A 144179-nucleotide genomic window follows, 5' to 3' on the forward strand; every position below is an offset into this window, starting at 1 on the left:
GATGTCTTGAGTTTCTAAATAATCATGTTGGCCTATTAGGACTGTATGTCATGTGCATATGATAATGTAATAAAAAAGATACGTTACGTTGATACTCAGTTGAATAAGGTACCGAGTGCCCGTCACGACCCATCAGTTTGGGTTGTGACAGCTGCATTTCATGCGTCGAGATTTAGGCAGACAGACCGGTAGACCTCCTCATTAGGTGTTGCCTGAGTTCAGCTTTATTGGTAAGCTCCCCGTTTTTCAGAGTTGTCGGGTCTAGCAGTTTGGTGTACATCTTGTGCATATATATAGATAGGTTATGGGTAGATCGGGGCCTTGTTCTGATCACAATACATCTATCAGTAGACGCTTGTAAATATATCCTGTCGATTTGTGCAGTATGTTGGGCTTGTAGGCCCTGTACGTATATTTTGTTGGCTTGTCAGTTGTAGTAATTATGACGGCCTTGCAGGCCCAGCTTTATGTTGACATTTGGTCAGCGTTAGCCTCTATTCAGTTTTATATTGTGCATCCCACATTACCTTGCAATGTAGCCCATGGTCGAAGTATGACATTAAATGGTCAGAGTCTCTTAGTCGCAAGTGGTATGCAAGAATAGGTGAGGCACTGGGTTCCGGTCTCGCCCCCAAGCTCGGGGCGTGACAAAATAATATTCATGTAACAAAAGAAAATTCGTAAAAAACTCTAGAAACCCGACAAAACCAAACAAATCCAAAACCGATATAGTTGGTTTGGTTTGGTCTTGATAAAAATCGATCCAACCTGGTCCATTTACACCCTTAATTAGTAGTTGAACTTCATGCTTCATTTGTTATTGCTCTTTAGGTCTTAATTCTGTATTTCTCATATTTTCATACTTGTATTCTCTTTGTATACTGTCAAAATCATATGCCCCCGATTTTGTGGGCTCGAGGTCTCACATAGAGGAACGGAGGGCTCGAACAGAGGGGTAAGCTCAGCATGGGGTCGAGTTCGAGGGCGGAATGTAAGGATCGAAGATCAGAGTGCATGACAAATACCGAAGCCAAGTATGACAAACCCCGAGATACATCAGTTTTGAGTTTGCAACATAAGGAGCAAGATTACTGCTACGTCCCCAAGATCATAGCGTAAATTCCAGAATAGATTTGTACGAATTAGTACAAATTCGTACCAGGTGGTTATACAATTGTCCCAATAGGATTCCTTACTGTAAATAGAAATATACCTTATTTAGGGCTTCCCTATAAATTAAAGGGGACCCCAATCATTTGTATGATCATCTAATCATTGTCAAAGAATATACTCTCTTACTTTTCTCGCTCATTGTTCATCTGAATTGTGCTTTAGCTTTATTATTCTTGCTTTATTGTTTTTGACCAACCTCGAGGTCACTTGGGCTCGAGGAGGCTGGCTTATCTAGTTGTTTGGTCTTACTTATTTCTTTCGTCTATACTTCTGGTTTCTTGGTTATTAATTAGTATTAAACTAAATCACATATCTTTAAAACCAAAAATTAAATTTAATTGTTACTCGTATTTTCGAAGTAAACAGTTTGGCGCCCACCGTGAGGCAAATGATAATAGTGATTATTTCATTATTTATTCTCATAACACATATTATTTTCACACTTGCTCTTGTCAAAGATTCTTTGATATCACGATAAAACAAGTCAAACTCATAGAATGCACATGTACACGGTGATGACAATCTTGGGTTCCACGGAGAATGTGGAACCAGTGGATGTTAGTTCACACATTGCTTTGAATGCAGATCTAGGCGCAGACCCCAGAGCAAGAATACATATTCAATTACGTGTTCTGGGTGTTTAAGCCAGCAATTGATGGTTTTTTGCATTATCGGCCAGCAATATCCATAGACGGAACTTATGTCTATGGAAAGTACGATATCAAGCTATTGATAGCTGTGGCAGTGGATGCTAATGGATAGATATTTCCTCTAGCTTTTGCTGTTTGTGCCAATGAAAGAACAGAGACGTGGACGCTATTTTTGAACCACATGAAAGAGCACGATGTCAAATAGCGTTCAAGTATTTGTCTAATATATGATCGGCACGGTGGTATATTATGTTATGTGGAGAACTTGCCTGCATGGAAAGAACCTTATGCATACCACCGTTACTGTGTGAGGCACTTTAAGGCCAATTTCCAGAAGGCACATCCCAACAAGGATCGACATGATTTGATGTGGATGGCAGCAACAGACCACCAACAACATAAATTCTGGAGGCATATGGATTCTATCAGGCAAGAAGACGAGGCAGCCTATCGTTGGTTAATGCGACATGACCCTGAAAAGTGGACGTTGCATGCGGATGGTGGCAGACGATGCGGAATTCTTACTACAAATATGGCAGAGTCCTTAAACGGGTTATTGAAGTCGGCAAGAGGATTGCCCGTCACAGCCATGGTGCGGATGTCATTCAAGCAGATGGTGGAGAGGTTTGTTCAACGGTCTGCAGCTGCAACGGAATTGATGGAGAGGGGTGTGGAATTTATGCCAGTGCCTATTAAGAGATTTGAGAAATACAAACGGCGAGCACATTAGCATTCATTTTTGCAGTATGATAACGAGTGTTTTTGAAGTTATCCATAATAATCGGGGTAATAATGTACATACTGTAAATGAATCTATAAGGTTATGCTCCTGTGGGAAATGGTCCATCTACCACATGCCTTGCTCACATGCCATCAAGTGTTTTCAACGTGTTGGATATGCAGAGACCAACTATGTTGATCAACAATATAGTGTTTCCAAGTACCTAAACACATATAGTGGTCAGTTGCAGCCAGTGGGTGCTGAGCATTATTGGCCTCCGGAACCATTTAAAATGGTGTGTAACAAGTCCTATTTGCGTAAAAGACAGGTGCAGAAGAGAACACGTATACGGAACCAAATGGATGTTAGTGACACTATTTATGCGCGCAAATGTGGTATATGCTCGCAAACAGGACACGACCGTCGTAAATGTCCTTCAGCTGGTTTGGGTGGCAAAACTAATCAAGCTCGTGGTGGGTGTTCTTCTAGTGTACCTAACTACCCATGAGTTGATGTTGTAATAATTAGTTGTTATATCTATGTTGCAAGATTTATGAAATAAAATTATGCTTGTTAACTATTATTTGTACTTTCCCATTTTACCTATTTAAATAATAATTTAATAAAATTATCTGTATATTTATTATGTGTGCGTTGTCTTGTCAACATCATGATATTTAACACGCAAAGTATAGCACCATTATATAGTCTGTTATGTGTGTGTTGTCTTGTAGAACTGAAAAAGATGACCAACTGACATAAAGTTGTCTTGTCAACATCATGATATTTAACACGCAAAGTATAACGCCATTAGATAGTCCGTTATGTGCGTGTTGTCTTGTCGAACTGAAAAAGTTGACCAGCTGACATAAAATTGTCTTGTCAACATCATGATATTTAACACGCAAAGTATAAAGCCATTAGATAGTCCGTTATGTGTGCGTTGTCTTGTCAAACTGAAAAAGCTGACCAACTGACATAAAGTTGTCTTGTCAACATCATGATATTTAACACGCAAAGTATAGCGCCATTAGATAGTACGTTATATGTGTGTTGTCTTACTTATAAATAACGGGCTCATTGTAGTTATGTTGTGTGCTCAAAATTTACTAAAAGCAAATATTTTATTAAAAGTAAGGTTTTTTTTACTAAAAGCAAATATTACACAAATGGCTCAACCTCTTCGTCCACCAAAGTGCAACTGTGGAAAAGCATGCTTGATGCAAAATTGTTGGGACGGTGGTGAAGTTGAACGCCGCTACTGGCACTGTATGAACCAGTTTTACAAGGTTCCCGGTGAACCTATTTGTGATTTTCAAGAATGGGTTGATGAACCATGTTATCAGAAATATTACAGAGAACAACTGCAGTTTCTTCATAATATGTGTTTAAGGCAACATGAACATGAAAAAGAAAGCAATAGAATTATTGCAGACTTGAGAGCGAACCTGAAGGAGGTGGGAGAAAAAAAATGGAAAACACAATGGAATTGTGAAGCACAAAAGGATCGATAAAAAAATATAAACTGGAACTTGCGGAGGTGAAGGAGAAACTGAAAGAGATAGAAGACGAAAAAGAACAACTGGAAGAACGATTTAAGTGGTTAGAGCGGAGAATAAATAGCAACCGGGGCTAAACATTGGCATGTATGTGTTTATTGTATTTTCCATATTTCATGTATTTTTATTATGTTGGCCTGCTATGTTTGTGTTTGTGATTGTGTTTGTGTTGTAGTAATGTTTTCCTTGTTTGTTGTACTAAATTTTATTTTAATTGAAGTAGAAGTTAAGTTTAAGTGCTTGTGTTGTACTACATTTTATTTTAATTGAAATGGAAGTTACGTTTAAGTGCTTGTGTTGTACTAAATTTTATTTTATGAAACTATCAAACGAATGGAGAACTAAAAAAAGTAATGCGCATATTGGATTAAATAATATTGTTAATGTATACAAAAATATTATTTACTCCATGTCAATGTGTCCCGCATCCGGTGTGTCTCAATGCAGCCGCTGGCCTGAGGCGCATCCCTTCCCGCCCGGGTACGCTATTAGGATCATCATCATCAAGTCGTCTCCTTATAGCCGGATGTGGCACAAGATGACATGTATCGGTGGTGCTGTCAGCTCCAGTAGAAGGCTACATAATAATATGAAACTTATTATAGGAAACTACATAACAATTCACAACAATTTATATTGTCTTACCATCATCGTCTCTAGATCCTGAATGTAGTCATTTGTCGTTGCATCGCATGAATCCTTAAAAAGGAAATTAATAAAGTTAAAGAAAATAAATAAGTTACAGTTAACACAAATTCAAATTCAATACTAATAAACTCATACCTGCGCATGTGATGTGGAGCCATAACTCAGTCGGCGCCCACTATAAAAATCTCGGGTCGGTCGATCCTCAACAGTGGTAGACGGGCCTGGGAAGTATCTACCCCAATCCACTCCTTGAATATCCGAGCCCGTGATCAATAATTGACCCGATGAGGTCACCTGCAATGGCACTGGAGTGCGATAAATTTCAGAAAAAGGTTCATTGTGTTCTTTACTTCTAGATGAATACCTCTGGGAAAGAGAACCTCTAGTTCTAGAAGGTGGAGTAGAACTCGTTGAAGGAAGAGAAGGGCCTCGTGATGATGAAAATCCTAAACTACAAAGTCTTCCTCCTCACCTACTTCTAACAAGAGCAAGAGGAAAGTTATCAACGTTGGGGACTCTTCGAGGGTTAGGGTTTGAAGAAGACATAGTAGTACGAGGAAGAAAAAAACAAGAATCGAGTATTCTAAACCTTTTGTGAGGAAGACAAAGATGAAAAGTTATATTTTATACTCAGAAGCAACCGTCAAAGGAAAAGGTGCAATGATGGAAACGTCATTTCGTAATTGGTGAAGCCGTAAAAAAGCCTTAAAAGACGCTAAAAAGTTGCAGAACCAACCAGGAGATGCCACGTGTCACGGACATTAAATGGAAGTGACAGATGAAGCGTCAGTTCCAGAGAAGAATTAATGGTGGCAAATATTCCCGCTTTAATGAGATCCACTTCCCAAATATTCTATTGATGAATAAATGGCAAGTGGGGGGACTATCTTTATTGGGAAAAATTAAGTTCATATATAGAATTGATTGTAAGGTGACACGTCATGACTTGTGTACTGGTTAAAGGATGACAGTTGGCAAAGAATAATTAAAGAGGCACAAGCATCAACAAGCACGGGCAGAGGTTCAAGAAGAAAACAGGAAGGATAAATGCTCGATCCTCTTAATGTTCAAAGATCGTATTAAGAGAATGAATCTGATAGCAAAAAAGGGTATAGATACGTATTGTCAGTAATTAATAGGCATTAAATACGGAAAATGTTAGGGAATCTATATTGAATCAAATATGATTACCAGTTATAACGTTACATTAAACGACATTAATTATCCATAATGACTCTATTATGATAGAAACAAAATGTATTACCTAGAGATAGCTATAAAAGGAGAAGACTGATCATTTGTAAAACACAAAATACTATTAGAATATATTGATTTACTTTGATTTATATTCAGCTATTATTTATCAATTATTCTTATTTCTATTTGATTATCAGTAACCCGAGTTCTTCTAAAATAAACTTTGGCCGAAATCCCGATTTTTGGTTAAACATATATGTTGATGATTTTGCCCACAGTGGTTGTATGATATGATGGGATGCCCTTAGAGGCTGATGATGTTATGAGACATGTACCTATGCACAACATGACATTCATACGCATATGCATGACACTGAAAGTATTTCATGATTTACAGAGTTATTCAAACTTACAAGTTGAGTCAAGTACTCTATATTTCTTCCATGTCTACTATGTACTTATTTATGTGCCTTACATACTCAGTACATTTTTTGTACTGACGTCATTTTATCCTGGGAATGGTGCGTGTCATGCCCGTAGGTCCCGATAGACAGGTCGAGATCCCTCCAAGTAGGCTATCAGCTCAGCAGAAGATGTTGGTGCGCTCCATTTTCTTCGGAGTTACTTGTTTGGCTGGTATGATTTAGATGTGTATTGTTTGGTATGGTGGGACTTTGTCCCGACCTTTATGGCATTTATGTAATCTTAGAGGCTTGTAGACATATGTCATGTACGTAAAATATTGTACAGCCTCGTCTGCCGATGTCTTGAGTTTATAAATAATCATGTTGGCCTATTAGGACTGTATGTCATGTGCATATGATAATGTAATAAGAAAGATACGTTACGTTGATACTTAGTTGAGTAAGGTACCGAGTTCCCGTCACGGCCCATCAGTTTGCGTTGTGATAGCTGCATTTCATGCGTCGAGGTTCAGACAGACAGACCGGTAGACCTCCTCAATAGGTGTTGCCCGAGTTCAGCTTTATTGGTAAGCTCCCTGTCTTTCGGAGTTGTCGGGTCTAGCAGTTTGGTGTACATCTTGTGCATATATATAGATGGGTTATGGGTAGATCGGGGCCCTGTTCCGATCACAATACATCTATCAATACATGCTTGTAAATATATCTTGTCGATTTGTGCAGTATGTTGGGCTTGTAGGCCCTTTACGTATATTTTCTTGGCTTGTCAGTTGTAGTAATTATGACGGACTTGTCGGCCCAGCTTTATATTGACATTTGGTCAGCGTTAGTCTCTATTCAGTTTAATATTGGGCATCCCACATTACCTTGCAATGTAGCCCATGGTCGAAGTATGACATTAAATGGTCAGAGTCTCTTAGTCGCAAGTGGTATGCAAGAATAGGTGAGGCACTGGGTGCCGGTCTCGCCCCCAAGCTCGAGGCGTGACAAAATAATATTCATGTAACCAAAGAAAATCCGTAAAAAACTCTAGAAACCCGACAAAACCAAACAAATCCAAAACCGATATAGTTGGTTTGGTTTGGTCTTGATAAAAATCAAACCAACCTGGTCCATGTACACCATTAATTAGTAGTTGAACTTCATGCTTCATTTGTTATTTCTCTTTAGGTCTTAATTTTGTATTTCTCATATTTTCATACTTGTATTTGTATACTGTCAAAATCATATGCCTCCGATTTTGTGGGATCGAGGTCTCACATCGAGGAACGGAGGGCTCGAACAAAGGGTTAAGCTCAGCATGGGGTCGAGTTCGAGGGCGGAATGTAAGGATCGAAGATCAGAGTGCAAGACAAATACCGAATCCAAGTATGACCAACCCCTAGATAGATTAGTTATGAGTTTGCAATAGAAGGAGCAAGATTCCTGCCACGTCCCAAAGATCATAGCGTAAATTCCATAATAGATTTGTACGAATTAGTACAAATTCGTACCAGGTGGTTATACAGATGTCCCAATAGGATTCCTTACTATAAATAGAAATATACCTTATTTAGGGTTCCCTTATAATATAAAGGGGACCCCAATCATTTGTATGATCATCTAATCATTGACAAAGAATATACTCTCTTACTTTTATCGCTCATTGTTCATCTGAATTGTGCTTCTTTATTATTCTTGCTTTATTGTTCTTGACCAATCTCGAGGTCACTTGGGCTCGAGGAGGCTGGCTTATCTAGTTGTTTGGTCTTACTTATTTCTTTCGTCTATACTTCAGGTTTCTTGGTTATTAATTAGTATTAAACTAAATCACATATCTTTAAAACCACAAATTAAATTTAATTGTTACTCGTATTTTCGAAGTAAACAGTTTGGCGCCCACCGTGAGGCAAATGATAATAGTGATTATTTCATTATTGATTCTCATAACACACTTTATTTTCACACTTGCTCTTGTCAAAGATTCTTTGATATCATGATAAAACAAGTCAAACTCATAAAATGCACATGTACACGGTGATGACAGTCTTGGGTTCCACGGAGAATGTGGAACCATTGGATGTTAGTTCACACATTATTTTGAATGCAGATCTAGGTGCAGACCCCAGAGCAAGTGTACGCAGGGAAGCCAGATTTAGTAGCCAAAGAACACAGGGTGTAGGAGATGGGGGAATTAGCATCCAAGTAATATTTGAGATGATACAAGCTCAATAGATTGCCATCGCTCAACTTCAAATTTAGAATGAAACTCCAAGTATAATCGAGCCAGAAAACACTTGACGTACTGAGCCAGTTCTAAAGAGATCAAGCGGTAATCGCTCGAGGACTGACCCCACAATTATGAGGATGCTCGAAGAACTCACCAAAAGGATTGAGTCCGGGGAAAAGAAGATTGAGGATAACGACAAAAAGGTGGAGACTTATAACTCCTATGTTGATCAAATACCGGGGGCACCCCTGGTCTTGAAAGGTTTGGATGCCAAAAAGTTCATATAAAAGTCGTTCCTTAGGAGTGCGGCTCCGATCCCATCCCCAAGAAGTTCTGTATGCCTGATATACCAGAACTATTCATCACACTGAGGTTGGTTCCTCAAGTGGAAGTGGAGCTATGAAACAAGTTATCATCGAGGTTCCTGTCGATGGTAATCTTTTGAGAAAATCAGGTCGGGCTGATGTTTGGTTGAAACCCCTAATTGGTCCAATCGAGAGATCCAAGCTTGAGAGTCACAACTCTTTGACTTGGATAAATTACATAGTGCAGTCATCATTAAAGGTATTCCTTTTCATGCTTTATTATTTCTTTCTTATATTTAAGATTCCAACCCTTCCTCTCTTTTCTTTAGATCAACCTTCTTGGTATAGAGATAATGAAAAGGGTTTCTCACACAGAGCAGTTAATGAATGATTACCAAATTGAAGGGGACAACTGGAGAGAATAGTATGAAAGCCTCCAAATTGACATAGAAGTGTTAGAAGAGAGCAAGTGCACCTTAGAGCAGCAGTTGAAGGTTTTAAATTCAGAGTTGGCAGTTAAAAAGGCTTCCTCAAACCAAGCTGGCAAAGATAAGAATCTCCTTGAAACTTTTTTTTTCTGAGCAACTCTCCAAGGCTAGTGAAGAGATCAGAGAGTTGAGAGCTTTGTTAAGTGAGAAAGAAGTTTATGCCGGTGAACTTGTGTAAACTTTGACTCAGACTCAAGAATATCTCTGTGAGTCTTCTGATAAAGTCTGTTCCTTAGAAAGTTCGTGTGCTTCTCTTCAAGCATCTTATGATTCTGCCTTGGTTGAGAATGAAAAGCTCAAAAACGAAATTGATCAATGGGAGAAAGATTACGAGATTATTGAGGACAAGACTGCAATTAAAGTGAGTTGGGCAATTTTAAATACTCGTCATGACACCCTTGTGGAAGCTAGCCAAGAGGGCTTTAACTTGGAGGCTGAATTAGCTAAGATAAAAGAAACTATTGAAATGACTCAGCAAAGCCAAGACTTTCCCTCTCCCATGGCTGATACTCCTGAACATATTGAAGACTATATAGGTACGGCGAATGTTCCAACTCCTTCAAGACAACTTGAACCTTCTGCTGCTGGTGACCTTGCTCTGGATCCTTCTTCAACTCCTCAGTGACAAGTTTATGGAATGTGACTTCTTTTTTTTTCCTTTGGTTGAATGTGGTTATAACCCCCGGTCCCATTTGGGGGTTTACTTTTTGAAAACGACAAGTCCCCAGACCTTTTCGGGGCATTTTGTATAAATGACTAACAGTTTATGACTAAGTTCATACTTAGTCTAAACTTTTCAATATTAAGAAGTTTTCCATTTTGACTTAGTTATTCTGAGCTTCTGTTTTGCTTGTTCCTGCCTTTATATTCAAGGACTTGTTAAATAATTCGTGGGTTTATACTTTACCCTTTTTTGCACTTTTATTTCATAGAATGCTTTCTTAACTTCATGAATGCTTAAATCAAACATGAATTTTATAAAAGAGGGCCCTTTTATATTAGACACTTAATGAAGAAGACGTCTCAACTTCATAATGGTGTAAATGTACGACAAAAGAAATAGGAACAACATGTTTCTTGAAATAACTTTGATAAAGTTTTCATTTGAACTTTGTCAAGTTTAAATAACATCTTACATGTATTTAAATAACTTCTATAACTTTTTCGTAACTATTTTCTTTACAACAAATTTCAAAAAAGGAAATAAAACCCAAGGTTTTTATTTATAACCCATTTCTATATATTGCCATTAACCTCAATATCATAGGGTTTTCTTTTGATTGGCTTTATGTTTTTGGCTCGTAACTTTGCTCTGCACGTGATTCATTCAATGAGCAGACTTTCGGGCTTTGACTTGAACTTTGATTATATCTCAGTCTTTTTTGCCTTCTTTATACATATGACCTATGTATATTATATAGTCCCCAAGTATTTGAGCTTTGAAGTATAAAATCTCGAGCACTTGATTACTCCTCTCATTCGGCCCTTTTCCTAAAAAAGAAATAACATACGGGACTCGGAGGTGTGATTATAGTTGAAGATTGCTTAACCCGTTTGTATTTCTATCAAAATAGTTGTAACCCTAGATCAGGAATTTATACTCTTCCACGTGCCTTGTAGGTCGTGATTCATCATTTAGTACGGGTTAACCTTTTACCTATCAACTAAAATTGTTAGTTAAATTGTAATAATTTGAGAATAAAATTTTAAAATGAAGATACCTGACCGTGGATACTCCTTAGAAATAATATCTCTTCAGATGAACGACATTCCAATGTGAAGGTAATATCTTGCCATCCATTGTTTCCAACTTGTATTCTTTTCCTACGATACCGTGAATCTTGTAAGGTCCTTCCCAAGTTGGACCTAATTTTCCCGCATTAGCCGCTCTCGTAGACCGAAAAACCTTCTTGAATATGAAGTCCCCAACCTTGAAGTATCTTAAGCGAGCTTTCCGATTATAATATCGTTCCATGACTTGTTTTTGTGCTGCCATTCTTATTAATGCAGCTTCCCTTTTTTCTTCAAGTAAACCTAGGTTTATTTGCACTTCTTCTTCATTGGATTCCTCAATCGCTTGTGTATACCTCATGCTTGGCTCCTCTATCTCAACTGGTATCAGTGCTTCAGCTCCGTAAACCAGTGAAAACGGTGTTTCACCCGTACTTGTTTTTGCTGTTGTACGATATGCCCATAAAACACCAGGTAGCAATTCTAGCCAATTACCTTTGGATTCTTCCAATCGTTTCTTCAAATTGTTGATAATGACTTTATTCGTTGATTCAGCTTGTCCATTACCCACCAGATGGTAAGGCGTCGAGGTAACCCTTTTGATCTACAAACTTTGAAAAAATTCTATGATTTGTGCGCCTATAAGTTGCGAGCTGTTATCACATACGATTTCCTATGGTACGCCGAATCGACATATAATATTTCGCCAAATGAAATCTCCAACCTCTTTTTCACGTACATGTTTAAAAGCAACTGCTTCTACCCATTTAGTAAAATAATCAGTGAGTACTAGCGGAAATTTTACCTTACCTTTTGCTTGTGGTAGTGGATCCACGATATCCATCCCCCACTTCATAAAAGTCCACGGTGCAATGACCCGATGTAACAACTCTGCAGGTCTATGCATATTGTTACCGTACCTTTGAGACTTATCACATTTTGCCACAATATTTTCCGCTTCTTCTTCCATTTTGGGCCAATAATAGCCTGCTCTAATCATGGTTTTTTCTAAAGATCTTCCACCTGCGTGATTTCCACAATGCCCCTTATGTATTTCTCTCATCACATACTCTATTTTAGAAGGCCCGAGGTATCTTGCTAAGGGACCACCGAACATTTTACGAAAAAGATTGCCTTGCTTTAAACAGTACCGAGCAGCTTTTTTACGAAGCGCGTGAGCCTTTTTCTTATCTTCAGGGACAGTTCCATATTGCAAAAAAGTGACAATCTCGTTCCTCCAATCCTTGGTTAAATTATTGAAATTTACCTCATTCTTTTCATGATTGAGTACTGAATGAAACAAATGAATTACAGAAGTATTTTCATTACTTGTCACGTCTGCCGCAGATGCGAGATTAGCTAGAGCGTCTGTGTCGACATTTTCTTCTCTTGGTATCTACACAACTTTCCTGGTTTTGAATTGCCTAACCAGATTACATGCCTTCTCTAAGTATTGATGCATTCATGCTTCCCTGGCTGTATAATTCCCAGTATTTGATTAACTACAAGCTGCGAATCACTTTTGATTATGATCTGATCGATGCCAAGTTCGTGTGCCAGTTCTAAACCTACAATCACAGCTTCATACTCTGCCTCATTGTTAGTTATAGGATGACATTTTATGGCTTGTCGTATGGTTTCGCCCGTAGGTGGTACCAAAACAATTCCTAGACCTGCCCCCTTCACATTTGATGAGCCATTAGTAAATAAGGTCCAAGTTCCTGGATTAGACTCGTTAAATACTTGTAGTTCTTTTTCCGCTTCTAGTTGCATCCCTTGGCTAAAATCAGCCAAACAATCTGCTAACACTTGAGATTTTATTGCGTTTCTGGGTTGATATGTGATGTCGTATTCACTCAATTCTATGGACCACTTAGCTAACCTACTTGATAAATCATGTTTGTGTAATATATTACACAGTGGATAAGCAGTTACTACGAAAATAGGGTGGCATTGAAAATAAGGCCTTAACTTTCTAGATGCCATGATTAATGCAAGTGCAAGTTTTTCTAGCTGAGGATACCGTGACTCTGCATCTAATAATGACTTGCTAACATAATAAATTGGAGACTAGTTACCTTGGTCTTCACGAACTAAAACATCACTCACCGCTACTTCTGAAACATCTAGATAGATAAGCAACCTTTCCCCATCTTTTGGTTTTGCGAGGAACGGTGGATTTGACATGTATACCTTCAAGTTTATGAGTGCTTGTTGACTATCCTCAGACCATTCCAACTGATCTTGATTTTTAAGATCTGAAAAGAATTTAAAGCATTTTTCTGATGACTTGGAAATAAAGCTTCCCAAGGTTGCAATTCTTCCCGTTAGTTTCTGCACCTCTTTCTTACTTGTAAGCATGTTAGGAATTTCTTCAATGGATTTAATCTGAGCAGAATTTACTTCAATACCACAGTTAGAAATAAGAAAACCCAAAACTTACCTAATGAAACGCCAAATGCACATTTCTCGAGATTTAGCTTCATATTGAATTTTCGTAAGATCTGAAATGTATCAGACAAGTGCAGTATATAATCCCCTGATTGTTGAGATTTGACAAGCATATAATCTATGTAGACTTCCATAGTTTTTCCTAAATGTTCCTGGAACATTTTGGTCACCGACCTTTGATATGTGGCACCAACATTTTTGAGGCCAAAGGGCATTACTTTGTAACAGTAAGTTCCCCTGTCTGTTATAAATGAAGTTTTTTCCTCATCTAGGGGATCCATTTTGATCTGATTATACCCTGAATATGCATCTAAAAAGCTTAACAATTCGTGTCCTGCAGTAGTATCAATTAGTTTATCTATATGTGGTAACGGAAAAGAATATTTAGGACAAGTTTTGTTAAGGTCGGTGTAGTCTACACAAACTCGCCATTTGCCATTCTTTTTTGGTACTACTACAGTAGTATCTAACCAATTAGGATACTTTACCTCGCAGATAGACCCAATTTTTAAAAGTTTTTGGACCTCATCTTGAATCACCTGATTTTTGAAAGACCCCTGCTTTCTCTTCTTTTGTTTGATATGTGGATACGATGGATCTTCATTTAACTTGTGAGTCATTACTTCTGGGGGTATTCTTGTCATATCAGAATGGGACCAGGCAAAGCAATCCACGTTAGTTTTCAAAAGTTCAATCAACTTCCCTTTCATTTCGTGGCTTAAGTTGGCCCCAATGTAGACTTTCTTTTCAGGACATTGTGTGAATAGCTCTACAGCCTCCAACTCTTCAATCGTCATTTTGATATTTTTATTTTCTTCCGGTTCTTGGATGGAATCGGGCCTTGAGTCCACATTTATTCGTCCATGTTCAGTTGAGGCTTGTGTTATAGTATCCTCAACTGGATTCTGTAATTGCTATTTTTCTTCGTTTTTTGTTCTTGAATCTGCTACAGAGTTGATACTCCTGGATGTTTGTTGATCCCCACGGATTTGACGTATTCCCTTTGGTGATGGGAATTTAATAACTTGATGTAATGTGGACATCACATCATCCATCTCGTGAATCCACGGTCTTCCGAGAATCATATTGTTAGCCATTTCCATCTCCACCACCTGAAATTTTGTATCTTTGACAACTCTTTCTGCGAATGTTGTAAGTACTACCTCCCCTTTTGTCACGGCGCTTGAATTGTCAAAGCCAAATAAAGTATGTGCCTTAGGTACTAGCTTATCTTCAGCTTGCATCTCGTTTAATACTCTTAGCAAAATGATGTTCACGGAACTACCTGGATCAATCAAAACTCGTTTTACATTAGTATCATGCACAAGTAGAGATATTACCAGTGCATCGTTGTGTGGAGTTAACATGCCGTCCGCATCTGCATAATCAAATGTAATACTTTTTTCCTCCAAAACATGTCGAACGCACTTCCCGTGTGTAACTGTAACTTTTAAAACTTTCTTGGCCGCCGTATATGTCACGCCGTAAATTTCTTCGCCCCCGCTTATGACATTGACGGTCCTTTTTGGAGAATGAGGTTTAGGGGGCTCCTGCCTGTTCTTCATGTATGCTTGCTTACCTTTTTCACTAAATAGTTCGATAAGATACCCTTGCTTTAATAAATGGTCTACTTCACCTTGTAGCAATCTACAATCTGCCATTTTATGAACATGATCGTTGTGAAAATCGCACTAGTGATCAGGATTACACCTATTTGGATTTGATCTCATTTCCTTTGGCCACCACACATTATCACCCATAGTTCTTTACCGGACCTTTTTTCGGTTTTTGCACTTCTCGAACTCACCTTCTCCTCTTTTTGAGACCGGGAGATGGTATCTTTTTAGATCCTTAGCTTCATGCTATATTTGTTGTACACATCATTCCAGGTTGTTGTTGGGAATTCACGTAGACTTTCCTTGAGTCATCTTGTAGCTTTTGAGCTTTTCACATTCAAATTACTGGCAAAATCCATAGCTGCCCAGTTATCATGTACGTGTGATAACGCCATCCTTTCAAGTTGGAATCTATACACGAATTCTCTGAGCAGCTCGAAATCTCCTTGATTTATTTTGAAAATATCTTCCATTCTTTTTTCGACTTTTTGAGCTCCCGAATGCGCTTTGATAAATGAATCTACAAGCTCAGCAAAAGAATTTATAGAATTTTCAGGTAATAGAGAATACCATGTCAATGCTCCCTTGGTGAGTGTTTCACCGAATTTCTTGACCAATACTGATTCAATTTCTTGTTTGTTTAAATTGCTGCCTTTCACACCAGTTGTGAACGCAGTCACGTGGTCTCGTGGATCAGTTGTGCCATTATATTTTGGAATATCAAGCATCTTGAACTTCTTGGGAATCGGCACAGGAGCAGCACTGGGCTTCCAAGGTTATTGTGAATATTTATTCATATCTATTCTTTTGATCACAAGTGGTACTCCAGGTATTTGCTCTATGCGATCGCTTTGCTCCTTGAGCTATTTTTGCAAGGTTAAAACTAAATTTTGTAAATAATAATTAACCATGTTACCTGGTTCACCATCATGAGACTCGCTAGGAGTTCCACCACTGCTTGAATTAACGAGTCCAGAACGCAGGTTTTCTAAAGTATTGTGATTCGGAGTTGGTGTTGGTGGTGCAACTGGTAACTGGCTGGTAAAAGCTCGGAGAGCATTATTGACTTGTTGAGCAATTAGTTTCTTCAGAGCATCATGGAGTGCTTGTTCGTTTGCAACTCTGTCATTTTGATTTACCTCAGATCCGTTTAGGTTTGCAACTCTGTTATTTGCTTCAGATCCATCTGGAGTCCCCTTTCGTGACTGTCGTTGTGAATCATGCGGCGAGGGAGGTGGGGTCCTGTCATCCGCATCATTCACTTGATGTTGTAGATCTTGGAGTGGTAAATTGTGTTGGTTATTGTCGTTGACATTCGAGATGATAAGTTTTTGATGAAAGAATTGATTAAGAAAGCAAACAATTATCAGATTCCCGGTAACATAACCAATTTGTTTAACAAAAAATCCGGATTTCGGCCAAAGCTTATTTTAGAAGAACTCGGGTTACTGATAATAAAATAGAAATAAGAATAATTGATAAATAACAGCTGAATATAAAACAAAGTAAATCAATATATTCCAATAGTATTTCGTGTGTTTACAAATGATCAGTCTTCTCCTTTTATAGCTATCTCTAGATAATACGTTTTGTTTCTATCATAATAGAGCCATTATGGATAATTAATGGCATTTAATGTAACGTTATAACTGGTAACCATATTTGTTTCAATACAGATTCGCTAACATGTTCTGTATTTAATGCGTATTAATTACTGACAATACGTATCTATACCCTTTTTTGCTATCAGATTCATTCGCTTAATACGATTTTTGAACATTAAGAGGTTTCGAGCATTTATCCTTATTGTTTTCTTCTTGAACCTCTGCCCGTGCCTGTTGAAGCTTTCCTCTTTAATTATTCTTTGCCAAGTGTCATCCTTTGACCAGTCCACGTATCATGATGTGTCACCTTACAATCAATTCTATATATGAACTTAATTTTTCCCAATACAATATACCAGCTGATCATGTGTTGGTGCGTATATAACGTAATAACCTTTTCCTATATCCCATATACATATACGTACATATATACACGTATATAACGCCGTTTGAATCATATTTCAACCACTGTGGGCAACATCATCATCATATACCAGCTGATCAGGTGGTGGTGCGTACATAACGCTGTAACCTTTTCCCATATCCCATATACACATATTTACATATATATGCGTATATAACTCCACCTGGTCATGGGTCAATGCACATATATAAATGAGTGAAATAAATAAAAAATACGTAATATTCTCAATATTCCTCCCGGATAAACTTTTTCAACTGTGTATTATTCTGAGACCCATGAACAGAAGATAATAATATTTTTCATGGGGACTCAAGAGTATAGACACGCGTATATAATGCCATCTGATCAAGGGTCAATGCACATGTATAAATGTGTATTTGCTCGTTTCTTCACTATAATTGGACCATGCCAAAAGAAAAAAGGGAGGGCTTTAACATACATGGAGTAGGGAAAACTCCGTGTAATATTCCTTAGAACTCTAAAAATTGGATTAAGCTTCTGCTTTTGTTGAAATTCTTCAACGAGATTTTGCTTAATTTGTTAAGTTTGGACAAAATTGCTTCATAATGAAGCTTTTGATTGAGGTGGAACATTTCTGCTCTATCTTCTTAGGCTTTTAAGCCAAAAGCAGATCTTGGTGTTTTGAATTTGAAGGAAACTTTTCTATGGATTTTCAATAGTGGACAATTGATTATGTTTCTAATGTATTTCGTTTGAATCCAAATGCAGAATTTGATTTTGGCCACAAGTCTTAGTCATCTTCATGACTAGCCATTTGGCAATAGTGACTACTTTGTCACTTCCAAAATTGTTGATTTTTGCCACGTGGGTGGGGCGGGATATAAATTTTTATCCACTTACTAGTTAATCGGGTAATGTTCCGTTATCCGGTAATTAATCAATTATCCTCATAATTTAAAAATTACCACAAATTACTTAAAATTCTATTTATTCTTAAAATACTTCATATATACTTTATATATTATACTACAGTGGTCATATGGTACCTTGCATGGTACTAGTTCATAATTATCGGGTATTATCGCTCGACCCGTATTTTATTCCAAATTGACCACTTTTAACGAAACTCGTTTTCTTTAATCCGTGTACCCTCTTATTCTTCATAACACTTATTTATTGCTTGCTATAAATAGCGTAAGTACGTTAATGTCAAGATGATCTCATCCCCGAGTATTACATCGGTTAACTGAAAATGAAATTTTAACGTACAATACTTCAGGGTGCAACATCGCCGTAACCTAATACTGCAAAACGCGACATCACCGTAATGTAGTACTGCGGGACGTGACATCTCACTTCCGAGCTCTCATTAATTTATTTATGGTGTATTTTCATGTACGAAAATATGGGGTGTAACATCATTCCCCTCTTTGGAACATTCATCCTCGAATATTGACTGATGCTCTTATCATTCTCATATCCCCTAACTCTTGTGAATACTTTAGTTGTCTTCTTGCCATCTAGGCAACTGTTCTGTGAATAATTCAAAAGGCAAGGGTATCCCCCCCTTTAGCCCTCTTTCCCACGCCATGACTTGCGATCAAATTTCTTCCAATCTCATAACTGTTGCTACCTCCCATCATGCAACTTCTACGATACTGACATTATAAGTGTGCTTATGCGACTCTCCTCTCCTTTTTCCTCCAGTTTTTAGCCAATCCTGAAGTTCTTCGCTTTTTGTCGAACTTACGAATATTTCTATCTCTTATTTTATAGATGTGGTTATCCATTCGTATGACTTTTCTGTATCTACATAGGTCATACTATACTACAACTCTTACCTCGACTTCTCATTACTGAGGTCTACTACCAATCCCAGGTTACTTTCATTGCTTATCCCATACGTATAAATCTATGTCCTCTAATGCTTCCACATTACTGCTCATCTTAATAATGACGGCCTAATCTCTTCTCATATATTATAACTTTTATCCATCCATTGTTGATTTACCTCAATTTTGATCCATAATCCACCCCTGATAACTTAACCTTTTATGTAATATTGCTTCTAGGATTCATGTTTTATCGGGGAACATCTGAAATGATTAGATTGATCCACCTAGGGCGATACCATGCTTTTAAAATCGTATCTCACGGCATCCCAATGTGATTTACCTTGTGTGGGTATTTTAATCCTGTCCAATTCATGAGACCCCTTTTTGTTATTTGTCAGATCATTACTCAATCGAAAGCCCAAACGTCATTTTTTCCATAATAATTACACCCTTATTTTATTAACAGAGCAGCATTCCATATCTTTTTAATGTTATTAGTCTTAAACTCCTTTGAGTTCATTCAGGCTATACTGAACTTTCTATAACTTAGAGAAACCATTAGCTTTCTTGTTTTCATGGGTTTTAATCCCGAGGACTTATCCGTTCTCGTCAACCTTTCACTTGCCTTTCCTCATCCTTACTTATGTTTCGTTAAAACTTTGTCGCTTTACTATACTTTAGCTTGTGACCTATGCATATCTATTTATTCTAAATGCGGCCTTCCTTCAATTTGCTTGCACCATAGATTTCCTTATGTTGTTCTGGAATATCAAGCGAGACATCACATCGTCTCTAACTATCCTTTACTCTCATAATCAGGCTTTCCGTTACCTAGACCATTGGCTAGAAGATATGCTACTCACGCTGCTGCTATCATTCCTGGATATTGAATCCCTGCGCTTATAGACTTCTATCTGAAGTATGGATTATTCACGATCTTATGCCTTTGAGTATCTCGTACGTTATTCACCTTTACCTTACTTACCTTAAAATTTCGCATCGTATCTTCTATCTCTTTCATGACCTTCCCTCCACATAGGTATAATTCACGTCCATAACTTGAAGCTCTATTATAATACTCGCACCTCTGCTACTTACATTATCTGATGGGATCTTCGTACAGACTTCTTATGAGGCTGGTACTTCTTCTAACTGGGTTTCTTGTAGAGCCTTTATAGATTATGGTTGTTATGTTATTTCTCTTGAACATCTGATATTAAAAGTGAATCTATCATGTTCTCAAGCACAACTTCTATAATTTTTCTAGGTCCAATAATCAGACTCTTGATTTCCTTTAGTGATGTGATTCTTTAGCTTCATCTTCCTTTCGATCAGCCTTTATGTAGGCTTAAGCTACATTCCGATTTGTGTCTCATGGTATCAGTTATTACCTTAGTCTTTCATGGGAATTATGGAATATCCATGATACAATCTTCTAACAATTCAATCATTTGTCTATGCCCTAGGCTCAATTCTTCTTTTTTTTAACTTATACCGGAGTCTTTTATGGATGTATGATTGCCAACAAATATAATGCTCCAAAATCTTGAGTGTGTCCATAACGTACTAACTCTGGATCATTGATTGAATAATTCCATTCGTTCCATCTCAACTCTCTTAAAACGTATGTAATTACTTTTTATGGTCTTTCTGCGCCTTGTTGAATGCATACGTAACTCATCCTAGTTCCCACACATGCCAGAATTTTTATGCAACTCATATAGTCTCAAATATTACCTTCGATCTTTCTCCCCGTTCATTAGCCACGGTAGTTGTCACTTTCTTTTGGAGGGCATACAATTTTTGTTGTGAGACTGCTTTTACATGACCTTTTCTTCATTAGGTTATTGTGATTATGTTGAAGCCTTCTTCCTCATTTCTTAAGCTAGTCCTTCACTATAGTACTTACGGAGGACCCTTTGACTCTTGTAAAGATGCGAGCTTATTATATCGTATACTTGACGGACCTTCTACTGTCCTTACTTGCCTATACTTATCCGTAGTTACTTATCTCCATGCCCTTGTGCTTGTGGGGTTGCTTCTGGACTGATATTTTGACCGTCTTCCTAGTGGCACTCTGTTTTATTTCCGTAACACTCATATAGTACCTTTTTAACTTCTCCAACTCCTATATGAATATATCTCAAGTATTACAATGTCATAACTGCGGGGCTGAATTCTCCATGTTGGGGTTCACTACATTTATCTTACATGATCTTTTGATTTGTCTGTAACTTCTTGTTTAGTCTTGACTAGGATCTTCCTGAATCAACTACTAACTATTCGTTGGCCCATTTTCATGCGAAATCTTTCTTGGGTTATTTCCTTTATCTTAACTTATGTCTCACACTGATTCCTTTTCTATCAATAACATCTCGGGCAGAGACCCTTACTTCCTCTCATCGATATCGTGTTTGCATAATGTTCCGGAATTATAGCATATACGTAGGAGCTGAATAAGTGTAATCTCATTCCCTTTTCGTTTTTACCACGTTCTTCATTTATTACTCCATATTCCCCCCTTTAGGGGAGTACTAAGACTTGGAGCTATGACAACATGCCTACAAATGTTCTTTTTTTTTCTTCTTCATCTTTGATATCCTTTCATATCATCAACAACCCTTACTCGCCTTGCGGCATTCCTTCTATACCAAGGATGACAAATCCCCTTACTCGTGAGGGTGGCACTTAATGTAACTGGTACATACAGTACCTTAAGCTTAACTTTGCTAACATTGCTTGCTTTAGGGAAGCGTTTTCCTGAATGAACATCCTTTGAATTTCTCATGAACCTTTTTATGTTGTCCGTCCTATTATTGTCAGAATACGATATGAAATTCTTATGATGCCGACTATTATCAACTCACTCAATCCCTATTTCATGTTTAGTTTATCTTGCTCACCAATCCATACTGGCTTCTATTACTCTAGGGTCTAACTTTTCCTTTTGGTAATTGCGTTAGTGTTGCGAACTTATTTCTCAAAGTGAGGATATGACTTTATGGCCTATATTCTTTCATTGTCTCAAGGCCTGTCATGTTTTGTCTTTCCCTTCATTTGACTGTAAATTCTGTAATACTGTCATCATTTTTTTGACCTACTATTACCATCCGTGTATCATATCTTACTCATAATGTTTTATTAACTCTCTTCTTATCTCCCGCTAATTATCTATGTCTACTGCTTTATTCTAAAAACTCGAACAAAACATTCTTTTGCCTTTGGCTCCCCTTGCTCTATCCCTTGACTCTTTCAATTGCCTAACATTCTTTCTTTACGGGGGGCGGGAGCCATACTAAGGTAATATTTATTCCTTCAAGGCTTCCAGTGCTCATATCTAGCTTTAATATTTTAGGGTGCACCATCTATATGTCTCACAGAGAGATCTACTAACACACTTGCAATATCCTTTGGAAATGTCAAGTAACACAAACAATCCATTCACCATTTTGGTTTACTCTAACTCCAGCCAGGTCCTGATGTTCCGACCTTTTCTTAAACTACACTTGTTAGCCCCCATGGGGCATAACTGAGATGGGTATGGCCAATTGTACATACCTCTGTTACTGTTGAGGGTAACTCTTAATGCTTATATTTTTTCTACCAGAACTGTAATACCAATAATCTTCATTAATTGGGCGCCTCGTACCCTTCTTCACCTTGCTTCTTTTACTTCTTAAAAGCATTGTCTTTTACCATAAAGTTGGATAAATATTATTTCCTTAAGGTCCCTTATCAAGAGGCTTACACCTTTCAATACACACATGATTTTCTAAAGACCTCACATTTACTTATCATAAGCAAGATGCAAAATCGAGTTCCTCTAAATCAATAATTCCACAGTTTTATCTCTTATCGATCGTCTTTCTTAATGTAGGCATCATCTTTTTACGAATAGAAGTTCGGGACTTGAATTCTTTTAAGTGAGCTCTACCATACGATCTAGAGTAAGAAGAAAGAGTGACAGTCCTAAATTCCCTGTAGCCTCCTGCTTATAAGTGTGGTGCACGACACACCTATAAACAAGACTCTACTAGACATGGCTTGTAGACTCCCAAGGACAGAGCTGCTCTAATGCCACTTTTTTCATGACCCGAACTGATGGGCCGCGACGGGCACCCTATACCTTACTCAACTGCGTACCAACGTAACGTATCTTTCTTATTATATTATCATACACACATAACATACATGCCTAATAGGCCAACTTGATTATTTATAAACTCAAGACATTGGCCGACAATACCATACAATCTTTCACGTACACGACATATGTCTACAAGCCTTTAAGAGTACATAAATGTCCTAAAGGTTGGGACAGAGTCCCTCCATACCAAATAATACATGTCTAAATCATACCAGCCAAACAAGCAACATCGAAGTAAATGGAGCGCACCAATATCTTCCACTGAGATGATAGCCTATTTGGAAGGCTCTCGACCTGTCTATCAGGACCTGCAGGCATGAAACGCAGTGTCCCCAAGCAAAAGGGACGGTAGTACAAAAAATGTACAAAGTATGTACGGCACATAAATAAGTACATAACAGACATGGAAGAAATATAGAGTACTTGACTCAACCTATAAGTCTAAATAACTCTGTAAATCATGAAATACTTTTAGTGTCATGCATATGTGTATGAATATCATGTCGTGCATAGGTACATGTATCATAACATCATCAGCCTTTGAGGGCATCCCATCATATCATACGACCACTGTGGGCAAAATCATTAACGTATACCAGCTGATCAGGTGGTGGTGCGTATATAACGCCATAACCTCTTCCCATATCCCATATACATATACATACGTATATACGCGCATATAACACCGTTTGAATCATATTTCAGCCACCATGGCAAATATCATCATCATATACCAGCTGATTGATAACTAGGAATTATGATGCATTTTACACTCCTTCTTGCTTAAGTTTTGATTAGAAATATGTACAAAATAGTCCAAAAGTCTCACAATTTGTGCTTGATTGCAGGTTTGATCAACAAGGTGACAAGATGTCAAAAACTAGCTCAAAAAGGAGTGAAACTTGCTCAAGTACAAATACAAGACCAAGCTCAGTCAAACAGGGCCAGTGCAGCCGCACACCATTCTGTGCGGTCCGCACAACTGATGTTCAGAGAGGATGCTTTTTAGGTCATAAGGCAATGCGACTGCAAAGGGTTTGGTGCGGTCCGCATTAGGTTCACCACAACCACACTTGATTTCGTGTGGTCCGCAGAGCTAAAGTTCCGAGAGATGCTAGATTGGAGGATGAAGCCTAATGCGGTCTGCGGTCCTTTTTGTGCGGACCAGAATAGATGCCACTGCGGCCGCACTCGACTTTGTGTGGTCCGCAAAGCCCAACTTCAGAGAGCTGATTAATCAAGCCCAGAGCCTTAGTGCGGCCGCACTCGATTTTGTGCGGTCTGCACTAGCCCCGCAGTAGTATTTTTGTCCAGAATTTTTAGCCCAGTATAAATAGATTCTTTTCTCGTTTTTAGGTCATCATATAGATTTTGGATGAAAGTTGTGCTCGTGAACATTAGTGTTTTACCATTTTGAGTAATTATAGCTTAGACTAAACATTGAATATTCATGTTTTATTTAGCAATTAATTATTATAGCTTTTCTTCATCTATTACTTTGTTTTCTTCTTGAAATATGAGTAGCTAAACCCATTAGCTAGGGTTATGGCTCAACCCTTGTGTGGGTAATTGATGAGTCTTGTATTTTGATGATTGATTGTCTATAGGTGTTTGATATTTGGGCTAATTTAGGGTTTTAATGTAGAACTAGTGGTTGCAAACACTAGTTTATGCCTAGTAGACTTTGGCTCTTCTTGAGAAAGAGAGCCTAAGTCCATGAAATTAGTCCAACAAGAAATGTGGCGTATTCAAGAGATTGATAGCCCCAATTAAAGGGTTAAACCTAGAGATAGTAATACCCGACTTGAACCTTGATTGCTTGCACAAATTTGTAAACCTAATTGGTCTTGAGAAAGTCAATTCGGGCAAAATCAGTCGAACTACAGAGGGTTATAGAGTGAGTAGAATCGTGCAATGGTTATATCATACTCCACAAATGTGACAATCTAGATTTAGACTCAAGAATCCGTCAATTTACCACCTAGGGAAAAGTCACTACCCTAGTGCCTTTTACCTATTTGAAAAACTCACAATAGTTTCACCTTAGCCTTATTTAGCTTAATTTAGCATTGTAGAAGTATAAAATTAGAATTATAATCAAACCAAAAATGTGTAGAAGTGAAATTAGGAATAAATACTCAACTCTCATTTAGATAGACACTCAACTCTAATATCTAGCTCCCTATGGAAATCGATCCCGACCTTAATCGGGTAAAAGTTGCTTCGACCTCTCCCGCTACTTAACAGTAGTGCAGGGTTGGCCTCGATCACCTTTTTGGTGCCGTTGCCGGGGAGCTAACGGTTTTTACTATCTATCTAAATAGTTTTGTGTATTGTTCTTCTTTCCATCTGTGTTACTTATTTGTTTGTGTCACAACTTCAGGTACAAAATGACAGCAAATGCTAATGACCCTCTCGGAAATGTGATTGCAGGGGAGGAGGTAGATGACGTTGGAGATGATGAGGTGCCTCTTATATCTCAAGGACAACGTAGAGGACGCCAGGCCAATGCTAATGCCAATGACAATATTCCAGACGCTCCTCCACCACCTCCAAGAGTGGCTCCTCAAGTGCTTCCAAACCAAGGCTATGCAAGTGCAATTATCCCACCCCGGATTTGGGCGGGCAAATTACCAATGTGATGCTGACATGCTGGAGCAGCGTGGGTATTTCACGGGCGCTACAAATCAAAATGCTTACAAACATCTCAAGGGGTTTGTGGATACTTGTTGGGGGAGCAAGAAAACAAATGTGTGTGAGGATGCTCTTCGGTTGAGGCTCTTCCCATTTTATCTTACAGGGAGGGCATTGGATTGGCTTGAGCGACTTCCCAACCATTCCATCACTACTTGGGATGAGTTGGCGGACAAGTTCATTGCAAAAATTTTCTCAGTGGGGCATATGGAAGCATTGAGAGATGAGATCATGGTTTTCAAGTAGGAGCCCACCAAAACTTTGCATGAGATTTGGGATGTAACAACTCGACTTGTCGTTTTTAAGAATTTACGCCTTGTTCAACTACTAAAGGTCTTGAGCATCTTCGTAATATGTATTATGACTCGCGTGTGTGGTCGAGTTTAGTTCTTGAAAGAGTCGGAATTAAATTTAAAGAAAAAAATTCCCATCTTGAAGCTTAAAAAGAAAGAGTTGACAGGAGAGTTCACTTTTGAGCAAACGGCCTCGGAATGGAGATTTGATGATGTCAATAGCTTCGTATGGTGATTTCGAACTTAGGAGTATGTTCAGATTTGGATTTGGAAGTCCGTAGGACAATTCGACGCATTTTGGCGAAAGTTGGAAAATATGAGATTTTGGAAAACTTCGACAGAAGGTTGAAATTTTGATAACAAGGTCATATTTTGACTCTGAAAAATTGGAACAGCTCTGTTACGTCATTTATGACTTGCGTGAAAAATTTGAAGTCATTCTGGATTGATTCGATATGTTTCGACGCATAATATAGAAGTTAGAAGATTTGAAAACTCATAATTCGATTCAAGGCGCGATTCAAAATTTTAGTGTTGTTTAATGTGGTTTAAAGCCTCGAGTAAGTTCGTATTGTATTGTGGAACATGTTGGTATATTTGGTTGAAGTCCCGAGGGCCTCGGGTGGATTTTGGAAGGTTAACGAGGTTGATTTTTGGGCTTGAAGAGCTGCTGAAATTTCTACTGTTCCTGGGCAGCAGCTGTTAGAATTGCACCTGCGGAATTGTGGGCGCAGGTGCGACCTCGCAAAAGCGAGATAAGCATCACAGAAGCGAGATTAGGAAGGCTGGCAGCTCATTGCAGAAGCGGACATTTTTACGCACCTGCGACATCGCAGGTGCGATCACTGGAACGCATATGCGAAATATCTTCGGCACTTCTATTTTAATTACCCATGCTGGTGTCAGGACAAGTTTACATGCCGGAAGATTTTGTTGAGTAAACGTATACACAGCTGCAAATGTGAGAATGAAATGTCAATAATTAGGCTCTACTATGAAGAATAAAAAGAGTTGCATCACACTAAACTTACGAGAATGAGAAATGAGGAAGATCAATGGCTGCTGGGCAGTGCACTATGGAAACGTAGCAACGTGTAAATTGTCGCACCTGCGATTCTCGTAGGTGTGATACTTCAACTGGCAGTGGCCTTCGCAGGAGCGTGTTTTATTTCACAAAAGCGAGTCCGTGGATGCGACAAATTCTTCCACTGAAGCGGAACTGGGCAGAAACATTAAGAGCCAAAAATTGTCATTTCGCCATTTTCATTTTGGGATTTTTGGAGCTCGGTTCTTGGGCGATTTTAAGGTTTTCTTTATGATTTAGACTTAAGTAAGTGTCTTATACTCGAATATATTTTTATTTCATAAATCCATGGTTATTTTCATCATTTAATACGGATTTAGATGGAAGAAATCAAGATTATTGCAAAATTTTCCGAAAACAAAAATTTAAGATTTGGAGGTCGAGTTGTTATCGGAATTTGATAAAATTGGTATGGTTGAACTCGTATCAGAATGGACGTTCGGATTTCATGAAAAATAAATTATGTCAGGTTCTGAGAGGCGAGTCCCGCATTAACTTTTGGTTGACTTTTTATAATTAAATTTTTAAGCCGACGTTATATTATCCGAAATTGTTTCCGATGAATATTAATGAAGTTATACAATTAATTTGGATAGATTTGAGCTATTCGGAGGTCGATTCAAGCAAGGAGGCTATTTTGGAATATCGGTCTAGCTTCAAAAAGGTATGTATCTTGCCTAACCTTGTGTGGGGACTTCCCCTTAGGATTTGAGTCTTATATGTTTATTGTAGTTCGTGTACGCGAGGTGACGAGTGCGTACTCGGACTTATTTGTGGGAAATTGGCCTTTTAGGGTTCTTAGGTCTTTACATTCGTTGTGTATGAACGTGTTCTTGATATGGTTGATTTCCTATTTACTAGTTTCATCTCTACATGCTTAATTGGAATTAATTGCTTCATGATTCACTCTTATTGCCTAATTGACTCCTATTTGACTTAACTGAAGAGTTTTGCCTCTCCTATTGTCATGTTATATTTTCATAACTGCTTGTCTTATTTGAGAATTATTATTATCCCTCCTGAAAAATATTTAGTCTTACATGAAGCTAAGATCATTTTTCCCAAATTGAATTGTTGAATATCCTTGTAATTTTCCAACCTTAAAAAAAAAGGGTTTAGATAATCTATATCCCGATTGTCTTGCCTTTATTTGGGGCGACTTGACTCGTGTTGAGGTTCTTATTATTGACTTTTATATTGTGGGATTGTTTCTACATGTTAGTTTTCCCGTTGTTGAACTGTTCCCTTTATGCCAATATTATATTCTGTGGTTATTCCTTGTGAGCTGGTTCTGCCGGTCCCTTCTAATTTACAGTCCTTGAGTTGATTTATTTGTCTTACCTTGTATTATTGTCATTGTTGTTGTTATATGTATGTGGGGATGTTCGATCTTTATGTTGTAATGTAATTGTTGATTCTGTTGGTTGCGCTGTGTATTTTCTTTGGGACTACGGGACGATATCCCGGGAGATTCCCCTGCATGTTTACTTTGGGACTACGGATTTGGTATTCCGGGAGATCCCCCTACACATTTATGATTGGAACTATGAGAATTCACCCGGTAGATTCCCCCAGTACTAGGTATTTACATTTGGGACTACGGATTGGTATTCCGGGAGATCCCCCTGCACATTTATGATTGGGACTACGGGACAACACCCGATAGATTCCCCTGTACTGAATATTTACTTTGGGACTACGTATTTGTATTTTGGGAGATCCCCCTGCACATTTATGACTTGAACTACGGGACGATATTCCGGAAAATTCTTTGCATGTTTATTTTCGGAATACAGATGTATTTCGCGAGATCCCCCTGTATTGTATAATGAATTCGAGCTACGAGACGTGACCTGGTAGATTCCCCTGTTGATATATTTGTGTTCGGAGTTGTTAATCTTCTATACTTAGGTGTCACAGGGTGACCTATACTCGAAGGATATTTACTTAAGAAGTTGTATTTGAAAAGCATTCATCTTGAAGAAATTAAGTTTGAAAGACATTTATTTAAAAAGTATATTTAAAAAGTAACTATCTTGAAAGAATTATGTTTGAAGAATATTTAGTTGAAAAGTTTATATTCAAAATAAGTATATTTTTTTAAAGAATTTTTCCCAATTGGAAAGGATTATATTTTAAAGATTTCACTATAGAAATTTACGGGTGAAATTTTATACTTGAAGAATTTGACAAAAATATTGGGGTTGTTGGCTAAGGCCTGATGTGGAGATTAATGCAGTGCTAAGTTACTAATTGCCCTTACAGTATTGAAATATTCGGATTTGAGCTATGATTCTGTCCATCCTTCTGTGTCCTTATTAAAATGTTCCATTGCTACTTGTTGTTTTCATTCCTTATTGTAATTACTGTACTGTTAGCCATACTGTGTAGTCTTTATATGTAGACATCCTATCCTGTTGTTCTTATACTCTCCCTTTTTTAGTTTATTAGACCAGTAGGTGTCATGGTTGTTTCTCGTCACTACTTCACTGAGGCTAGTCTTGATAGTTACTGGGCACCGCTGTGGTGTGCTCTTACTACACTTCTGTATATTTTTTGTACAAATCCTGATATTGCTCGTTAGTAGCTGTGCGGGTCGTTGCTGAGGAGACTCAAGGTAAACCTGTTGTTGCGTTTGCAGACTTCGGAGTCACCTTCCTATTTCATATCCATACTGTTTTACTTAACTTCAAACAATTGTATTTAGAAGTTGTAGTAAACTCTGTATAGCTTATGACTTGTACTATCGGTTTTGAAAATTGTAATTATTCAGAGTTATGTAATTTGAAGTTAGTGAATATCAATGTTAATTTTGTAAATGTTAGGCTTACCTAGTTTAGAGACTAGGTGCCATCACGACTCTTTCGGAGGGATTTTGGGTCGTGACATAGGAGCATTATAGAACAATGGTGAAGGAATGCCCCAACAATGATATGACTGAAGCGATGATCCAACAGACTTTCTACCGGGGCATTAACACAACAAAGCAGTGCATAGTGAACCAACTTGCTGGGGACAACTTTATGAAGCTGTCTTATGATGAGGCTTGTGACATTCTTGACGAGATGGCTGACACTTTTTCTGCTTGGAAAAGTAGAGCCAATGTGCCCCAAGGTGATCCCACGGTCACTCATTTGCATAAGGAATTTCTTGATCAAGGGAAGGCTATAGCTGAGTTGACAACTATTATGAACCAACTAGTAAAGGCATAGTTGCAACAAGTTCAAAATCCTCGCCAAGTGAATCTTATGGAGGGTGTCAACATGCTTGTCAACAAAAGAAGACAAAGGGGTCAACATAATCAAGGGAATTTGGAGCAATTTGACAATGATTGTGGTGGATTCCAAGATGATAGTTACGATGGGCAGAATGAAGAGGTGCAATACGTGAACAATTATCAAGGCCAAAGGGGCAATTCTTTCAACCAACAACAATGGAGACCCCAAGGCAATTGGGGCAATCAACAACAACAAGGCAATGGTAATTGGGGGAACAACAATCAAAACAACAACTGGAGTAATCAGAACAACAATAAAAACAATCAAGGAAATTGGAATGGTAACAACAACAATTGGGGTGGTAATAACAATCAAGGTGGATGGAACAATGTCAACCAAGGAAACCAGGGGCAAGGCTTTCAAAGGCCCCCAATGTACTAACAACCAAACAATCCGCCTCCATTTCCATTCCAAGGTCCAAGTTCTTCTAACAATGATATGGGGATAATTGAAATGATGTTCGAACAAATGATAAAAAAAAGTGCGGATTTGGATGCTCAGTTGGCTTCTCACAATACTTCCATTAGAAATTTGGAGGTGTAGCTAGGCCAAATCTCACAGTCCTTGAATACTCGCCTTAAGGGTGCTATACCAAGTGTTACGGTAGTAAACCCGAAGGGTAGAAACAATCATGTTATGGTGGTAACTACAAGTGGTGGACGAGGCGGTGATGTGAATGCCTCCAAGCAAAGACAAAATTTGAGTGATAATGTTGAGTTGCAAATGTGATTGATGACAATGTGAATGAAGAAGTGAGGATTGATATTCAAGATGCCGAGGTGGAAACTCGAAATGACGTGAATCCATCTAGGGAACATGTAATAGACATGCTGGAGCCGGTTATGACTAAAGCCAAGGCTCTTTTGCCAAGGCCACCTCCACCTTATCCTCAAAGGCCCACGAAGCAGAAAAATAAGAATCAGTTTAAAAAGTTCATTGACATGATGTAGAGCTTATCCATTAATGTGCCTTAGGTTGAGGCTCTTGAACAAATGCCGAGCTATGCAAAGTTCATGAAATATTTGGTGACAAATAAATGGTCCATGGATTTTGAAACTATAAAGATGACCCACCAAGTTAGTGCAATAGTGTATTTAATAGTCCCGAAGCTTGAAGATCCTGGTGCTTTCACCATTCCGTGAACCATTGGGAGTGCGGATTTTGCTAAGGCTCTATGTGATTTGGGGGCTAGTATCAACTTGATGCCCTACTCAATTTTCAAAACTTTGGGTATTGGGCAACCGAGGCCGACTTCCATGAGATTGCAAATGGTGGATAGAACGATGAAGAGACCATTAGGTATTATTGATGATGTGCTTGTCCAGGTGGATAAATTTATCTTACCAGCTGACTTTGTGATCTTGGATTGTGAGGTGGATTATGAAGTTCCTATCATATTGGGGAGACCTTTACTTGATATTGGGAAGGACTTAGTTGATATGGAAGCAGGGGAACTCACCTTCCGAGTGGGTGATAAAAAAGTGGTCTTCCATGTGTGCAAGTCAATGAAGCAGCCTGACAGTTCTGAGGTGTGCTCTTTTGTGGACCTTGTCACGTTAGTGATAGTTGATGAACCAGTGCAATGATCAATGCGGAGGACCCTCTGGAGGCCGTATTGTTGAATCTTGATGTCAATGATGATGAGGGCCTAGTGGAGTGTGTGAATGCTTTACATGGGATGGGGTTTTACTCTTATGAGCCGAGGAAACTATCTTTAGACCTTGAAAATAGGAAGACTCCACCAACAAAACCTTTAATTGAGGAACCTCCGATGTTGGAGTTGAAATTGTTGCCTTCACACCTTAGGTATGCGTTCTTAGGCCCTAGTTCTACTTTCCTAGTTATTCTTTCCTCTTTTCTTACTAACATGCATGTTGATGCCACATTGGCAGTGCTTTAAAAGCGGAAAAAGGCTGTTGGATGGACTCTAGCTGATATTCGGGGGAAAAGCCCCGCATTCTATATGCACAAGACTATTCTAGAAGATGATGCAAAGCCCTCCTTGGAACATCAAAGGAGGTTGAACGAGGAAATGCAAGAAGTTGTGAAAAAGGAGGTGATTAAGTGGTTGGATGCCGGGGTTGTGTACCCCATCTCTGATAGCTCTTGGACTTTGCCGGTGAAATGTGTACCGAAGAAGGGTGGCATGACCGTGGTTGCAAATTCACAAAATGAGTTGATTCCTACCAAAACCGTCACTGGTTGGAGGGTATGTATGGACTACTGCAAGTTGAATAAGGTGACCCGCAGGGATCACTTTCCTTTGCCTTTTCTTGATCAGATGTTAAACCGACTTGCTGAGCGTGCTTTTTACTGTTTCTTGGATGGGTATTCTGGGTACAACCAAATCTTTATTGCTCCAGAAGATCAGGAGAAGACCACATTCACTTGTCCATATGGCACCTTTGCCTTTTCTCGGATGCCTTTTGGTTGTGTAATGCACCGGCTACATTTCAACGGTATATGATGGCCATTTTCACCGATATGGTGGAAGACATTTTGGAGGTTTTCATGGACGACTTTAGTGTTGTGGGTGATTCATTTGATGATTTCTTGAAGAAGCTTCATAGGGTTTTTGCTCGTTGTGAAGAAACCAATCTTGTTCTCATATTGGGAGAAATGCCACTTTATGGTGGAAGAGGGCATAGTTTTTGGGCATAAAATTTCAAAGTATGGTATTCAGGTAGACAAAGCAAAAATTGATGTGATTTCAAGGATCCCTCCCCTACCTCTGTCAAGGGAGTTGGAAGTTTTCTTGGGCAAGCGGGGTTCTACCGGAGATTTATCAAAGACTTTTCGAAGGTAGTGAACCCCTTATCAAGTTATTGGAAAAAGATTCCAAGTTTGTGTTTGATAAAAAATGTATGCAAGCCTTTGAACTTCTCAAGCATAAGTTGACCACCACTCCTATCATTACCGCACCTAGTTGTAGCTTGCCCATTGGGCTCACGTGTGATGCGAGTGATGTTGCGGTTGAGGTGGTTTTGGGTCAACGAGTGAACAAAATGTTTCATCCGGTGTACTATGCGAGCAGGACAATGAATGATGCTCAAGTGAACTACACAGTGACCGAGACAGAGCTTTTGGCTATTGTGTTCGCAATGGAGAAATTTCGGTCATATCTCATGGGTGCCAAGGTCATAATTCATACCGACCATGCTGCCCTCAGGTACTTGATGACAAAGAAGGATTCCAAAGCTAGACTGATGCGATGGGTCTTGTTACTTCAAGAGTTTGATTTGGAGTTTGTGGACCAGAAGGGTAGTGAAAACCAAGTGGCGGACCACTTATCCCGCTTGGCGGAGGAGGGGAGGTGTCATGATTGCCTAAAGATCAATGAATCATTTCCCGACGAACAACTCCTTTCGGTGTCGGTGAATGGTATGCCATGGTTTGCGGACGTTGCTAATTTCCTTGTGACTATTATAATCCCGCGTGAACTCTCTTCTAACCAAAGGAAGAAACTCAAGCAGGATAGTTTGGATTTCTATTGGGATGAGCCGTACTTGTTCAATATTTGCACAGATAGTGTGATCCGAAGGTGTGTCTTATAGGAAGAGAAATTGAGTATCTTGGAGGTTTGTCATTCCTCTCCCTATGGTGGCCATCATGACGGGGCGATGATGGCTTCCAAAGTTCTTAGTTGTGGGTTTTATTGGCCAACTTTATACAAAGATGCAAGTGAACTTGTGAAGAGGTGTGATGAATGTCAAAGAGCGGGTGAAATTTCGAAGAAAGATGAGATGCCTCTCAATACCATTCTTGAGGTTGATAATTTTGATGTATGTGGCATGCATTTTATGGGCCCGTTTGTTAGCTCGTGTGAGAACACATACATTCTTGTGGCGGTAGACTATGTTTCAAAGTGGGTTGAAGCCGTGGCTTTTCCCAACAATGAGGCCCGAAGTGTTGTTGCATTTCTCAAGAAGAGCATTTTTACAAGGTTTTGTACTCCTCGTGCAATCATTAGCGATGGAGGGTCTCATTTTGCAATAGAGCTTTTGAAACTTTGCTTGCAAAGTATGGCATCAACCACATGGTTTCTACTCCTGATCATCCTCAAGAGAGTGGCCAAGTTGAAGTCTCAAACAGGGAAATCAAGAGTATATTGTCAAAGATGGTCAATGCAAAAAGAACCGATTGGTCAAAGAAGTTGGATGATGCTCTATGGGCTTATAGGACCGCTTACAAGACTCCGATTGATATGTCTCCATATTGATTGGTGTTTAGGAAAGCTTACCATCTACCAGTTGAGTTAGAGCACAAGGCCATGTGGACTTTGAGGAAGTTAAATCTTGAATGGGATGTGGCAGCAAATCTTTGTGTGGAGCAGCTTAATGAACTTGATGAATTCTGATTCCATGCCTACTCTAGTTCTTCCTTGTACAAGGACAAGATGAAGTACCTTCTTGATAAATATGCTAGTAGCAAGAAGTTCAAAGTGGGTGATTTGGTTCTCTTGTTTAACTTTCGATTACGTCTGTTTCCGGAAAGGCTTAAGTCAAAATGGAGTGAACCTTTTGAAGTGGTGTTTGTGGCCCCATTTGGTGCACTTGATTTGAAGAACAGAAATAGGGAAGTTTTCAGAGTGAATGGGCCCAGGGTCAAGCACTACTTGGGAAAAATTGATGACAGCCACGTGGTGACACTTCTTCATCTCAAATGATTTGATGGTAACCTGCGTCGTGGCGCGATGTTAAATCAGGCGCTTCTTGGGAGGCAACCCATGTGTTTTTCTTCTTGTTTTTCTTTGATTTTGATTGTAGTGTAGGATTTATTTTTGGACTGACTGGTTGAGAGATGCTGTAGGATTGTGCTGTGCAGTGCAGTAAAAAGTTGGAAAATGACAGCTCTCTGAAGATTGTAAATATGGACCGCACTGTCATTTTGTGTAGCCACAAAGATCTCAGTGCGGGGGCAAGAAATCAATGCGGACCACACTGATGATTTGGAAAAAGTGGAGGTTCTCTGAAGTTTACAACCGCGACCGCATTGCATTTTGTGCGGTCCGCGGTGGTACACTGTGGTCGCATTGCATTCTGTGCGGACCGCAGTGGTTGATTTGTCTGAGCCCTATGGTTTCGAGCACCACGGACCACAATGCCATTTTGTGCGGTCCGCGGTGGGTAGGTAAGCTGGGCCCCAAGACCTTTTTCTATAAATAGGACCTGAGGCCCTCCTTTTGAACTTTTCGAACTTTTCAATCTCAGAGTCACATAAGCACTGTTCACCTCCCTAAATTGCTCGTAATTAACTACTAAGCCTCGTCTATCTTCAGTACTTCTCACTTCTAGTTGCTCTAAATTCTTCTTAATTGCTTCATTTTTTATTTTCTTTTAGTTATTTTTGTTTTGCTCTGTTCTTCTTCCTAGCCTTTCCGTATTTCTTTCAGTAATGTAGCTTAGGTTAGTTAATTCTTGTTTAAAGTTAGATTAGGTAATGAAAACAGTGGGCAAAAACTTATGGACTCTTCATTAGGTGAAAAGTGGACTTAAATTGAACATATCATGAACCCTAGGTTGGTGCTGCTACTTGGTACTCAGTGCGGACCACAGTGCCCCTGTGTGTCCCCATCCCTTGGAGAGTCCCCATCGTTGATAACTTTCCTCTTGCTCTTGTTAGAAGTAGGTGAGGAGGAAGACTTCAACGAGTTTTACTCCACCTTCTAGAACTAGAGGTTCTCTTTCCCAGAGGTATTCATCTAGAAATAAAGAACCCAATGAACCTTTTCGTGAACCTTTTGTAGATGAAATTGTTCCTGATGAACTATCTTTTTACAATGATAGAGAGTCTATCAGAAACCAAGTTTCCTCTATGTCTTCATTAGATCGTGCTGACATTTACCCAACTCAGATCACTGAAGGTTTGATTTCTATCGTTCGTAGAGATTGCCAGTGGAGTCATGATTTCCCCATTATAATACCCAATGCAAACCAAAGAATCACTTCTTACTTGATTGGGTTTTCTTTCGTATATACATACCCTTTTACATCAAATTTCAAGCCTCCTATTGACCCTGTTATCATTGAATTTTGTCGCTTTTTCGATGTTTGCTTAGGACAAATTGGCCCCATCGTGTGGAAGGTTGTTGCTTGTTTGAGGCATTTGGCCAACATGGATGGCATGCCTTTTACTTTCTTCCATTTAATCCATCTTTATTCTCCCAAACTCCTCCATCAAGGAATTTTTACTTTAGTAGAGAGAAGCAATAGAGTTCTGGTCAGCCTAGAGGACGATAAGGATAGTGGCTGGTATGCCAGGTTTGTTGCTGCCCCCACTATTGGTTTAGTGGGTGAATAGAATGTTCCATTTTCTGAGAAGTGGAATTTTGCACGTGAGTTTTCTTTTTTACAACTTTTCTATACCTTTTTCTCAGTTTTGATGGTTGTCATTTTAACTTCTTCTTCTTTCTTAGCAACCATGGGAATTGTTGATGATATTCCCAATTTCCATGGTTGGGTAGGAAAGTTGTTAAGTGTTGCTCTGATGGAAGGTAGATTCTATAAAAACCTTTCTCATTGGTTTGGTTGGAAAGTGAAAACTCACGGTAAGTGCTTTTTATCTTATATCCTTTGTATTTCCATTCACTTCTTTCCTTAGAACTTATTTTGATCCTTCTTTTTATCAAGATTTCCCATTTGAGGCATAAGTGCTGAGGCCGTCGTAGCTTCCAGAGTTACTTTGGAAAGAGACCAAGAAATAATTTTGGGATTCTTCATCGAAAAGGAAAGCTTATACTGACCAAGATTCTGAAGAAGAGGAAGAACAAGATGGGGGTTCTTTGATAAAAAGGCCACGAGCTAGAAGATGCATTATTTCAGATAATGAAGCGTCTCCCCCTCGTTCTGTTCCTTTAACCGAGCCTGTTGAAGCCACCTTGGTGATTTTCGATGATGATACTCCCGCGGTTGCTCGTGATTCTGTTGATCAGCTTTTTGCTCATGGGTTTGATAATGAAAGTTTGGGTCCAGCTTTTGATGAAGTACCCCTTGCCTCATTTTCCTTGTCTGCTCCTGTGACATCTTCTTTATCAGTTGTGACTGTTGCCGTTGCTGGTCTGCCCCAGGCTATTTTGACTCCTTCCACAGTTCCTCCTACAACTATTCATCACACTGAGGTTGGTTCCTCAAGTGGAAGTGGAGCTATGAAACAAGTTATCATCGAGGTTCCTGCCGATGGTAATCTTTTGAGAAAATCAGGTCGGGCTGATGTTTGGTTGAAACCCCTAATTGGTCTAATCGAGAGATCCAAGCTTGAGAGTCACAACTCTTTGACTTGGATAAATGACATAGTGCAGTCATCATTAAAGGTATTCTCTTTCATGCTTTATTATTTCTTTCTTATATTTAAGATTCTAACCCTTCCTCTCTTTTCTTTAGATCAACCTTGTTGGTATAGAGATAATGAAAAGGGTTTCTCACATGGAGCAGTTAATGCATGATTACCAAATTGAAGTGGACAACTGGAGAGAACAGTATGAAAGCCTCCAAATTGACATAGAAGTGTTAGAAGAGAGCAAGTGCACCTTAGAGCAGCAGTTGAAGGTTTTAGCTTCAAAGTTGGCAATTAAAAAGGCTTCCTCAAACCAAGCTGGCAAAGATAAGAATCTCCTTGAAACTTTTTTTTCCTGAGCAACTCTCCAAGGCTAGTGAAGAGATCAGAGAGTTGAGAGCTTTGTTAAGTGAGAAAGAAGCTTATGCCGGTGAACTTATGCAAACTTTGACTCAGACTCAAGAATATCTCTGTGAGTCTTCTGATAAGGTCTGTTCCTTAGAAAGTTCACGTGCTTCTCTTCAAGCATCTTATGATTCAGCCTTGGTTGAGAATGAAAATCTCAAAAACAAAATTGATCAATGGGAGAAATATTACGAGATTATTGAGGGCAAGACTGCAATTAAAGTGAGTTGGGCAATTTTAAATACTCGTCATGACACCCTTGTGGAAACTAGCCAAGAGGGCTTTAACTTGGAGGCTGAATTAGCTAAGATAAAAGAAACTATTGAAAAGACTCAATAAAGCCAAGACTTTCCCTCTCCCATGGTTGATACTCCCGAACATATTGAAGATTATATAGGTACGACGAATGTTCCAACTCCTTCAAGCCAACTTGAACCTTCTGCTGCTGGTGACCTTGCTCTGGATCATTCTTCAACTCCTCAGTGACAATTTTATGGAATGTGACTTTATTTTTTCTTTTGGTGGAATGAGGTTATAACCCCCTGTCCCATTTGGGGGTTTACTTTTTGAAAACGACAAGTCCCCAGACCTTTTCGGGGCATTTTGTATAAATGACCAATAGTTTATGACTAAGTTCATACTTAGTCTAAACTTTTCAATATTAAGAAGTTTTCCATTTTGACTTAGTTATTCTGAGCTTCTGTTTTGCTCGTTCCTGCCTTTATATTCAAGGACTTGTTAAATAATTCGTGGGTTTATACTTTACCCTTTTTTGCACTTTTATTTCATAAAATACTTTCTTAACTTCATGAATGCTTAAATCAAACATGAATTTTATAAAAGAGGGCCCTTTTATATTCGACACTTAATGAAAAAGACGTCTCAACTTCATAATGGTGTAAATGTACGACAAAAGAAATAGGAACACACATGTTTCTTGAAATAACTTTGATAAAGTTTTCATCTGAACTTTGTCAAGTTTAAATAACATCTTACATGCATTTAAATAAATTCTATAACTTTTTCGTAACTGTTTTCTTTACAACAAATTTTAAAAAAGGAAATAAAACCCTAGGTCTTTATTTATAACCCATTTCTATATATTGCCATTAACCTCAATATTATAAGGTTTTCTTTTGATTGGCTTTATGTTTTTGGCTTGTAACTTTGCTCTGCACGTGATTCATTCAATGAGCAGACTTTCGGGCTTTGACTTGAACTTTGATTATATCTCAGTGTTTTTTGCCTTCTTTATACATATGACCTATGTATATTATATAGTCCCCCAAGTATTTGAGCTTTGAAGTATAAAATCTCGAGCACTTGATTACTCCTCTCATTCGGCCCTTTTCCTAAAAAAGAAATAACATACGGGACTCGGAGGTCTGATTATAGGTGAAGACTGCTTAACCCGTTTGTATTTCTATCAAAATAGTTGTAACCCTAGATCGGGAATTTATACTCTTCCACGTTCCTTGTAGGTCGTGATTCATCATTTAGTACGCGTTAACCTTTTACCTATCAACTAAAATTGTTAGTTAAATTGTAATAATTCAAGAATAAAATTTTAAAATGAAGATACCTGACCATGGATACTCCTTAGTTATAATATCTCTTCATATGAATGACATTCCAATGTGAAGGTAATATCTTGCCATCCATTGTTTCCAGCTTGTATTCTTTTCCTACGATACCGTGAATCTTGTAAGGTCCTTCCCAAGTTGGACCTAATTTTCCCGCATTAGCCGCTCTTGTAGACCGAAAAACCTTCTTGAGTATGAAGTCCCCAAACTTGAAGTATCTTAGGCGATCTTTCCGATTATAATATCGTTCCATGATTTGTTTTTGTGCTGGCATTCTTATTAATGCAACTTCCCTTTTTTCTTCAAGTAAATCTAGGTTTATTTACACTTCTTCTTCATTGGATTCCTCAGTCGCTTGTGTATACCTCATGCTTGGCTCCCCTATCTCAACTGGTATCAGTACTTCAGCTCTGTAAACCAGTGAAAACGGTGTTTCACCCATACTTGTTTTTGTTGTTGTACGATACGCCCATAAAACACCAGGTAGCAATTCTACCCAATTACCTTTGGATTCTTCCAATCGTTTCTTCAAATTGTTGATAATTACTTTATTCGTTGATTCAGCTTGTCCATTACCCACCAGATGGTAAGGCGTCGAGGTAACCCTTTTGATCTACCAACTTTGAAAAAATTCTATGATTTGTGCGCCTATAAGTTGCGAGCCGTTATCACATACGATTTCCTATGGTACGCCGAATCGACATATAATATTTCGCCAAATGAAATCTCCAACCTCTTTTTCACGTACATGTTTAAAAGCAACTGCTTCTACCCATTTAGTAAAATAATCAGTGAGTACTAGCAGAAATTTTACCTTGCCTTTTGCTTGTGGTAGTGGATCCACGATATCCATCCCCTACTTTATAAAATGTCACGGTGCAATGACCCGATGTAACAACTCTGCAGGTCTATGCATATTGTTACCGTACCTTTGAGACTTATCACATTTAGAAACAATATTTTCCGCTTCTTCTTCCATTTTGGGCTAATAATAGCCTGCTCTAATCATGGTTTTTTCTAAAGATCTTCCACCTACGTGATTTCCACAATGCCCCTCATGTATTTCTCTCATCACATACTCTATTTCAGAAGGCCCGAGGTATCTTGCTAAGGGACCACCGAACATTTTACAAAAAAGATTGCCTTGCTTTAAACAGTACCGAGCAGCTTTTTTACGAAGCGCGTGAGCCTTTTTCTTATCTTCAGGGACTGTTCCATACTGCAAAAAAGTGACAATCTCGTTCCTCCAATCCTAGGTTAAATTATTGAAATTTATCTCATTGTTGTCATGATCGAGTACTGAATGAAACAAATGAATTACAGAAGTATTTTCATTACTTGTCACGTCTGCCGCAGATGCGAGATTAGCTAGAGCGTCTATGTCGACATTTTCTTCTCTTGGTATCTATACAACTTTCCTAGTTTTGAATTGCCTAACCAGATTACATGCCTTCTCTAAGTATTGATGCATTCATGCTTCCCTGGCTGTATAATTCCCAGTATTTGATTAACTACAAGCTGCGAATCACTTTTGATTATGATCTGATCGATGCCAAGTTCATGTGCCAGTTCTAAACCTACAATCACAGCTTCATACTCTGCCTCATTGTTAGTTATAGGATGACATTTTATGGCTTGTCGTATGGTTTTGCCCGTAGGTGGTACCAAAAAATTCCTAGACCTGCCCCCTTCACATTTGATGAGCCATTAGTAAATAAGGTCCAAGTTCCTGGATTAGACCCGTTGAATACTTGTAGTTCTTTTTCTGCTTCTAGTTGCATCCCTTGGCTAAAATCTGCTAACACTTAAGATTTTATTGCGGTTCTGGGTTGATATGTGATGTCGTATTCACTCAATTCTATGGCCCACTTGTCTAACCTACTTGATAAATCATGTTTGTGTAATATATTACACATTGGATAAGCAGTTACTACGAAAATAGGGTGGCATTGAAAATAAGGCCTTAACTTTCTAGATGCCATGATTAATGCAAGTGCAAGTTTTTCTAGCTGAGGATACCATGACTCTGCATCTAATAATGACTTGCTAACATAATAAATTGGAGACTGTTTACCTTGGTCTTCATGAACTAAAACATCACTCACCGCTACTTCTGAAACATCTAGATAGATAAACAACCTTTCCCCATCTTTTGGTTTTGCAAGGAACGGTGGAGTTGACATGTATACCTTCATGTTTTGAGTGATTTTTGACACTCCTCAGACCATTCCAACTGATCTTGATTTTTAAGAGCTGAAAAGAATTTAAAGCATTTTTCTGATGACTTGGAAATAAATCTTCCCAAGGTTGCAATTCTTCCCATTAGTTTCTACACCTCTTTCTTACTTGTAAGCATGTTAGGAATTTCTTCAATGGATTTAATCTGCGCAGAATTTACTTCAATACCACGGTTAGAAATAAGAAACCCAAAAACTTACCTAATGAAACGCCAAATGCACATTTCTCGGGATTTAGCTTCATATTGAATTTTCGTAAGATCTGAAATGTATCAGACAAGTGCTATATATAATCCCCTGATTGTTGAGATTTGACAAACATATCATCTATGTAGACTTCCATAGTTTTTCCTAAATGTTCCTGGAACATTTTGGTCACCAACCTTTGATATGTGGCACCAACGTTTTTTAGGCCAAATGGCATTACTTTGTAACAGTAAGTTCCCTGTCTGTTATAAATGAAGTTTTTTCCTCATCTAGGGGATCCATTTTGATCTGATTATACCCTGAATATGCATCTAAAAAGCTTAACAATTCGTGTCATGCAGTAGTATCAATTAGTTGATCTATATGTGGTAATAGAAAAGAATCTTTAGTACAAGTTTTGTTAAGGTCGGTGTAGTCTACACAAACTCGCCATTTGCCATTCTTTTTTGGTACTACTACAGTATTAGCTAACCAATTAGGATACTTTACCTCGCAGATAGACCCAATTTTTAAAAGTTTTTGGACCTCATCTTGAATCACCTGATATTTGAAAGACCCCTGCTTTCTCTTCTTTTGTTTGATAGGTGGATACGATGGATCTTCATTTAACTTGTGATTCATTACTTCCGGGGGTATTCCTGTCATATCAGAATGGGACCAGGCAAAGCAATCCACGTTAGTTTTCAAAAATTCAATCAACTTACCTTTCATTTTGTGGCTTAAGTTGGCCCCAATGTAGACTTTCTTTTCAGGACATTGTGTGAATAGCTCTACAGCCTCCAACTCTTCATTTGTCATTTTGATATTTTTATTTTCTTCCAGTTCTTGGATGGAATCGGGCCTTGAGTCCACATCTATTCGCCTATGTTCAGTTGAGGCTTGTGTTATAGTATCCTCAACTGGATTCTGTAATTGCTACTTTTCTTCGTTTTTTGTTCTTGAATCTGCTACAGAGTTGATGCTCCTGGATGTCTGTTGATCCCCACGTATTTGGCGTATTCCCTTTGGTGATGGGAATTTAATAACTTGATGTAAGGTAGACGACACATCATCCATCTCATGAATCCACGGTCTTCCGAGAATCATATTGTTAGCCATTTCCATCTCCACCACCTGAAATTTCGTATCTTTGACAACTCTTTCTGCGAATGTTGTAAGTACTACCTCCCCTTTTGTCACGACGCTTGAATTGTCAAAGCCAGATAAAGTATGTGCCTTAGGTACTAGCTTATCTTCAGCTTGCATCTCGTTTAATACTCTTAGCAAAATGATGTTCACGGAACTACCTGGATCAATCAAAACTCGTTTCATATTAGTATCATGCACAAGTAGAGATATTACCAGTGCATCGTTGTGTGGAGTTAACATGCTGTCCGCATCTGCATAATCAAATGTAATACTTTTTTTCTCCAAAACATGTCGGACGCACTTCCCGTGTGTAACTGTAACTTTTAAAACTTTCTTGGCCGCCGTATATGTCACGCTGTAAATTTCTTCGCCCCCGCTTATGACATTAACGGTCCTTTTTGGAGAAGGAGGTTTAGGGGGCTCCTGCATGTTCTTCATGTATGCTTGCTTACCTTTTTCACTAAATAGTTCGGTAAGATACCCTTGCTTTAATAAATGGTCTACTTCACTTTGTAGCAATCTACAATCTGCCATTTTATGAACATGATCGTTGTGAAAATCGCACTAGTGATCAGGATTACACCTATTTGGATTTGATCCCATATCCTTTGGCCACCGCACCTTATTACCCATAGTTCTTTACCGGACCTTTTTTCGGTTTTCGCACTTCTCGAACTCACCTTCTCCTCTTTTTGAGACCGAGAGATGGTATCTTCTTAGATCCTTAGCTTCGTGCTGTATTTGTTGTATACATCATTCTAGGTTGTTGTTGGGAATTCACGTAGACTTTCTTTGAGTCATCTTGTAGCTTTTGAGCTTTTCTCATTCAAATTACTGGCAACAGCCATAACTGCCCAGTTATCAGGTATGCATGATAACACCATCCTTTCAAGTTGGAATCTATACACGAATTCTCTGAGAAGCTCAGAATCTCGTTGATTTATTTTGAAAATATCTTCAATTCTTTTTTCGACTTTTTGAGCTCCCGAATGCGCTTTGATAAATGAATCTACAAGTTCAGCAAAAGAATTTATATAATTTTCGGGTAAGAGAGAATACCATGTCAATGCTCCCTTGGTGAGTGTTTCACTGAATTTCTTGACCAATACTGATTCAATTTCTTGTTTGTTTAAGTCGTTGCCTTTCACACCAGTTGTGAACGCAGTCATGTGGTCTCGTGGATCAGTTTTGCCATCATATTTTGGAATATCAAGCATCTTAAACTTCTTGGGAATCGGCACAGGAGCAGCACTGGGCTTCCAAGGTTGTTGTAAATATTTATCCATTTCTATTCTTTTGATTATAGGGGGGACTCCAGGTATTTGCTCTATTCGATCGCTTTGCTCCTTGAACTATTTCTGCAAGGTTAAAACTAATTTTTGTAAGTAATAATTAACCATGTTACCTGGTTCACCATCACGAGACTCGCTAGGAGTCCCACCACTGCCTGAATTAACGAGTCCAGAATGCAGGTTTTCTAAAGTATTGTGATTCGGAGTAGTTGTTGGTGGTGCAACTGGTAACTGGCTGGTAAAAGCCCGGAGAGCATTATTGACTTGTTGAGCAATTAGTTTCTTCAGAGCATCATGGAGTGCTTGTTCGTTCACAACTCTGTCATTTTGATTTACCTCAGATCCGTTTAGGTTCGCAACTCCGTTATTTGCTTCAGATCAATCTAGAGTCCCCTTTCGTGACTGTCGTTGTGAATCATGTGACGAGGGAGGTGGGGTCCTATCATCCGTATCATTAACTTGATGTTGTGGATCTTGGAGTGGTAAATTGTGTTGGTTATTGTCGTTGACATTCGAGATGATAAGTTTTTGATGAAAGAATTGATTAAGAAAGCAAACGATTATCAGATTCCCGGTAACATAACCAATTTGTTTAACCAAAAATCCGGATTTCGACCAAAGCTTGTTTTAGAAGAACTCGGGTTACTGATAATCAAATAGAAATAAGAATAATTGATAAATTTCAGCTGAATATAAAACAAAGTAAATCAATATATTCCAATAGTATTTCGTGTATTTACAAATGATCACACATCTCCTTTTATAGCTATCTCTAGATAATACGTTTTGTTTCTATCATAATAGAGCCATTATGGATAATTAATGGCATTTAATGTAACGTTATAACTGGTAACCATATTTATTTCAATACAGATTCGCTAACATTTTCTGTATTTAATGCCTATTAATTACTGACAATACGTATCTATACCCTTTTTTGCTATCAGATTCATTCTCTTAATACGATCTTTGAACATTAAGAGGTTTCGAGCATTTATCCTTCCTGTTTTCTTCTTGAACCGCTGCCCATGCCTGTTGAAGCTTGCCTCTTTAATTATTCTTTACCAACTGTCATCCTTTGACCAGTTCACGTATCATGATGTGTCGCCTTACAATCAATTCTATATATGAACTTAATTTTTCCCAATACAATATACCAGCTGATCAGGTGTTGGTGCGTATATAACGTGATAACCTCTTCCCATATCCCATATACATATACGTACATGTATATAACGCCGTTTGAATCATATTTCAACCACTGTGGGCAACATCATCATCATATAGCAGCTAATCAGGTGGTGGTGCGTACATAACGCCGTAACCTTTTCCCATATCCCATATACACATATTTACATATATATTCGTATATAACGCCATCTGGTCATGGGTCAATGCACATATATAAATGAGTGAAATAAATGAAAAATATGTAATATTCTCAATATTCCTCCCGGATAAACTTTTTCAACTGTGTATTATTCTGAGACCCATGAACAGAAGATAATAATATTTTTCATGGGGACTCAAGAGTATAGACACGCGTATATAACACCATCTGGTCAAGGGTCAATGCACATGTATAAATGTGTATTTGCTCGTTTCTTCAGTATAATTGGACCATGCCAAAAGAAAGAAGGAAGGGCTTTAACATACCTGGAGTAGGGAAATCTCCGTGTAATATTCCTTAGAACTCTAAAAATTGGATTAAGCTTCTGCTTTGGTTGAAATTCTTCAACGAGATTTTGCTTAATTTTTTAAGTTTGGACGAAATTGCTTCATAATGAAGCTTTTGATTGAGGTGGAACATTTCTGCTCTATCTTCTTAGGCTTTTAAGCCAAAATCAGATCTTGGTGTTTTGAATTTGAAGGAAACTTTTCTATGGATTTTCAATAGTGGACAATTGATTATGTTTCTAATGTATTTCGTTTGAATCCAAATGCAGAAAGTGATTTTGGCCACAAGTCTTAGTCATCTTCATGACTAGCCATTTGGCAATAGTGACTACTTTGTCACTTCCAAAATTGTTTCTTTTTGCCGCGTAGGTGGGGGCGGGATATAAATTTTTATCCACTTACTAGTTAATCGGGTAATGTTCCGTTACCCAGTAATTAATCAATTATCCTCATAATTTAAAAATTACCACAAATTACTTAAACTTCTATTTATTTTTAAAATACTTCATATATACTTTATATATTATACTACAATGGTCATATGGTACCTTGCATGGTACTAGTTCTTAATTATCGTGTATTATCGCTCGACCCATATTTTATTCCAAATTGACCACTTTTAACGAAACTCGTTTTCTTTTAATCCGTGTACCCTCTTATTCTTCATAACACTTATTTATTGCTTGCTATAAATAGCGTAAGTACTTTAATGTCAAGATGATCTCATCCCCGAGTCTTGCATCGGTTAACTGAAAATGAAATTTTAACGTACAATACTTCAGGGTGCAACATCGCCGTAACTTAATACTGCGAAACGTGACATCACCGTAATGTAATACTGTGGGACGTGACATCTCACTTCCGAGCTCTTATTAATTTATTTATGGTGTATTTTCATGTACGAAAATATGGGGTGTAACATCATTCCCCTCTTTGGAACATTCATCCTCGAATGTTGACTGATGCTCTTATCGTTATCATGTCCCCTAACTCTTGTGAATACTTTAGTAGTGTTCTTGCCATCTAGGCAACTATTCTGTGAATAAGTCAAAAGGTAAGGGTATCCCCCCCTTTAGGCCTCTTTCCCATGCCATGACTTGCGATCAAATTTCTTCCAATCTCATAACTGTTGCTACCTCCCATCATGCAGCTTCTATGATACTGACATTATAAGTGTGCTTATGCGACTCTCCTCTCCTTTTTCCTCCAGTTTTTAGCCAATCCTGAAGTTCTTCACTTTTTGTCGAACTTACGAATATTTCTCTCTTATTTTATAGACGTGGTTATCCATTCGTATGACTTTACTGCATCTACATAGGTCATACTATACCACAACTCTTACCTCGACTTCTCATTACTGAGGTCTGCTACCAAATCCCAGGTTACTTTCATTGCTTATCCCATACGTATAAAATCTATGTCCTCTAATGCATCCACATTACTGCTCATCTTAATAATGACGGCCTAATCTCTTCTCATACTTTATAACTTTTATCCATCCATTGTTGATTCACCTCAATTTTGATCCATAATTCACCCCTGATAACTTAACCTTTTATGTAATATTGCTGCTAGGATTCACGTTTTATCGGGGAACATCTGAAATGTTTAAATTGGTCCACCTAGGGCGATACCCTGCTTTTAAAACCGTATCTCACGGCATCCCAATGTGATTTACCTTGCGTGGGTATTTTAATCCTGTCCAATTCATGAGACCCCTTTTTGTTATTCGTCAGATCATTACTCAATCGAAAGCCCAAACGTCATTTTTTCCATAATAATTACACCCTTATTCTATTAACAGGGCAGCATTCCATATCTTTTGAATGTTATTAGTCTTAGACTCCTTTGAGTTCATTCAGGCTATACTGAAATTTCTATAACTTAGAGAAACCATTAGCTTTCTTGTTTTCATGGGTTTTAATCCCGAGGACTTATCCGTTCTCGTCACCCTTTCACTTGCCTTTCCTCATCCTTACTTATTTTTCGTTAAAATTTTGTCGCTGTACTATACTTTAGTTTGGGACCTATACATATCTATTTATTCTATATGCGGCCTTCCTTCAATTTGCTTGCACCATAGATTTCCTTATGTTGTTCTGGAATATCAAGCGAGACATCACATCGTCTCTAACTATCCTTTACTCTCATAATCAGGCTTTCCTTTACCTAGACTATAGGCTGGAAGATATGCTACTCACGCTGCTGCTATCATTTCTGGATATTGAATCCCTGCGCTTATAGACTTCTATCCGAAGTATGGATTATTCACGATCTTCTACCTTTGAGTATCTCGTACGTTATTCACCTTTACCTTACTTACCTTAAAATTTCGCATCGTATCTTCTATCTCTTTCATGACCTTCCCTCCACATAGGTATAATTCACGTCCATAACTTGAAGCTCTATTATAATACTCGCACCTCTACTATATACATTATCTGATGGGAGCTTCGTACTGACTTCTTATGAGGCTGGTACTTCTTCTAACTGGCTTTCTTGTAGAGCCAATATAGATTATGGTTGTTATGTTATTTCTCTTGAACATCTGATATTAAGAGTGAATCTGTCATGTTCTCAAGCACAACTTCTATAATATTTCTAGGTCCAATAATCAGACTCTTGATTTGCTTCAGTGATATGATTCTTTAGCTTCATCTTCCTTTCGATCAGCCTTTATGTAGGCTTAAGCTACCTTTCGATTTGTGTCTCATGGTATCAGTTATTACCTTAGCCTTTCATGGGCATTATGGAATATCCATGATACAATCTTCTAACAATTCAATCATTTGTCTATGCCCTGGGCTCAATTCTTCTTTTTTTAACTTATACCGGAGTCTTTTATGGCTGTATGATTGCCAACAAATATAATGCTCCAAAATCTTGAGTGTGTCCATAACGTACTAACTCTGGATCATTGAGTGAATAATTTCTTTCGTTCCATCTCAACTCTCTTAAAACGTATGCAATTGCTTTTTCTGGTCTTTCTGCCCCTTGTTGAATGCATACGTAACTCATCCTAGTTCCCACACTTGCCAGAATTTTTATGCAACTCATATAGTCTCAAATATTACCTTCGATCTTTCTCCCCGTTCATTAGCCATGGTAGGTGTCACTTTCTTTTGGAGGGCATACAATTTTTGTTGTGAGACTGCTTTTACATGACCTTTTCTTCATTAGGTTATTGTGCTTATGTTGAAGCCTTCTTCCTCATTTCTTAAGCTAGTCCTTCACTATAGTACTTACGGAGGACCCTTTGACTCTTGTAAAGATGCGAGCTTATTATATCGTATGCTTGACGGACCTTCTACTGTCCGTACTTGCCTATACTTATCCGTAGTTACTTATCTCCATGCCCTTGTGCTTGTGGGGTTGCTTCTGGACTGATATTTTGACCGTCTTCCTAGTGGCACTCTCTTTTATTTCTGTAACACTCATATAGTACCTTTTTAACTTCTCCAACTCCTATATGAATATATCTCAAGTATTACAATGTCGTAACTGCGGGGCTGAATTCTCCATGTTGGGGTTCACTACATTTATCTTGCATGATCTTTTGATTTGTCTGTAACTTCTTGTTTAGTCTTGACTAGGATCTTCCTGAATCAACTATTAACTATTCGTTGGCCCATTGTCATGCGAAATCTTTCTTGGGTTATTTCCTTTATCTTAACTTATGTCTCGCACTGATTCCTTTTCTATCAATAACATCTCGGGCAGAGACCCTTACTTCCTCTCATCGATATCGTGTTTGCATAATATTCCGGAATTATAGCATATACGTAGGAGCTGAATAAGTGTAATCTCATTCCCTTTTCGTTTTTACCACGTTCTTCATTTATTACTCCATATTCCCCCCTTTAGGGGAGTACTAAGACTTGGAGCTATGACAACATGCCTACAGATGTTCTTTTCTTTTCTTCATCTTTGATATCCTTTCATATCATCAACAACCCTTACTCGCCTTGCGGCATTCCTTCTGTACCAAGGATGACAAATCCCCTTACTCGCGAGGGTGACACTTAATGTAATTGGTACATACAGTACCTTAAGCTTAACTTTGCTAAGATTGCTTCCTTTAGGGAAGCGTTTTCCTGAATGAACATCCTTTGAATTTCTCATGAACCTTCTTCTGTTGTCTGTCCTATTATTGCCGTAATACGATATGAAATTCTTATGATGCCGACTATTATCAACTCACTCAATCCCTATTTCATGTTTAGTTTATCTTGCTCACCAATCCATACTGGCTTCTATTACTCTAGGGTCTAATTTTTCCTTTTGGTAATTGCGTTAGAGTTGCGAACTTATTTCTCAAAGTAAGGATATGACTTTATGGCCTATATTCTTAATGAGTCTCAAGGCGTGTCATGTTTTGTCTTTCCCTTCATTTGATTGTAAATTCTGTAATACGGTCATCATTTTTTTTGACCTACCATTACCATTCGTGTATCATATCTTACTCATAATGCTTTATTAACTCTCTTCTTATATCCTGCTAATTATCTATGTCTACTGGTTTATTCTAAAAACTCGAACAAAACATTCTTTTGCCTTTGGCTCCCCTTGCTCTATCCCTTGGCTCTTTCAATTGCCTAACATTCTTTCTTTACGGGGGGCGGGAGCCATACTAAGGTAATATTTATTCCTTCAAGGCTTCTAGTGCTCATATCTAGCTTTCATATTTTAGGGTGCACCATCTATGTGTCTTACAAGGAGATCTACTAGCACACTTGCAATATCCTTTGGAAATGTCAAGTAACACAAACAATCCATTCACCATTTTGGTTTACTCTAACTACAGCCAGGTCCTGATGTTCCGACCTTTTCTTAAACTACACTTGTTAGCCCCCATGGGGCATAACTGAGATGGGTATGGCCAATTGTACATATCTCTGTTACTGTTGAGGGTAACTTTTAATGCTTATATTTTTTCTACCAGAACTGTAATACCGATAATCTTCATTAACTGGGCGCCTCGTACCCTTCTTCACCTTGCTTCTTTTACTTCTTAAAAGCATTGTTTTTTACCATAAAGGTGGATAAATATTCTTTCCTTAAGGTCCCTTATCAAGAGGCTTACACCTTTCAGTACACCCATGATTTGCTAAAGACCTCACATTTACTTATCATAATCAAGATGCAAAACCGAGTTCCTCTAAATCAATAATTCCACAGTTTTATCTCTTATCGATCGTATTTCTTAATGTAGGAATCATCTTATTACGAATAGAAGTTCGGGACTTGAATTCTTTTAAGTGAGCTCTACCACACGATCTAGAGTAAGAAGAAAGAGTGACAGTCCTAAATGCCCTGTAGCCTCCTGCTTATAAGTGTGGTGCACGACACACCCATAAACAAGACTCTACTAGACATGGCTTGTAGACTCCCAAGGACAGAGCTGCTCTAATACCACTTTTGTCATGACCCAAACTGATGGGCCGCAACGGGCACCCTATACCTTACTCAACCGCGTACCAACGTAACGTATCTTTGTTATTACATTATCATACACACATAACATACATGCCTCATAGGCCAACATGATTATTTATAAACTCAAGACATCGGCCGATAAGACCATACAATCTTTCACGTACACGACATATGTCTACAAGCCTCTAAGAGTACATAAATGTCATAAAGGTCGGGACAGAGTCCCGCCATACCAAATAATACATGTCTAAATCATACCAGCCAAACAAGCAACACCGAAGCAAATGGAGCGCACCAATATCTTCCACTGAGATGATAGCCTAATTGGAGGTCTCTCGACTTGTCTATCGCTGCTGGCATGAAACGCAGTGTCCCCACGCAAAAGGGACGGTAGTACAAAAAATGTACCAAGTATGTAAGGCACATATAAGTACATAACAGACATGGAAGAAATATAGAGTACTTGACTCAACCTGTAAGTCTAAATAACTCTATAAATCATGAAAACTTTTAGCGTCATGCATATGCGTATGAATATCGTGTCGTGCATAGGTACATGTCTCATAACATCATCAGCCTTTGAGGGCATCCCATCATATCATACGACCACTGTGGGCAAAATCATTAACGTATACCAGCTGATCAGGTGGTGGTGCGTATATAACGCCATAACCTCTTCCCATATCCCATATACATATACATATATATATATATATAATACGCACATATAACACCGCTTGAATCATATTTCAGCCACTTTGGCAAACATCATCATCATATACCAGCTGATTAATAACTAGGAATTATGATGCATTTTACACTCCTTCTTGCTTAAGTTTTGATTAGAAATGTGGACAAAATAGTCCCAAAGGCTCACAAGTTGTGCTTGATTGCAGGTTTGATCAACAAGGTGACAAGATGTCAAAAACCATTTCAAAAAGGAGTGAAACTTGCACAACTACCAAGACAAGACCAAGCTTAGTTAAACAAGGCCAGTGCAGCCGCACACCATTCTTTGCGGTCCGCACAACTGAAGTTCAGAGAGGATGCTTTTCAGGCCATAAGGCAATGCAGATGCAAAGGGTTTTGTGCGGTCCACATTGGGTTCACTGCTCCCGCACTCGATTTCGTGCGGTCCGCAGAGCTAAAGTTTATAGAGATGCTAGATTGGAGGATGAAGCCCAATGCGGTCCCCGGTCCTTTGTGTGCGGACCGCAATAGATGCCAACGCGGCTGCACTCAACTTTGTGCGGTCCCTAAAGCCCAACTTCAGAGAGCCTTAGTGCGGCCGCACTCGATTTTGTGTGGTCCGCACTAGCCCCGCAGGGGTATTTTTGTCCAAAATTTTCAGCTTAGTATAAATAGATTCTTTTCTCGTTTTTAGGTCATCATATATATTTTGGATGAAAGTTGTGCTCGTGAACAGTATTGTTTTACCATTTTGAGTAATTTTAGCTTAGATTAAACATTGAATCTTCATGTTTTATTTAGCAATTAATTATTATAGCTTTTCTTCATCTATTACTTTGTTTTCTTCTTCAAATATGAGTAGCTAAACCCATTAGCTAGGGTTATGGCTCAACCCTTGTGTGGGTAATTGATAAGTCTTGTGTTTTGATGCTTGATTGTCTATGGGTGTTTGATATTTGGGCTAATTTAGGGTTTTAATGTGGAACTAGTGGTTGCAAACACTAGTTTATGCCTAGTAGACTTTGGCTCTTCTTGGGAAAGAGAGCCTAAGTCCATGAAATTAGTCCAACAAGGAAATGGGGCGTATTCAAGAGATTGATAGCCCCAATTAAAGGGTTAAACCTAGAGATAGTAATACCCGACTTGAACCTTGATTGCTTGCACAAATTTGTAAACCTAATTGGTCTTGAGAAAGTCAATTCGGGCAAAATCACTCGAACTATAGAGGGTTATAGAGTGAGTAGAATCGTGCAATGTTTATATCATACTCCACAAATGTGACAATCTAGCTTTAGACTCGAGAATCCGTCAATTTACCACCTAGGCGAAAGTCACTACCCTAGTGCTTTTACCTATTTGAAAAACTCGCAATAGTTTCACCTTAGCCTTATTTAGCTTAATTTAGCATTGTAGTAGTATAAAATTAGAATTATAATCAAACCAAAAATGTGTAGAAGTGAAATTACGAATAAATACTCAACTCTCATTTAGATAGACACTCAACTCTAATATCTAGCTCCCTATGGAAATCGATCCCGACCTTAATCGGGTAAAAGCCGCTTCAACCTCTCTCGCTACTTAATAGTAGTGCAGTGTTGGCCTCGATCACCTTTTTGGTGCCGTTGCCGGGGAGCTAACGGTTTTGACTATCTATCTAAATAGTTTTGTGTATTGTTCTTCTTTCCATCTGTGTTACTTATTTGTTTGTGTCACAACTTCAGGTACAAAATGACAGCAAATGCTAATGACCCTCTCGGAAATGTGATTGCAGGGAGGAGGTAGATGATGTTGAAAATGATGAGGTGCCTCTTATACCTCAAGGACAACGTAGAGGCCGCCAGGCCAATGCTAATGCCAATGACAATATTCCAGACGCTCCTTCGCCACCTCCAAGAGTGGCTCCTCAAGTGCTTCCAAACCAAGGTTATGCAAGTGCAATTGTCCCACCCCGGATCTGGGCGGGCAAATTACCAATGTGATGCTGACATTGCTGGAGCAGCATGGGTATTTCACGGGTGCTACAAATCAAAATGCTTACAAACATCTCAAGGGGTTCGTGGATACCTATTGGGGAAGCAAGAAAACAAATGTGTCCGAGGATGCTCTTCGGTTGAGGCTCTTCCCATATTCTCTTACAGGGAGGGCATTGGATTGGCTTGAGCGACTTCCCAACCATTCCATCACTACTTGGGATGAGTTGGCGGACAAGTTCATTGCAAAAATTTTCTCAGTGGGGCATATGGAAGCATTGAGAGATGAGATCATGGTTTTCAAGTAGGAGCCCACCAAAACTTTGCATGAGATTTGGGATGTAACAACTCGACTTGTCGTTTTTAAGAATTTACGCCTTGTTCAACTACTAAAGGTCTTGAGCATCTTCGTAATATGTATTGACTCGCGTGTGTGGTCGATTTTAGTTCTCGGAAGAGTCGGAATTAAATTTAAAGAAAAAAATTCTCATTTTGAAGCTTAAATAGAAAGAGTTGACCAGAGAGTTCACTTTTGAGCAAACGGCCTCGGAATGGAGATTTGATGATGTTAATAGCTTTGTATGATGATTTTGGACTTAGGCGTATGCTCAGATTTGGATTTGGAAGTCCGTAGGACAATTCGACGCATTTTGGCGAAAGTTGGAAAATATGAGATTTTGGAAAAATTCGACAGAAGGTTGAAATTTTGATAACAAAGTCATATTTTGATTCTAAAAAATTGGAACAGCTCTGTTACGTCATTTATGACTTGCGTGCAAAATTTGAAGTCATTCCGGATTGATTCGATATGTTTCGACGCATAATATAGAAGTTAGAAGATTTGAAAACTCATAATTCGATTCAAGGCGCGATTCAAAATTTTAGTGTTGTTTAATGTGGTTTAAAGCCTCGAGTAAGTTCGTATTGTATTATGGAACATGTTGGTATATTTGGTTAAAGTCTCGAGGGCCTCGGGTGGATTTTGGAAGGTTAACGAGGTTGATTTTTGGGCTGGAAGAGTTGCTGAAATTTCTACTGTTCCTGGGCAGCAGCTGTTAGAATCGCACCTGCGGAATTGTGGGCGCAGATGCGACCTCGCAAAAGCGAGATAAGCATCACAGAAGCGAGATTGGGAAGGCTGGCAGCTCATCGCAGAAGCGAACATTTTTACGCACCTGCGACATCGCAGGTGCGATCACTGGGACGCAGATGCGAAATATCTTCGGCACTTCTATTTTAATTACCCATGCTGGTGTCAGGGCAAGTTTACATGCCGGAAGATTTTGTTGAGTAAACGTATACACAGCTGCAAATGTGAGAATTAAATGTCAATAATTAGGCTCTACTATGAAGAATAAAAAGAGTTGCATCACACTAAACTTACGAGAATGAGAAATGAGGAAGATTAATGGCTGTTGGGCAGTGCACTATGGAGACGCAGCAACATGTAAATGGTCGCACCTGCGATTCTCACAGGTGCGATACTTCAACTGGCAGTGGCCTTCGTAGGAGCGTGTTTTATTTCGCAAAAGCCAGTCCGTGGATGCGACAAATTCTTCCACAGAAGCGGAACTGGGCAGAAACATTAAGAGCCAAAAATTGTCATTTCGCCATTTTCATTTTGGGATTTTTGGAGCTTGGTTCTTGGGCGATTTTAAGGTTTTCTTTATGATTTAGACTAAATTAAGTGTCTTATACTCGAATATATTTTTATTTCATAAATCCATGGTTATTTTCATCATTCAATACGGATTTAGATGGAAGAAATCAAGATTTTTGCAAAATCTTCCAAAAACAAAAATTTAAGATTTGGAGGTCGAGTTGTTATCGGAATTTGATAAAATTCATATGGTTGAACTCGTATCAGAATGGGAGTTCGGATTTCATGAAAAAAAAATTATGTCAGGTTCCGAGAGGCGAGTCCCGCATTAACTTTTGGTTGACTTTTTATAATTAAATTTTTAAGCCGACGTTATATTATCCGAAATTGTTTCCGATGAATTTTAATGAAGTTATACAATTAATTTGGATAGATTTGAGCTATTCTGATGTCAATTCAAGCAAGGAGGCTATTTTGGAATATCGGTCTAACTTCAAAAAGGTATGTATCTTGCCTAACCTTGTGTGGGGGACTTCCCCTTAGGATTTGAGTCTTATATGTTGATTGTAGTTCGTGTACGCGAGGTGACGAGTACATACTCGGACTTATTTGTGGGAAATTGGCCTTTTAGGGTTCTTAGGTCTTTACATTCGTTGTGTATGAACGTGTTCTTGATATGGCTGATTTCCTATTTACTAGTTTCATCTCTACATGCTTAATTGGAATTAATTGCTTCATGATTCACTCTTATTGCCTAATTGACTCCTATTTGATTTAACTGAAGAGTTTTGCCTCTCCTATTGTCATGTTATATTTTCATAACTGCTTGTCTTATTTGAGAATTATTATTATCCCTCCTGAAAAATATTTAGTCTTACGTGAAGCTAAGATCATTTTTCCCAAATTGAATTGTTGAATATCCTTGTAATTTTCCAACCTTAAAAAAAGGGGGTTTAGATAATCTATATCCCGATTGACTTGCCTTTATTTGGGGCGACTTGACTCGTTTTGAGGTTCTTATTACTGACTTTTATATTGTGGGATTGTTTGCTACGTGTTAGTTTTCCCGTTGTTGAACTGTTCCCTTTATGCCAGTATTCTTTTATGTGGTTATTCCTTGTGAGCTCGTTCTGCCGGTCCCTTCTGATTTACAGTCCTTGAGTTGATTTATTTGTCTTACCTTTTGTATTATTGTCATTGTAGTTGTTATATGTAATGTGGGGATGTTCGATCTTTATGTTGTAATGTAATTGTTGATTCTGTTGGTTGCGCTGTGTATTTTCTTTGGGACTACGGGACGATATCCCGGGAGATTCCCCTGCATGTTTACTTTGGGACTACGGATTTGGTATTCCGGGAGATCCCCCTGCACATTTATGATTGGAACTACGAGAATTCACCCGGTAGATTCCCCCAGTACTAGGTATTTATATTTGGGACTACGAATTGGTATTCCGGGAGATCCCCCTGCACATTTATGATTGGGACTACGGGACAACACCCGATAGATTCTCCTGTACTGAATATTTACTTTGGGACTACGTATTTGTATTTTGGGAGATCCCCCTGCACATTTATGACTTGAACTACGGGACGATATTTCGGGAAATTCTTTGCATGTTTATTTTCGGAATACAGATGTATTTCGCGAGATCCCCTTGTATTGTATAATGAATTCGAGCTACGAGATGTGACCTGGTAGATTCCCCTGTTGATATATTTGTGTTCGGAGTTGTTAATCTTCTATACTTAGGTGTCAAAAAGTGACCTATACTTGAAGGATATTTACATAAGAAGTTGTATTTGAAAAGCATTCATCTTGAAGAAATTATGTTTGAAAGACATTTATTTAAAGAGCATATTTAAAAAGTAACTATCTTGAAAGAATTATGTTTGAAGAACATTTAGTTGAAAAGTTTATATTCAAAATAAGTATTTTTTTTAAAGAATTTTTCTCAATTGGAAAGGATTATATTTTAAAGATTTCACTGTAGAAATTTACGGGTGAAAGTTTATACTTGAAGAATTTGACAAAAATATTGGGGTTGTTGGCTAAGGCCTGACGTGGAGATTATTGCAGTGCTGAGTTACTAATTGCCCTTACAGTATTGAAATATTCGGATTTGAGCTATGATTCTGTCCATCCTTCTGTGTCCTTATTAAAATGTTCCATTGCTACTTGTTGTTTTCATTCCTTATTGTAATTATTGTACTGTTAGCCATACTGCGTAGTCTTTATATGTAGACATCATATGTTGTCTTTATACTCACACCTTTTTAGTTTATTAGACCACGGTGTCATGGTTGTTCCCCGTCACTACTACACTGAGGCTAGTCTTTATAGTTACTGGGCACCGCTGTGGTGTGCTCATACTACACTTCTGTACATTTTTTGTACAAATCCAGATATTGCTCGTTAGTAGCTGTGCGGGTCGTTGCTGAGGAGATTCAAGGTAAACCTGTTGTTGCGTTTGCAGACTTCGAAGTCACCTTCCTATTTCATATCCACACTGTTTTACTTATCTTCAAACAATTGTATTTAGAAGTTGTAGTAAACTCTGTATAGCTTATGACTTGTACTATCGGTTTTGGAAATTGTAATTGTTCAGAGTTATGTAATTTGAAGATAGTGAAGATCAATGTTATATTTGTAAATGTTAGGCTTACCTAGTTTAGAGACTAGGTGCCATCACGACTCTTTCGGAGGGATTTTGGGTCGTGACATGGGAGCGTTATAGAACAATGGTGAAGGAATGCCCCAACAATGATATGACTGAAGCGATGATCCAACAGACATTCTACCGGGGCATTAACACAATAAAGCAGTGCATAGTGAACCAACTTGCTGGGGCCAAATTTATGAAGCTGTCTTATGATGAGGCTTGTGACATTCTTGACGAGATGGCTGACACTTTTTCTGCTTGGAAAAGTAGAGCCAATGTGCCCTAGGGTGATTCCACGGTCACTCATTTGCACAAGGAATTTCATGATCAAGGGAAGGCTATAGCTGAGTTGACAACTACTATGAACTAACTAGCAAAGGCATAGTTGCAACAAGTTCAAAATCCTCGCCAAGTGAATCTTATGGAGGGTGTCAATATGCTTGTCAACAAAAGAAGACAAAGGGGTCAACAGAATCAAGGGAATTTGGAGCAATTTGACAATGATTGTGGTGGATTCCAAGATGATAGTTACGATGGGCAGAATGAAGAGGTGCAATACGTGAACAATTATCAAGGCCAAAGGGGCAATTCTTTCAACCAACAACAATGGAGAGCCCAAGGCAATTGGGGCAATCAACAACAATAAGGCAATGGTAATTGGGGAAGCAACAATCAAAACAACAACTGGAGTAATCAGAACAACAATCAAAACAATCAAGGAAATTGGAATGGTAACAACAACAATTGGGGTGGTAATAACAATCAAGGTGGATGGAACAATGTCAACCAAGGAAACCGGGGGCAAGGCTTTCAAAGTCCCCCAATGTACCAACAACCGAACAATCCGCCTCCATTTCCATTCCAAGGTCCAAGTTCTTCTAACAATGATATGGGGATAATTAAAATGATGTTCGAACAAATGATAAAAAAGAGTGTGGATTTGGATGCTCAGTTGGCTTCTCACAATACTTCCATTAGAAATTTGGAGGTGTAGCTAGGCCAAATCTCACAGTCCTTGAATACTCGCCTTAAGGGTGCTCTACCAAGTGATACGATAGTAAACCCGAAAGGTGGAAACAATCATATTATGGTGGTAACTACAAGTGGTGGACGAGGCGGTGATGTGAATGCCTCCAAGCAAAGACAAAATTTGAGTGATGATGTTGAGTTGCAAATGTGATTGATGACAATGTGAATGAAGAAGTGAGGAATGATATTCAAGATGCCGAGGTGGAAACACGAAATGACGTGAACCCGTTTAGGGAACATGTAATAGACATGCTGGAGTCGGTTGTGCCTAAAGCCAAGGCTCCTTTGCCAAGGCCACCTCCACCTTATCCTCAAAGACTCGCGAAGCAGAAAAATAAGAATCAGTTTAAAAAGTTCATTGACATGATGAAGAGCTTATCCATTAATGTGCCTTAGGTTGAGGCTCCTGAACAAATGTCGGGCTATGCAAAGTTCATGAAGAATTTGGTGACAAATAAATGGTCCATGGATTTTGAAACTATAAAGATGACCCACCAAGTTAGTGCAATAGTGTATTCAATAGCCCCGAAGCTTGAAGATCCCGGTGCTTTCACCATTCCGTGAACCATTGGGAGTGCGGATTTTGCTAAGGCTCTATGTGATTTGGGGGCTAGTATCAACTTGATGCCCTACTCAATTTTCAAAACTTTGGGTATTGGGCAACCGAGGCTGACTTCCATGAGATTTCAAATGGTGGATAGAACGATGAAGAGACCATTGGGTATTATTGATGATGTGCTTGTCTGGGTGGATAAATTTATCTTACCAGCTGACTTTGTGATCTTGGATTGTGTGGTGGGTTATGAAGTTCCTATCATATTGGGGAGACCTTTACTTGATATTGGGAAGGCCTTAATTGATGTGGAAACAAGGGAACTCACCTTCCGAGTGGGTGATAAAAAAGTGGTCTTCCATATGTGCAAGTCAATGAAGCAGCCCGACAGTTCCGAGGTGTGCTCTTTTGTGGACCTTGTCACGGCAGTGATAGTTTATGATACCAGTGCAATGATCAATGCAGAGGACCCTCTGGAGGCCGTATTGTTGAATCTTGATGTCAATGATCATGAGGGCCGAGTGGAGTGTGTGAATGCTTTACATGGGATGGGGTCTTACTCTTATGAGCCGAGGAAACTATCTTTAGACCTTGAGAATAGGAAGACTCCACCAACAAAACCTTTAATTGAGGAACCTCCGATGTTGGAGTTGAAATCGTTGCCTTCACACCTCAGGTATGCGTTCTTAGGCCCTTGTTCTACTTTGCCAGTTATTCTTTCCTCTTTTCGTACTAACATGCACGTTGATGCCACATTGGAAGTGCTTTAAAAGCGGAAAAAGGCTATTGGATGGACTCTAGCTGATATTAGGGGGATAAGCCCCGCATTCTATATGCACAAGATTATTCTGGAAGATGATGCAAAGCCCTCCTTGAAACATCAAAGGAGGTTGAACGAGGCAATGCAAAAAGTTGTGAAAAAGGAGGTGATTAAGTGGTTGGATGTCGGGGTTGTGTACCCCATCTCTGATAGCTCTTGGACTTTGCCGGTGAAATATGTACCGAAGAAGGGTGGCATGACCATGGTTGCAAATTCACAAAATGAGTTGATTCTTACCAGAACCATCACCGGTTGGAGGGTATGTATGGACTACTGCAAGTTGAATAAGGTGACCCGCAGGGATAACATTCCTTTGCCTTTTCTTGATCAGATGTTAGACCGACTTGCTGGGCGTGCTTTTTACTGTTTCTTGGATGGGTATTCTGGGTACAACCAAATCTTTATTGCTCTAGAAGATCAGGAGAAGAGCACATTCACTTGTCCATATGACACCTTTGCCTTTTCTCGGATGCCTTTTGGTTGTGTAATGCACCGGCTACATTTCAACAGTATATGATGGCCATTTTCAACGATTTGGTGGAAGACATTTTGGAGGTTTTCATGGACGACTTTAGTGTTGTGGGTGATTCATTTGATGAGTTATTGAAGAAGCTTCATAGGGTTTTTGCTCGTTGTGAAGAAACAATTCTTGTTCTCATATTGGGAGAAATGCCACTTTATGGTGGAAGAGGGCATAGTTTTTGGGCATAAAATTTCAAAGTATGGTATTCAGGTAGACAAAGCAAAAATTGATGTGATTTAAAGGATCCCTCCCCTACCTCTGTCAAGGGAGTTAGACGTTTTCTTGGGCAAGCGGGGTTCTACCATAGATTTATCAAAGACTTTTGGAAGGTAGTGAACCCCTTATGCAAGTTATTGGAAAAAGATTCCAAGTTTGTGTTTGATAAAAAAATGTATGCAAGCCTTTGAACTTCTCAAGCATAAGTTGACCACCACTCCTATCATTACCGCACCTAGTTGGAGCTTGCCCATTGGGCTCAAGTGTGATGCGAGTGATGTTTCGGTTGGGGTGGTTTTGGGTCAACAAGTGAACAAAATGTTTCATTTGGTGTACTATGCGAGCAGGACAATGAATGATGCTCAAGTGAACTACACAGTGACCGAGAAAGAACTTTTGGCTACTGTGTTCTCAATGGAGAAATTTCGGTCGTATCTCATGGGTGCCAAGGTCATAATTCATACCGACCATGCTGCACTCCAGTACTTGATGACGAAGAAGGATTCCAAAGCTAGACTGATGCGATGGGTCTTGTTACTTCAAGAGTTTGATTTGGAGATTGTGGACCAGAAGGGTAGTGAAAACCAAGTGGCGGACCACTTATCTGCTTGTAGGAGGAGGGGAGGCGTCATGATGGCCTAAATATCAATGAATCATTTCTCGACGAACAACTCCTTTCGGTGACGGTGAATGAAATGCCATGGTTTGCGGACGTTGCTAATTTCCTTGTGACTGTTATAATCCCGCGTGAACTCTCTTCTAACCAATGGAAGAAGCTCAAGCGGGATAATTTGGATTTCTATTGGGATGAGTCGTACTTGTTCAATATTTGCACAGATAGTGTGATCCGAAGGTTTGTCTCAGAGGAAGAGCAATTGAGTATCTTGGAGGCTTGTCATTCCTCTACCTATGGTGGCCATCATGGTGGGGCGAGGATGGCTTCCAAAGTTCTTAGTTGTGGGTTTTATTGGCCAACTTTGTACAAAGATGCAATTGAACTTGTGAAGAGGTGTGATGGATGTCAAAGAGCGAGTGAAATTTCGAAGAAAGATTAGATGCCTCTCAATACCATTCTTGAGGTTGATAATTTTGATGTATGGGGCATAGATTTTATGCGCCCGTTTGTTAGCTCGTGTGAGAACACATACATTCTTGTGGCGGTAGACTATGTTTCAAAGTGGGTTGAAGCCGTGGCTTTGCCCAACAATGAGGCCCGGAGTGTTGTTGCATTTCTCAAGAAGAGCATTTTTACAAGGTTTGGTACTCCTCGTGCAATCATTAGCGATGGAGGGTCTCATTTTTGCAATAGAGCTTTTGACACTTTGCTTGCAAAGTATGGCGTCAACCACATGGTTTCTACTCCTGATCATCCTCAAGCGAGTGGACAAGTTGAAGTCTCAAACATGGAAATCAAGAGTATATTGTCAAAGATGGTCAATGCAAATAGACCGATTGGTCAAAGAAGTTGGATGATGCTCTATGGGCTTATAGGACCGCTTACAAGATTCCGATTGATATGTCTCCATATTGGTTGGTGTTTGGGAAAGCTTACCATCTACCAGTTGAGTTAGAGCACAAGGCCATGTGGACTTTGAGGAAGTTAAATCTTGAATGGGATATGACAGCAAATCTTCGTGTGGAGCAGCTTAATGAACTTGATGAATTCCGAATTCATGCCTACTCCAGTTCTTCCTTGTACAAGGACAAGATGAAGTACCTTCTTGATAAATATGCTCGTAGCAAGAAGTTCAAAGTGTGTGATTTGGTTCTCTTGTTTAACTCTCGATTACGTCTGTTTCCAGAAAAGCTTAAGTCAAAATGGAGTGAACCTTTTGAAGTGGTGTTTGTGACCCCGTTTGGTGCACTTGATTTGAAGAAAAGAAATGGGGAAGTTTTCAGAGTGAATGGGCACAGGGTCAAGTACTGCTTGGGAAAAATTGATGACAACCACGTGGTGGCACTTCTTCATCTCAAATGATTTGATGGTAACCTGCGTCGTGGCGCGATGTTAAATCAGACGCTTCTTGGGAGGCAACCCATGTGTTTTACTTCTTGTTTTTCTCAACAACTTTTGACTGGTTGAGAGATGCTGTAGGATTGTGATGTGCAGTGCAGTAAAAAGTTGGAAAATGACTGCTCTTTGAAGATTGTCAATGCGGACCGCACTGTCATTTTGTGTAGCCACAAAGATCTCAGTGCGGGGGAAAGAAATCAATGCGGACCACATTGATGATTTGGCAAAAGTGGAGGTTCTTTGAAGTGTACAACCGCGACCGCATTGCATTTTGTACGGTCCGTGGTGGTACACTGCGGCCGCATTGCATTCTGTGCGGACTGCAATGGTTGATTTGTCTGAGACCTATGGTTTCGAGCACCACAGACCGCAGTGCCATTTTGTGCGGTCCGCGGTGGGTAGGTAAGCTGGGTCCCAGGACCTTTTTCTATAAATAGGACCTGAGGCCATCCTTTTGAACTTTTCGAACTTTTCAATCTCAGAGTCACATAAGCATTGTTCACCTATCTACATTGCTCGTAATTAACAACTAAGCCTCGTCTATCTTTAGTACTTCTCACTTCTAGTAGCTCTAAATTCTTCTTAATTGCTTCATTTTTTATTTTCTTTTAGTTATTTTTGTTTTGCTCTGTTCTTCTTCCTAGCCTTTCCGTATTTCTTTCAGTAATATAGCTTAGGTTAGTTAATTCTTGTTTAAAGTTAGATTAGGTAATGAAAATAGTGGGCAAACACTTATGGACTCTTCATTAGGTGAAAAGTGGACTTAAATTGACCATATCATGAACCCTAGGTTTGTGCTGCTACTTGGTACTCAGTGCAGACCGCGGTGTCCCTGTGCGGTCCGAAATGGTATTTTGTGTGGACCGCATTGATGAATTTCTGAAACCTGATCATTAAGGATCGCGTCCGCATTGCACTTTATGCGGTCCACGATGCCTTAATGCAGACCACATTGGCATTTTGTGCGGTCCATGGTGCATATATTCATAGAGTGGTAGTCTGAACCCCACCTCCATGCGGACCACAATGGATTTTGTGCAGTCCGTAATAGCCTCTTTACGGCCGCACTGTATTTTGTGCGGTCCGTACTCTGCAATAACTGAAACTGTCTGCAACATGTTTTTTCTGCAACTGTGGACTTCATTGTTTTATTGGATACTAACAAAGCCTGACTGAATTTGTTTGCAAACAATGGTAAAATCAAGAGGCAAGGGTGCCAAACAACCAGGAAGAGGAGAGCACTCCCGAGGTGGAAAACAAAAGATGATAAGGTTGACCCCACAAGCCCGTCAAAACATAAAAAAACACAAGGAAGATTATAAGAGCTGCAGACAAGGCCATTGACCAGTCAGGGAGTGAGTATGAGCCTTCCTAGGATATATCATCAGACTCCGTTTCAGAGTATATTTATGACTGGCTGGAGAGAAATAGATTGAGAGATACACCTCCACCTTCCCCCACTGCCCAAGCTTTAGTACGAGTAGCATCTGAGTCATTTGAGGGCTCAACTGCCGGTAGTGGAAATGAGTACACCACTTATCCTATAGCTTCATTATCCGAAAAGGATGCAGTACCAGAAGAAGGGGAAGGAGCACAAGGGGGTGAGCCCCAAGTTGTTGGGGTAGAGCAGACCAGGAACCCGGAGGTATGGGAGGACCGATTCGTCAGTGAGATTGCCTACCACAAGTTCAGAGAGTGGTGGCCAGAAAAGAGGTTGATTTCGAAGAGACAAATCATTATCCGGGATCTTTTGCCTCACAATCCAAATGTGTTGAGGCAATTCAATGATAGAGCTGGATGGGACTACTTTATCGGGCATGTGGATGACGCAAATGAGCATTTGGTGAAAGAATCCTACACCAACGTGGCCCACATCAAAAAGGGTACCACGATCACCAAAGTTCGGAACTTGAAAGTGAAGTTTGATGGTAAGACCATTAATGACTATTTGGGCTTCACAAAGGAGGATGAGTCTATTTACTTGGACAAAATGATGCTGGGGGAAGAATCCCGTCTGTGGTTGACGGAGTACTTGGAAATCCCAGGTAACACTCCCAATTGGCTGACTGCGGGGTAAAGATATTGATGAGGACACTGAATTTCAAGGCCAACTCACTCCCACTTCACCAGGCAATCCTAGTTGCATCCATAAGGTACCCCGTCAATGTTGGGAATGTGATGTCTCAGGTTATTTCATGGGTAGTGAGTGAGGGTTACAGATCCTACCCATTCCCCAACTTCTTGACAAGGTACTTCGAGGACCTCAATGTGGAAAAGCGCAGATATGACATAAAGGTGAAGGCAAAGGCACCCTTCTCATGGTATAGCCTATAGGGTGATGACAACCCTAAGGGAAAGCACTCCAAAGGAATATCCAATACTTCAACTAGCCAGTCTAAAGAGCCAGTAGTGGTAGTGAGTACTCCATAGCCTCCTCCCACTGCAACAGATATAGCCCCAGGTCCATCCACCTCCACAGATCCAGAGATTCCTTCCACTACTGCTTATCCACTGACTGCCCATCGTCTGAGCCAGGCCGCCCTCACCAACATCAACAACTGGATGCAGATAGCTACTTCAAAGTTGTCTATGTTATCTATTACCATGGCAGCTCAATCAACACCTCCACCTCCACAGGTCCCAAAGTCTATTGAGGATGCTCTGAAGTATATTCTAGACAACCAGAAGAAGATCCTTGAGACTCAAAAGTTTCTTACGGACGCTGTAATTTCTCATGGAAAGGCTCTCAAGGAGCTTGATATGGAGGCTAAGAGGATGAGGAAGACTCTGGCTTCCAAAGAGTCTGTGATGGAGTTACGAGTTGAGGTTGACAGGTTGAAGGCAGATCATTTGCCTTTGGATTTGTTACTACATGACCCGATGCCAGCAGCCCATCCCCAGCCAGAGCAGTTGGAAAGGCCTCCTAAGAGGAACAGAGTGATACCCCAGTCTGATGATGTAGTTATCTAGTTGGTGGAGCCACCAAAGACTTCCTTCAATCAGCCATATGATGCAGCCTAGGAGCCTGTCTAGGTATAGGCCTAGGTCCAAGCAGTAGAGCCACAGGTCACAGGGAGCCAGTCTCAGGTTCCCAAACATATTAAGGACTCAGGGACCACTCAGGACCACATGCCGACAGACGGCCCATATGGAGTTTCTGTATCCTCTTTCCTCTATTTTTGGTGCTTATTTTGCTTAGTTGGCATTGAGGATAATGCCAGATTTCATTTGAGGGGTAGACCCTACTTTTATTGATTTGGATGACTATATATATATGACATATTTTATTTATTTCTTTCTTTTTCATCTTTGGTTTGTATATAATTTCAGTAATTCATTATATTTTTTGTACTTTTTACTTTGGGTCTGTATATAGAAGTTATGTTACATTGTATATATTCATATCCCCTATTGTATATTCGATTAACTCCCCTCTTGTATATATTCATTCCACTTTCTGCAGTTTTTCTTTTCTAGCTTCTTATTGATGTTCGTAGCTTCTTGTTTTGGATCTTTGCAATAAGCCTTTGATTTTCTTAATGTCACGGTTCTTTCCAAAGGTGGAATTTGTGTGAACCAGGTGGCTCTTCCCGATGATGGATGGCATGACTACCTTCTTAAGGGTTTGAGTCTGTTTTTCTTTACTTTTTTTTCTGCTTTTTAGTAGTTAGTGGTTAAGGGTGCCTCAAGCAAAGCTTCACTTAGGCCTAGCACATTTGCCTTTGATCTTATGGTCAAAACAAATCGTTGTGTATAGGATGGTTAAAGTTGTCACCTTGAGACTCTTGTGTTGGCCGATAATCATCAAGTGATTTTTCGAGACCATTGTGTGTTCAAATCTTATCTAAGGTTGTCGTGGGCCCCCGACTCTGTGTCCTTAGCAATACCATAGCTTGTGTGGTGAGAAATTGCATTGCAAGTCCAAGTCCTGAGCCATTAGTCTAGAACTTTCCCTTAATGTTTGTCGAGGCGAAATCCTAAGTGTAATTTGACTTGAGACATGATTATAGTCTCTCCTTGATCCAAATTATAGCTTGAACACTTCCATTGCCTACCAATGATAAAATCCATAGTCAACCCTTTTGAGCCTTAGACATTTTTCCTTCAAGAACCATGATACAATCCTTTACCCGTTCTAAAAGGTACCCTCTTTTGGCACCCGATCTTTCCTTAGCACATGGAAAAAGTTAAGTTTGGGGGAGAGACGAGGAATACAACAAAGTGGTGAAAAGGTACAAAATAAAAAAATGGAAAGGCAATGAAAAAGAAAGAAAAGTAAAAAGACAAAAAGAATGTTAAATGTAGAAATGAATAAAGGGATTCAATAAAAGCAAAGAATGAAAGGTGTGGAAAGTTGAGAAAGGAGAAAAGATTTGAAATGAACAAGAAAGAGTGACAGTGTGTCTCTCTAACCCCTTGGAAAGAATGAAATGACTTAAAAACTCAAGTGAATGCATGCCAAAATGAAACAAAAGAAGTGCTAAGGGGAAGATGGAACCTATTTAGACCATATATTTCCTACCCTGAACAAAAAGCCTTCACTATGTCTCCACAAAAGCCCTATATGATCTCTAGTTGAATGAAACTTATATTAGTGGTGACTCACATAAGGGGAAAGCATATGGTACTTAGATTCGGACTTGTGACTTTTCCTTGAGAGAGATGAATGTATTTCCATTAACCTCGTTCTAAGTGCCACTATCTTAAAGGTGAGGTTTCCTTAGAGAGAGTTTAGGATGTGTGAGTTTGGGTTCCACAATGACCAAAGTAATACAAAGAGTTTCTTTGATGTGTTGAGTCAACTCTTGATGGTCTTGTGTCGCACTTAATCCATGGTGTTTAAAAGAGTGAATATTGTTAATTATTCATTTCTATTGAGGGCAATTGTTAGTCGCAATTGATGCTAGATGAGATCACTTTAGAACAAGTGAATTTTCTTGGATTCTCTCTTAAGGGGTGGGTCTTATTTTGTTAGCTTGAGGACAAGCAAAAGCTTAAGTTTGGGGGAGTTGATAACTAGAAATTATGATGCATTTTACACTCCTTTTTGCTTATGTTTTGATTAGAAATGTGGACAAAATAGTCCCAATGGCTCACAAGTTGTGCTTGATTGCAGGTTTGATCAACAAGGTGACAAGATGTCAAAAACCATCTCAAAAAGGAGTGAAACTTGCACAAGTACCAAGACAAGACCAAGCTTAGTTAAACAAGTCCAGTGCAGCCGCACACCATTCTTTGCAGTCCGCACAGCTGAAGTTCAGAGAGGATGCTTTTCAGGCCATAAGGCAATGCGGCTGCAAAGGGTTTTGTGCGGTCCACATTGGGTTCACTGCTCCCGCACTCGATTTTGTGCGGTCCGCAGAGCTAAAGTTCATAGAGATGCTAGATTGGAGGATGAAGCCCAATGCGGTCCCCGGTCCTTTGTGTGCGGACCGCAATAGATGCCAATGCGGCTGCACTCAACTTTGTGCGGTCCCTAAAGCCCAACCTCAGAGAGCTGATTAATCAAGCCAGAGCCTTAGTGTGGCACACTTGATTTTGTGCAGTCCGCACTTGCCCTGCATGGGTATTTTTGTCCAGAATTTTCAGCCTAGTATAAATAGATTCTTTTCCCATTTTTAGGTCATCAGATAGATTTTGAACGAAAGCTGCGCTCGTGAACAGTAGTGTTTTACCATTTTGAATAATTTTAGCTTAGATTAAACATTAAATCTTCAAGTTTTATTTAGCAATTAATTATTATGAGCTTTTCTTCATCTATTGCTTTGTTTTCTTCTTCAAATATGAGTAGCTAAACCCATTAGCTAGGGTTGTGGCTCAACTCTAGTGTGGATAATTGATGGGTCTTGTGTTTTGATGCTTGATTGTCTATGGGTGTTTGATATTTGGGCTAATTTAGGATTTAATGTTGAATTAGTGGTTGCAAACACTAGTTTATGCCTAGTAGACTTGGCTCTTCTTAAGAAAGAGAGCCTAAGTCCATGAAATTAGTCCAACAATGAATTGGGGTGTATTGAAGAGATTGATAGCCCCAATTATAGGGTTAAACCTAGAGATAGTAATACCCGACTTGAGCCTTGATTGCTTGCACAAATTTGCATACCCAATTGGTCTTGAGAAAGTCAATTCGGGCAAAATCACCCAAACTATCGAGAGGTATAGAGTGAGTAGAATCGTGCAATGGTTATATCATACTCCCCAAATGTGACAATCTAGCTTTAGACTCAAGAATCCGTCAATTGACTACCTAGGCGAAAGTCACTACCCTAGTGCTTTTTAGCTATTTGAACAACTTGCAATAGTTTAACCTTAGCCTTATTTAGCTTAATATAGCATTGTAGTAGTATAAAATTAGAATCATAATCAAACCAAAAATGTCTAAAAGTGCAGTTAGGAACAAATACACAACTCTCATTTAGATAGACACTCAACTCCAATATCTAGGTCCCTATTGAAATCGATTCCGACCTAAATCGAGTAAAAGCTGCTTCGACCTCTCTCGCTACTCAATAGTAGTGCAGGGTTGTCCTCGATCACTGATCACGTGGTGGTGCGTATATAACGCTGTAACCTTTTTTCATATCCCATATACATATACTTACATATATACACGTATATAACTCCATCTGGTCATGACTCAATGCACATGTATAAATGACTGAAATGCATGAAAAATACGTAATATTCTCAATATTCCTTCCGGATAAACTTTTTCAACTATGTATTATTTTGAGACCCATGAATAGAAGATAATAAAATTTTTCATGGGGAATCAAGAGTATAGACACCCCTACTATTTCTATGAATAGATTAATTTATGGAAATTGTACGTTTGTTCGTTTCTTCAGTATAATTGGACCATGCCAAAAGAAAGAAGGGATGGTCTTAACATACCTGGAGTAGGGAAAACTTCGTGTAATATTCCTTAGAACTCCAAAAATTTGATTAAGCTTCTGCTTTTGTTGAAATTCTTAAACGCGATTTTGCGTAATTTGTTAAGTTTGGACGAAATTACTTCATAATGAAGCTTTTGATTGAGGTGGAACGTTTCTGCTTTATCTTCTTTGGCTTTTAAGCCAAAAGCAGATCTTGGTGTTTTGAATTTGAAGGAAACTTTTCTATGGATTTTGAATAGTGGACAATTGATTATGTTTCTAATGTATTGGATTTGAAACTGTTATGAAATATAACTCAATGTAGCAATATGGAACAAGGAAATAAAAGCAATTTAGTAAAACATGAACAAGAAATAGAGATAGAAAGAAGGAAGAGATTTTCTTCTTCAATTGTGTGTATTTTCCTATCTATTATAAGGCCTTTATATAGGCATGAAAAGTGAAGAAAATATGTCATGAAATATGTATGTCATTGAATATGTCATTAAGCATTTGACATTAAGATCATGGAGGAAGAGTAGACATCCACCATAATATGATTTTTATCATAACACTCCCCCTTGGATGTCCATAAATAATGTGCCTCGTTAAAACCTTACTAGGAAAAACTCTATCGGAAATAAAATCCTAATGAAGGAAAAAGAGTACACATATTAAGAAATACGCCTTTTGGTTGTCTCATTAAAACCTTGTAAGGAAAACCCGGTGGGATAAAACCTTGTAAGGGAAAAAGAGTACACTGCGTATTAACTCCCCCTAATGAGAGCATCAGTTCACATCCTTCAACCTTCGCATCCCAATCTTGTACACCTGTTTCTCGAAGGTTGACGTTAGTAGAGATTTGGTGAACAAATCAACCATATTATCACTTGAACGAATCTGTTACACATTGATATCACCATTCTTTTGAAGATCATGTGTGAAAAATAACTTTGGTGAAATGTGTTTTATCTCATCTCCTTTTATGAATCATCCCTTCAATTGGGCTATGCATGCTGCATTATCTTCATACAAAATTATGTGTAGTTTGTCACACTTCAAACCACATTTGTCTCGGATAATATATATTATAGACCTCAACCAAATAAATTCTCGACTTGCTTCATGAATATAAATTATCTCAGCATGATTAGAAGAAGTATCCACGATTGATTGCTTAGTCGATCGCCAAGATATGACAGTGCCTCCACATGTAAACACATAGCATGTTTGAGATCAAGCCTTGTGTGTGTCAGATAAATACTCTACATCGGCATAACCAACAAGATCGCGATTGCAATCATTGCCATAAAATAAGCCCACATTTGTAGTCCCTTTTAAATAACACAATATGTGTTTGATTTCACTCCAATGTCTCCTTGTAGGAGCAGAGCTACATCTTGTTAAGACATTAATTGAAAATGTTATGTCATGCCTTTTAGTGTTAGCAAGATATATTAGTGCATCAATTGCACTAAGATATGGTACTTCAGGACTAACAAGTTCTTCATTATTTTCATGAGGTCTGAATGGATCTTTATTTATATCAAGTGAGCTCACAACCATCAGGGTACTAAATGGATGTGCTTTATCCATACAAAATCGTTTTAAAATCTTTTCAGTGTATGCTGATTGATTGATAAAAATTCATCTTTCATATACTCAATTTGTAGACCAAGACAAAATTTTGTCTTTCCAAGATCTTTCATTTCAAATTCGTTCTTTAAACAGTTTACTGCTTTAGGAAGCTGCCTGGGAGTTGTAATGATATTTAAATTAACAACATACACAAAGATTATAATAAATTCAAATCCAGATCTTTTTATAAAGATACAAGGACAAATTGAATCATTCTTGTACCCTTCTTTCAATAGGTACTCACATAGGCGATTATGCCACATGCGCCTTGATTGATTCAATCCGTATAAGGATTTTTGAAGTTTTATTTAATAAATTTTTTGGAAACATTAATATGCTTCAGAACAATTTTATTCCTTCAATGATTTCCATTATACTCATATCAAGTTTTCATGTATTGCCAGATTTAAACCTGAAATAATTATATCCACCATAAGAGAACATGTCTCCATATAATCAATGTGAGGATATATACTAATATTCTTGCATCACAAGTCATCTTTATGTCTATCAACATGAACTTTTTTCACAAGAACAGATTTATACCTCCATTGGCTTTATACTTTCAGGTGTTGGGACTATCCGCCCAACTTCACATTTTTTCAAGTGAAGTCAATTTTCATTGCGTATTTTTCATTTGGCCAATCATTTATCTGTCCAAATTTCATGACAGATTTGAGCTCAAGATCCTCATCAATATTAATAATATTGAGCACTACATTATGTTAACAATATCGTCGACGATCATTTTATCGGTTCAATTATTACACAATAAAGACATAACTTATTGATATCTCTTTATCTCATTATTTTCAGGTACCTGAGCCTCTCACATGAGGTCTTACAAAGTGTTATATCGTGATGCTCTTCTAGAGCACTTGCCTCCTTATTATGACCATCTTGAACATTTGCCCCTCTCCTTTTTCAAGGAGTTTTATCTTAGTAACCGATTGGTCTATTATGCTTCATGCATGCCATAGACTTTGTCCCTCATGGACTTTATTCTATTTGGAGCATTAATAGCTGAAATATGATATTTAGCTTTGGGTCAGCACATGCGTTTGGCAATAATTTATAAATTAACTATCACGTGAACTTCAAGTTCATAATTTCTTGTACAAGGATCTATATGTATTCATAATAATTCATTTCACGTATCACTTTCTCAGCTATCCATTTTCTCCCCCAAATGTTGGGATCACCAACACATTTCCCAACCTTCTCTGGGAACCCATCTTTGTGCATTGTGGTGGTATAATTAAATCATATAGCACATTCATATTTCTATATAGAAATGATTTGGTTCCTGACCCTGAACCGATTGTGATAGGGAGAAATTTTCATAACTTGGCTAGATGCGTACAAGTGCTGGTGTATATTAAATAATACATCTCATACCAAATTTCATTTTTGGGAGTTTTGTTCTCATAACCAATGATTTAGCTATAATTGGAGGCATACAATTTCCGCTAAACCAACTTGGATTTAAACCAGTATTATCAAGATAAATCATTATAATTTATATTCTGGAACTGTGCTCTAATAATTTGAGCAAGCAATCTTGCAAAAGTCAAATTGTGAGTTGATAACAAATGCACATGTGACCATATAATAGATGCATCTATTAAAATCATATAATAGTAAACGGTCCACATGGAAGTGATTGGGCCCATATATTTGTAACCTTTTATTCGTTTCAGAAATCAAGGAATTCAATCCCAACCTTAACTGGTATATCATGAGAATAAGCAGCACAAGAAAATTCTTGAAGAATCTTCTATTCTTCAATATATGTCAATGTAATTCTTAATTAATTTTTTGCATTATAATTGAACCTAGATGGTCAACCGGTCATGCCAACTAATATTTATTTTAGTAAACCTGTAGTTTACTTGTGGCATATAATTCCAGCATCATGCTTATATTTGTGTAGTACAAATAGAAAGAAAATCGGGTAATCTTTCATATTTACCCGGTATAATTATAGAAATATGAAGATATTCAATCTTCCTTTCATTTATAGTCTCAACATGCCAATCACTTTGACTTATACATTTGAAATTCAAAAAGTTTCTTTTGAGAGTTTACAATATCAATGTCATGAATAAATTTATTCATCCGGATAGTAACAAATTAGTTTTTCCAGAGGTCTTAACAACTTTTATACTACAAGATCTTTTATCATACCATTTATATGGTAAATGTCTCCTTCACCGAGAAAATTATATCATAATAAATTGTCATGGTCAAAATTATTATAAGCAAATTCATTTCTTGCTTTAATTATGCCTTTAATAATTTTTCATAAGGCATGCCAAAATATTTTGGCGTATCACATATACGAGACCAATGACATATTCATGTAACCACAAAATAATATTTATTCTCTTTATTTCACTCAAACCTCCCTTAAAGGTGAGTTGTGTGCTATTCATCCAATCATGCCTTGCATGTCTTTATTCATTACTTTTATCACATATTACCACATTCACCTTTAGGAATGGGTCAGCATTCTCAATGCTTATCACAAGTCACATTCTCTTCAAGGAATGGATCATAATGAGAGATGTGCTTCATACCAATTTGATGGTAAACATTGCCTTCATATTTTGAAGGACTATTTTGAGAACCCTTATTGTTCTCATTTTATAATCATTGTGATGGTTATTATTATTTGGAACGCTCACGTTCATTGTTCAACCACTTGTCTTCATTCAGACTTATTATGCACTGCTACCACATTCACTTCAAAAATAGAGCTAATCAAGTGGGACTCAAACCCAACTCTTATCATTATGGAGCATCAGGACTTGATCCCGATGTCTTACCCTCAATCAATGGCATAATAGGCTAAACAATATTGAGATTCATTTTCAAGCCTTAATTTCAATCACATGCCAATAAAATTGTACATAACCAATTTACAACTTAACAAATCAAATTTGTTTTCTTAAATAAGTGTACAAATCTCAAATTAGCATAAAGTTTTATCAATTATTTGTATCATCTATATGAAATACAATCGTTTGTAGTCAGAATATTTCTTCTAAATTCTATTAGAGTTTAATTAGATCATAAAATCATTGTCATAATATTTATTGTGACGACCCGACCAGTCGGCTCATGAGTTACCACTCCGTTTCTCCCATTTCTGCTTTATTATGCTTCATTACCGTGTTTTATATGATCGAATTGATTAGGTTGTGTTCGTAGTGGATTTGGTAAGAAATGAGACACTTAGTCTCTTTTAAGAAGGTTTAAGTTGGAAAAGTCAACCGGATGTTGACTTATGAGTTAGAGGGCTCGGATGTGAATTTTGATGGTTCAGTTAGCTTTGGGAGGTGATTTATGACTTAGGAGTGTGATTGGAATTGGTTTTGGAGGTCCGGTGTAGAATTAGGCTTGAATTGGCGAAGTTAGTATTTTGGCGATTTCCGATTGATAGGTGAGATTTTGATGTGGGGGTCAAAATGGAATTCCGAGAGTTTCTATAACTTTATTATGTCATTTGGGATGTGTGTGCAAAATTCAGGTCATTCGGACGTGGTTTGGTTGAGTTTATGATCGAAAGCATATTTCGGAAGTTTTTAGAAAAATTAGGCTTGAATTCAATGTGAATTGATGGATTTGGTGTTGTTTGAGGTTTTTTGATGATTGGAACAAGTTTGAATGAGGTTTTAGGATGTGTTGGTACTTTTGGTTGAGGTCCTGGGGATCTCGGGTGAGTTTCGGATGGTCAATCAAACCATTTTTAGTTTTTGAGAGTTGTAGAAATTGTAGATCAGGTGTTGCAGATTTTAAGCCTTCGCGATCGTGTGGGTTGAATCGCAATCGCATAGAAGGATTTTGGGGTGGTCTGAAATTGGTCTTTGCGTTCGCGATTGAGATCTCGCATTCGCGTAAGGCAGGAAGATGGTGCTTCGCGTTCGCGTGAGGCTATTGCGATCGCATAGAAGAATTTGGTGTGTGAGGGATCCAGGATCAGTGTTCTACACGTTCGCATGAGGGAGGTCGCGTTCGTGTAAGAGGGGAAAGTTGAAGCATCGCGTTCGCGGTGCTTTGTTCGCGTTCGCATAGAACATTTTTGAAGCCTTGGAATTTTGCCCTTCGCGATCGCGAGGCTTCGGCCGCGATCGCGATGAAGGAATTACAGAGCTGGGCAGAAAGTTATAAAAACATTTCATCCGCGATTTTGAGCCATTTTTCCACCATAGTTGAGTATTTTGAGAGCTCTTTGAGGGGAATTGAAGAAGGATTCAAGGAGAATTGATTGGAGGTAAGTTTTATGAACCAAAAACGTGATTCTATTGTGAAATTAACCTAGAAATTCATGGAACCCAAGTTAAAAATGGAAGAACTAGGGCTTTGGATTTTAAACTTTTGAATTGGGATTTGAAGGACCATTTGAGGTCGGATTGGAGAACTTTTGATATGTATGAACTCATGGGATGATGTAAAAATATTTGAGTTTCGAGAAGTGGGCCCAGGGTTCGGGTTTTGCTAATTTCGGGATTTTTCATATTTTTCGATTGTTTTCACTTGGGTTTTGTTCTCTTAGCATATTGTGACACATTCGTTCTGATTTTGGATAGATTTGACACGCGTGGAGGCCGATTCAAGGGGAAAAGGCATTGCAAGCTAGAGTTGTAGCCGGTTCGAGGTGAGTAATGATTGTAAATGATATCCTGAGGCTTTGAAACCCCAGATTGCATATCGTAGAGCTATATTGAGGTAAGACATGCACTGGATAATGAGCGTGGGGTCTTTTACTACTAGGGATTGTGATTTGGTTCGTCTCGATTGATGATTTTACCGCGTATTTGACTGAAACTTATTTGTTATCATCGTGATTTGGGTTGATTGCCATATTTGGGCTTCGTGCCAACTATTTGAATCCTTCGGGGATTTTTATCACTGTTTCCTCATTGTTTTGACTTATTATTTGAACTCAGTCCTGTTGGTATCTACTATTTTATGAACTCAGCCACTTTTACTCAAATTTGAAACTTAAATGGTATTTCTAAATGATGTTTTGGGCTGAGAACTACTGTTTTGCTAATGCCGAGGGGCTTGTGATGATTTTTGCACTGAGTAAGGCCGAGGGCCTGAGACACTTTTATACGCCACGAGGTGGCTTGAGTGACGTGAGGCCGAGTGCCGAGTGATGTGAGGCCAAGTTCCAAGAGATGATGCCACGAGGTGGCTTGATATAGTGCTTGGGCCGTAAGGGGCCCCTCAGGAGTCTGCACACCCACAGTGAGCGCGGGTACCCATTTGATCTGTGAATGAGCCAGAGGGGTTGATACTGTATTGAGAGCGAGCCCGAGGGGCTGATAGTGTTCTGAGTGATTGATGTTGTGCCCGAAGGGCGGGTTTCTACTTGTTATTTACCTACTAAATTACCTTTTTTACTTGGTTTAAAGGGATTTCATTTGACTTCCTCAGTGATTCACTGCTTTAAGTGATTTTACTGCTTGATATAGAATTGTTTTGTGCCTTTACGTGTTTTCTTCCTTTCAGCCATTATTTATGATTATTACTCACTAAGTCGGAGTACTCACATTACTCCCTGCACCGTGTGTGCAGATTCAGGCATCGCAGAGTCCGTCCCTGGGTGCTGATCCTTCCAGTCCAAGCAGTGATTTCAGAGACTACGAGGTAGCTGTTGGCGTCCGCAGCCCAGTGCCTCCCTTATCTTAATACTTTTATATTCTTCAAACAGTCATACCAGATATTATATCTAGTAGACTCGTATCAGGATCCTTAGTTGCTAATGACTTGTGACACCCCGGTTTGAGCTGTGTCGGGATGGTTTCTACTGTTGTTATCATTAAATTTCGCAATTTATGGATATTATATCATGTTTTATTACTGTTTATGATAATCAACTATTTAAAAGAGGTGTTCCGTTTTGGTCTGGCTGGCCTTGTCTTCACGAGAGGCGCCATCACGATCGGGTTCGAGAATTGGGTCGTGACATTTATGGAGCCTCTCTCGAAAATATTGTTGTTTTCGGGGTATATCCTATCTATTGGATTTGATTTAACACCATGACTTTCCTTCACTCAATTCAACCAAGCAATTAGTGAATAAATTTATCAAAAGTACAACATATAGGTAACAACACATATATAGTACTAATATATAAATTCAGCATTTATATTACCTGAAAAGTGACATTATAGGTAACAACTTACCAGTTGTAGCTTATGCATCATTCATATAAAATACTTGAAAATGGTAAGTCAGTAGCAAGCATCAAGTAGATCATGGATACTCGAAATTATCTCTTCTAGTAGTCATACTAATCACTGTTTGCTTTCAAATTTATACGACCATAAATTATGAAGTATATTTTCTCAGTTGCTGATTTGTTTTCCAAGTTTCAAAGAAATAATTCATCAACCTACATAAATATGTGAAGTATTTCTTGTTTTCTTCAAGATGATTTATGCTTCTAATCAATATGACATTTTTTTATTCTCCCCCTTTTTTCTGGTACTATATGCAAGTGCAAAAATCCAAAAGGAAAAAATATTCATCCAAGTAAAAAAAAATGTTAAAAGCGGTAGGACAAATTTAAGATAGTTAACATACAAATATGCATTAGAAAACTTATATAACATATCCTTGGTTACCATGACATGCCTCATATCAACATTAACTGCTACTATAATTTTTTAAAACTTTTATTCCATTCATGTGATATGAAAGATGTAATATTAATATGTGCTTATGTAATAAATGTATGGTATGAAGTTGTGTGCATACTAGACATTAGAGGAACGACAAGTATAAGATAATCATACCTTCTTAATTTCATTACTTACCATATGTAGTTTATCTTTACTTTCAACCATGAAATGATATGTATGGCTTCTGATTGCAATCTTTCCAGATGTAGGACAAGTTTGTAGATATATATAAAATTGGTTAGAGACTCGTGATGATAACGTGTTATGAAATATAACTCAAAGTAGCAATATGGATCAAGGATATAAAAGCAATTTAGTAAAACATGAACAAGGAATGGAGATAGAGAGAAGGAAGAGATTTTCTTCTTCAATTGTGTGTATTTTCTTATCTATTACAAGGCCTTTATATAGGCATGAAAAGTGAAGAAAATATGTCATGGAATATATTATTGAACATAGAAAATATGTCATTGAATATGTCATTAAGCATTTGACATGAAGATCATGGAGGAAAAGTAGACATCTACCATAATATGATATTTATCATAACAGAAACCAAATACAGAATGTGATTTTGGCCACAAGTCTTAGTCATCTTCATAACTAGCCATTTGGCAATAGTGACTACTTAGTCACTTCCAAAATTGTGGCTTTTTTCCACGTGGGTGGGGGTGGAATATAAATTTTTATCCACTTATTAGTTAATCGGGTAATATCCCGTTACCCGGTGTTAATTAATTACTCGCATAATTTAAAAATTACCACAAATTACTTAAAATTTTATTTATTTTTAAAATACTTGATATATACTTTATATATTATACTACCGTGGTCATATGGTACCTTGCATGGTACTAGTTCATAATTATCGGGTATTATCGCTCTACCCCTATTTTATTCTAAATTAACTACTTTCAACGAAACTCGTTTTCTTTAATCCGTGTACCCTCTTATTCTGCATAACACTTATTTATTGCTTGCTATAAATAGGGTAAGTATGTTAACGTCAAGATGATCTCATCCCCGATTCTTACATCGGTTAACTGAAAACAAAATTTTAACGTACAATACTTCAGGGTGCAACATCGTCGTAACTTAAAATGCGACATCACCGTAATGTAATACTGCAGGACATGACATCACACTTACGGGCTCTCATTAATTTATTTATAGCATATTTTCATGTACGAAAATATGGGGTGTAACAGCAGCGCCCCCATAAAGGGATTTCTGTACGAAATAATGTACCGAGTACGTAAGGCAATATACTAAAAGCTGAAACTGAACTGATAATATAATAGCTGAAAGCAACTGGGAGTCAAGGAAAACCTAAAGATATGCTTACCTGTTGATACTAACTCAACTCTCTCAATATAGTAAGTAAAATAGTTGTCCGGCCTTATAAGGCTCGGTATATATATATATATATATATATATATATATATATATATATATATATATATATATATATATATATATATTTGCAACAAATAATAAAACCACTTTCAACGCGACTCTTTTTATTTTATTATTTTGAATTTTTCTTACCATCTGATCAGAGGGTGCCCAATAGGGGTCTGCCCATCGATTATAGCTCGATGATAATGAAAATACTTTAATATTGTATATATAAATTCTCTGCTCTCTTGATTGGAAGAAGGAAATACTCAATTGAATATGAAGTCCCGATAAGGCGAATATCATAACTTACAAAACTAGGTAAATATACGTAACTTGCGAGACTAGCAAAATATACGTAAATTTTGGGATATGAATTTTTCTTTATGATTCGTTATCAAAGTTTGAAATTACGAGATCATGCTAAAATGAAAGAAAAGCTTACACTTAACATACCTAGAGTAGGAAAGAATCCGTACAATGTTCTTAAAAAAAAGTACATGTACTCCCTTAGAACAGCACAATTTTATGTTGCTAAATCTTGTTGGAACCGTTGAAACTTGTAGGATGTGATTTCAACGTTCTTGATAATAAAATTTGTACGAGATTTTGAGAGTAGCTAACGTTTTCCTCTTATGTTAATACCTTAGAAATGAAATGTTTTGTAGTGTTTTACAATCAAAAAGCCAATTTCTGTTTCTTTACACGTAGAAACATGTAGTGCTTGTATTTAACACATTAGTTAGCCACATACCCTATAATGACTAAGAGTCATATGCATAGGTAGTGACTTGCTGCCACATAGTGGTTTAATTTTATCCAATAAATAATTAACTAACTAACTAGGTAATATCCCGCTACCCGGTAATTAACCAAATATTCACATCATTAAAAATTATCTCAAATTACTTAAAATTCTTTTAATATACTTTGTACATTCTACCATCCGGGTCATATGGTACCTTATATGGTACTAATCCATAAATATCGGGTATTATCGTTCGGCCTGTAGTTTATCCCAAATCGACAACCTTCAATGAAAGTCATTTTCTTTAATTCGTGTACCCTTCATCCTTCATGGACCTTACTTATTGCTTGTTATAAATAACATAAATATGCTAATCTCAAGATAATCTCATCCCCGAGTCTACGTCAATTAGCTGAAGGCAAAACTTTAACGTACGAAAAATACGAGATGTAACATCCTTCCCCCTTAGAAATATTTATCCTCAATTGTCTACTCTCAGATACTTTAGGAAAATTTTTGCCGGAGTCTCTTCCGTACACTAGACTAAAACCAACCTGTACGTAGCCAGAAAATATACTATACACGGCACACATGGCCACTATCTATAAATAGCAACACTTTGCTTCACACAACTGTTGATTATAAATTCTGAGAGTCAAAATGAGAGCTTACCTGATGTCCTACTGGCTTGAATAGAGTTGTGATGAGGTATCCCATAAATCTCAAGCCATATCTCCAGTTTGAAATAAGTGGGGGTATTTAGACTTCATTTCTTCCTCTGCTTCCCACGTCATTTCTTCCACCTTCTTACTTCACCATAAAACCTTCACAGATGTTATCTCCTTATTTTGTAGCTTGCGGATTTGTCGGTTTAGGATGGCAACCGGAATTTCCTTGTATGACAAGTTCTCTGTAATCTATACATCATCCGTAGGCACCACTCGGGTAGGATCGCCAGTGCACTTTCGTAACATAGATACATGAAAACTGGATGAACATACTCCAATTTCGAGGGAAATTCTAACTCACAAACTACTTGTCCACTCTCTGAATGATCCTATAAGGTACAATATACAGTGGGCTAAGTTTTTCTTTCTTGCCAAACCTCATCACACCTTTCATATGTGATAGCTTTAAGAATACCCAATCATTAACCCCAAAATCTAAATCTCGTCGTTGCACGTCAGAATCTGACTTCTGACGACTCTGAGCTGCCAACAGTCGCTCTCAGATAAAATTTACTTTTTCTATGGCCTGCTGAATTAGATCTGGCCCATGTAACCCAAATTCTTCAACATCAAACCACCCTATAGGAGATTCTGCACCTGCGCCCATACAAAGCCTCGTACGGAGCCATCTGGATACTAGAGTGATAACTGTTATTATATGCAAACTCAATAAGATGTAGATGTTCATCCCAACTTCTTTTAAAATCCAGCACACACGCTCGTAACATATCCTCGAGCATCTGAATTGTGCAATCGGCTTATCCATCAGTTTATGGATGAAAAGCTGTGCTGGGATTCACTTGAGTCCCTAGACTTTTCTAAAATGGCCTCCAAAAATGTGCTGTAAATTGGGCCCTACTGTTAGATATAATAGATATTGGCACTCCGTGTAGTCGCACAATCTCTTTAATATATAAATTTGCATAATCTTCTGTTGTATATATAGATCTGATCGGTAGAAAATGAGTTGATTTTGTGAGCCTATTGACTATCACCCATATGGAATCGAACTTATATTGAGAACGAGGTAAACCCGTGATAAAGTCAATGTTTATCGCCTCCCATTTCCATGTCGGGATCTCTATAGTCTGCATTAGCCCTCCGGGCTTCTGGTACTCTATCATCACCTACTGGCAACTAGGGAATTGAGCAACTTACTCAACAGTGTTCTTCTTCATATCGTTCCACCAATACACCTCCTTAATGTCATGATACATCTTTGTTGACCCAGGGTGAATGGAATACCACGAATAACGTGCCTCTAACGTAATCCTATCTCGTAGCCCTGCTACATCTAGAACAAACAAATGACCCCTGTATTTGAGAACCTCATCTCCTTTGAGTTCTAACAATGGCTTCTTCTGTTGTGGAACCCGCTCACCCAACTCGACTAAATCTAGGTTCTCGTACTGCCTCTCCTTTACTTCAGCTATGAGAGATGATTTTGCAGTATTTTGAAGTACAACTCTTCCATTGCTAGATTCTACTGACCTAACTCCCAGACAAGCCAATAGATGAATCTCTCTAGTTAATTGTCTTTTCTTGGCCTCTACATGTGCTAATCTACCCATAGATCAGTGACTTAAGGCATCTGCTACAATATTAGCTTTCCCTGGATGGTAGAGAATGTTAACATTATAATCTTTCAATAACTCAAGCCATCGCCTCTGTCGCAAATTCAACTCTTTTTGCTTGAAGATATATTGTAAGCTTTTATGATATGTGAACACATCAACATGAAACACCATATAAATAATGCCGCCATATCTTAAGTGCATGGACAATCGCAGCTAATTGGAAGTTGTTGGTCAGATAATTCCGCTCATGCTTCCTTAACTGCCTCGAAGCATACGTAATTACTTTCTCATGTTGCATCAGGACACAACCTAACCCGACACATGAGGCATTACAATACATGGCATAACCATCTGGATCCTCTAGAAGTGTTAGAACTGGTGCTGAGGTCAGCCTGTTCTTAAGCTCTTGGAAATTTGCTCACATGCCTTTGTCCACTAAAACTTAGTCGCTTTCTGTGTCAGCTTTGTTAATGGTGCTAAAAGAGAATAAAAACCCTCTATGAACCTCCGGTAATATCCTTCTAAGACTAGAAAGCTACAAATCTCTATCGGAGTGGTAGGTCTAGCCAGGATTTCACAGCCTCAATCTTCTGAGTGTCTACCTTTATACCTCTATCGGATACAATATGCCCCAAGAATGCTATAAACTTCAACTAGAACTCACACTTAGAAAATTTAGCATACAATTTATTATCACGAAGGGCTTGGAGTACCGCTTGTAGGTGGTCTACATGCTCATCCTCTGAACGTGAATAAATCAGAATATCATCAATAAAGACTATCACGAACATATCCAAATATGGCTGGAATAGGCTATTCATCAAGTCCATAAATATGCCAGGTGCATTCGTCAACCCGAAAGACATGACAAGGAACTCGAAGTGGCCATATCGGGTCCTGAAGGCTGTCATGGGAATATCATTCTCCCGAACTCTAACCTAGTGGTACCCCGACCTCAAATTTATCTTTGAAAAGTATCTAGATCCCTACAACTGATCAAACAAGTCATCTATCCTTGAAAGTGGATACTTATTCTTAATAGTTACCTTATTCAGTTGCCTATAATCAATACACACCCTTAACGAACCATCTTTATTCCATTCAAACAATAGAGGTGCACCCCAAGGTGATGTACTGGCTATGTTGAAACCTTTCTCCAGTAAATCTTTTAACTGCTCCTTTAACTCCTTTAATTCGGCAGGTACCATTCTATATGGAGGGATGGATATTGGTTGCGTTCCCGGAAGCAAATCGATGCTAACATCTATCTCTCGCTCTAGAGGGAAACCTGGAAGTTCATCTAGAAATACATCCACTTACACCCTTACTACTGGAATAGACTAAAGTGTAGGTATTCTCAACATCTACATCTTTAACTCGCACAATATGATAAATTCACCCTTTTGCGATCATTTCCCTCGCCTTTAGATAGGAAATAAACCTAACTCTGGGTGTCGTTGTATAACCTACCCATTCAAGGACTGGCCCACCTAGAAAATAAAATCTGGCTGCCTTTGCTTGACAATCAACTATGGCATAACAAGTTGCCAACTAATCCATGCCTATGATAGCATCAAAATCTAACATCACTAGCTCAACTAGGTCGGCAGAGGTATGATGACCACAAACTGTCACCGTACAACCTCGGTAAACCCGTCTAGTGATAATCGATTCTCCGACCGGTGTAGACATGGCAAAAAGATCACTTAGTATTTTAGTCACTATACCAAATTTTCTTGCGACAAATGGATTAATACATGATAAAGTAGATCCTGGGTCTATCAAGGCATAAACATCGTGAGAACAAATGGTTAACATACCTGTCACAATGTCTGGTGAGGACTCTTGGTCCTGTCAACCTACTAGCGCATAGATACGATTCTGGTTACCACCTAAACTGGACCCTCTAGCTCTGCCTCGACCTCTGCCAGCCGAAGATTGAGACTTGCGCCCTGAAGGATACACGAACATAGCTGATCATGTTGCTCAATTTGCTGGTTGTGCCATACCCCTAGAATCTCTAGTTAGGAAATCTCTCATCATATGACTTGGATTTCCACATGTATTATAAGCATCAGAACTGGCTCGGCATTGGCCTAAGTGTTCTCTACCGCAGATGGTAGACCGCGACATAAATGGCCATGTCTGCCCCGAACATCATTGTTGCTACAAACCCGATGCCTAGGAGCTCTCACTTGGTCCTATTTGCGTGTAACGGTCATACCTGTAACCCTGTAGCTGAGATGGCAGGGGTCTAGGTGGCCATTCGAAGTATTGTGGCCTGAAACTACCTTAATACTGCTCTTGAGAGCTGACAAATCTCATCCTCTTATGTTGCCCTAAGTTAGTCCTCTCCGTACCCTACTGTCGACGCCTACCACTTTCTATATTATGGGCAAATGCCTGAATCTGGGAGATATCCATACTATCTTGTAATGCAGTGGTGGCACATGCCTCGGTCAACTCTGGGGCTAACCCTGCTATAAATATGTGGATTCTATCCTGCATAGTAGCAATTATGGATGGTGCATATCTGGCCAATGAGTCAAAATGGAAACTATATTTTCGAACACTCATATTGCCCTGCTTGAGGGCTAAAAATTGAATGATTTGAGCCTGTCAGACCTCCCGCGGTAAGTACTGTTCAAGAAAGGCATCTGAAAAATTCTTCCAAATAGCTGGAGGTGCATCACGTCCCCTGGACCTTTCTCATCCCTCATACCAAAGGATGGCTATATCTCGGAGTAGAAAAGCTGCTAACTCAACTGCCTCTTTCTCCGTGGCATGTATAACCCGAAAGATCCTATGAAGCTGATCTATGAAATCCTCCGGTCTTCCTTCTAATCTGTCCCCGTGAACTTTGGGGGACTCAAAGTAATAAACTATTGGACCCTTGAACTCCCAGATCCCTCGGAAGGTCCAACACTAACGGATGCCCTAGCTTATTGTTGGCTAGCTACCAGCTGTGCCAACAAGTGCACCGCACTCCTTAAGTTCTGATCTGATGGAAGTAGAGGACGAACTGGATGTGCGGTCTCCCTAGGAATCTCCTCATGTGACGGAGGAGCCGGTAATTGCTGGGTAGGGGTCTCTCCCTGGGCCTCGGATTGGGCCCCATCTACTGGGGGTACCCTGATAGTCCCCTCACCTACTGTTGTCTCTCTCCTCTAGATAGCTATAGTTTTCCTAGTTATCGTCATTTGTGCATGCAAACGCCAACACATAATTTAACTCAAATTTCCTATAACTTAGTTCTACAGCACGATTTAGATTTGATAGAAGGGTAACCAACTCTTAAATGTCATGTAGTCCCCTGCTTATATAATGTGGTGCACCACACATCTATAAACAAGATCCTACTAGACACGGCTTGTAAACTCTCTAGGACAGAACTGCTCTGATACCACCTTCCTCACGCCCCGAGCCTAGGGGCGAGACCGGCACCCAGTGCCTCACCTATCCTTGCATACCACTTACGACTAAGAGACTCTGAACATGTAATGTCATACTTTAGCCATAGGCCACATTGCAAGATAATGTGCGATGCAAACTGTAAAACTGAATAGAGACTAACGCTAACTAAATGTCAACATAAAGCTGGGCTGGTAATGCCGTCATAATTACTATGACTGACAAGCCAACAAAATATACGTACAGGGCTTACAAGTTCAACATACTGCACTAACTGACAAGATATTCTACAAGCCTCTACTAATAGATGTATTGTGATCGGAACAGGGCCCCGACCTACCCATAACCTATCTACATATATGCACAAGATGTATACTGAACTGCTAGACCTGGAAACTCCGAAAGATGGGGAGCTTACAGACAAATCTGAACTCGGGCAACACCTATTGAGGAGGTCTACCCATCTGTCTATCTGAACCTGCACTCATGAAATGCAGCGCCCCTAGAAAGGGACGTCAGCACGAAATAATGTACCGAGTATGTAAGACAATATACTGAAAGCTAAAACTGAATTGATAATATAATAAATGAAAGCAACTGGGAGTCAAGGAAAACCTGAAGATATGCTCATATATGCTGATACCGACTCAACTCTGTCAATATAGTAAGTAAAATAGTTGTCTGGCCTTATAAGACTCGGTATATATATAACTGCTCTGTCGTAGTAGGCTCGCTCATAGGCGCTCGACCATACTAGGCTCTGTATCGGCGCTCGGCCACAACAGGCTCAGTATATAACTTACCATCTGATTAGAGGGTGCCCAATAGAGGTCTGCCTATTGTTTATAGCTCGATGGTGATGAAAATACTTTAATATTGTATATATAAATTCTTTGCTTTCTTGATTGGAAAAGTCCCGATAAGGCGAATATCATAACTTACAAAACTAGAAAAATACATGTAACTTACGAGACTAGCAAAATATACCTAAATTTCGGGATATGAATTTTTTTTTGTGACTCATTATCAAACTTGTGTAATTACGAGATCATGCTAAAAGGGAGGAAAAGCTTAGCCTTAACATATCTGGAGTAGGATAAAATTCATATGATGTTCTTGAAAAAAAAGTACATCATACTCCCTTAAAACTTTTACGTTGCTAAATCTTGTTGGAACCGTTGAAACTTGTAGGATCTGGTTTCAACGTTCTTGAGAATGAAATTTGAACGAGATTTTGGGAGTAGCTAACGTTTTCCTCTTCTGTTAATACCTTGGAAATTAAATATTTTGTAGTGTTTTACATTTAACAAATTTGAAATGAAGTCATAAAGCCAACTTCTATGTCTTTACGTGTAGAAACATGTAGTGCTTGTATTTAACATATTAGTTTGCCACATATCCTATAATGACTAAGAGTCATACGTATAGGCAGTGGCTTGTTGCCACATGGTGGTTTAATTTATCTAACAAAAAATTAATTAATTAATTAACTAGGTAATATCTCGTTACCTGGTAATTAACCAATTACTCGCATAATTAAGAATTATCTCAAATTATTTAAAATTCTATTTATTTTTAATACTATCACGACTCTAACCCCGAACTGGTCGTGATGGCCCCTCTCGTGAAGACAAGGCCAGCCAGACCAAAACATAACCCCTTTTTTAAACAATTAAATACCATAAATAGTTCTAAAACATGATATATTAACCTTAATTTGCGGAAATAACGGCAACAACAGTAGAAACCATCCCGACACAACCCAAACCGAGGTGTCACAAGTCACGAGCAACTATTAGAGTATAAATACGACTACAAGGTCTGAATGTACAAAACAGGACTGATGAAAGAGAAGGGAGAAGAGCGGTGCTGCGAACGCTAGCAGCCACCTTGCTAAACTCCGATTTCTCAGCCTCCGATCAGCTCAACACCCGCTACCGGGTGAATAAATACCTGCATCTGGACACGAGGTGCAGGGAGTAAAGTGAGTACTCCAACTCAGTGAGTCATAAAGGTAAATAACAACAGAGCAGTAAGAAATCACATAAAGCAAACCAACATGTTGTATAGAAGCGGTGTAAAAACTCTTGAGAAAAACAGTGAAGCTATGAAATCTTTAGAAATATCTTAGCTCAGTTTAAACCTCTTTTGAAAATGGCTTTCTCAATAGTTATGCAAATGAATGCAAAACAATTAGTGCATTTAAGCACAGAAATCCGCCCCCTCGGGCTCAACACTCAATTTAATAGGTAATTCCAGCCAATCAGGAAGATAACACATAAAGTAACAAAATCAACAGGTAGTGGCAGACAAATGGAAATAAAGTAAACACATAGAACAGTACCAGCCCCTCGGGATCACTCTCAGAACACTCTCATCCCCTCGGGTTCACTCTGTGATCACAATGGATACTCGCGCTCACTGGGGGTGTGCAAACTCCGGAGGGGCCCCTTACGGCTCAAGCGCAATATCAAGCCATCTCGTGGCATCAAATCTAGGCCCTCAACCTCATATCACTCAAGCCACCTCGTGACGTATAAAAGTATCTCAGACCATCGGCCTCATATCACTCAATATATCATCACATATGGTCGTCGGCCTCACTCAGTCCGAAAATCATCACAAGCCCCTCGGGCATTAGTAAAACAATAGTTCTCAGCCCAAAACAACATTTAGAAATATGATTTAAGTTTCAAATCTGAGTAAAAGTGGCTAAGATTGTAAAACAGTAGATATCAGCAGAACTGAATTCAAGTAATAATTCAAAAACAGTAAGGAAATAGTGATAAAAATCCCAAAGGGTTCAGATAGTTGGCACGAAGCCCAAATATGGCGATCAGCCCAAATCATGATGATAACAAATTTGTTTCAGTCAAATATGCAGTAAAATCATCAATCGGGACGGACCAAGCCACAATCCCCAATAGTAAACGACCCCACACTCATCATCAAGTGCGTGTCTCATCTCAATATAGCACTACGATGTACAATTCAGGGTTTCAAACCCTCAGAGTATCATTTACAATCATTAGTCACCTCGAACCGACGAAATCCCTAGCTCGCGACGCCTTTGCCCCTCAAATCGGCCTCCACGCGCATCGAATCTATCCAAAATTAGAACGAATACATCACAATATGCTAGGGAAATAAAGCCCAAGCGAAAAAAATTAATATCGGGCACAAATCCCGAAATTACCAAAACCCGAGCCCCGGGCCCACTTCTCAAAACTCAGAAATTTTAACATCATTAAATTCCTTATCTCCTCACGAGTTCAAATCCGTCCCCAAATGGTCCTTCAAATCCCAAATCAAAAGTTCAATTTCTCAAGTCTTAGTTCTTCAATTTTAGGCTTAGTTTTTCATGAAATTTCTAGGTGAATTTCACAATATAATCGAGTTTTAAGACCAAGATTCTTACCTCAAGTCGATTCCTCTTGAATCCTTCTTTAATTTCCTTCAAAAATATCCAAAAATGAGCAGCCATGGGTGAAAATAGACCCAAAATCACGGACAAGGCGACTTCAAAACATTCTGCCCAGGCCTGACTTACCTTCTTCCCGAACGCGTTCAACCACCCGCGAACGCGTAGCACAAAAATTGCATTGACCAACTTTACCCTACGCGAATGTGACATGCTAATCACGAACGCAGTGCTTCCATAGCCTTGAACTTCGCGAACGCGTTTGCTCTATCGCGGACACGATGACCAACTGACCATCAAACCCAATTCCTCCTACACGATCACGTATACACCCTCGTGAACGCGATGCAGCCCTCTCACAAACCTTCGCGATTGCAGCATGGACCCTCACGAACGCGATGCTTACGAACCCCGGCCCTTCGCGAACACGATATACCCTTCGCGAACGCGAAGGCCAAAAGGCCTGCAACTGAAACCTGCAATTTCTGAAGTTATCAAAACATGAAATTGATCCGTTTAACCTCCCAAAACACACCCGAGGCACTCGGGACCTCAACCAAACCTACCAACATAACCCATAACATCATTCGAACTTGTTCCAATCATCAAAACACCTCAAACAACACCAAATTACCCGAAACTCATTGGATTCAAGCCTAAGTTTTCTAAAAACTTCCGAAATATGTTTTCGATCAAAAACTCAACCAAACCACGTCCGAATGACCTGAAATTTTGCACACACATACCAAATGATATAACAAAGCTACTGCAACTCTCGGAATTCCGACTCCCAGAACAAAATCTCACCTACCAACCAGAAATTGTCAAAATCTCAACTTCGCCAATTCAAGCCTAGTTCTGCTCCAAGCCTCCAAAACGAAATTCCGATCATGCTCCTAAGTCATAAATCACCCAACAAAGCTAACCAAATCATAAAAATTCCGTTCCGAGCTCATATACAAATAAGTCAACTCTTGCTCAAACCTTTCAAATTCAAAGCTTTCATTTGAGACTGTTCTTTCAATTTCATTCCGATTTCCCTGAAAACCAAAACCAACGATCTACATCAGTCATAATACGTTACACAGGGAAAGTCATGCCCAAGAACTGGTGATCAAAGTGAAAAAGCTCAAAACGACCGGTCGAGTCGTTACAAATACACTTTATACATCCTACCATCAGGGTCATATGGTACCTTATATGATACTAGTCCATAAATATAGGGTATCATTGCTTGACCCATAGTTTATCTTAAATCGACAACCTTAAACGAAACTCATTTTCTTTAATTCTTGTACCCATCATCCTTCATGGCCCTTACTTATTGCTTGTTATAAAGAGCATAAATATTCTAATCTCAAGATAATCTCATCCCCGAGTCTACGTCAATTAGCTGAAGACGAGACTTTAACGTACAAAATACATGAGATATAACATGTTTCAATCTTACTTTATTAAAGTTATAGATGAAGTTTTGATAAGTGAATATATGTTTAGTAAAGTTTAAAAAATTGACAAATATATGATCTATTAAAATTTCGAGAGCTTCTTTTGTTGGGCTTGGTGGCCCCAATCGCAAGGCTAGATCCAGATCCCCTATAGCTTGTTCAGCATGCGTTATTATTATGAGAGAAAATTTTTTTTGTAACACATGATAGTTATTTTCTTAATCACTTAATAATAAATTTTCATTGATGTATGCTTTCAAGGATAATCAAATTTAATAATTAAACATAAAAATATCTATAATACCTAAAGACAATATGTTATATTTAATTTTAAATTATCGAAATATCATTTCAAATTCGACAAAAATATAAGAAATCTTGGCATACGAATATGGAAGAACAAAGAGATGACTGACGCATTTCAATAAAACTTGATTAGAAAATGATATAGCCCATTATTTAAGGTAAATAAAAATGAATGCACTTCATAGTCTATATATTATATCCCATGAGAGGATCCCAAATATTTTTAGACATTTTCTTTTATAAAAAATTCAATAAAAAAAGCTTAAAAGTATATATAAAATTATATATTATTCATATATCGGTTTGGTTCGAATTTTTTACTCAATACCAAATCAACCCAACCCAAATCTAGTCGAATTTTTTAATTGATTTGATTTAACTTTTTGATTTGATGCGATTTTCCGGTTCTATTTGAACATCCCTACTACTAAATCTAGAAGAAAAGTTCAATAGGAGCACCCCTTCACAATATTCTCAGTTATAGAGTATGTGGTACTAGGACTAAAAAATTGAGTTGACTTGCTCTGAAACATCATATTTGGATAAAATTTGAATAGGATTTTTAACGAATAACGTAGTAATTAAAGAATTTTTAAGTGTCAATATTACGTCTTATTAGGAACATTTATGGGTAAAGTAACATCAAAACATATAAAAATATGCCCAACATCACCACCCCATACTTACACCTTTGTTCATCCTCGAACAAACCATCATTATAGTAGACGAAACAAAATAAAGCTGTTATCATTTAAAACACACTACACCTATGAACATGGTAGATAGTAATAATTAAGCTCTAGCATATGCATTTTATTTAGCGTAAAATAGTAATACCAATTAAATTTGATTTTGTGGTTTTAAAAATACGTGATCTATTTTTATGCTAGCTGTTAGGCGATGGATGCTAAAGTAAGGGACAAGAAAGCAAGATTATAGCCAGAAAACGATGTGATAGTCAAATAAAACGGCTGGAGATCGGGGCCTCAAGTTGTCGTATATGAGGCCTGAAGGTCGAGTTGGGTGGCCGGCTTGGAGAAATCGACGGAGGATTAACAATTATGAGAGCTACAACGGTGGCTCTTTATGATCAATGATAAGGAATAAATGAATAACAATAAATAGAACATAATGAATATAAGTAGTAAATGGAAGTAATGATATCAAGAGAATATGTTAGATAGCAGAGAGAATGTTCTTGTGTGTTTAATATTGAGCATCAGATGTCTACAAAATCACAAGGATCCCTTTTATATATGAGGGGGAATCCTAACATAGTACAAATGCATTAATTACAAAGATATGGAGCTGGTACAGTCAGTTAATGCCATGGTGCGGGCTTACACTAGCCTAACAGGCTTTGTAAGCTCTATCTATGTGCCTTGGGAACTTCCCATTTTTTTACCATAACTGCTGATCTATACTACCCCAAAGTCGGGCGTCGATAGACCCTCGGGGGTGAATCTCGACCATAGCCTCGAGCCTTTTAAAAAGCACCTACGAGGCATCGTAATGACGGAAAATTGGACCCTCCGATTTTACCGTATACAGATAGTCCCCGCATTTCTTATGGTGGAACGATAAGAAACGACTTTGATATTCATCTCTTTGAACTTCCCACGACGTTGTCATACTTATGACATAGGCCTTTGGGATAACTGAGGTGCGCCATCGGTTCATCTTTCCAGAATTATTCAATGTATTGCCGATTCTTATTCTTCAAAGCAATAATGTCGTCGCCGATCTAGCTCCCAAAAATACATTGATTGTGCCTGCCGATACGTCTTTCAAAGACATTGATGGCACCTTGGTTAAGCTGCTACCCTTTAGACCTAAATGAGAGTAGGGCTTCAAACGTTCAGTACGAGACTTATCCTTTAGACCCCGCGATAGTCCCCGATGGGAGGATTTGCTCGGATGCCTGAGAATAAAGATAGCCTTTAGGCTTTTGGGAGCAGTCCCCGAGTGGGGGTTCGCTCAGGCTCGGGCTACCTTGTAACTTGCTTGAACATAGTGTATATAGCCTTAAGACATTGTAGATAGATCCCAGATTAGGGCTTACCCGGGTTTAGATGGTACAATAGCAGAAATATTTGAGATAGGGTACCAACTTGAGGCCAAGCCCATATGAGTAGGTTTATAGAGCATATCTTCTTTTGAGATAGGTCCTCGATATCGGGTACCATATCGAGTCTCGAAATAATATTAATGGATCCTTAGAGCCTATCTTCTTCTTGATAGAGGACCTCGAGATTGGGTATCATCTCGAGGCTTAGGATGATGTCGATGGCTCCTTGGAGCACATCTTCTTCTTGGTGGAGGTCCTCGAGATTGGGTACCATCTCGGGATATGTAGTGATGTCATTGGCTTCCTGGAGCCTATCTTCTTCTTGGTAGAGTTCCTCGAGATTGGGTACCATCTCGGATCATGTAGTGATGTCATTGACTTCCTGAAGGCTATCTTCTTCTTGGTGGAGGTCCTCGAGATCGGGTACCATCTCAAGGCCTGCAATGATATTGATGGCTCCTTAGAGCCTTTCTTTTTTTTGATGGAGGTCCTCGAGATCGGGTGCTATATCGAGACTTGTAATGATATTGATGGCTCCAGAAAGTATGCCTCAAAGTTTGTGTCTTTAATAGGAGAGGAGTACCTTGAGTCGGTGAGGACGGATTGTGGATGGGGGAAAAGGTAATATTGCAGGTACCTTCCTTGGAGGAGAGCATCATGGACCATGTCGAGGGTTTTTTGAATGTGTACACGTAACCCTTTACGCTGGGCCCCCTTTATAGGGTTGTTCTCGACTTTTGTCGAAAGTACCAGGTTACCTTGGCGCAGATTCACTCGTTATTTTGGCGGATAGTATTGATGATAAGGTTCTTTACGGAAGAAGCAGGTCTTGAATTCACTCTTAGTCATCTCATTAGGTTGTACCGGCCTTTTTACCTTCGAGGTCTACTAACCCTATGATGCCGATCCACCACACCTTTTGTTGTTGATGATAAAGAAGATATAGATCGGGGGTGGATGAGCCAATTCGTCTGGGTACGAACTGTCGTTATTATTCCTGTGGAATTTCTGCCATTTCCTGAGGAATGGAATTTATCACATAAGTGGTATACTTGTGCCTTCGTAGTTTTGCTTATGGCGAAGGCGGGCCCCGTAAATGCACCTTCCTTTCCTTTTCTGCAGCTACTTCATTGCTGTCGTGCGAGGTGGCTGATCTGCCGGATTGGGCTCAGAAGTTGGAGACCTACTCGACCTACAATGAGCGTTAGTTGGAGAGCTTTGTCTAAGGAAAGGTGGGAGGCAAAACACAACGGTGCGTGCTATGTGATTTGGTCCCCCCCCTTTTATTTAAAGGGCATTTTTTCTTTTTGTGTACTAACTCTGTCATCGTATGCATTTGGGGGTCCTTTAATACGAGGTCGTGCCCTCTAGGAGAGGGAGAAAGACTATCGGCTTCAGAACTGAGGGATGATGATAATAGCATTAAGAAAAAAAAGGGTTTGCAGGGCAATGATTATTATAGCAAGACACGCCCAGAACGGAGGCTCAGAGAGGTCGTATCAGCCAAATCTGCAGCACCCAAGACCTCCGGCTTTAGAAAAATGGTCCCTCATCTACCTCCATGTTCCTTCTCCGTCGAAGGTACATTGAGGAATAAGGGATCCCTGCCGCCGGCTTCTTCTCCTGTAGAAGGTACTTCTAGGGGCGTTCGAAGATAGGGGCCACATGTGTCGGATGACCGTATACCAATCAGGAGTGGTTCTATTGGGGTTTACGAAGTCGGGCTAGCAAATGTGCGTTCGAATTTTGAGGGAGCTCAGCAGCTCTACTGTGTGGTGAGTTTTGCCTGATTACATTGGTTTTATATTTTTTGCAATTGTTTCTCTCTTATCACATTTCTCTCCCACACGCTTTTAACAAGATCAAATCTGAGTTGCTTTGCTGCGAGGCTAGGCTGCGAAAAGTCGTAGATGGGGAAAAAACACCTCAGGCTTCTTAGCGATGAAAGGGAAGACGAGTTAGCACACTTTAGTTATGAGGTGAGTCACATTTTGAACTACGAAAGCTACCTCGAGGAGCAGGTAACTTCTGCTTTAAGGGAGTGCGTGGTTCTTCTTCTATCTTTCGAGCCTAATGCTTCTTTTACTTCAGCTGCAGAAAAAGACAGAAGACCTGGAATGCCTTAGGAATGAAGTTGGTCCAGCCAAGCGCGAGCGTGATGAGCTTAGGGCTCGGGCGGACATATAAATGTCGGCTAAGAGAGATGCTTTGGCCAAGGCTTCCGCCCTTGAAGTGCAACTTTGCAACACTCACGAGCACTGCTTGGTCCGGATGGACATGATTCTAAGACTCGAGTCCGAGATCCTGAAGATGAAGGCCGAAGTTGCGAATGCCCGGGTTAAAGCCAAAATAATTAGAGCCAATGCTGATTAAAAAGTGGCTTCCTATTTGAAGGATGTTGACGATGCTCGTGTTGAGCTAAGGAGTGCTCTCGACCTGGAGAGTAGGAGTAAATAGTAAGTGAGGCTCAAATCTCGGAGGGAAACCATCAAGGAGAATCATGCCAAGGGCTTCGATGTTTCGGAAGAGATAAAGCAGGCTAAAGTGGAAGAATATAATGCTAAGCTCCTTCTATCTGATGCCAAAGATGGTGAGAAAGAGGCTGACGGACCATAGTCCCTGAGGGGAATGAAGATTAGAATAGGCCTTTCCTTTCTTGTTTTGTGTAGAGTGCTTTCAAAGAACTTTGTAAATGAAGCTTATTTTCCCTCACATATATTATAAAAGGAAGCCTCGCGGTTTTGTTTTTCACGCATTTTCCTTTGCCTTGCTTTTAGCCAGATGAACTGTTCGTCAAGTTAAAAGGACTCCTCGGACTCATGGTATGGCCCTGGGGCTCATTGGGCTAGCCTGTAGGCTCTTACGAGCTAGGTCGGTACGACCTTTTAGTGTAAGCCGGCGTTTGAGCTCTTATGCTGCATTTGAACTCTTATACTTTTTCTCTTAGGCATATTTAGTTAACTGTTTTGGGTTTAGTCTCCGAGTCGGTTATCGACTCAAGCTCATTCGACCCTTATGTTTTTGAATTTAAGGCTGGACTTTAGGCTCTTACGCGTTGGGTTGGTACAACCTTTTGTATGGGTTGGCGATAGTGGCTCTTATGCATTGTGTCAGTACGACCTCTTATATAGGCTTTATTTTTCCATTGTTAAGGACTTTTTGAGATTGTGTTTTCCTCTCTCTTCTACGGTTCCATAGAAACCTCGATTGTGAGCCGTTATATGGCGATGATCGAGCACCTCATGAGGTTTGGCTCGATGGCTGAGTATCCCGAAGATTATAGTTGGAAGTTGAAATGGTCAAAGCTCTTTTGCCTATGTCAAAGGTAGACTGTTTAACTGGTTGAAGGCCTATAATTTTATAGCGACGGTCGGGCATCCCCGAGTCGCATTAGTTTGGCTGGTACAGCCTTGTGACCGTAGTCATTTATGTTTGTTCGGAGCCTTTTAGTCCTCGGGTGAAGTAGTTTCGGCGTCTATATCGAGGGTATGCCTTTTTAGGGGTCTTACAAGTTCGATATATAGCCTTAACTTTAAGATCGGGATTATGCCTTTAGTAAGGTCTTACAAGCTTTACATGCTTTGAGGTCTTACAGTTTTGGTTACATCGTACAAGTATGGTTCATGCCTTGCTTGAGGTCTTACAGATATTTTAACTTGGTACAAGTGTGGTTCATACCTTTCTTGAGGTCTTATAGATATTATCATTGCCTTACATAGGTCTTACGAGACCGAGGCTTCCCACATATGGTCGTATGGCCTCGGGGTTTGATAGGTCGATGGGGGTGGCAATTAGCGAAAGTCCCCTAGTCTTCAAAGGTTTCTTGGCTCGGGAACCATTACTTGTAAACTTGGTATTGCCTCTTTGAGGGCTTATGATATCTGAGTTTCCGACCCGGAGATTACGTGGCCTTGTGTTTTCGACGCCAGTCCCCTAGTATTCTGGACGTTTTTGGCTCTGGAGCTATTTTGTGATCTTGATGCTGCCTCATTGAGGGCTTATGAGTTTGAATCTCCGACCCTAGGGTCAAATGTCTTTGAGTTATTGACGCCAGTCCCCCAAGTAATTGGGATGTTTTTTGGCTCTGGGGCCGTTTTTTTGCAAAAACAATACCGACCTTCCTTGAAATGCAAAATGCTTTGATGAAGGGGAAAGTGTTCTTTGATTACTTGGTACAAGTATACATATTTTTGTTGTTACGGGCTCGGTTTTTCTATGCGGACACGGTTCATTTGACCGTTTGGCCCGATACATTATTTTCCTATCGAGACCCCATATAGTGCATCTTGGCTTCTCCGATTAGGTGACCTTCGGGGGAGATGCCCCCCAGTATTCGAGGTTGATTGAAAAGGAAGCCTTGAATACTTGTTGAGTCCTCCTTAGGTAGAATATAGATGTTGCCTCGTTAAAAACCTTGCCGGTAAAACCCTTTTTGGGATAAAAACCCGGTCAAAGGAAAAGAGTACAACGTATGCTTTTGGAACCTAAGGCCTTCGAGTTGGGAAGCGCTTCGGCCATTTCGATTGGATACGTGCATTCTGGTTAGCACAAGATGCAACTGAAAAGGAGGAGATGGCCATACCTTAGTGCTGACGACGCCTCGGATCTCGATGTGATTCAATTGCTTGTTATGAGGACTCGGTATAGTCTTTTGTTTTGTTTAGTTAGGGGTAGCCGAGATTGTAACTTGTTATCATTATTTTAGTGTTTGCTTACCCTTTGGCTCCTTCGAAGGTGGAGGTACAGGTGTTGGTGTCACATCGTGTGCCGCAAACATTTCTCTTGCCGTATGTTGTTCCCCGTAGATCGTTTTTATCCCATCCTTTGTCGTAAAATTTATCATTTGATGGAGGGTGGATGGAACTGCTCTCATGCAGTGTATCCATGGCCTTTCGAGCAAAGCGTTGTATCTTATGTCTCTTTCGATGACATGGAACTTGACATTTAGGGTTGTGCCGGCCATATTGACTGGGAGGGTGATTTCCCCTTTCGTTGTTTCGCTCGCTGTGTTGAATCCCTTGAGCACTAGGGGAGGGCATGATTTGGTCAAGCAGTCAGAGCTACTCTACCACCCTCGACCTGATAATATTGGTTGAGCTACCTGGGTCCACAAGTACATGTTTAATTTGAAATGTATTCACAAGAAAAGAAGTTACCATTGCATCGTTACCTCAAAAGATCGTATAGATGACATGTTGGAGCTTATCTGCTTCGTTCTTTTTCTCGGTCCCTGAGGAATTCCCGGAGGTGACTTTTGCTGAGTAGTCGGGCTACCTCTTCCCGGAGTTGCCGGCAATCTTCGATCTTGTGACCGTGTGTGCTATGAAATTCACACACTAAGTTATGGTTCCTTTGTGAAGGATCTGATTGTACGGGACTTGGCCACCTGCTGTCTCTAATTTACTGATGGCAAACACGATATCTGAAATGTCGACGTTGAAGTTATATTCTGACAAGCGGGGTGCCTCTATCGTCCCTGTATGCCTATCGGACCTAGCTCTGTTGATGAGTCCCCGAGGATTCTGCCCTCGGTCTGTTCTTCGATCATTCCGGGGTATGTTACGCCTCGAGGCATTTTTCTATCTTCGATTTATGGCAGGCACCTTTCATTGTTTGGCCTTGACTCCTTTGCCATAAGCTTGCATGGGTAAACCGAGCCCGAGGGGGCTCCTAATTGGTCTTTCTCAACCCTGATCTTTGATTGATATCAGTTGTGAACATCCGACCAAGTCACAGCAGGTTGTGAACATCGGACCAAGTTGGGTGGTCGGCTTGGAGCAATCGAGGGAGAATTAACAATTATAAGAGGTACGGCGGTGGCTCTTTATGATCAATGAGAGCAGAGAATGTTCTTGTGTGTTTAATATTGAGCATCATATGTCTACAAAATGACAAGGATCTCCTTTATATATGAGGGGGAGTCCCAATATAGTACAAATGCATTTATTACAAAGATATGGAGCTGGTACAGCCAGTTAATGCCATGATGCAGGCTTAGACTAGCCTTATAGGCTTTGTCAGCTCTAGCTATGCGCCTTGGGACTTCCCACTTTTTCACCATAACCGCCGATCTATACTACCTCGAAGTCGGGCATCGATATGCCCTTGGGGGTGAATCTCGACCATAGCCTCGAGCCTTTGAAAATGCGCCTACTAGGCATCGTAATAACGGAAAATTGGACCCTCCGATTTTACCGTATACACATTCACATACACTTCCCTTTTTTATGCCAAACTTCAAAAATATTCAAACAAAGACAATATACTCATAACAATCCTAGCCTCAAAAACCTACTCAATGTCACAATGCACTCATGGCTTGAACAGTCAACATCGTAGAGAAGTTTAATAATGTAACCATCCCTCATGAAGCCATGTGCCCTCACAACAAAGCAATGAGAGTAAGTTGAATCCACACATCCGACCCAATTATAGTTTAAGGACTCACTTGTATATAAAAGAAATCTCTCCTCTCACAAAGAAGTCACATGCATGAAATCGGCACCATAGGCTTGCCGTTAATGTAAATCTCTACTAATGTAGGGTCACTCGATCTGAAATTAATTAGTACTTTCCATGGTTATAATATGGGCTAAGGGATAGGTACGATATATTTAGGAATAGTGGTTCACCCTCCTAAGAAATTTAACAACTTACCAAATAACTTAAGCGCAAATTCTTTGATCACTATTGTCATTTACACTCTACTAGAAAAAACAAGATATTTATTCATCTACATTTTTCCAGTTTTTTTTTCCTTTTCAACTTCCGGTAGTGGTGTATTATTTTACAACATCAAGTGCACCATTCTTTCTTTCATTGGTTCCACTCAAAAGCCACCCCACATTCCCTACTAATGTAGGATCACCGCTCATTTCACAATTAAAGTACTTCAAGAGGTAAAAGGATCAAAATTTTCAATTAATAACAAAAGGGTATAGGCTCGTAATGTGTGTTGAAAAATAATAGTCTATAGGCTCAAAAGGGTTAACTAGGGATAAATTTTATTTATGGTAAGAAATAAGCTCAAAAAGATCAAAGAAAGCCTAAATCATTTTTGAAATCGCGCATCACCTAAAAGTTCGTTTCAATTCACATACCGGGCAAGTTCTAGACACAAGTACAATACATGGACCATACAAAAATCTCACCAACCATGGCACACGACTCACGAAGGACGGTCCCATTCCGACTCTCAACAAATGCAAGTATTCACGGAGCTACGAGATATTAAGCATAAAGCACAAAGTTGTGATGACCGAAAGGGTCATCTTTTGATTTAGAATTCCAATCCAGGTACAGAGGCCTTAAAAACCTCCTTTTATCTCTCCTTGATTTGTGTGTGCAGTATAGGCATATATTCGAAAAGCCCTTATGTGAATTTTTTTAAAAAATAATGAATTTTGGCTTAAAAGATAATATTTATTGATTTTGGTCAATGTTTTAAGTAAACGAACCCATACCCTTATTCCTACGGTCCCGGAGGGTTCGTAGTAAAATATGGGACTTGGGGGTACACTCGGAATCGAATTCAGAGGTCTCTAGCCCAAGAAATGAATTTTTGAAGACAATTATTTGCTGGAAAATATAAGGAGTTTTAGAAATTGAATAATGTTCTAACTTGATGGTATCGGGCCCGTATTTTGGTTTCGGAGCCTGGTACAGGTCCTTTAATATTTAAACCTTATCTGTAAAATTTGGTGAGAAACGGAAGTAATTTGACGTGATTCGAACCTTTGGTTGAGAAAATAGGAAGTTTGAACTATCTTGAAAATTTCATGAGTTTTGGTGTTAAATTCATTATTTATGTCACGACCCAAACTGAAGGGTCATGACTAGCACCCGACCACACTTGCCGAGCACCAACGTACATTTCATCTAACCTTCATTATTATCTTTTAAGGCTAAAGAGATCAATATAAATGGTAGACCTAGATCATGGACAACCAGCAATAAAATATGACGGCATGAACATACATAGCAGGGGATGACCAGACAATCAAGAAACTACATATAAGGTATGAGCTACCACGCTACTATGAAAGACTATACAACAAAAACTAACCGACAAGGCATACCAAACTATACATCAGTCGACACCTGTCTATGAGCCTCTAAAAGAACATAAGTGTTGCAACATAGCCGGAACAGGGCCCCGACATACCCATAATGTCTATAACAAAAATTGCATACCAAGACCAAGGCAAGTCCGGAGAAGGGATCTCGCCAATCACCGCTGAACTGGACAGTCTACTGTGGTGGGGGAGCTGCACCTACCTGTCTATCAGGACCTGCAGCACGACATGCAACGTCCACAAATAAAAGGACGTCAGTACGAATAAAGTACTGAGTATGTAAGGCAAGGAACCATAAATACGATCAGTAATGTAAGCAAGGATAGAGAATATACAACCTGTAACATCTTAGTACCTCTGAGGGCTACTTACATGAAATGCATGATACATATGTATAAATACATAAACCTTTAAAGCATTCGCCTCTGTGGGCATCATCATCATCATATCGTACCCGGCTATAATAGGCTCGGTAGAATCGTACCCGGCCATGTGGAGCTCGATAAAACCCAACTGATCAGTGGTTGCACAATAGGTGCCGTACCCGGCCAACTATAGCGTGGCTCGGTAGAGTAAAATAGATACATATATATAATGCATGCTCGACTCATGGAATCACATTCTAAACCTTTCAGAGTGACGTAAGGTCGGTATCCTCTGTACACGTTATTAGGAATAACTCTTCACTATGAACCTTATAAGAATCAGGAAGTACCAACAACATTGATAACATAAGACTAAGAGAAGCAACATTAACATCAATCGTTCCATAAGAGGGAAAACAATGTAAGTACTGCTAGCTTCTAAGAGTAGAGTATCTTGGAAGATCGTTCATTACATTATGTGCAATCGGAGTCGTGCAAAAGAAGGAAAGGGATAGCCTCACATACCTTGTATATACTGCCCCAATCTCAAGCTATGCAATTGTCAAAACTCCTTAGTCTACAATAAGAGAAACGATACTATCGTTATCATTTAAGCGTCATAACTATTATGTATCGACCACAACCTATTTTACGATGAAACGGACAGCACCTCCCCTATATATATTACCTCACACCATTCAAAACAATCACCAAACAGCCCAAACAACATCAATAATAAACATATTGAGCCTCCCAAAATAGTCCACACACAGCCTAATCACTCCATACATACGACGACCACCGTAGTCGTGTCAAACAACCTGGAAATGTTACGAATAACTATCAGCCCATAACCCTACATATATATGGTGTTTCTCCACACCCTTCCTCCTCCATAACTCCACAAATTCAAGCCACATACGCTGCCCCAAATTCAACTCTTTCTGCTTGAAGATGTATTGTAAACTCTTGTGATCTGTGTAGATGTCAACATGGACGCCGTATAAGTAGTGCCGCCATATCTTCAAAGCATATATTACTGCAGCCAATTCCAAATCATGGGTTGGATAATTCTTTTCATGCTTCTTCAATTGTCTTGATGCATAAGCAATCACATTCCCATGCTGCATCAATACGCACCCCAAACCTATACCTGAGGCATCACAATATACCACATAACCTTCTGTTCCTTCAGGAAGAGTGAGCACTGGTGCAGATGTCAATCGATTCTTCAGCTCCTGAAAACTACGTTCACAAGTGTCAGACCACTAGAATTTGGTAGCTTTTTGTGTTAACTTAGTCAATGGTGATGATATAGAGGAAAATCCTTCTACAAACCGCCTATAATATCCTGCTAGCCCTAGGAAGCTGCGGACTTCTGATGGTGTTGTAGGTCTCGACCAATTCTTTACTGCATCGATCTTCTGAGTGTCGACACTAATACCCTCATCAGATATCACATGGCCAAGGAATGCTACTGAGTTCAGCCAGAATTCACATTTGGAGAGCTTAGCATATAACTTACGATCCTGAAGCGTCTGTAATACTATCCGCAAGTGGCCCGCATGTTCCGCCTCCGAACGAGAATACACTAGAATGTCATCAATGAATACAATCACGAACACATCAAGATAGGGCCTGAATATAGTATTCATGAGATCCATAAAAGCTGCTGGAGTATTTGTTAGCCCGAACGACATCACCAAGAACTCAAAGTGCCCATATCTTGTCCGGAAGGCCGTCTTTGGAATATCTTTCTCCCTAACCCTCACCTGATGATACCCTGAAGGTAAATCAATCTTAGAGAAATACTTGGCACCCTGGAGTTGGTCAAACAGGTCATCAATTCTTGGAAGTGGATACTTGTTCTTTATAGTAGACTTATTCAACTGTCGATAGTCGATACACATCCGTAACGACCCATCTTTCTTCCGCACGAATAGGACTGGTGCACCCCAAGGTGAAGTGCTAGGCCTAATAAAGCCCTTATCCAGCAAGTCCTTCAACTGCACCTTCAACTCTCGCAACTCTGCCGGGGCCATTCTGTATGGAGGAATAGAGATCGGTTGAGTGTCAGGCAACACATCAATGCTAAACTCAATCTCCCTTTCAGGAGGAAGGCCCGGGAGTTCATCTGGGAAAACATCTGGGAATTCGTTAACCACAGGGATTGATTGTAAAGTAAGCGGTTTCGCCTCCGCATCCCTAACGCGAACGAGATGATAAATGTAACCTTTTGAGATCATTTTCCTTGCCTTAAGATAGGAAATAAACCTACCTTTCGGTGTAGCAATGTTCCCTTTCCATTCAATGACGGGTTCACCCGGAAATTGGAACCTAACCATCTTCGTACGACAGTCAACATTTGCATAGCATGAGGCCAACCAGTCCATTCCCATTATCACATCAAAATCAACCATTTCTAACTCAAATAAATTTGCCGAGGTTTGACGACTACAAATCATCACAGTGCAACCTCTATATACCCTTCTAGCAATCACAGAATCGCCTATCAGAGTAGATACCGCGAGGGGTTTACTTATCAATTCAGGTTCAATGCCAAACTTATTAGCCACAAAGGGTGTAACATATGATAATGTAGATCCCGGATCAATCAGCGCATATACATCATAAGAAAACACAGATATAATACCTGTAACAACATCTGGAGACCACTCGAGATCCTGTCGACCTACTAGAGAATAGGTTCGATTTTGAGCACCACTCGAACTCGGCACTGCACCTTTACCCCTACCACGACCTGTCGACTGCTGAAAACCCCGTGTTGGAGGTCGAACTGATGAGGAAGAACCAGACACAGATCCAGTCAGCTGAGCCATACCATCACCTCCTCTATTAGGACAATCCCGCATCATATGGCTAGGCTGCCCGCACGAATCGCATGCATCAGAACCTTGATGACACAGTCCAAAGTAGGCCTTGCTGCACTGATCACAATGTGGTGTTGGGGGTCTTATCTGACTAGTATCCCTGTGATGTTGCGAGCCAGAAGCTCGCGAACTCTGACCTGGACCAGAATAGGATCGATCATATCGAGGCCTCTGAAACTGTGGAGGAGCACTAGCTACAGGTGGCGCCGAACTCCTTGAAAACTGTGGCCTGATGCGGCCTCTGAAGTCATCAGAATACCCTGCAAATCTCGCCCTCTTATGCTGGCCTCTATCGTGCTCCCTAACTGCCCTCTGCTGGCGCTTACGATCCTCTAGGGTCTGGGCATAAGCTTGAATACGGGAAATATCCATGCCCTCCACCAAGGAGGCTGTCGTACACTCATTTATTAGATATGGTCCCAACCCATTCACGAACATATGCACCCTATCACTCATCTCGGCCACCATATGGGGAGCATACCTTGCCAAAGAATCAAACTGCATACTGTACTCTTGCACACTCATATTACCTTGTCTAAGGTTCAAGAACTTATCAGCTCTAGCTCGTCGTATCTCAACTGGCAAGTAGTGACGAAGAAAGGCCTCAGAAAATTCCTTCCACACAGCTGGAGGAGGGTTCGGACCCCTGGATCTCTCCCAACTATCATACCAGAGAACCGCTAAATCCCGTAGCCGATAAGAAGCCAACTCTACTGCCTCTGTATCACTAACATGCATAACCCGAAGTGTACGATGAACCTGGTCAATAAAAGTCTGTGGGTCCTCCTTGGGGTCTGATCCGGTAAACACTGGAGGGTCTAAATTAATAAAATCACGAACTCTTGTACTAACTGGTTTCTCAACAGCACCTGTATTCTGTCTCTGAGCCTGAGCAGCTACCAAGCTAGTCAATAACTGCAAAGCACTCTGCATATCCTGGTCGGGAGTGCCAGACGGAGGAACTGGAGGCGCTGGATGCCTTCTAATATCCTCTGGAGGAGATGGAGTAGATGAGGTATGAGAGGGCATCTCACTTTGAGCCTCACTTTGTCCTGCTCTAACTTGGGGCACCTGACTGGTACCCTCTCCCGCTGCTGTATCCAGCCGTCTACTAATCGTTTGCTTCCTAGTCGAAGGCATCACTGGAAAAAAAACAAGGTGAATATTAGAGACAAACACTTACGACTCAACTCTACGCACGATCTAAATTCAGGAAGAAGGTAACAACCCTAGATGTCATGTAGCCTCCTGATTATAGATGTGGCGCGCTACACATCCATAATCAAGACTCTACTAGACACGGCTCATAGACAACCCCTAGGACAGACTTGCTCTGATACCAAGTTTGTCACGACCCAAACTGAAGGGTCATGACTAGCACCCGACCACACTTGCCGAGCACCAACGTACATTTCATCTAACCTTCATTATTATCTTTTAAGGCTAAAGAGATCAATATAAATGGTAGACCTAGATCATGGACAACCAGCAATAAAATATGACGGCATGAACATACATAGCAGGGGATGACCAGACAATCAAGAAACTACATATAAGGTATGAGCTACCATGCTACTATGAAAGACTATACAACAAAAACTAGCCGACAAGGCATACCAAACTATACATGAGCCGACACCTGTCTATGAGCCTCTAAAAGAACATAAGTGTTGCAACATAGCTGGAACAGGGCCCCGACATACCCATAATGTCTATAACAAAAATTGCATACCAAGACCAAGGCAAGTCCGGAGAAGGGACCTCGCCAATCACCGCTGAACTGGACAGTCTACTGTGGTGGGGGAGCTGCACCTGCCTGTCTATCAGGACCTGCAGCACGACATGCAGCGTCCACAAATAAAAGGACGTCAGTACGAATAAAGTACTGAGTATGTAAGGCAAGGAACCATAAATACGATCAGTAATGTAAGCAAGGATAGAGAATATACAACCTGTAACATCTTAGTACCTCTGAGGGCTACTTACATGAAATGCATGATACATATGTATAAATACATAAACCTTTAAAGCATTCGCCTCTGTGGGTATCATCATCATCATATCGTACCCGGCCATAATAGGCTCGGTAGAATCGTACCCGGCCACGTGGAGCTCGGTAAAACCCAACTGATCAGTGGTTGCACAATAGGTGCCGTACCCGGCCAACTATAGCATGGCTCGGTAGAGTAAAATAGATACATATATATAATGCATGCTCGACTCATGGAATCACATTCTAAACCTTTCGGAGTGACGTAAGGTCGGTATCCTCTGTACACGTTATTAGGACTAACTCTTCACTATGAACCTTATAAGAATCAGGAAGTACCAACAACATTGATAACATAAGACTAAGAGAAGCAACATTAACATCAATCGTTCCATAAGAGGGAAAACAATGTAAGTACTGCTAGCTTCTAAGAGTAGAGTATCTTGGAAGATCGTTCATTACATTATGTGCAATCGGAGTCGTGCAAAAGAAGGAAAGGGATAGCCTCACATACCTTGTATATACTGCCCCAATCTCAAGCTATGCAATTGTCAAAACTCCTTAGTCTACAATAAGAGAAACGATACTATCGTTATCATTTAAGCGTTATAACTATTATGTATCGACCACAACCTATTTTACGATGAAACGGACAGCACCTCCCCTATATATATAACCTCACACCATTCAAAACAATCACCAAACAGCCCAAACAACATCAATAATAAACATATTGAGCCTCCCAAAATAGTCCACACACAGCCTAATCACTCCATACATACGACGACCACCGTAGTCGTGTCAAACAACCTGGAAATGTTACGAATAACTATCAGCCCATAACCCTACATATATATGGTGTTTCTCCACACCCTTCCTCCTCCAAAACTCCACAAGATAGTAGTAAAATACACAGCCCAACAGCAACGCAAAACAGTCCACAAAACAATAACATTACTTCCAAGCCTTTCGATATATATTTCACAAGTTCTAGCTTCAATGCCTTAGCTGCAACTTGGATAATCTTAAATACATATAGAGTAAGAGGTTACTTACCTTTATACAAAAATAACAACTCCTAATTTGCCCTTAAATTTCCATGAAATATCCCTTCAATGCTGCCACAACAACAAAAAGCGAAACTAGCGATCAATTAGTGTTTTTCGGCACTAGAATCACTTTAGAAGGCTTGAAATCACCTAGGATTGATATTAAGAACATGAGGGAGTATTTAAAGAACATAAACCCTTTAAAACAACCTCCCACATGAGCTGGAACGACACAAAAATGAGCAACAACAAGAAGAACAAGAGACTTACTAGCGCCACGGAATTCCCGACACTTGATTTGTGTTGTTTGCCCTTTTTTTGGGTCTTGAATCTGGAGAGAACCTTGAGAGGATGTTCCTAGGGTTCTAAGGTCTGAAAATAGTGAAAATAAATGACTTAAAACGTGTTGGAATCATCCTATATAGGCCCAAATATCTTAAACCGACTTAGTGGGCCCCATAGAGAGGTGCTTGGCGCAGTCTCGCGAAAACGCGAATATCTCTCTACTCCGAGATCGTATCGATGAACAGTTTAATGAGTTGGAAACTAGACTCCTAGATCTTTAATTTGGTTGGTAGATAACCCCGTAATTCCTTGTAAATTATGAGAAAAGATTAGAAACATTTGACCTAATGTTTAAGTAAAATTATGAACCTAAGTTGCGACAACTTTTGTCGACTTTTGTTTCATAACTCGTTTGACTTCAAGACTTATGATACGGATATTATATGATTAAAATACCTTAATAAATGAACTCTTGAGTGTATTAAGAACCGCTAGATTACCTGAAAATACGAGTTACAACATCCTTGATTCGTTTAACTTCTAATACTGGTTAATCACCCTTATACACTCTTGTATCACTTAAGACCAATAGGATTGACTTCTTATCATCTAAAAGATAATTCCTTCTTGGATTTATGTTAACTAATATATGGCATAAACTAACACATGTGGATATGGGTTGTAACAATTTAAATATTATTTTGGCGATTTGATTGCACCGGCAAGTCCGTAAGATGTTCTTAGACTTGTGTGCATGTTTGGGTTGGAGCTCTGAGGGCTTGGGTGAGTTTTGGATATGCCATAGAATGTTTTGAACCTTAAGGAAAATTGCTGGTATTGCAGATCTGTAGACTTCGCACTGCAATGCGAGCACCGCAATTGTGAAGAACCATCGCATTGCGATGACTGGGTTAGGCAGGGGACCTTCACATTTGTGAAGTTCATAGTCGCAAATGCGACAAGAACAGAGGCCGCAATTGCGAATATTTGTTCGCATTTGCGAAGGCAGCAAGTCAGGACAAGCTTTGCATTTGCGAAGAATTGGTCGCATTTGTGAGTTCGCAATTGCGAACCATTGATCGCAAATGTGATACCTGCAACTATTCAAAAACAGGTTTTGACGTGATTTACACTTCACTTCTCAAATTTTCAAACCCCAAGGTCCCATAGGCGATTTTCTAAAGGATAGTTCTTACCCAAATCATAGGTAAACAACTTTTAACTTATTTCCTTTAATCTAATTCATCTTTTTACAAGATTTCTTCACAAAATCTAGGGATTTTCATGGGGAAATTGGTTGTTTTGGGTAGAATTTAGGAATTTTGAAATTTGGCAATTTAGACCTCAAATTGAGGTCGGATTCCAAAACCAATTGTATATTCAGGCTTGGGGTTGAATGGGTAATTGGGTTTTGGTCTGAATTCAAGTTTGGACCAAGCAGGCTTGGGGTTGGGTTTTGACTTTTTGGGGAAAATGTTGGGAAACCTATTATTAAGCATTGGAGTTGAATTTTTTAGTATTTATTGATGTTGTTAAGTTAATTATGATTAGATACAAGGGGATTGGAGGGTAATTAAGAGGTAAAGAGGTATTTGAGGTTTGATTGTGGCCGTGGAATCAAGGTAAGTGTTGTTGTGGCTAACCTTAGCTTAAGGGATATAGTGTTGTTTTCCCTATTTGCTACTTGTTAGTTGTTTAGTACGACATATAGGTGTTGTGACGAGTATCTATATGTTGTTGTCGAGTCATATCATGGGAGTGAGTTCTATACTTGTGATAGTTGTTATTCCTTATACCTGTATTTTCTGCTTAAGCTAGTTATTGCTCATGTTAATAAGTTTTACTATGTTGCTCCTGGTTTAGATATTGGTTGAGTATGGGATTAAGTTTGGGATTCCTATCATGAAACTAAATGATGAAACAATGTTGTTTGATTGTGATGCCCTTGCCGGGTTATTGTTGCTTCTGTTGTTGTTATGGTGAGAAAGAGTGTTAAAGCACGAAGTGTGATGTCGTGCACATTGATATTATTCATATGGTGAGGAAGAGTGATAAAGCACAAAGTGTAACGTCGTGCACATTTACATTTATATCTATACATATGGTGAGGAAGAGAGATAAAGCACTAAGGACGATATCGTGCACAATTCTATCATTTAAATGGTGAGGAAGAGTGATAAAGCACGAAAGGTGATGCCGTGCACATTTACATTTCTATTATTGATTGCATGGTGAGGATTGATAGTAAAAGCACAAAGGGTGATGTCATGCATTTTCTGTTTGTTGTGATTAATTGCTGTTATCGGTTTAAGTGTTTTAACTGTTTAATTTCTATCATTACTGTGATTCCTTATTCTGGTACCCCCATAGCATGTTACCCCTTCCCATTAATTTTTGTTTAGATTCTATTATTGTTTCTCTATAGTATATTATTTAATTGCACAGGTTTATTTTAGTTGTTGTGTCCTAGCCTCATCACTACTTCGCCGAGGTTAGGCTCAACACTTACTAGTACATGGGGTCGGTTGTACTGATATTGCACTCTGCACTTTCTGTGCATATCTCGGTGCCAGACCTTATGAGTAGAGTTTGGGTGGCTGCTTTCGGTCCATTGGAGACCCAAGGTAGTCCTAAAGGCGTCCGCAAGCCTTGGCGTCCCCTTCTATCCTATTTCTTTTCTATTTTGCCTACTTTAGAGACAAATGTATATTTCTTTGTTTAGACCATTGTTTGTAGTATTCGTAGACTGCTCATGAATTGTGACACTAGTTTTGGGTGAAGTTTTATTACGGTTTTGTTATTAGTATTAAGATAATCTTTTAAATTCTGTTCTTCCACATTTATTTCGCTGATTTACTTTTGTTAAAATGTAAATTGTTAAAAGATAAAGAAAGTGTGACATAATTTTGAAGATTAGCTTGCCTGGCGAGTACAATGTTAAGCGCTATCACAGTCCCGACGGTGGGAAATTCGGGTCGTGACAAGTTGGTATCAGAGCTCTAGGTTGCTTAGGTCTCACAATTCACGGACAAGCTTAGTGGAGTCTGAGGGATCGGTACATAGACATTTGTGCTTATCCCTAAAGGCTACAGAGTTTAGGAATAACTTTACATCTATTATTCTTTGTCGTGCGATTTGCTTTCTCAATGCTAATTGAACTTCTACTTTATTCTTTTGCAGATGGCGAGAAAACATATCGCTTCATCAATTGATTAGCAACTCGAGCCCCCAGCGGCAGCTCCTACGAGGGGCAGAGGAAGAGGCCGAGGTTGTGCTAGAGGCTGAGGTAGGGGTAGGGATCAACCCAGAGTAGTAGCACCAGCGGTGGAGCCTCAGGTAGAGTTTGATGATGAGGTTCTGGCCCAGACAGTTTTAGGGGGCCCAGCTCAGGTTCCAGAGGGGTTCATCACTACCCCGATACTCCAGGATGCTCTGGTCTGCCTAGTGGGCCTTATGGAGAGTGTCACTAAGGAAGTCATACCTCCTGTAGCACAAGCCATCTCTCAGGCTGGGGGAGGAGCATAGACTCCCGCTACTTGCACTTCGGAGCATGTGGATCCCCAGTTTAAGACTCCAGCAGCTTAGTCAGTTAGGGTAGTTCCACTAGGTGTTGTAGCTCATACCGGTGATGGGTCAGTTATGTCTTTAGATGCTTTGAGGAGATTAGATAGGTTTACTAAGCTTTTCACTACAACCTATGGTGGTACATCTTCAAAGGATCCCCAGGACTATTTGGATAGTTGTCATGAGGTTCTACGGAACATGGGGATAGTGGAGACCAATGGGGTCGACATTGCTGCTTTTTGTTTATCAAGTTTTGCCAAGAAATGTGGGAGAGATTATTGTTTGGCCAGACCAGCTAGGTTACCATCTCTAACTTGGGACCAGTTCTTGTAGCTATTTCTCGAAAGGTTCGTTCCTGTCACTTAGAGAGAGGAGTACCACAGGTGGTTCGAGCATCTTCAATAGGGTTCTATGACTGTCACCCAGTATGAGACAAGGTTTATTGATTTGGCCCATCATGCTCTTCTTATACTCCCACCGAGAGAGAGAGGGTGAGGAGTTTTATTGAGGGACTCGCTCAGCCTATTAGATTGAAGATGGCTAAGAAGACAGGGAGCGAGATTTCTTTTTAGGATGCGGCCATTGTAGCCAGGCGGGTTGAGATTGTTCTAGATTAGGGGAGAACTCAGGGGTCTGACAAGAGGCCTTGTCATTCTGGCAGATTCAGTGGTTCTTTATCTGGAGGTAGGGATTCTTTTGGTAGGGGCCATCCTCCTAGGCCATTTCATTCAGCACTTCAGGCTTCTCACTATGCTCCAAGTGGTCGTGGTTCTCATATGCAGTATTCTGATCAGCTACCCTATAGTGTACCACCATCTTCTATCAGTGCACCTCCGCTCCAAAGTTTTCAGGGTAGTTATCTAGGCCGTCAAGGTCAGTTTCAGGGTCAGCAGTCTCAGTAGCCGATGTCTTGCTACACCTGTGGCGATCTTAGGCTTATTGCTAGATTTTTCCCTCGAGCCTCGAGCAGGCCGTCTTAGGGATGTAGTTCAGAGTGGTGTGGCCCAACCCCGATGTTTTTCCCAGCCAGGCCTGAGGCTAAGGCAACTTATGCCGTTACCACAGGTACAGTTTCAGTTTGCAGTAGGGATGCTTTAGTTCTATTTGATCCAGGGTCTACATACTTTTATGTGTCATCTTATTTTGCTACGTATTTGGTCATGCCTCGTGATTCTTTGAGTGCTCCTGTATATGTTTCCACATCGGTAGATGATTCTATTGTTGTAGATCATGTCTATCGCTCGTGTGTGGTTATTAATGGGGATCTTAAAACTCGTGTAGATCTCCTACTTCTCTATATGGTGGATTTCGATGTCATTTTAGGGATGGATTGGTTGTCACCTTATCATGCCATTTTGGATTGTGACGCCAAGAGCGTGACCTTAGCATTGTTGGGGTTTCCTCAATTTAAGTGGAGAGGGACTCCTAGTTATTCTACCAGTAAGGTCATTTCTTACATGAAGGCTAGGTGTATAGTCGAGAAGGGGTATTTGGCTTATTTGTCTTATGTTTGTGATTCCAGTGTAAAGGTTCCTTCCATGAATTCTATACCAATTGTTCATGAGTTTCCAGAGGTATTTCCTGTAGGCCTACCGAAGGTGCCACCCGATAGGAATATTGACTTTTGCATTGATTTGGCTCCGGGCACTCAGCCCATTTCTATTTTTCCATATCGTATGGCCCTGCTAGAGTTGAAGGAATTGAAAGAACAGTTGCAAGACTTGCTTGATAAGGGCTTTATTAGACCTAGTGTCTTGCCCTAGGGTGCGCCAGTGTTGTTTGTTAAGAAGAAGGATGGGTCGATGAGGATATGCATAGATTATCAGCAGTTGAAAAAAGTCACCATTAAGAACAAGTATCAATTGCCGAGGATTGATGATTTGTTTGATCAGCTTCAGGGTGCCAAAGTATTTTCGAAGACTGATTTGAGATCTGGCTAACATCGGTTGAGGATTAGGGCATCCGATGTCCCTAACATAGCTTTTCGCACTCGGTACGGGCATTATGAGTTCTTAATGATGTCATTTGGGTTGATAAATGCTCCAGCATCTTTTATGTACTTTATGAATAGGGTGTTCAAGCCCTATTTGGATTCCTTCGTGATTGTTTTCATTGATGATATCTTGATTTACTCCCGCAGCCGGGAGGAGCATGAGCAGCACCTTCGAGTTGTTCTTCAAACTCTAAGAGACATCCAGTTGTATGCTAAGTTTTTGAAATGTGAGTTTTGGTTGAGTTCAGTAGCATTCCTGGGTCACGTCATATCGGTAGAGGGTATTCAGGTGGATCTTAAGAAGATTGAGGCAGTCAAGGACTAGCCTAGACCTACATCAGCTATAAAGATCCGGAGTTTCTTGGGTTTGGCGGGTTATTACCGTCGATTTGTAGAGGGGTTTTCATCTATAGCAACCTCGATGACCTGGTTGACCCAGAAGGGTGCCCAGTTCAGGTGGTCGAACGAGTATGCGGTGAGCTTTCAGAAGCTCAAGTCACGTTTGACTACAACGCCAGTGGTGGTATTGCCCACAAGTTCAGGGCCATATACAGTATATTGTGATGCATCTCATACTTGACTTGGGGTGGTGTTGATGCAAAATGGAAAGGTTATTGCATATGCTTTGCGACAGTTGAAGATCCATGAGAAGAATTATCCATTTCATGATTTGGAGCTAGCAGCCATTGTTCACGCGTTGAAGATTTGGAGGCATTATTTATATGGCGTGTCGTGTGAGGTGTTCACGGATCACAAGAGTTTGCAATACTTGTTCAAGGAGAAAGAGCTAAATTTGAGGCAGAGTAGGTGGTTGGAGCTATTGAAAGACTATGATATCACCATCTTGTATTATCCTGGGAAGGCCAATGTGGTGGCCGATGCTTTCAGTAGGAAATCAACTAGTATGGGCAGCCTTACGTATATTCCAGTCGTTGAGAGACCGCTTTCTTTGGATGTTCAGGCTTTAGCCAATAAGTTCGTGAGGTTGGATATTTCTAAGCCCAGTCGTGTTCTAGCTTGCACAGTATCTCATTCTTCATTATTTGAGCGTATCAGAGATCGACAGTATGATGATCCTCACTTACTTGTCCTTAGAGATATAGTGTGGCACGGAGGTGCCAAGCAGGTCACTGCTGGAGATGACGGAGTCTTGAGGATGCAGGGTCGCGTTTGTGTGCCTAATATGGATGGACTTCATGAGTTGATTCTAGAGGAGAGGCCCATAGTTCTCGGTATTCTATTCATCTAGGTACCGCTAAGATGTATCAGGACTTGCAGCAGCATTATTGGTGGAGGATGATGAAGAAGGATATTGTTGCATATGTAGCTCGGTGTTTGAATTGTCAGCAGGTAAAGTACGAATATCAGAGACCTGGTGGTTTGCTTTAGAAGATTGAGATTCCTGAGTGGACATGGGAGCGTATCCCTATGGACTTCATTGTTGGACTTAGAGGAAGCTCGATGCAGTGTGGGTTATTATGGATAGGTTGACTAAGTTAGTGCATTTCATTCCTGTGGCAGTTTTCTATTCTTCTAAGCGGTTAGCGGAGATTTATTTCTGCGAGATCGTTCGTCTTCATGGTGTGCCAGTGTCTATCATTTCTGATTGAGGTACGCAAATTACCTCGTATTTCTGGAGGTAAGTGCAACGTGATTTGGGTCCATGGGTTGAGTTGAGCACAACGTTTCATCCTCAGACGGACGGACAGTCCGAGCGTACTATTCAATTTTGGAGGATATGTTTCGCTCCTGTGTGATTAATTTTGGATGTTCTTAGGATCAGTTCTTTACATTAGCAGAGTTTTCCTACAACAACAGTTATCAGCCGAGCATCCAGATGGCTCCATATGAGGCATTATATGGTAGGCGGTGTTGGTCGCCGGTTGGGTGGTTTGAGCTGGTAGAGGCTCGGTTGTTGGGTACAGATTTAGTTCATGATGCCTTGGAAAAGGTTAAGATTATTCAGGATAATCTTTGTACAGCTCAGTCTAGGCAAAAAAGTTATGTCGACTGTAAGGTTCGTGATGTGGAATTCATGGTCGGAGAGCGAGTGTTGCTTTGGGTGTCGCCCACGAAGGGTGTGATGAGCTTTGGGAAGAAGGGAAAGCTAGGCCCTAGGTTTATCCGGGCTTTTGAGATCCTTGATCGAGTAGGAGAGGTGGCTTACAAACTTGCATTGACGCCGGGTTTATCAATTGTGCATCCAGTGTTTCATGTGCCCATGCTTCGGAAGTATCACGGCGATCCATCCCATGTGTTAGACTTCAGCACAGTCCAATTGGACAATGATTTGACCTACGAGGAGGAGTCGGTGGCCATTTTAGGCAGGCAGGTTCATCAGTTGAGATCGAAGAGTTATCTGTCTTTTCGTGTGCAGTGGAGAGGTCAGTCTATTGAGGCAGCTACCTGGGAGTCCGAGTCCAATATGCGGAGCCGATATCCCCATCTTTTCTCTGACTCAGGTACTTTTCTATGTCCGTTTGAGAATGAACGTTTGTTTTAGAGGTGGAGAATATGATAAGCTAAAGGGTCACCTTTTGTTTTAGAATCCAAATTCGAGTTTCGAGGCCTTAAAAACCTCCTTTTGTCTCTCTTCGATTTGCGTTCGCAGTACGGGCGTATATAAGGAAAGCCCTTATGTGAAAATTTTTAATAAATAATGAATTTTGGATTAAAAGATGATTTTTGTTGACTTCAGTCAACGTATTGGGTAAATGTACCCGAACCCGTGTTCCAACGGTCCTTGAGGATCCATAGTAAAATATGGGACTTGGACGTACGCCCGGAATCGAATTCTAAGGTCCCTAGCCTGAGAAATGAATTTTTGAAGAAAATTATTTGCTGGAAATATGAGTTTTAGAAATGAATAATGATTGAACTTGATGGTATCAGGCCCGTATTTTGATTTCGGAGCTCGGTACAGGTCCGTTATAATATTTAAACCTTATATGTAAAATTTGGTGAGAAACATAAATAATTTGACGTGATTCGGACCTTTGGTTGAGAAAATAGGAAGTTTGAACTATCTTGAAATTCATAAGTTTTGGTGTTAAATTCATTATTTAAGATGTTATTTTGGCGATTTGATCACACAAGCAAGTCCGTATGATGTTTTTAGACTTGTGTACATGTTTGGGTTGGAGCCCCGGGGGCTCGAGTAAGTTTTGGATAGGCCACAGAGTGTTTTGAACCTTAAGGAAAATTGCTGGTATTTGCGAAGTTTGGCTCACAAATGCGAGCACCGCAATTGCAAAGGACCATCGCATTTGCGATGACTGGGCTAGGCAGGGGACCTTCGCATTTGCGAAGTTCATAGTTGCAAATGCGACAAGAACAGAGGCCGCAATTGCGAGCATTTGTTTGCATTTGCCAAGGCAGCAGTTCAGGCCAAGCTTTGCATTTGCGAAGCATTACTCGCATTTGCGAGTTCGCAATTGCGAAATAGTGATCGCACATGTGATACCTGCAATTATTCAAAACAGGTTTTGACGGCATTTTCACTTCATTTCTCAAATTTTCAAGCCCCAAGTTCCCATAGATGATTTTCTAAAGGAGAGTTTTTCCCCAAATCATAGGTAAACAACTTCAAACTTATTTCCTTCAATCTAATTCATCTTATTACAAGATTGCTTTACTAAATTTAGGGATTTTAATGGGGGAATTGAGTGTTTTGAGTAGATTTAGGATTTTCAAAATTTAGGGATTTAGACTTCAAATTGAGGATGAATTCCCAAACCAATTGTATATCTAGGCTCGGAAGTGAATGGGTAATCGGATTTTGGTTTGAACTTCGAGCTTTGACCAAGTGGGCCCGGGGTCGGGTTTTGACTTTTTGGGGAAATTTTTGGGAAACCTATAATTAAGCATTGGAGTTGAATTCTTTAGAATTTATTGATGTTGTTAAGTTAATTATGACTAGATACAAGAGGATTGGAGGGGTATCGAGAGGTAAAGCATTATTTGAGGTTTGATTGTGGCCGTGGAATCAAGGTAAGTGTTGTGGATAACCTTAGCTTGAGAGATTACGTATTGTTTGCCCTATTTTCTACTTGTTAGTTGCTTAGTAGGACGTATAGGTGTGGTGACGAGTATCTACACGTCGTTGTGGGTCATATCATGCGAGTGAGTTCTATACTTGTGACAATTGTGTTTGCTTATACCTATATTTTTTGCTTAAGTTAGTTATTGCTCGTGTTAATAAGTTTGGGATTCCTATCGTGAAACTTAATGATGAAACAATGTTGTTTGATTATGATGCCCTTGCTGGGTTGTTGTTGATTCTGTTGTTGTTATGGTGAGGAAGAGTGTTAAAGCACGAAGGGTGATGCCGTGCACATTGATATTATTCATATTGGAAGGAAGAGTGATAAAGCACGAAGGGTGATGCCATGCACATTTACATTTATATTTATGCATATGGTGAAGAAGATAGATAAAGCACGAAGGGTGATGTCATGCACAGTTCTATCATTTAAATGGTGAGGAAGAGAGATAAAACACAAAGGGTGATGCCGTGCACATTTACATTTCTATTATTGATTGTGTGGTGAGGATTGACAGTAAAAGCATGAAGGATGATGTCGTGCATTTTCTGTTTGCTGTGATTAATTGTTGTTATCAGTTCAAGTGTTTTAACTATTTAATTTCCGTTACTTCTGTGATTCCTTGTTCTAGTACCCCCATAGCATGTTGCCCCTTCCCGTTAATTTCTGTATAGCTTCTATTATTGTTTCTCTGTAGTATATTGTTTAACTGCACATGTTTATGTTAGTTGTCGTGTCCTAGCCTTGTCACTACTTCGCCGAGGTTAGGCTCGACACTTACAAATACATGGGGTGGGTTGTACTGATACTGCACTCTATACTTTTTGTGAAGATCTCAGTGCCAGACGTTGTGAGTATAGTTCGGGCGGCTGCCTTCAGTCCATTGGAGACCCAAGGTAGTCCTGCAAGCGTCCGTAGGCCCTGTCGTCCCCTTCTATCCTATTTTTTTTCTATTTTACCCACTTTCGAGACAGTTGTACATTTCATTTTTCAGACCATTGTTTGTAGTATTCGTAGACTACTCGTGAATTGTGACATCAGTTATGGGTGGAGTTTTATTACGGTTTCATTATTAGTATTAAGATAATCTGTTAAATTCTGTTCTTCGCATTTATTCTACTGATTTAGTTTTGTTAACATGTAAATTGTTAAAAGATAAAATAAAAGGTGAAATAATTTGGAATGTTGGCTTGCCTAGCGAGTACAATATTAGGCTCCATCACGTTCCCGACGGTGGAAAATTCGGATCGTGACAAAAGTGAACACGAGTCAAGAAAACGAGATATCCGCATCACAAAACATGTTATCCAAGTAAGCAAGGCATCATGAATAATTTCAAATCATAGGGAAGATACTATACATGCGAAAGTATAAATATGCTACTATCAAAAAAGGTCGAGGGCACCTAGGTTCATCATTTTTCCTCCTTTTATTCCCTAAATTCCTAATCTACTCTAATCGAAAAAACTACCCGGTTCAAACTGCATCCCATGGAAAAGAACCGAGGCACAAAGAAAAACCATGGGGGATTATTACTACCAAAAAACTAAAAGACATGTTTTTGGATTTTTCTATTTTTTAACTTTTTTTAGACTTTAATCCCTCAAGAAAACTGTCTAGGAGATTCATCGTCAAGAAAAGTCCAAAATTTTTATTTTTTTGATTTTCCATATTTAAGAAAAAAAATTAAGTTACTAAAACTACTACTAGTTATCTAGAGAAATTCTCCCACCCCACATTTAAAGGAGTGCAGTATCCCCAATGCACAAATAAAATAAAACAATAATGAGGGTAGACAAGAAACTCCCTGAATAGCCAAAAGCCGAAGCAATAGCGGCTCACGGGTATTCAGACTTTTCCCAGGCATGGTCCTTTGTGCGGACACCCCACACTTAGTTCTCACCATCTAGCTCGCTTTTGCACTCTTCTAATGGATTTTCTTTCTATGCTAGTAATCCTTCAAAATCAAAACGAATACTACAAAAATAATATAATAAAAATAAAAATAAAAGAAAGCAGTAAAGATGGGTTGCCTCCCAACAAGCGCCTAATTTAAAGTCGCGGCACAACTTGAACTTCTTTTTGCCTCCGCTTTGAACTTATGAATTGAGCCCTAATTTGGCTTCAAGCTTTCTACTATTCTCTCGGAGTAGTGGGACTACAAAGATAACAAGGCCAAGTAATAATTTTTTTATTCTGCACTTCTCGACCTTTAGATGAGGAATGTAATTTTCGCTTTTTGGCACAACAAATTCAAGAATATAGACATTCTCATACTCACCCTTTGACTCCCTCATAGGCTCAGCTGGTTCGATTACTATCTTACTATCTAAACACAATGTAAAAAAAATGATTGGAACGAGGTCTAATACGCCCTATCTCATGAATTTTACTACTATTTGCATCCCCTTATTTACATACACTCAAGTCTCCCAAAGTAATATTATCTACTCCCTCATATGATTCTAGAGCACTGTTCTCAATATTGGCATCCTCAAGATAAACATGGTCTAGTGATTGATATTCTCTTTTTATCTCCTCAATTTGGTCTAGAAGATTTTTTTCAGCTTCACACAACTCATTATTAAATTATTGGGCGTTACACGCATCAACCTTTGCACTTAAATCTGCATCTAATTTATGTACAACCAAGCCAAAATTATCCCTTTTATGTGCAAGTTCATCTCTTTCCTTAGACCAATCATTCACCAACATTGTTAGAAGACAACATCGTTTCTTATCGCCTAATCGAGAATATGCGTCCCAATACCAACCCTTACTCCCATATTCAAATTCAGACCTCCTAGAGTTCAAGTCATGACAAGCCCAAAAAGACGGGCCATAAAAGTCTTCTGTCAACCAAGCGTCTTCATCAATAACCTTATCTCCGAATATTTTATCCCTATATGTCATGTTGAGAGAACTAGAAACACACTAAGAGAAAACTCAAATAGTTATAAAATTAAAAAAACATACAAAAAGAGAAGAAAAAAAACTTGTAAGGATAAAAATAAAAGTATAATTTAGGAAAATAGTTAATTTCTAAGTCCCCGGCAACGGCACCAAAAACTTATTGCGGCCAAACGCACACGTAAGTTTATGTGGTCGTCAAGTAATAAAGTGACTAAATGTCGGATGCGAACCCACGGGGACTTGTGATTAACTATTAACTAAATTAGACTATCCTAATTATCTAAACAAGCATTAAAACTAGAAATATTTGATTCTGAACTAGTTAAAATAAAAAGAAAACAAATAATAAACTCTGAGCAAAGGGATAACATATTTTTATGTTATCAATGCGATGAAAACGATCTAGGATTATGGGCTATCTAACAATCCTATTGTTTTCTTCAATTGAATTTACTGACTAATTTATCTAGCTTATTGATTTATAATTCCTGTAAATCAACTAAGCAAGGCAATTAGGTATATGTCTATCCTAACTGCTAATCCATTTCCTGATGCTCGAGTTCAAGAACTTGCTCTACTCGATCTTATATGCAATCTAGAATTTCCACTTTCGAGTTCAATTCTAGATTCGTAGATAGTATTCATTTGGTGATTAACCAATCAAATATTTAAGTGCAGGATTGAATAAATAAACCAATATGATAAACTAAGAAATTAGAATCAATATTCGAAAAACAATAGTCATGAAAGAACCACAACCCTAGAACGTGAAGTTTAGCTCCACATAGACATGGTGGCAAAATAACAAATCATATAAAGAAACATAAAAATTACTAAGTTTGGTGGAAGAAAAGATGAAACCTGACCTCCACAACGGCTTTGTGCTCTCCCTCGGTCAAAAGTCTACCGAAAAAGTGTTAGATGACCTAAAAGGGCGTTTTTGGCCTATATATTGCGTACAAAAGTCGTTGGCCAAGGTTCTCCTTCTCCTAATCCGAATCAGCTTCCACTTCTCAGCTTCGCATGAAGCATCCACCCTTTGTTCCTTCATCTCTGATGTTCCCAGGTGCGGATGCTAAGGCAAATGCTATGGTCCGACTTCACTACTAAGAGTGCACCAACTAGCCTTCTTTCCAAAGTTAGATGCGACGCATCCACCCTCTTCTCCTCTACTTGGAGCATATTTTCTACATATTTTTGCACTTCAAATATCCTAAATCATCACACATAACTTAATTAGTCATAAAACTAATAATTAACACATATTGGACATTTTAAACACCAAATAACACCAAAAAGCGGTTAAAACATAGGTAAAGTAACATAAAACATATAGAAATATGCCAACATCAGTCGAGCATTGAATATCAGGCGTGCTTAGAAGATATAGTCGCGTTCTCATAAGCCTCGCGAGACACGAATCTCCCATGCGGGTATCAAATAGGCGGGTTGAGTTGATTTTGAAAGGGTAAAAAATGAGCGAGTCAATAAATGGGTAGGTTAAACCCGCCCTAAAGTAACTTGGACTGAGATGAGCTGGGTCAAGTTGGCTACTGGGTTATAGCCCAACCCACCTAATTTTTACCAAGCTTTAATTAATGTTTTTTATTTTCTTTGAAAATTTAAATTATCAAATAAGAGTTTTTGTTTTATTTTGTTATAGTCATATATAATATGGGAACTCTATAATATATCAAATCAAATTTGGGTTAAAATCACTCTAATTTTAGATGGGCTGATATGGGTTAGGTCAAGATGACTGAGTTCAACAAATGAGCAGATCAATGATGCTCAACCTTAAACTGTTTGGGCGGGTCAAATGGGTCTGGGCGACTGCCCAGAAGTGAGTTCAAGCGGATAAAAAATGTCGTCAAACAATGATAGGCAGCAAAACATAACAACAAATAAATTACCAAATTCCTCTAGGATTTCCTGTTTATAGAAATATAGAATGATAATTCAACGTGTTGCCAAAGTTTTCCGAAAACAATAAATTCCCTTCCTCCCACTTTAATTACTTTAATATTTTCTTGAACAATTTACTTAACTACTAAACCATGACAACTATAAAACCATGTAACAATTAGCACATTCCTCAAGACATGAAAATATTAATCATGAATTCCTTTAAGTTTTATCTCCCAATTCTACTCCTGCTGCAAACTCTAACTTCTTCCTTAACTACAGTTTACCCAGTATCTATTTCTAGTCGATTGAACTCTCCATTATCTATCCAATGCATAGCCCAAGGACAGAACATTAGCAAAGACAACGTCCCTTCTGGCTTTGAACTTAGTTTCTCCATTGACACAAGTGCTGCTAATCCAACTGCTTCGTGTCAAATGAGTTCTGAAAATTTGCATGGAAATTTTGTATTGTTTGATCCTACAAAAGACCCTAGCAGATGTTTCCTTGGTACATGCAATTGGCTAGTAAATGAAGATGGACTTTCGCTTTCATTAATGGCCAATTAACTTTATTGTATAAGTGGTCATAGAATTGTTGTTTTGTATGTGTAAGAGAACATTGGTAAGATTTTATAAGTCTTTCTAGTAATTGACTGAATGACACAAGAAAGGGATGCAGAAAAATCCATTTCATGATACAGTAATGATTTTTGATACTGTTTGTTAAAAATTTATAGTCTTGGTTTCGATTTTTCCAAATGTACAAAAAAAACCTTTACTTTCCCCTCCACTCCAAAGTCCCCTATCCCTTTTACGTATAATATGCGATGTGGTGACAAACAAAACACATTTCTAGTTAGTGAATGGATTCTCCTTTGTTTGTGAGAGTCTACTATGCAATTGTGTGTATTGAGTTGTTTACACACAATTTTAGTGGAAAAAAGGAAAATAGACTTCTCTTTCTGCTTCTTAACTTCTATCGTTTTTCGTGCTGTGATTCACCGAAGAAGTGGAGATAAAAATTTCCTTATATCAGGAAAGAATGAAGGCAGATGAAAACCATTAATTACTATGAAGTTTTTCAAATTGAAAACAATAATATTCTTAAAAGGAAAATGTTGGACCATTTGAATGGAGGGTTTAATCAATCGAAGCTCGCTCAGCATATTTACTAATCTTGCATTTTTTTATTTTTTTTGCAACAATCTAAAAGAGACATATTGTTACAACAAGAAGATACAGATTATAAATAATTCAAAAGAGTGAGTATATACCAAGACCACAGAAGAAAGATTTTTACGAAGAAATTAAAATCAAACGGTGTGGTATGCTGTCCGTCGATTTGCATAAACACACTGCTAGAGAATGTTAAATTTCCGACCACCAAATTCGTCGTAAATCTAATATTTCCGACGGGTTTCAAGTGGTCCGAAAAATTGATGGTCGTAAAATATTTGTGGCACACTCGGTGAGAAACTTTTGATCATTTTAGTCGCAACCGAGAAAGTCGAGTTGACCGAATAAATTCCGAACTTTCGACCGTTTTGGTCGGTATATTTGCGACCGAATGAGTAGCAAATCTAATAATAAATATTACTATTTAAATAATTAATTTTTCGAGCGATTGGGTCGGTACTATTAATAATTAATTTTTATTATATTCAAATTTTTTGACCGAATCAATCTGAAATAATAAAATTAATTAAATAATTAAGTAAAATTTTCGACCATTCCAGCTGTAAATCTGGGAATTCCCAGTTATAGGTTCCGATCAAAGTAGTCGAAAATCAGTCATAAAATTTGGTAAATTTCAGCAGAATTCTCTACGTCTGTCATGACCTGAACAATTTGTACAAGTTATTTACGTCTGTCATGACTTGAGAACAATGAGTGATCAAAATTTATGCATGGTGGGGTGACCGCTGAATGAATAAATTGGAGAATTTCTGTTTTATTAGTCACTAGCATGTGTCTGGCACTTAAAAAGTTCCAATTCATTTCTGCCGCAACTCTCATCTGATGAAGTGAAGAAACAAAAGATGGGCCCATCCAAAATTTCCGTTAAACACGTATGATGTAGTTCACTAAGTGTGCTGTACAACTGGGCCCCACTTAAACTTTATGATTTATGTAAAGTCCTAACTGCAGAGAAATCCTTAGAAACCTGTAAAAAAAACTTTATGATTAAAAGATCAGTTTTCATATGCTAATATGATAAATGATTGCAGGTACCTCCTATTGAAGCTACCTGATCCAGTAGTAAAATAAGCATTCAGAGAACAAAATAGAATAGGAAATCAACTTGCAAAGACTGGCCATAATTTTGAAAACAAGTGCCAAACATTTTTGAAACAATACCAGTTTTTGATGAAAAAGCTTTTGAAGTTGACAGCTAAGTTATAACAAGTCCACGAGCAATTCAAGAGAATGCTTTTCAAGGTGCCAACTGTGCACTTCATCATCCACCATTAAATATGTCATGTTGTTGTGATGATAGTTCCATTAGGAATACCATAAACAACTTAAATACTAATGGTAGTCTAGTAGTTCTACCAATCGGACAAGGCAAATTATGCACCGAGGCTATTTTTGCACAAATTACTTAAACCGGGATAAAAGGTCTTCAATTGCGCGAAATTATCCTACTTGCGCAAATCTCGCTTAAAAAAAAAAGAAAAGAAAAGAGCTCCCCATTTCGCGTCAAGATTACAAAACTATCCTTCCATCTTTACTAGATTAGTTACTATTTCAAAATACAGTGCTAGGGCGGGTGTAAAAATGAGCGGCTAGTTTTGTTTTTCTCTCTCTAAATTTTAAAATCTTTGAAAAGATACAAGTCTTTATACAAGAGAATGCTGAAAACGTTCAAAAGAAAAACGAAAAAAATTGAAATCTTTAATGTTTAACCATTTAGACGGGGGTCGATTTGAAAGTTATAAAACCAATAGAAGATCAAGAAGAATAAGAAAGAAGTAAAATTTAAAGTCTTCAATATTTAACCATTAACACACGGGGTTGACTTGTGTTTACCTTAAAATTCGAGTAACAATTAAATTTGTATTGAGGTCTTAAAGATATGTGATTTAGTCTAATACCAACTGATAATCAAGGAATTAAACGTTATAAATGTAAAAGAAGTAAGTTGAATCAAACCAGTGTGTAAGCAAGTCTTGACCTCGAGCTAAGATGGCCTCGAGGTAGGTCAGTAAGAACAATAAAACTAAAAGACAATTCTGATGAGTAATAGGCAAGAAAGTGAAGAATGTATATTCCTTTGCCAATGATTGATGATCATACAAATGAATGGACTCCCATTTATATAATAGATGAATCCTTAACAAGGTACATTTTCATTTTTAGTATGGAATCTTATTGGGATAACTGTCCAATCGTCTAGACAAATCCGTACAAATCCCTACAAATCCATTCCGAAATTTACGTTGTAATCTTAGGGTCATTGCATGAATCTTGTTCTTTCATTACAAAACCATAACGGCATCTTCTCGGGGTTGCTCATACTCGGCCTCGACCTTCATCGAGCACTTCGATACTCGGGTCCTATACTTCACAATCGGGCTCAAGCCCAGTCCGCTTTGAAGTTATTCTCAAAGCGACTCCTCGAGCCTACAATATCGGGCATAATTGATTTTTACCGTATGCAGATAGTCCCCGCGTTTCTTAAAATAAGATAATAAGAAACGATTTGATCTTCGATCCTCCGATGCCTCGACCATGACGTCAGCTCCATAACGTCAGCGGCAGAAGTGATTGAAGGGTTGCATCCACGCAGTTCCCAAGGCCATTAATTGAAGCTGTTGGTCGGCCATTAGCTTCCCCAAACCGTTGAGGCAGCCATTATAAATAGGTCCATCTCTCAATTCTTACAATCTTTACAAACCTTCTTTCAAATCTTTACTAGCTTTTCTATCTTCTTTGAGTCCATTCTCCTCTTCAACTTGTGCTTCTCTAAATATCAACTTCTTCTCCTTTCTTGAATTCTAGGACGGTGATGGCTAAAACCTCTAAAACTATCCCTCAGAAAGAAAAAGCCTCCTCATCATCACGACCGGCCGGTGGTAGGACGCTGGTGGAACCTTGTATCGAGGAGTGCGTTCTAGAGCCATGCGAGCTAACCTCCAATTTCAAAGTCGATAAACCTCCATTAGTCCCAGGCCAATGTGAACCTATGTCCCGATATATCTGCTCAATATCTGAAGATGATCTCGAGCAGGTGAAAGAGGACTGCAATTGAGAGAACAAGGAAGTGGTGATTCCTTCCCTAGAGGAGGACATCACTACCCATGTGAAAGGATACTTAAGTGTGTAAACTTATCCTTTCACACTAGGTCCCGTACATCCGGTCAAACTCGATTTCTGTCATCAATATTGAGTGATCCTTAGCTAGATCTATCCCTCTTTCTGGTGTATTGTCCTTCTGCTCCGAAAATTTTCGAGTAAGGTCAAGGGGATGTCATTTACACTTAACCATCTGATCAGGCTATACAGCCCTCGCCTCTATCGAGATGGGTTGATAAAACTCCAACGTCAGTCCACAAAGACGCTATTCTCGAGCATTGATGAGGATAAAGACAGAGGATGGATGGGCCGGTTTGTCCGAATCAAGACCTCTGACCTAATTCCTGCTAAGAGAATGTCATTCCCCGAGGAATGGAACATGAAATGTAAGTACAACTCCGTCGATGATGTTCTGTATTTTTCTTTCTTTTACTCTTCTTCAATCTAATTTCTTTTTGACGGTACACCTCTCCTTGGTTTCCTCGTTCGATTCCGGACCTCGTCGGTTGGGTTCGGCAACTAGCCTCCACTTCTTCTCATACTGAGCGTTGTTGGCTTGATTTTGCTAGGGGTCGGTGGGAAGCTAAAAACCATGATGAGTTCCTTTGTTCATATGTTGATGCTTCTCTTTAAAATACTTACTTTCCCCTTATGCAGGCCTCAAAGATAATGTTGTTATGAGGCCGCCTCCGCCCAGTGAAGAGGAGATCCCGAAGCCAACCAAAGAGAAGAAGAGGAAAAGGGCCTCACCTCCAAGTACCCCGAAGCCTAGGGCCGACCCTGCAGCCTTTTCTGGTGATGTGGTCCAACAACTTAGAGAGGACGAGGAAGAAGGAGAAGACGCTGACTGCCTGTTGGTAACTCGGAAGAGGGGAAGCACTGAAGCTTCAAAGGTTGCTGAACCAATGGCGGTCGATGCGGTTCAATCTCGAATAGAAGAAATATCAGAGGGGAGCTTGAGTAGAGTTCCTAAGCAATCGAGTGAAAAAAGCGCGCGTCGCTGTGAAGGACGTCTGGCGGGTAAGCCTGAAGAGTCCAATTCTGAGGCCCCTCAAACAGAAGATAAAATCCCAAGTGAATCACATGGGATAATTAATTTAGATGAATGCCCGACTGGCCCTATGTTCTTTGAAGGCAGTTCCGAGATGCCCAGGCTATGAAGACCCCTGACGTGGGACGGCTCATGAAGGGAATGATATTTTTCAGGCAGCAGGGGTCGAAGATGGTCCTGACCTAGATGCTTCGTTCATCTTTGACGAGGTGCAACAACTTCTTAAACAAGTAAGTTTTTACCCTCATATTTATGCTTGTAATTTATTCTTGTTGTTCCGAGTCTAACTTTTTTCTTTTGTGTGAAGGTCATGACTCTCCATGCATTTTTTATGCCTTGGCATGCATTTAGTAAAAAAAAATTTATGCCTTGGCATGCATTTTTTACGCATTGGGTTTTTTGAGGGTTTAGTGTGGATCGAAACCCTTTTGTTTTTTGTGCCTTAGCACAAGTTCGTATTTGGTACTTCTTAGATTATTTTGAGGACTGATTTTATCAAAGCCCTTTGATTATTTTGCTGAGGGTAGCCTTTATTAGTCGGTTTTCAGAGAATTCTGAGGCCTGTTTTTATTGCGGGATTCGGACGTCTCCAAGCCGCGTTATTTTGGCCATAACCTTTATTTTGGTCGTAGCCTTTAGTATGGTTGTAACCTTTGGGTAAGCCTCTTGGAATTGTTTCCCGATAACATTTCGAACTTGTTTGAAATGTGTTTACCTTGAAAATGGTAATTACAATTAGATTTGTTTTGTAGTTCTAAAAATACATGATTTATTTTTATGCTAGTTGTTAGGCAATAGATGCTAAGTGTGAACTAAGAAAGAAAGTAAGAGCTTGAGGATAGTATGCTATGCAAATCGAATGACCACGATTCGGGATCTCTGGCCTGCTCTGGACTCGAGGTCGAGCTAGACGGGCTTGATCGAGGACGATCGATGAAGTACTAATAGTCCTAAGGGCCTTGATGATGGCTCTTTATTATCAGTGATGAATAATAAATGAAGAATAATCAATAAAACACAATAAATGTAAGCAATAAAATCAATGGAAAGACAATGGAAAATGTTTAAGTTAGAGAGCAGAGAATGTTCTTGTTCTTCTATTGAATATCATGTGTGCAAAAAATAACAAGGGTCCCCTTTATATAAGAGGAGGAATCTCAAAATAGTACATATATAATTATTACAAAGGAAAGTAGCTGGTATAGCTACATAAAGGTCCGGTACGGACTTGTACTATTCTTGCAGGCATTGTCAGCTTTGATCACGCGCCTTGGAAATTTCCCACTTGTCCATGATATCAATAATAGATTTGTGCTGCCCCGAGATTGAGAATAGGGAAACCCTCGGTGTCAAACCTCGAGCTGTACCTCTAGCCTTCTGGGATGTTGAACGTCATATCGATCGTAATATTGGACTCTCCAATTTTAGCCATGTACAAATAGTCCCTGCATTTCTTAGAGTGAAAATGATAAGAAACAGTCTTGAATTCTTGCCTCTTCGATACATCCATTATGACGTCAGTTTCACCATATCAAGCAATTGATGTGACAAAAGGGTGTCTAAAGGTCGCACCCATACAGTCTTTGAAGATACTTTGAATTGATTACAGAAGTTGGCTACTGTTTGGCCGGCTCCAACATACATGATTGGCCTCTATAAATACTTCTTCCTTCGCCCCTTATTTTCCACTGCATCATTAAGCCTTTGAAAGAGTTCTTCTTACTCCTCTCTTGTGTTCTTTCTCTGATTACAATCTCTTCTCCCCTCTGAAACCTTTTTAACAAGAATGGCAAAGACTTCCATCTCTGTCCCTTAGGAAGATGTGCCTCCCTCTTCTTCACGCTCTTCTAAGGGTAAGGCATCAGTACACCCTCTTCTTGGGTAATACATTCCAGGAACCTACGAAATGACCTTCGATTTCAAGATCGACAAGCCTTCTTCGAAGCTGGGGTGATGCGAACCCGTGTGCCGATACATTAGTTTCGTAGCACACGCCGAGAAGGTGAAGACTGACTACCACTTGAGGGGACACGGTACTGGTGGAGATCCCTTCTTGGGGAGAAGACATAACGACATATAAGGCCAGTTTCCTTAGTGTGTATACATATTCATTTACTCTTGGCCCGGTCAAGCCATCCTCGCCATCAATAGATCTCGTGATCTTCGACTTATGCGAAAGATACCGAGTGACTCTCGGCCAAATTCATCCATAGTTTTGGTATATTATTTACATGATCAGGTATTTTACGAACATGATTAAGGGGATGCCCTTCACTCTCGACTACTTGATCAGAATGTACAGTCCCCGACTCCTTCGAGAGGGCCTTATTAAGCTTCGATGATGGGCCTCAAAAGTCTTTTTTGCTTGTACTGACGAGGTTAGGGACAGAGGGTGGATGAGCTGTTTTGTCCGATTTAGGACCTTGAACCTAATCCCAGTGGAGAAGATGTCGTTCTCTCGAACCTGATTTCCTCCGCCGATGCAGCTGACGTGGTGTACCCTGGCGCAGTTAGAGATCTCTCGAGCTGGGTTGGCCAGCTAGATTTAGCTTGAACATATGTTGAATGCGTGTGGCGCGACCTGTCTAAGGCTAGATGGGAGGCCAAGAACCATGGTGAGCCCTCACTTCTACTGCAATCGAATCTCTCAGAAGAAATAACACCGATTGCGCCCTTATTCCCTGCGTTTATATTTTGTATTTTTGCATGTTTGGGATAGGCCTCCTTGATAAGAGAAGCACCACCTAGCTAAGCAAATACCCCAAAACCTAACAAAAAGAAGAGAAAACGAAGGGAATCATCGACTGAGCCATCGAAATCCAAGAAGGCTAAAGTGGAAAAATCTAAGGCCGGTCAAAACCCGGATCCAAAGGTAGATATTGACTACCCATAACTCCACGAGTCCATACATGTGTTTGTTTCAAAATCTGAGTCTAATTCGACTATCAAATCCTAAATTTTTATTTTTCTAAACATTGAAAAAATTTGCCAAACTCTCACTTTGATTCTCACAGATTTGATGTTAAACCTCATATATAATCATGAAATATAGTTAAAAATGAATTAAAATCACTTATCCAATGATTGTAGATGAAATTCCCCTCTCCAAATCGCTTCCTACTGAGTCTAGGGTTCAAAATATGAAAAATGAGACTAAATTCCCGATTTCTGGCCCTTATGTCCAGGTGTTGGTGTCGCAAATGCGACTTGGAGTTCGCAATTGCGAACTCCGCAAATGCGAAGAATGATCAGAAAAGCAACATCCATCACAATCCTTCTAATGTCGCAAATGCGATAATTTCATTGCAATTGTGAATATCGAACACTTCGCAAATACGACCTCCTTATCGCATATGCGATGATTCAGCAACCTTAACTCCAGAAGTATTAGGGATTCCCCGATATGAAGTCGAGGAGAAAAATGATTCCTCGGCAGCACCCGAGGGATGAGAAAACCTGACCGTCACACATATTGCTGAGCCGGTGGCTTCTAAATTGGAACTTGATGCTGTTGTTTTCCTACATCGGGCTGAAGAGGCTTTTGAGGATGTATCGGGAAATGTCTCTAGGCCGGTTGACGACACAAATATTCCTCGAGCTGATGTGCATTTGGTAGCCAGTCCGGAGGAACCCAGTTCTGAAGCTCTTCAGAGATAAGAGACGACCTGATTGATCTAGTCAGGGTTATTGAAGTGAGCGATTTCCCTCCGGGACTGACTTTACCTCCTAGGGAGATGCAGGATGCCTAGAATAAAGAACCTTCCCATGTGAGGGTGCCCATCAGAGATAAAGATGCATTTGAAGGGCCTTTAGCTGCGCTTGAGGAAAACCCCGAGCTCGACGCCTCACTTGTTTTCAGTGAGATGGATAGGCTCTATGAGAAGGTAACTTTTTTGAAAATTCTACTCAGTGTCCCGATCTTCATCTTTATAACTTTGTTTCTTTCACGGTTCCAGGTCAAGGTGCTTTATAATCAGACCTTTGCCAGGTTTCAAGACGAGTTGACTCACTACGAGGGTGAGCACAGGAAGCTCACCTCAGAAGCTAACGAGCTTAGAGCTCTTTTTACTAAGAAGGAGGAGGAATTTTGTGGTCTTTGAGATTGTTTGGGGGCGGTGTCCCGAGAGACGACTCATCTCACTGTACAGGTTGTGTAGTTTCTATTTGTTTTTGTCTACATGCTTACCCGACTTCAGTGTTTTAATACTTTTGGGCTGATCTATGCAGCTTGAAAAAGAAGGATGTTCTAATGAGGGAGGAACTCTGAGCTAGAGACTTTGAAATTCTCCAACTCAAACGGCAGGTGAATGAGATAGCCTCTAAGAGAGATACCCTTCAGTGGAAAGTGGTCTTAGTCGGACATCAACTTTATGACGCGAGGGCGGAGAGCAATAAGTATAAAGAGCTTCATATTGAGTTAGTTGCTGCGCTATTCGGGATCTAGGATAAATTTGAGACGCTCGTATCCTCGCACAAAGAGGATGATGTTGCTGCAAATGCTCAGGCCAGGAAGGTGTCTGAGGGGGCCGAGCTATAATTGACCTAACCCGTGGAACATACTCGGTTAGAATATTGGAGGCAAGCTCTTGAAGATATACGTGTAGGGGCATTGATTTGTCTACCGAGATCGAGAAGGTGAAGACCCTAGAAAAGGAGGTTGCGGCCCTGCTTCCCTCTGAAGGTGAGTCGAGTAGTGGCTTGGAAGATGATGATGGAAAAATCCCCGAAGGGGAAGGGGCCATTGACGACTTGGGGGTTATGGCAGGAGCTATTGAAGGCACAACCTCCAAGGGAGCCGTTGAAGGCACAACCCCGACGGTAGATTAGGGTTTTGCTTTCTTTATCCCCTATAAGGGATTTAGGCATAGGCTTTCTAAATGTACCCTTGTGAACTTTCAACATATATGTAAAAATCCTTCAATTTTTCATCATTTCTCGTTTTTCCTTTACTTTTTACTAATAAATTGCGATATTTGTTGATAATTGGTCCGACATTTTGGACCTCAGGTTAAACCCTTAGGTTTTTGCTATTGTTGAGCAATTCGCAATGGTCGAAATTTGACCATTAGGTCGGTACGAGCTCTACAATAGGCTAGCGCATAGGCTCTTACACGTTGGTTCGGTACGACCTCTAATATAGGCTTTATTTTTCTCTCGTTAAAGACTTTTGAAATTTTTGTGTTTGTCCGGCTCTTGGACGGTTCGATAAGAACCTCGATTGTGAGTCGTTATGTAATGATAAATGCGCACCTCGGGAGGTTTCACTCGATGGCTGAATAGTCTCGAAGCCTTTTTATTGTTTGGAGATGATATGATCGAAGCACTTTTGCTTATGCCGAGGGTAGCCTGATTAATTAGTTCTTTTCGAAGTATTTTCGAAGTAATTGAAGGCCTGTGATTTTATGGCAACGGTTGGGCATCCACGAGTCGCCTTAGTTTGGCCGGAGCCTTGTGACCGTAGTCGTTGTGTTTGACCGTAGCCTTTTATCCCCGATTGAGGTAGCCTTGGCGCCTATATCGAGGATATGCCTTTTTAGGGGTCTTACAAGTTCGATTATATAGCCTTGACTTTAAGATCGGTATTTATGCCTTTTGTAAGGTCTTATAAATTTGAACATGCGTTACTTGAGGTCTTACAGATATGTTACTTGGCACAAGTATAATTCATGCCTTGCTTGAGGTCTTACAGATTTGGTATTGCCTTACAGAGGCCTTATGAGCTCGAGGGTGCCTCCTGGAGGTCTTACACTTTCTAGTTTTGCCACATGGAGGGCTTTCAGGCTCGAGGTTGCCCGTTTGGGGTCTTATGGCCTCGGGTTTTTGGTAGCTCACTGGGGTGACAGTCGGCGACAGTCCCCGAGACATTGAAAGTTTTTGGCTTTGGAGTCGTTCTTTTTAAACTTGATGTTGGCTCATTGAGGGCTTACGAGCTCGAATTTTCCGGCCCGGAGGTCTTATGGCTTCGAGCTTTTGGTGTTAGTTCCCGAGTGTTTGGGAAATTTCTGGCCTTGGAGCCGTTCTTGTGAGAATAGCAAACTTCTTTGAAATTCAAAGTAATTAGATTGTAAAAAATAAAAAAATATTTCTTGATTACTTGGTACAAGTATACATAGTTTTCACCGTTTGAGGGTTCGATTGTTCTATGCGGACACTGTTCTTTCGACCGTTTGGCCCGATATATCATTTTTCTATCGAGACCCTCTTTGGCTCGTCTTGATTTCTTCAGGAAGATCATCTCCCGGGGGGGGAGGGGTGCCCCCCAGTATTCAAGGTTTATTGAAGAGAAGCCTTGAATACTTGTTAAGTTCTCCTCAAGTAGCATATTGATATTGCCACGTTAAAAACATTGCCGGTAAAACCCTTTTTGGGATAAAATCCGATCGAAGGAAAAGAGTGCAATGCATGCTTTAAAACTCAAGGTCTTTGAGTCGGAAGATGTTTTGGTGTCTTCCATCGGACACTTTAGTAGTAATAGCGTTTGAGCATTGATATGTTCCAATTGCTCGGAAGCTATTCACCTTCCATGGTACCAAGCTTGTACGACCCTTTTCCCAATAACTCCGAGGACGCGGTATGGTCCTTCCCAGCTTAGGCCTAGCTTCCCTTCATTATGGTTTTGAGTGTTTAGGGTGACTTTCCTTAGGACTAAGTCTCCGACTCCGAAATGTCAGAGGTTTGCTCTCCTGTTATAGTACCTTTCGATTCTTTTTTTGGGCGGCCATCCAGACAAGTAAAGCTTCTTGCTTTTCATCTAGTTGATCAAGGGCTTCAGTCATGGCCTCGTTCTTTGAGCTCTCCCGTGCTTGATTTTGGAGTTGTTCGATATGTCCATAGCACTTTAGGCAACATTTTTCTCCATTTTCCCTTCGCATTTTATAACTTCTTTTTCAAGTTTTGAATGATGGTCTTGTTTGTGGACTCGGCCTGACTGTTTGCACATGGATGGTAGGGTGTTGACAAGATCCTTTTGTTTTTATGATCCTCGAGGAACTCAGTTACTTTGCTTCCAATGAACTGCTTCCCGTTATCACATGTTATCTCGGAGGGAATCTTGAATCGACACATGATATGGTCTCAGATGAAGTTAATGAATTCTTTTTCTCTTATCTTCTCAAAGGCCTACGCTTCCACCCATTTTGAGAAGTAGTTAGTCATAAATAAAAGAAATCTAGCTTTACCTGGTGTCGTTGGTAGAGGTCCAACAAAGTCCATGCCCCACTTCATGAACGACCATGGTGACAAAATCCAATGTAGCTATTCACCGGGTTAGTGAATCATCAATTCAAATCTCTAGCATTTGTCGCATTTTCGGACGAATTCTTTGGTGTCCTTCTCCATGTTGTCCCAATAGTAGCCTGCTCTAATCATCTTTCAGGCTAAGGAATCAGCACCAGAATGATTTTCTCAAGTTCCCTCGTGAATTTCTCAGAGTACATAATCTGTATCCCCGGTCCCCAAGCATACCGCTAGGGGCCCATCAAAGGTTCTTCTGTATAGTGTTCCATTTTCGTTGAGTGAGAATCGGGTTGTTTTGGTTCGCAGAGCCCTCGTCTATTTTGGGTCGGCGAGTAGCTTTCCACTTTTCAAATAGTCGATATATTTATTTCTCCAATCCCATGTTAGGCTAGTGGAGTTGATCTCGTCATGGACTTCTTCGATCAATGATTTGGATAGTCAAACAACAGCCCCGGGGAGTGTGTCATCTTCCTCGACTGATGATCCCAGGTTTGCGAGGGCATTGGCCTCGCTATTCTACTTCCAAGGTATGTGGATTAAAGTCTATTCTTTGAAGCGGTGCAATGTGACTTGAATTTTGTCTAAGTATCTTTGCATCCTATCTTCTCGAACTTTGAAGCTCCCATTTACCCGATTCACCACCAGAAGGGAATCACATTTTGCTTTGATGACTTAGGCTCCTAGGCCTTTGGCAAATTCCAGACCTGCAATCATAGCCTCATACTCGACTTCATTATTAGTCAACCTTGCAGTTTTTATAGACTACCTAATTATGCCGCCCGTAGGTGGCTTCAGAACTATGCGAAGCCTGGACCCTTTCACGTTCGAGGCGCCATTAGTGAACAAGGTCCATACCCCCGAAGATGTGCCCATTTTTTAGTAGAAGTTCTTTCTCTACCTCAGGCACGAGGGAGGGGGAGCGTAAAGTCGGCCACAAAATCTGCCAGAATTTGGGACTTGATAGCCGTCCGGGGTTGATATTCAGTATCGTATCCTCCGAGTTCGATGGCCCATTTGGCCAATCAACTCGATAACATGGGTTTCTGCAATATGCTTCGAATAGGATATGTCGTTAAAACACAAATACGATGGCATTGAAAATAGGGCTTTAATTTTTGAGATGCACTTATTAATATAAGAGCTATTATTTCTAGGTGTGGATACCTGGTTTCGGCATCTCCTAGGGTCCGACTTACATAATAAACAGGGAATTTCATACCTTGTTCTTCTCGAACCAGCACACCACTTACCACTACCTCAGAGTTGGCCAGGAACAAATACAATATTTCATCTTCCTTTAGGGTGTGGGGTAAAGGTGGGCAAATACAATATTCTAGAGTCCATTTGAATCTGTTTTCTTTTTGAGCAAGGAGAAGAAATGATGACCCCTGTTTGATGAACTTGATATGAATCGGCCCAAGGCTGTTATCCGCCTAGTTAGCCGTTGCACAACCTTCACATTGTTTACCACCGTGATTTCTTTGATGGCTTTGATTTTGTCAGGGTTGATCTCAATCCCCCTGTTTGACACCATGAAGCCTAAGAATATGCCCGAACCCACTCCGAAGGCACATTTCTTGGGATTGAGTTTCATATTGTAGCTTCTGAGGATGTCAAATGTCTCCTGCAAATGAGTCAAATAGCACTCTACACGCAGAGACTTAACTAGCATATCATCAATGTAAACTTCCATGGATTTGCCTATTTGATGTTCGAACATCTTGTTAACTAGGCGTTGGTACATGGCTCCCACATTTTTTAGCCCGAAGGGCATCACATTGTAGCAGTACGTACCATACTTCATGATGAATGAAGTCTTCTCCCTATCCTCGGGGTTCATCTGAATTTGATTATACCTTGAGTAGGCATCGAGAAAGGTGAGGATCTCGTGGACGGACGTGTCATCGATCAAGCGATCCATGTTGGGAAACGTGAATGAATCCTTGGGGCACGCTCTATTTAAGTCATTATAATCTACGAACATTTTTATCTTATTCCTATTTTTGGGAACTACCACCACATTTTCCAACCATTCAGGATATTTTACCTCCCTGATATACCCTATTTGAGGAGTTTTGTTACCTCGTCCTTGATGAATGTGTGTTTTAAATCGGATTGAGGTCTCCATTTTTGCTTCACCAGTTTGAACTTGGGGTCGACACTTAGTCGATGGTTGTTATTTCCGGCAGGATCCCTATTATATCTGAATGGGACCAAGCAAAGCAATCAATATTATTAATAAGAAATTGAATGAGTTTTTTCTTGAGTTCGGGGGTTAATCCCGTTCCCAGGTATACCTTACGATCTCGGAGATGCTCGATCAAAATAACTTGGTCCAGTTCTTCAATTGTTGATTTTGTTGCATCCAATTCTTCTGGGGCAACGAAGGTTCGGGGAGTGAGGAAGTCTTCTTCATCGTCCTCGGGGGTCTGTTTGCCCTTCGGCTCCTCCAAGGTGGAGGGTATGGAAGTTGGTGCCTCCCCATGAACCGCGAATATCTCATTTGCCGCATGTTGTTCTCCATATACCATTTTTATACCGTCTCTGGTTGGAAAATTCATCACCTGATAAAAAGTTGATGGTACTGCCCTCATATATTGTATCCATGGCCTTCCGAGCAATGCATTATACTTCATGTCACCTTTTATGACATGAAATTTTGTATTTCGAATAGTACCAGACATGTTGACCAAGAGGGTGATCTCCCCCTTCACTGCTTCACCGGCCATGTTGAAGCCGTTGAGGACTTAGGAGGTAGGTGTGATTTGATCGGGCAGTCTGAGCTGTTCTACCACCTTTGACCTGATTACGTCAGCCGAGCTACGTGGATCCATGAGAACACGTTTAATTTGAATGTTATTCCAAAAAAATAAAACTACCAGCGCATCGTTATATGGAAGAGACAAGGCCTCGAAGTCCTCTTCACTGAATGCAATGATGTCCTCGGGCATGTGATCCCGAATTTGCCCTTCTGTTGCAGTGGAAACTTTTGTCCGCTTGATCACGGGCCTTTGAGGAACGTCGGTCACCCCAATGATCATATGACGATGTGCTGAGGTTTTCCCATTTTTTTCCTACCGCCTGCCTCTCTTTTCTCCCGGGTTGGGGTTTTCTGACCTTCTTGTTGGTTTTCATGGCATATACTACCGTTAGTGTGGGAGCTTATATTGACGTGTTGGGCATTGCGTGAGACCACATCCATGGGGATTGGCTCTGGTGCATCCTCAGGGTTTCGCAGTGGTACACCGACGCCTGGAATAGCTACACCATTCTCTCCATGGTCCTCAGGACCATTGTTTTCAAGTGCATTTACTGAGTTAGACATTTTAACCTGAAATCAATGATTCTTGGGCAAGAAAAAGTGTAAAGAATAACTTGTGTTTTCAATAAACCGGCACAAAAACAATCACTATTATTTTTAGCCACACGATAGGCGCCAAACTATTTACCTTGAAAATGGTAATTACAATTAGATTTGATTTTGTGGTTCTAAAAATACGTAATTTATTTTTATGCTAGTTGTTAGGCAATAGATGCTAATTGTGAACTAAGAATGTAAAGTAAGATCTTGGGGATAGTATGTTATGCAAACCGAATGACCATGAATCGGGGTCTCGAGCTGGCCTATTCTAGACTCGAGGTCGAGTTAGACGGGCTTGACCGAGGATGATCGATGAAGGACTAATAGTCCTAAGGGCCTTGATGATGGATCTTTATGATCAATTATGAATAATAAATGAAGAACAATCAATCAAACACAATAAATGTAAGCAATAAAATCAAAGGAAAGACAATGGAGAATGTTTAAGTTAGAGAGCAGAGAATGTTCTTGTTCTTCTATTGAATATCATGTGTGCAAGAAATAACAAGGGTTCCCTTTATTTAAGAGGAGGAATCTCAACATGGTACATGTTTAATTATTTCAAAGGAAAGTAGCTGGTATAACTACTTAAAGGTCCGGTACAGACTTGTACTATTCTGGCAGGAGTTGTCGGCTTTGATCACGCGCCTTGGGAATTTCTCACCTGTCCATGACTGTAATAATCGATTTGTGCTGCCCCGAGATCGAGCATAGGGGAACTTTCGGAGTCAAACCTCGAGTTTTACCTCGAGCCTTTTGGGATGTTGAACGTCATATCGATCATAAATTCAGACTCTCTGATTTTAGCCATGTACAAAATGTAAGTCCTCGATTATGATGTTCTTGGACTTTAGGTCTAGGGGTGCCTCTTTGAGGTCTTATGGATCCGAGTTTAGATAACTCGAATGTGTTGAATATCGATGATAGTCCCTGAGTATTCGAGGTGTATTTGCAATTTGTCCCTTGAGCCATTTCTTGTAGAATCACAAGTATGAAGCTCATATAATAGCAAATTTCTTTGAGACATAAAGTATTTGATATAAAAAGAATGCTTCTTTGAATAATTCATATATGCGTACATGTTTTGCCATTAGGACTCAACTATTCTATATGGACATGGTTCATCCAATCTTTTGACCCATTACAAAGTTTTCCTATTGAGACCCTCTTTGGCGTGAAGTATTTTTCTCGAAAATATAACAGCCGAGGGTAATCCCCCTAGTATTCAAGGTTGATTGAAAAGACACCTTGGATACTGTTGAATTCTCCTTAGGTAGCACATAATTGTTTCCTCGTTAAAAACCTCGCCGAAAAAACCCATTTGGGATGAAAATCGAACTAAGGGAAAAAATTGCAATGCGTGCTTTAAAACCTAAGATCTTCGTGTCAAATAGTTTCCTCGACGCCTCGATTGAACACATACAAGAAGTTAGTATCAAATACAAATGGAAAAGGGAAAATGTCATACCTCAGCAATAATATTGTTTGAGTAGTGACACGTTCCAATTGTTTGGCAATTGCTTGTCTTCCATCGTGCCAAGTTTGTAAGATCCTTTACAAAGATAATGATGACTCGATATGGTCCTTCCCTATTCGGGCCTAGTTTGCCTTTGTTTGCATCTCGAGTATTGAGGGTGACTTTCCTTCTATCTAAGTCTTCGATTTTGAAGTGGTGAATATTGGCCACTCTATTGTAATATCTCTTGATTCTTTGCTTTTCTGCGGCCATTCGGACAAGCGCAACTTCTTGTTTTTCATCCAATAGCTCAAGGCTAGTATTCATAGCCTTGTGATTTGATTCCTCTGTTGCATACCGAAATCTGGCACTAGGTTCACCGACCTCAACTTGGATTAAAGCTTCAGATCCATATACTAAGGAGAACGGGGTTGCCCTCGTGCTGGACTTTGATGTCGTTCGGTACGCCCAAAGGACCACGGGTATAACTTCTCTCTATTTTCCCTTAGCGTCACTCAACCTTTTCTTTAAGTTTTGGATAATTGTTTTTCTCGTAGATTCGGCCTGTCCATTTGCGCTCGGGTGATACAGCGTCGATAAGATCCTTTTATGTTGTGCTCTTTGAGGAACTTTGTTACCTTATTGCCGATGAATTGCTTCCCATTGTCGCATACAATTTTAGCAGGTATCCCGAATCGACACACGATGTGATCCCATATAAAGTCCATGACTTCTTTTTCTTTGACCTTCTCGAAGGCCTGCGCTTCCACCCATTTAGAAAAGTAGTCAGTCATAAATAAAATGAGTTTAGCTTTACCTGGTGCCATTGGATGAGGGCCGACGATATCGATCCCCCATTTCATAAATGGCCACGGGGATAGGACTAAATGGAGTTGTTCTCCAAGCTGAAGGATCATTGGAGCAAACCTTTGACATTGATCGCATTTTCGAACAAACTCCTTAGTATCGTTTTCCATGATATCCCAGTAGTACCTGATCTAATGATTTTGTGAATCAAAGAATCAGCGCCAGAGTAGTTCCCACAAATGCCTTTGTAGACCTCTCATAAAACATAATCAGTGTCCTTCAGCCATAAGCATACCGCCAATGGTCCATCAAAAGTCCTCCAGTATGATGTTCCATCCTCATCTAATGTGAATCAAACTGTTTTAGCTCGTAGGGCTCTCGACTCTTTAGGGTCCGATGGGAGCTTTCCATGCTTATAAAATTCAACATATTTATTCCTCCAATCCCAGGTCAAGCTTGTGGAGTTTATCTCGGCGTGACCCTCCTCAACTATAGATCTCGATAATTGGACGACAGTCCTCTGGACAATATCGTCTTCTTCGACCGATGGCCCTAGATTTGCAAGTGCATCGGCCTCACTATTTTGTTCTCGAGGAGCGTGATCTAGTCCACTCCTTGAAGCGGTGCAGTGTCACCTATAACTTTTCCAAATACCTTTGAATTCTATCCTCCTGAACTTTGAAGCTTTTATTTACTCTGTTCACCACAAACAAAGAGTCACACTTGGCTTTGATGACTTCCGCCCCCAAGCTTTTAGCTAATTCGAGATCTACAATCATGGCCTCGTACTCGGCCTCATTTTTAGTCAACCTAGATGTTTTAGTAGATTGTCTGATAGTGCTACATGTGGGTGTCTTTAAAATAATGCCAAGCCCGGACTCTTTTACATTCAAGGCATCGTCCGTGAAGAGGGTCCATACCCCCGATGATGTAACGGATTTTAGTAGAAGTTCATTTTTCCACTTCGTATAGGAGGGTTGGCGTAAATCATCCATACAGTCTACTAATATTTGAGACTTGATAGTCGTTCGAGGTTTATATACAATATCGTACCCACCAAGTTTGACGTCCCATTTGGCCAATCGGTCCGATAACTCGGGCTTTTGCAAAATATATCAGAGTGGATAAGTGGTTAACACACATATGGAGTGACACTGGAATATGGATTTAATTTTCTAGATGCACTTATTAACGTAAGTGCCAATTTCTCTAAGTATGGATATCTAGTTTCAGCATCTCCTAAGGTCTGACTTACGTAATAAATAGGGAACTGCGTACCTTGCTCTTCTCGAACTAGTACACCACTTACTGCTACTTCGGACACTGCCAAGTATAAGTATAGCTTCACATCTGCCTTCAGAGTATGGAGCAGACGTGGGCTCGACAGGTATCGCTTCAATTCCTCCAATGCTTGCTGACATTCCGAGGTCCATGCAAAATTATTTTTCTTTTTGAGTAAGGAAAAGAACATGTGGCTTCAATCTAACGACCTCGAAATGAATCTGCCCAAGGCAGGTATCCATCCGGTTAGCCTTTGTATGACTTTTACGCTGTCCACAACAGTGATGTCTTCGATGGCCTTGATTTTGTCGGGGTTGATCTCGATCCCCCTATTTGACACCATAAAGCCGAAGAACTTGCCCTAGCTGACTCCGCAAGAATATTTCTCGGGGTTGAGTTTCATGTTGTATTTCCTCAAAATCTAGAACATTGTCTGCAAATGAGACAAATGGTCCTCTGCGTGCATGGACTTAGCTAGCATGTCATCAATGTATACTTCCATTAACTTACCTATTTGTTCTTTGAACGTCTTATTTACTAGGTGTTAGTAAGTAGCTCCTGCATTTTTTAGCCTGAATTGCATAACATTGTAATAATAAGTTCCATACCTTGTGATAAACGAGGTCTTCTGGGTTCATCTGAATTTGATTGTACCTGCAATAGGCATCGAGAAAGGTAAGGATCTGGTGGCCAGCCATGGCATCGATGATACGATCGATGTTAGGTAGTGGAAAAGAGTCTTTAGGGTATGCCTTGTTTAAATCCTTGTAATCTACGCACATTCTTAGTTTGTTCCCTTTTTTAGGGACTACAACTACATTGGCTAACCATTCGGGGTATTTTACCTCTCGAATGGACCCTATTTTAAGAAGTGTAGTTACCTCATCCCTATGAATGCATGCTTCACCTCGAACTGGGGCCTTTTCTTTTGCTTCACTAGTTTGAATCTGGGGTCGAGGCTCAGCCGGTGTATTGTTATTTCCGGTGGGATTCCAATCATGTCTAAATGGGACCAAGCAAAACAATCCATATTTTCGATACAAAATTGAATGATTTTTCTCCTGAGTTCGGGGGTTAACCCCATTCCCAAGTATACCTTTCATTTGTGTAGATACTCGATCAGCATCACCTGTTCCAGCTCCTCGACCGTTGACTTGGTTGCATCTATTTCCTTGGAAATAATGAAAGTTCCAGGAGTAAGGAAATCCTCATCTTCTTCATCGATTACATATTCCTCTGATTCGATAGAGGATGGGGACGGTGATTGGTATTTGGCCATCTGCTTATCTTTGATGTTCAATTTTTCTAAGATCGAAGGTGCTGGTATCGGCGTCACCTCGCCGACTGCAAACATTTCCTTTGCTGCGTGCTATTCCTCATAAACTGTTTTCACACCATCCATTATTGGGAATTTCATCATTTGGTGAAGGGTTGAAGGAACCACCCTCATGTTGTGAATCCAAGGCCTTCCGAGTAGGGCATTGTGTCTCATGTCGCC

General features: G+C 39.6%; 1 protein-coding gene across 1 annotated transcript; it reads right to left on the reverse strand.

Annotated features, from left to right (window-relative positions):
* Window positions 1–43109: 43109 nt before the first annotated feature.
* LOC107807862 (uncharacterized) lies at window positions 43110–43856 on the reverse strand. Its single transcript, XM_016632309.2, has 2 exons — window positions 43536–43856; window positions 43110–43439 (listed from the first exon to the last, which is right to left on the reverse strand). Exons 1-2 carry the CDS (start codon window positions 43854–43856, stop codon window positions 43110–43112), a joined length of 651 nt encoding a protein of 216 aa, XP_016487795.2.
* Window positions 43857–144179: the final 100323 nt, after the last annotated feature.

Source organism: Nicotiana tabacum, chromosome 7, assembly GCF_000715075.1.
Source record: "Nicotiana tabacum cultivar K326 chromosome 7, ASM71507v2, whole genome shotgun sequence".
Taxonomy (NCBI): domain Eukaryota; kingdom Viridiplantae; phylum Streptophyta; class Magnoliopsida; order Solanales; family Solanaceae; genus Nicotiana; species Nicotiana tabacum.

Excerpts from the sequence above, each read along its gene's own strand:
- LOC107807862 (XM_016632309.2), bottom strand. The coding sequence starts at position 43,856 with ATGGCAGATTGTAGATTGCTACAAAGTGAAGTAGACCATTTATTAAAG. Across the intron at positions 43,440-43,535 it reads CTCCACACAACGATGCACTG|ATGCAAGCTGAAGATAAGCT; the intron begins GTAATATCTCTA and ends GTATTAAACGAG.